At 35.8% G+C, this 144,179-nt stretch overlaps 1 long non-coding RNA gene across 1 annotated transcript; it reads left to right on the top strand.

The window, feature by feature from the left end:
- Positions 1 to 42,026: 42,026 nt before the first annotated feature.
- On the top strand, positions 42,027 to 96,014 carry LOC144330536 (uncharacterized). Its single transcript, XR_013396832.1, has 3 exons — positions 42,027 to 42,476; positions 88,940 to 89,055; positions 95,593 to 96,014. It is a non-coding gene; the product is annotated as an uncharacterized LOC144330536 (long non-coding RNA).
- Positions 96,015 to 144,179: the final 48,165 nt, after the last annotated feature.

Here is a 144,179-nt window from a genome sequence, read left to right as displayed (position 1 = left end):
GTCTATAGAGAACTTTATCTTTAGAGCTTTTCTCTAGGTATGAGAGACTTTTGATTAATAGAAGATACCAGAAATTTATCATATAAAAATTGTTAATATATACACACACAGATTGAGCAACAGATCTAAATTATCCAGATTCTACAAATTCTGTTCTACATGACATTGTTGCATGTGTGTATTTTAAGGAAACAATTGAAAAAAATGTTCCAGTCTTGATATACAACTCAAATTTAGGGTATATTTCTATTTTTAGGATAGAATTTATTCAGTCAAATATGTCTGTTTAACACAATACTGAAAACCATATTTAACTTGTATTTTAAAATTACCTCTATGCAGGGAAGTCTTTGGAATTTGCTCCTGAAGTGCCTAAATTCTTATTGTTACCACCTATACAGTTTGATTTCTTGTATAACTTTAGTCAGCTTCAGATTATCCATGCCAAGACACAGCAACAGTGCAGATAATGTAAAAATGGCAGATAACACCAGTGTCATTTATATTTATGTGGGGAACGCATTTTCTGCTGCCCTTCCTCCCCCACCCCCAGAACATTTACCTTCCTAATTATATTTTACTCAGTCTAATCTTTAAATTAATTTGAATTCCCTGAGCTCGTAACTGACAGTGAGAAGAATGAAAGAGAAAATTTCCTGAAGGGGAGGAGAAATTAGATTAAATACTAATGATCACTCGTGTTCCTACAGCACTTCAGAGTTCACGATGTGATTTTGTATATTTTCACCAAATGGTCCCCCAGTTATGAGGTGGATAGACAAGAATGTGAGTTAGTGAAATGCCACGGGCCACATTCTGCTCCTTCAAAGGAAAATGGCGGCTGCTTACGGAAGCCCACAAGGGCAGGGATTCGTGGCACTTTGCTCACTAATGGGAACACAACCGCAAGTGCCTCAAACAGTGCCTGGCCCTCATTCATGCACAGTTCAGATTTGATGAAGACATGAATGTTCCATTTCTTGTGGGACAGTCAGCCCTGTGCCATACTTCTGTGTCCCATGTGACTCCATCACCTCCCGGCCAGGGCGGAGTGGACCGAGAAGGGCGGCCCAGGCACCCAGCTGCTGGGGGACCAAGGGGAGCAGCATCCCGGCACAGCCTACTCAGAGGCAAGCGCGCAGCTAGAGAAGGGTCCAGGGCAACGTTTAGCCCAAAGAAGGATGAGAGGAGCCAATTCATTTCTTACAGCAATTTTAATTAGAAAATAGAAAATTAAGAATTATTAAAGCAGTAACAAGCTGAAAGGAAAGCCAGAGAAAGGCTCAAAGTTAATACAGAGCCATGATCATTTTCTATATTTGTACTTTATATACACATATGTACTTTGACAATGTTTAAGTCTAGTATTAATCATAATCCTGGTGGGGCAGGAGGAGGCGATAACAAGGGATATGGCTACAACAGTCGGTACTATTTTGTGAAACCATCCACTCAACCACAGACATACTCTTGAAGAAGCCAGAGTTAAAGTAATTGTTTTGGAAAACTGATTATGCTATTTTAAAATATTATCAATATTAGCATTCTCAAACAAATGTTATCTTCCTAGATAGTTACCTTGTAGTTTTGGTCTCTAGGCCGACTATTGTTATTCATATTATATTGCTATGAATTTATAATTCTAAATAACCTCGTTTTGATGATACATTATTTAACATTCTTGAGATATGTAATTACACACTGTTTGCTTTCTATCTGTATAATACAACATGTTAATAGTCACTGGCAGCATAATTTTTTTTAACCTAAACAGGTATGAGTAACATGTACAGTCTATTGTTAAACTGATTTTTTGATGTTTTTATTAAAAGATTTCACTCTTAGCTAAAATTATTATTAATGACAGATCTTTTTCCATTTCAGTATTTTATATTCATTTTTTGTGTGATACTTTGTTTTTATGTAGAAGCAATGAATAAGTTTTAAAGCAATTTTATGTTTAAATCCATTAAAGATGAAGCAAACAGCCAGCATCACAATCAAATTACTATCATCGTTATAAACACATTGGTGCTCAAGCTCTGAAAATACATACTTGCATTTCATTTCTCCACCCCTCCCCCAATGTTGATAAAATCCGGGCTTTACAATAGCAAAGACATCTTCTGCTTTTGGCAGAAACGGATTAATCATATTACAGCTAGCTAGTACCTCTTTCTAATGGAAAAGTAATGACACGCTAACAAAAAGAAGACATACAGGTACAGAGAGGGGGAAATTATGCCTGGCTATGTTTGAAATAAAATGTATAATTTTCTATGTGCAGTAAAATTTTTTTCATGAATTTAAAACCCAGAGAATATAATATTTAGCTTATTCTGTGTTTTCAAATGTAAAGTACAGCTAAAGATAGAAGAAAGATAATTATACTATTCATGAACTCTGGAAAAAGTATAAAATAACTTATTTTGCTGCTCTCATTTGTAGCATCATTACTTCAAATATCAAGAGAAATATGAATTAAGCTGTAAAAATTTTGTTATTATCAAAACCAAAGATTTTTGACTCAATTTTCTTTTCCTACTCAAGCAAAATTTCCATCCTTCAGAGGAAATAAAATTCAGGTAATTATAAAAATGTGTACTGCCGTTTTCATGTTACTGTTAAAATTTTACAATTTATTTATGGATATTCACTCAGGAGGATAAATTTGGCATTTTATAGCACAACTGTATTGATTCTTCCATTCTGTTCTAATAGGATACACACATTACTCAGATACATAGGTAGATATGGCCAAAAAAAAAAAAAATCATGTACTTGTGAAAATACTACACAAAATATATTACTTTGTAGTATAGCTGATGGACTTATAACCAATTGCTCTACTTGAAAAGGCATTCTTTTTATGTCTTCTTTTATTTTTTTCACATTTGCAAAGAGGATTCTTTCTTTGTGCCTTAATTATTCACAGAAGAAGAAAACATTCCAAAGTATATTCATCAGAAGACACTGACTCATAACATAGAAGAGGGACACACCAAAATTAACATAACATCTGATTCAAATAACTTATTGAAGATACTAGGATGATGGAAAATATTCTCTTATGTCTTTGATTTTAAGTACTATATTAAAGTCATGAAGGTTTATAATTTTACCACATTGGAGAAGTCACTCTACAATTAATGCTACTTACTTATTATAATGAGTCATTGTTTACCATCTCAGGCTATTAGTTTAGCTTAGGGTCTTGAGCCTAAAAGCACTATTTTTTTTTTTTTTTCTAAACACTTAAGGCAATCATAAGTCCATAGAAGCCTTCTGTATAACCTATTTTACTGACAAACAATTACATTTTAGATTGAAGAGGTGAAATGATTAAGAATATTTGACTTAGTTGCCATGACAGCATGCATTTTTCATCAGGCACAGTGTAATTACTACAATTTCAATGATGTAAAATCAAGAAAGATGATAACAAACAGCAGAACCGTGGAGATATTGCCATTGCAACCAGGTTGCCATAGCAACAGTGATAATAATCCCAGTGATAGATGTTTTCTCTTGCTCTTTCCATTTTGTACGGTTATAACATTCAGAGCCAGTTTTTACCACAGCTTTTTATAGTTTATTAGACTGTCAAAATAGTTTATGAGATGTTGTTGCAAAGGAAATGACTGAGTTCCGCAGCCTAATAAAAATGCCAAATACTCTGTTTACATACTGCTCTAGCACTTAACAAACATTAAAAAATTGTATGAAAAATGATTTGATATTGTATCTGTATTAATCAATTTGCAAGGCATAAGCTTTGTCACTGAAGGTCAAATGAATAGTTTCCAAACACTACTTTTGAGAGCCTTTTTAAAGTTTATTTTTTGATGTAACACTGGCAACCTCCTTCACCTGGATATGAGTATAAACTACCCACAGGAAACACATTGTACAACTAAAAGATAAATAGTTATAGAAAATTAAAACCATGTTTGTTTCTCAAGTAGTTTTGGGAGAAATATTTAAAGTGTATGGCCAGGAATATTATAAATGAACTTTTTAAGACAATGATTTTTGAAAGTATAACCAAAGGTAAGAGATGTTAATGGAATGGGCTCAGAAATAAACACTGGGAGTGTAAATAGTTGACAAGAAAGCGTATAAAAATACACAACAGTATGTAACTACATAAAGTGCATACAAAACGTGTAAAGAACATCATTTGCCAATATACGATATCTATGCCAATCACTATAAGCAATCTTTAAATGGGCTGTTTTTCGCTTCTAATGGAAACACACAACAGAGAATGTACTTCAATACAGACCTACCATGAGTTTTGTAAAGGTATCCAAAGATGCATGCATTCACATGGATCTGGAGGCTTTATAATTTATAAACTACCCACAGGAAACACATTGTACAACTAAAAGATAAATAGCTATAGAAAATTAAATTAAAATTATGATTTATTGTAGTCATGTAGAGTATTCATGAATAGACTGCAGAAAACTGAGTCAGACATTAAAGCTTTGGGACATGCTTATATGCAACAAACAGAAAGCACCACATAGTTTCAAAGATATGTGTGATTATGAGATCACAGGCAGTTTTTCCAAAAAGTATAAAGGGTATATAAAGAATTTTCAATGATAAGTCCTCCCCCTTTATTCATTCATTTATTCCTCCACCAATGTTCTCCACTTTTGTGGAGTGCACTAGATCTACTCAGAGTGGTGCTTAGAAAAATTACACTAATGAAACTTCGGGTTATGGCCTACACACAAGAATACCTGTTATCTTGCTGTTGGAAGACAAAGTAAAAGGCTTTAGAATTCCCAAAGGGTTTCCTATCACTCCCATTTATTGATGATCTGCTATTTAACAGTTTTATGCTTTCGTTGTTTGTTTTAAATGGGTATGATCAGGTGAGGCCTATGGATTTAGAAACAGGAACTTGGAATTACATACAGCTCTGTCAGCTTCAGTTTCCTTGTGTAAATGGGTAATAGAAGAGCTTTTGTCACATGGCATAGAAGTAAATTTGTGCCTGTAACATGGTAAATATTGACTGAATCCGATAAGGCTGTCCAGCACCCCTACAGCTGCTCAGGCCTCACAGGGATGTCTGGAAATCCCTTTTGGTCCAGCTGCTAGAGTTGGGGTATGAAGAGTTGAAGATGGTAGGATTTTCTTTGTGCTTTCCATCAGGAGCAGCTCCAGAACATGAAGGAGGGGACTGTGGATCAGACATCCTGCCACACACCACTTATTATATACTAACGCTTCTTAGGAAACCATTTACCAAGTTACAACTTTTAACCACTTAAATAGAAAGTTAAAATAGTTAACAAGACTTTAAAAGTGCATATTACTTTGTTCATTAAATATACCTCCAACACTTCTCCTGAAAACAAATCAACAGGTGTATTTTATGATCGGAGCATTTTATTCCTATCCTGGACACTGTCTTGTCATTAAATGAAGGTCTCATTGGAACAGGTTCCTCTCGCTAGCAAATAATTACTAGTGAGTTTATAACCAGGAGTGCCCAAGTTTTTAGTAAGTATATTATCTGCTTAGAGAGAGATAATATCCCTCAAATTTCACCTGAGAATCATAATTCTAAGTATTCAAGTGTCCCTCTATTTCCACCCTTTGCATAGTTCTTTTAATTCTACCCTTTGGTTGTGACAAATGTCATGTTTTTCACTATGTGGTCAAATACTATCAGACTTCTAGCTATTTATTTCATCTATTAATAACAAGCACTCATAGGAAACTCCTTCCAAAAAGGGTCAAGGAACTCAAAACATATACCGAGATGCTCAGAATCATTAAAACAACAATGAAGGCAATATCAAAGGCCTGAATAAAGAAAGAGAGTTGTAAGATGGCCCAAGATTGAGGGCATGTTTAAATCCTCAAAAGAAAATTCTCACCATTGCTCAAAGTCAAGTTAGCCTTTATTCCTTCCTTAAGAGAATGTTCTTTATCTATAATCTTAAGTGAATGTTCTGTCCCAGGAAGTAATATGTGTTTCTTAACTTGAATTGCTTTGATGTATGGTTATGCCATCATATGTAACTCACAAAACTGCCCTGCTGGGATGTTCGTTATTTAGTATCTAAAGAGCAATAACTCTAATCCTACAGCATTTGAGTTAGTTGTAAAAAAAAAAAAAATCAATCTTAACAGAACAGTGAATATCTAGTTTTAATACCTCAGAATGCTGTGTACAAAAGGGCAGAGTATTTTATGGTTTTATTTCTACAATTATTCTCTGCTAGTAGTTTTAGGTTTACACTTGACTTCATTTTTGAATGATTATACAAAAATGTCTATAAAATGTACCTAATTATTTTAACTGATTCTATTCCATTTTCTTAATACTTCCCAATTGTGAGACTTTCATTTCCATTACCCTGGAAATTTTATTCTATTGAGGCACAAGACATTTATGCATATGGCAGGATTATACACAGTGCATTACATGAACACAAGGAAGCTCAATAGTTCAAGTCCAACCCCTTTGCCCCAAAACATGTAAATAATCCTCAAACAATAGTCTGGAAAATTCAAATGTGTGTGTGTGTGTGTGTGTGTGTGTGTGTGTGTGTGTACTTATGAATATCTATAATTTATGGAAAATTTCCTACATTTTCTATTTCTTATTGCATTAGTCATAGTCTTAACTGTACTACTAAGTTAATGTGAACCACTGAAACTCAAAGAACTTCAACATACTCTAAGATAGAGATAACAATAGATACGTGGTTTATCTTATAGGATTTTTCATAAGGTTTGAAAGTGGTGAGAGATGAGAAAGTATTAGCAAACTTAAAAATGTAATTTACATAGATATGAAGCTAAGAAGTCATAATCATTGTTATCATTTGTTAGCTGACACCTTCTTGTTTAATTTTACAAATAATAGTACATGCTGTGAAGTTCATAATACTTGGTCCTAGCGGACCTATGAAATGCTACGAAACTTGGTAATAAAACCATTAAACAGAAATGCAACTGAAGTGACCTTCAGCCTTGAAAGAATTATCACAGTGTTATTATTGTAAGAAAAGAATCTTGCTGAAGATTGTGAGGACAAGCAGCATTTTCCTGGTAGTCAGAAGAAAAATGCCAGGAATGGTTAATGAGGTAATCTGGGATGCACCAAACTAAGAGTCAGACTCAGTATTATTCCATGGGATTGTTCATCCCATTGCATACAGGGTGGCTCACATTAAAGGAAACTTAGAAATCAGATGCGGGACCATTTTCTACTTTCCTACCCAAACATTTAAGTATCTTCTGATGAGCCATCATCGTTATTATTTCATAGAGGTAGCCTTGCTTCAGAAGACATTTGAATGTCCACCCTTCATTCTCATTTTAAATTTGCATCCGTGTCATAGTTTTCCTCCTGTCTCCAGCTGTATCCATTCTTAGTGTTTCAGAGCATTTATACTTAATATATCATACCCCTCCCTAGACAGATCCAGGTCTAATTCAGTACTTTGGCAAGTCAATAATTAATGTTCTGATATATCAAGTTTTCTTGGTTTGCTAAGGAGAATTATTAATTAATTAATGTAAAGATGTAATGGAATGATCACCGTTGCATTAGCTCATTTTATAGTAATTCTCAACCACAGAAGTTCTTCCAAGACTTTCAAGCAGTGTCAGAGCTTACAATGTTCAGCTCCAAAGCAAAATACAGCCCTTTTGCAGCTGCAAAATAAAGATGTCCAGTCCTGTGGTACATCTTTATTGCAAGGTCTATAACATGTATGGTCTTTATTGTCATTATACCCATTTCACAAGTAAAACCAAGAGATCACCTCTTTGCTTGCTCTGACTTTAGCTAATTCTCCATTTTCCTTTGCATGCTCTCCATGCTGAAAGAAGCTGAATACATTTTTAACCTCTCCCGTGTAAAATCATTTGAAGTTTATTTTTCACATACTAGATTTTTTTTTTTTTGTAAAAGTTTAGAATTCTGTAAGTGAGGGTTTTCTGTAAATGGGATGCGTTGTGTATCATGGATATCTCTGATAGTGCCACAAATATAACTTTTCAAATTAGTGAAGCCTTGGCTCTAAAGCTATATATATCTTCTACATTGACATCTGAATTTCCAAGTTTTATGGAACTATCTTTAAAATACTTCCAACTAATTCAGAGAAAAAAATGGAAAAAAGCTAATTCAGAAGATTCTTTCAGTATCCTCTCACTGCACATGTGCTTAAAATCAGAAACATGAATTTCACTAATATTAAAACATTTTTACAGCATTTACTAATCTGTAATTCTAAAAAAATTTAAAAATTAAAACAAGATTTAACAATGATGGTTGAAGTTACAAATCACTTCTGTACATCTGGGATTTTACAGTGGATATTTCTGTCTTGTACATTTCATCTTGTTATATTTCCACCAACTGTTATTCCTTTTGCTCTCATTTAGCTTTATCCTGGATCACAGTTTAGAGGAGATGTAGTCTTATAAGACAGAAAGTGTTTCAAGATGCCAGAGTATATATTCTGTTTTCTAGATGAATATTTTAAAGAATTTTGGGAACACCAGATCAGATTACTTCTTCTGAGTTATACAAACAACTCTGATATCCAGGCAGCTCCATAAAACTTTACATACTTTACTTCATAGCTCCTGTTTTCCTTGACACCTCATCTTTGGTTGTTATTGGTTCTGTATTATTTTTCTAGCCAGAAAAATGCAAAGGAAATTGCAATGATTCATGCCATGTGAAAACTTAGCTGTAATACTGACTATTCATTTCTTAGCATTCTCTGAACTGTAAACCAAAGGGACTTGATTAAATCATTCTATTAATTTAATGCCAATCTCATGTTTAAAGACAAAGAAGTCCTTTAGAAATTACAACTAAGAAAAAACATCAAAGAAGTAAAATTCAACTTCAAATGTTTTCTTTGGCTCACTAAGCATATTTGCCATTTTATTGGGTTCATTTCCAAGAAGTAGAATGAGACAATCTGAAATTTTGCTAGGATGGAATGCTAAAAATGAGAAATCACATTGTCCTGAAAAATGCTCATAGACTTCTGGAGTGCACTGCTCATATTCTGAGCCTCCCCCAACTTCGAGGTCTGATACGTTTCTAATCTCCAGCTACATAAAAGTTATTTTACGTCATGGAAGAATCAATGCACTTCCCTCAAGAAATCTAACTTACTCTAACATGATAACAGTTCCTGGTGAAAAACACTGAAGGATCTTAGATAACCATCTGTGCTTCTAGCTGTTCCTTTATAAAAAGACAAAAGTGGGACAGGGTCAAACTTAGACACTTCATAAGCGCACCATGACTCCTATAAACGATTTAACAAACACCTATCTCTTTTACATCATACCATTTAGTGACAATTATGATACTCCTTAAAATACATAGTATCAAGTAATAACTAGTGATGGTAAGTTTTTTGTTATTAGTTATCTTACTGATAAATCACAGATCGTGATGAAGTATCCTTGATTCTTTCTCAACTTAACATGGCATCAATTAATTGTGTCAAACAATTTCTTTACTATTTCGTATATTGCTTTCTTCCCTCCATCCCAATGCCATTGCCCTTGCCTGGCCTGTGTCACTGCCAAACTTCCTGTAACCACTCTCACTAGTTGTCCTCCAACCCATCCTCAACCCCACAACCAGAGGTAAATTTCTAAACAACATTTCATTTTAACTCATTGCTTAACATCTTTGCGATACCCAAGCCTTCTGATTCAAAATTAGAAATTTTCATAGTTGGATTTCCAAGCTAGGAAAGAGTGAAAAAAGTAGTAGAAAGTCAGGGATCTAAGCTGGAAGACAGGATGAGGGCTGAGTTATGGCAATAATGCCTAAGTCTAGATTCCATGACTAAATTTTGCATCATTAGGATTTAGAAATATTACAAAGGCAGTTTCATCCTGAGTTTAATATCAGGATCCCACTTTTTGAAGATCAGGCCTTGCCCTAGGTCTTCAAAGTGGGATCTCCAGACAAGCAGGATCAGCACCATATGGGGACTTGTTAGAAATGCACATTTCAGCCCCACCCCAGACCTGGAATGGGAAATTATCAGATGAGGCCCCAACAATCTAATTTTTGACAAGCCCTCCACGTGATACTAATGCCTGCTGAAGTTTGACAGCCATGATCTTAAAGAAAGAGATGAATCTAAGCCCGCAAATTGGAATTAAGGGGCCCAGCTATAAAGGGAGACATTCGGCCAAGTCTACAAAGGAGGAATATTATATTGGGAGCACTGAAAACAGTGGATCCCATCTATACTGCACATTACAATCCCCTGGGAAACATAAAACTACTGATACTTAAGTCTTACCACAGGCCAATTACATCAGAACCTGTGAGGGTGGGGCCTAGAAGTGAGGGGCTTTAAAGATAACCCAGGTGATTCACATGTGCAGTCAGGACTGAAAACACTGACTTGGGAGAATCTAACCCCACTTAGGATCCTCCACTGCCTAGCTGTAACATTGTTGTACTCCGATTTTTAGGATTATAGCTATACTGCAGCTCAGAATCTCGGCCAATTTACTTACCCACACTTCTAGAACCCAGCAGCTTAAATGCAGGGCCACTGTACTGCTCAGTAGCAAGGGCACCTGGTCAATGTGGCTGTCCCAGCCAGAACTCCTGAGAAGTGCTGGTGACACGCTTGTTCCTGCTCCTATACCTCATCCTGTACCCTGCTCCAGGCTGCTTCAAATAGGTGCTCATGCATCATGCACTATGAGATAAGCAACTCTACAGTCACGCCTTACATTTTAACTCAGTCTGGAAAATGTAAAGTAAGACCTTGTTCTGCGTCTTTGACATCACTCTCCTCTTTCTAAAGTTCTATTATACTGCTTCAAGTCTTAGGTCATAAATCATTCCAAAGTAATCTTTCATAGTTTGAAATTGCTTTTAGTATTAAAACAACAACTACAAAACGATTATCTTTGATGTTCTTTTACTCACCTCTTTTGACTCGTGATAAAGGTAACTATCAACTTGATAATTAATTGATCTTTAATTTTACATAACCATCATTGATACACCGTATCACTTCCTATGCTTAGCTATTCAATGATCTAATTTACACAATAAAAATTTAATGTTTTACAACATAAGGTGATGGTCTTGGATATTGCTAATCAAAGTGTGGTTCCCAGCCCAGCAGATTGTCATCACTTTGGAGTATGGAAGAAAAGCAGAATCTCCTGCCCAACTCAGATTTACAGATGCAACATTTATTGAGAATCTGTATTTTAACAAAATCCCATGTAATCTTGTTGCATATTAAAATTTGAGAAGCACTAGTCTTGGAAATACTGTAGAAATTGATCCAAATTCAGATTAGAGAACAAATTTTACTTAGCAACAATGAGTCCCCCCAAAATTTGACATCTAATTCAAATTACATTTTTCCTTTTTTTTTTTGTTTTTGTTTTTTGAGACGGAGTCTCGCTCTGTCGCCCAGGCGGGAATGCAGTGGCTGGATCTCAGCTCACTGCAAGCTCCGCCTCCCGGGTTTATGCCATTCTCCTGCCTCAGCCTCCCGAGTAGCTGGGACTACAGGCGCCCGCCACCTCGCCCGGCTAGTCTTTTTTGTATTTTTTAGTAGAGACGGGGTTTTACCGCGTTAGCCAGGATGGTCTCGATCTCCTAACCTTGTGATCCGCCCGTCTCGGCCTCCCAAAGTGCTGGGATTACAGGCTTGAGCCACCGTGCCCGGCCACGTTTTTCCTTTTTTTAATGGACAATTAGCTCAAAATTAACATACATGGAGGAAACTATGGTCTCGGAAAGTTAAAGCCTATAGAATGATTCTCCTAACACAAAATACACCCTCTAGTTACATAGGAATATAGCATGTTTCAGGATGCAAGGAGCCAGCCATGGGGTCAAGGCACATCAAGTTGAAGATCTGCTGCTACCTGTGCTGAGCCAGTGGACAGAATGTGGGAATACTTCAGCATTTGATTTAGCCATTTAACAAGCATTATGGAACATCTACCATATGCCAGAAATGGTATTAAGTACAAGGAATTCTTGTCTTCAGATTTGTTCACTGTCTAGATTTTGGAGACAGCCATGGCAACAATTACAATGCAGCTTGATGAGTGCTGTAAGATAGTCAGGCACCAGTATTATAGGGGGTTAAAAGAGGAAGCCCTAAATTGACTTGAGAAGAGTGAGCATAGTCAGGAATAATTCTTAGAAACAGGGGCAGGTGTCAATTCAAGTACTCAGAGGTGAGTGTAGTTGAATTCCAGAAGGACATAATCATTTGTTTATGAGTTATCTGAAGTTGTTGCAGAAAAATGAGCCTTGCAGGTGAAATCAATAGTCAGGTTTAATTGAATGGTATTTAATGGGAAGCCTTTCAAGAAAAAGTGGCTGAAGGATGGAAAGGAGTTGTGATGCAGGCTACAGATGGAGAAATAAAACCTTGAAAAGATCAAAATACTGCTTTCCTATCACTAAAAGAAAGGTAAGTGATTAGGTTGTAAGTGGAGGAGGACATTCAGTTGAGAGGCTTTGCACTTGAAGGCTCCTATTCTATCTTCTTACTGAGGAAGAATGCAAAATCTTCCTTTCAGAAAAGACTGAGATGGGCTGGAAAAGGCAACAGAGAAGAGTTTTGCAAATCAAAATTGCTCTTTTACATAATGAGAAATGGAATTTACAAGAGATGCTTTAAAAGGAGCTAGTGAGGATCCACATGCGGTTGGAAATCATGACTTTGTAGTAACAACACTCTTTCAGGTATTGGAATTTTGTATAACAATGTCCAGCAGTGTAGACATAGAAACGTAGATATAGATGTTTGGATTAACTGAAGGTTACAGGAGTGTGCTGCACATGGAGCAGAAAGACAGAGGTAGAAACATCCTGAAATGATGTCAAGAGTAATTAATGTGACATATTATGTACTTTTCAAAACTTAATTTGTATGTGTATCACCTGGAGGCTTTGTTAAAATGCAGATTCTGATTCAAATCCCTATTTCGGAAAAAAATCCCAGATGATGTTTGCTCTGGCATTCCAGAGACAGACCACACTTTGAGTTAACAAGGTTTTAAGCTATAAAAAGGAAGAATCAAAACCAAAAGTGATGATGGCCTGGAAAAAAAGAGATGGAATAAATATACTGAATGTCAAAAAGCAATTATACCATTTTATACTCTTAGAATGGCTATTATAAGAAATATTTTTTAAAACCCACAGAAAATAACAAATGTTGGTGAGGTTGTGGAGGGATTGGAATTCTTGTACACTGCTGGTGGGAATGTAAAATGGTGCAGCCATGGTAGAAAATAGTATGGCAATTCCTTCAAAAAATTAAACATAGGATTAACACATGATCCAGAAATTCTACTTCTAGGTATATTCCCCAAAGAATTGAAATGAGAGACTCAAACAGATATTTCTCCACCCCTGTTCCAGCAGCACTGTTCACAAGAACAAAAAAAGGAAACAACTCAAATGTCCATCAACATATGAATGGATAAACAGAAAATGGTATACATCCAAAAGAAAATTATTCTTCTTTAAAACAGAAGGAAATTCTGACACATACTACAATATGGATGATTCTTGAAGACATAATCCTAAGTGAAATAGGCCTAACATGGTATGATTTCACTCATATACAGTACCTGGAATAGTCAAATGCATAGTGACAGAAAGTTGATTGGTGGTTACCATGGGCTGGCAGGGGATGTGCGAGCATAGGTTGAGGGGTAGGAGAGTAATGGGGAGTGATTGTTTAATAGGTACAGGGTTTCTGTTTTGGATGATGAAAAAGTTCTTTAAAAAATACAAATGCCTAACTTTTACTTGCAGATAGTTCAGCTTAACTGGTTTGGAATGCAACCTGATCATCACTCAAATCTCATCTTGAATTGTAGATCCCATAATTCCCACATGTTGTAGGAGGGACATGGTGGGAGATAATTGAATTATGGTTGGATGTTCTCCACACTGCTCTCATGGTAGTGAATAAGTCTCGAGATCTGATGTTTTTGTAAAGGGTTGCCCCTTTGCTTGGCTCTCATTCTTTTGTCTGTTGCCATGTAAGACGTGCCTTTTGCATTCCACCATGATTGTGAGCCCTCCCAGCCATGTGGAGCTGTGAGTCCATTAAACCTCTTTCTCTTTGTAAATTACTCAATCTCGGGTATGTCTTTATCAACATTGTGAAAACAGACTAATACAAAGTCCCCAAGGTGATTCTATTATGTAATAAAATTTAAGAAGCACCAGATCAGAGGAATTTCAAGAAAAGAGCAAAAGGATTTTAAAAATTAAGAGTTATAACCACAGGAGAATAGCTTTATATTCAGCTTTGAGGAAATGATGCAGCAGTCTTTAGATGTCTGCTTTTGTTTCTGGAGACCAGTTTTCAGAACTGTCTTAAAAGAAAAAAAAAAAAATGGGTTTGTTGGTGTAGATCTACTCTGTCATAGATTTTCAATAGGACCGTAGAAGATCTTGCTGGCTCTGTTTGGTCAGGGTCAGCCCGGAGCTTGGGCTAACTCAACAGGAAGGTACAGAGAGGTGTGGGGTGAGGAGAAAACTTCCCTTTTGTCCTCCAAAGTTTCGCTAAAAAAAATCAAGTGACAAAGGACAGATTAATAGGAGAAAAGGCATACAAATTTATTTGATCATATTTTTACAAGAGCCTTCAGAATAAAGACCCAAAGATACAGGGAAAACAATCCATTTTTACACTTAGGTTCAATGATTTTTGGACAGCCGTGTAAAATACAACTGGACAGAAGGGATATGATCGAATGCTCAAAGACGGCGTGGGGAAACCCAGCAAGGACTGTCCAGCTTCTTGGCCTCTCTGTGCAGCATTCTTCCCTCCCAGGCATGCAGTAGGACTCTCTGGAATGAAGGTCTTAATTTCTTTATGGCCAACTATTACACAGAAAGGCGGGGTTCCTAGAGGAGGAGAGGTTAAAGCAATATTTTGAGGCTTAATGGCAGACTTTGGGGAAAAGGGGTGCTGGTTTCTATGACCCACCTTGGGGAAGAGGAATTTTAGTTTCTACCTTGCCTCAGTGGAGAAGGTAGGGAGAGAGGATGGGAGGGCAGGAGAAGGTCAGAGACTTTACTTTGGGGGCTGCTTCTGAGGACTTCACTTTGGGGTACTGTTTTCTGAGCCCCAACAGGGGTATTGAGTTCACTTTATAAAGTGCTTTGGTCTCGTGACTGCATTCAGCTTCTTACTTCTGTGAATTTATCCACTTCAAAAGAAAAATAAGATTTGGAATCAAAAGAAAATCAACTGGGTAACAAACGCCATTTTCTTACCATCCTGTTTTTGTTTGTTGAAGAAGTTGAAATTTCTGTGAAAACTGGCCTATAGCAATGCAAAATGATCACGAAATAATCACAAAGCTACCTATAATGTGATACAAAATTACCTTGTCTAAAAAGGAAATCTTTTAATAACTAGCACTTTTCTGTGAAGTCTGTTTTAGAAGTCCCTGAGATGAGGTAAATATCATAAAGATGCAAACCAAGGTTGTAGAATATACCCAATTAGACTCTCTTTCAAGATCCTTGATGTCACCTTTTTTCCAAAGAGTTCCAAAGGTCTTAGAGGTCCAAAAGGTCTAAACTCTGATAGTTTAATTAGAATGACTTTAAGCCATCTTCCTTTCAAGGATACATTTACATGTTCTTCTGCATTTATACATAAAGCCAGTGATTTCAGTGCAGTCCTTGATAAGGCATAAGATTACAGCATTGACCCTCTGTTTAAAGACAGTAGCCATTTTTGTCTACAGTGCTGAGTATTATTCCAAATTACTTAAGTTCTACTTTGAAATGTGGAAATAAGGGAAGAGAGAGTCCTTTCCATTTCCCATATACTTATAATGCTAAGAGACAATATTTGTAATTTACCCCAGTAGTAGAGGCAGATGTCAAAACCAAACCATGTCAGCAAATAAACATGACCCAAAGTACTTACATCTGATTTAAACATTCTTATCAGAAACTAATATAATTAGATTCAAAATCATCTCTCAATCCCTAAAAGAAGGTATTTATATGCTTATTGATCTTAAGGCAACAGAATACAGGCAAGCAATACATATTTCGAAGGCATTTTGCTACTTGTGTTATATTGTATGTAAATATAGTATTAATAATGCCATTGGATATCATAAAATGAAGCTTAATTTATGGAGAAGTATGTTCCCTGTTCAGAACCTATCCTTTTTATGTGGCCTTGATCTACACAGCCATCCAAAGAAACTTTCCAGCATGATTAGCTAAATTCTCCCAGTTATAAGTTACTCTCTAACAGTAACTTGGGCACTTTCAAAGGCTCATTAAATCTTTCTGGGCCCTGGGGTATCACTAAAGAAACTGCTACAATAATTCGCTAAATGGTATCCTTGGGACTTTAAAAAGTTCTTGTTCTTTACAAAAGGACTAAGGGACTCTCAAAAAAAAAAAAAATTACTTCCTACCAGGATATGGCTAAGACCCTTTGTTTATTGTTCCAAGGAGGATTTAAGGGGGTTAAATCAATTATTTGCTTTAGACACACTCTGTGATCTAAAAACAACTACTATGTATTTTTATTATCAGAGTAAAAAAAAATGCACTAACCTGACTGTTCTCTATGCACTAGTAAGTCTGCCCATGGGCAGAATTGTCTATTTAAATGGTATGAGGAGCTTGGTCTGCCTTTAATTCCAAATTGGCTGCCCTGGAAATACATCAGCTGTTTCTTTAAGGCCCAAAGAAGTTGTATAAACATTGCTCTAAGTTTAAGTGAAACTAGAACTATCTTCAAACTCTTAAATGACATAATCTAAATAAACTAAACTAACATCTCTAAAGGAATTTCCATTACAGTAATGGAAGAAGAGATGAAACGCTGCATTAAAAGTTATGTGATCTTGCTTCAGTGTTCTTTCAGTGTTTGTATTTGTTAATTTGCCTCCTCTACCATCTTGTACTGCTTTTCAACCAAATAAAGTATAGAATCAAGCTCATGTGGCTTCACGTGCCTAAAAATAACCCCCAGAATACAGTTCCATGGAACTAGCAGTAAAAGAAGAACCGGGAGAAAACTAGACCTAAGAATTAAATCTGGCATTCCTGCACAGATCAAAATTAAAATCACAAGGAGAAAAATCAACAAAAGCCCCTAGTATAGCCCTCAACCTCCTGCCCTATTCTTGGCATTCTATACAAAGGGGAGATTGGAATCTAGTCGTGCCTGTAGTTAGTGATATGCACATTACAAAAATACAGGTTTGGGGAAGTACTGGCATGAAAGAAAAGAATGTCATAAAAACCTGGCATAGTTAACACCCGCCCCATCCTTACACACATGCATACAGACCCAGGCAAAACAATAGGTAGATTCTAAAAATAACTTGCCAGATACCACAAAGTTACCTCTAGCAAAATAGCTTATGCCTGACTCACAGGACACTCATGACTTTAGTGTAAGTATAGGATTTTACAAAGCCACAAGTGGTATTATCCCAATTTACAGATTAGTAAAGTGAAACTCATAAAGATCAAAAAACTTGCTGAGTCACAGAGCTAGTAAATGGCAGAAGTAAGATCAGGGATTCCTGTTTTAGCTCATTCCAGATCCCACGTAAATTCTACCATATTGACACATCTAGAGAAGAGTCCATTTACGTTAGAATAGTAAATATTACTCAGGCTCTGCAATCTCCTACTTTTGTAAGCCTAAGTTACCAAGGCTTCCCAGGTCCTAAAAGCAGAAACATTATCAAATAAGTGCATAAAACACTGAACCAAATGTGTTATTCCTACAGGACTATTTAGAGCCCTTAGTATAGAAATGTGCTCTGTGAATCTCCAAAATGTGGGTAAGAGAAGCTTTGGTTTTCCTCTGAAGGATATTTTATAGAACTCATGTTCCAAGAAATACATTTCAGGCTTTGTGTCTGCAAAATCTTGCTGGCCTGGAAAAGTCAGTTTCTTTACGGTGAATTTGTATATCTCTCTTCTCATGTATTTTATGGTGATTTCAAGTTTAATTCTCAGAGGTCAATGTGTATCCCTTATGTCCAAAAACTATGAGAAGACTAATTCTTCTCCCCGGTAGCCTTCAAGTATTGAAACCATTTATGGAAACCTGAAATGTGAGAGCAGAAAACTTCAGTTCCTTCCCTCTCCCCTGGGAATAGTGAAGTTATTTTCAGCACTTCCTCTAGAGTTGTGGACCTACGGTCAGACCAGAGAAAGACTTTCTATTGTTTTTTCACACTTCTGTCCTCTGATTTCTCCCTCTGCTGCTCAATTGTGTTTTCTCTATTTAGTCTTCATACATTGCTATTTTCTTTTCTTCCTCCTCCACTTTTAAAGCTTGTATCTGAATTTGAAACAGAAGTGAAGGACATGTGTACTTCTGAAGAGTTTTTTGCCAGGTTGTAGGATACATTGATACTCCATTGAGAGCGCTGGCCTAGAAAAAATGTAATCTTTCAATAAATTCTGTGTATACAAACAGTGAAAACATTGACCAGTGTTATATGGAGCTGCAATGCAGTGCGGCTGGGTGTGCTGTGGCTTTGGGGTGACTATGGGCTAGTTACTGACTTATCTATGCCTTAGTTTCCTCATCTTTAAAACAAGGACGTAGAACTACCTACCTCATCAGGTTGTTTCATATATTCAATACATAAAATGTAGTAAAACAATGTCTGGAACACAGTAATTATACAGTAAATGTAGCTGTTGTTTATACAATGCTACATTTATGAAGCTCTATTCCACAGGAACAGCTGTGACCAAGATTAGAGCAAGGTCTGCTATGGTTCTCCTTCTGCCCCAATCACTTGGCAAGGGTTCCCTCATCCTGGACGAAGCCCTTCCTCCTGACTGGGGCAGAAGTAGAACCATAGTAACCAGTGCCGTTCACATTGTAAGATGGACTGGAGGGTCAATTTGGGCACGTATTCAGTAGAAGCATATGGTGTCATTCAAAAAAGCTGAGGGTTGAAAAACTGTGGCCTGTAAAACTGACTCCTACCTTGAAGATTAGGTGGGAGATCTCGCTGCATCTTGTTAAGCAATTAAGTAATTAAGAAAATCATTCTTGAAAGCATTTGTTTATATCCATTCATTTTTCCCTTAGGTTAAATTTGTACAAAAGGGCTATAGGAGAGATGGAATTCAAACTCATATTTTAAGACTGAGGTTTATATTAAATTTTTTCCCACCAAAAAAATTGCCAGTTCTTGCTCCCATCAACAGTGTGCATGAAAGTCTGCTTTCTTAGCACCTTAACCACACCAGGCTTCTTGTATTTTCAAACATTTTCTATTTGACAAATAAAAATGTAACTATTAACTTTGTTTCTTTTGACTCACCAGTCAGGTTGAACATCTTTACATTGTCTACCGAATATTTGCATTTCTTTGTAAATTGTCTCTTCATAGCATTTGTTACTTGTATAATAATCAACTCTTTTTTTTTATAATAATCAACTCTTTTTTTTCTTTTCTGAAACCTTATTTGATTGGAAAAGAGTTCATTTTTTGTGTTTTCTTCTAATTTTATGGTTTCCTTTGTTTTTTTAATTTATATATTTCATATGTTAGTTTTGTGTTATATTTCCCAATTATTTTAAAGACAAGCATAAAAAAATGTGTGATCCTCTGACTTTAATGGAAATACGTCTAGATTTAATTTTATATAGATTATTGATATGAAATATATTATTTAATATAATAAGGAAGTATAATCTAATAAGATAGGTTATTAAATTCAACTATCAAAATTATTAATTATATTTGTAGATTTCTTTTTCCCCTTTTTTTGTAGATGTCTTAATATAATATATCCCTGTACTCATCATAAACGCTACTTAATCATAACTCATTATTACATATTCTTTAACATGGTGATGGGTTCAATTTTCTATTTCATTTTTGTGAATATTTTCATAAATGTAATTGGCCTGCAATGATCTAACATTGTACTGAAAGTTCTAATAAATAAGAAATAGGAGTTATAAATATTTATATTTGTTTGGTTTTACATATCTGTGTACATACACACACTAGAAACCATTAGAAAGTTGATAAAGCAATTTCAGTTCAGCATCTTTTAAAAATAATCCTATAACAAGACTTTTCTTTTAAAGTAACAACATAGTAATGTTCCATTCAAGTTTTTCTCAGTCTTAGTTGGTTTTTTAGAATTAATGCATTTTAATGTGAAATCATCCATTTCATGAATACTTTCTTATATATTAGGATAGAGTTTTATATATTTATCTTATAATTATCTACTAATTCATATTTTTTCTACACCTGTGTTTGTTTTCTGTTACTTATATAACACATTTACCTTTATCTGTTTAGTTTTGTAGTTTTCAAACAAAGTGCTTTAGGATTTATTAATCAGTTAGTCTCTTATATTCTAAATCATTAATTTTTTAGCACTACTAATTGCTTTCTTTTTAATATTTCAATTTATTTTATTAATTCCTTTCTAATACACAAACTGACTCAGTATTTTTTTTCTTAGTTGTCTAAATACTAAAACACTTAGTAATAAGGTTTTTAAGGGTACTTTCCTATTAGTACATATGTTTCTCTTAGGATTTTAATATGGACTCTTCTCACTACTGTTACTTTCTGATACTCTTTACATCCAAGTGGTTAGAAAATTCTTTATTTTTTTGTTATTAACTTTATATATAATTTATTTCCTCATTGAATATGGCCTGTAATTTTTCCTTTGGAGAATTTCTCATTTGTTGAGAATCTATTGTATTTTTATTTTATTTTTAAATTGCCAACTTTACTAAAAGCAAGAACATGTTAGTATATGCACACATATACATACATATACCTGTGTATATATATCAACATATGTACACCTATATACCCTTTATATATAATCTCATAAATATATTATTCAGATTATGTAAAATTATTTAAAATTTTTCTTTTTCTGTCAAACACTGAGAAACACCCATTGCATTTTTTGCTCCTTATATTTTCACTAGTGTTTGGCTATATATTTTAATATTATGTTATTTATCTCAAGCAACAACTACAGATTTTATCTCCTTTAATCAGGAAAATTGCTCCCTTTATTCTGGTAAATGCTTTTGGCCTAAAATTCCACTTTGTTTCATGTTAATATAACCCAAATGACCCCAGACTTCATTAGCCTGTGGGTACTAAAGATGCTTCATTAATATTAATATCCTAATTTGCTAGCTCATTAACCCCTACCTGTATAACAGTGGGACCTTGACCTCTACTTAGGAAGTCCCTAGGCAGTATCTGACATGTACTATGGAATCAGTAATCTACTCTTCATCTCTACTGACTGCTCTTTGAAGACAGACTCTGGCTCTGTTAACTTTTGCTGCTGCTGCTGCTGCTGCTGCTGCTATGTATAACTGCCTCCAGGCCACAGAGATATTCAGTCCTCCTGGTGCATGACAGTGAGAAGTGTCTTCTGTGAAAGCAGACAGGAAATCTCTTAGAGGGGTTCTCCCATGAAGTTGCTTCATTGGGGAATCAGTGAAACCCTTAGTTGTGTTAACAGCCCTTCTTTTTCCCAAGACACACATCTGTTGAGAGAAATTTGAGTAACAATTGCTTAATTCAATACAAACATTCCTCTTTAACTCCAGGCCTGATGTTAATTCTGATCATCATGCTAAATAATCTCTTTCTACAGATGACTATTCTCTCAAGGTCCAACCGCCTTAAAATTTGCATTCATTTGGAATGCCTTCTCTTACATTTTGAAAGATAAGACTCTAAAATAAAGTTTTTGTTTTTAAGTGTGCCCTTTACTGTGCTAGGCATATTATGAGTTATCTTATTTAAATGCCATAACAATTGTATGACATGGGACCTCTTATTCTCATTTCAAAAATAAGAAAAGTGAATATAGCGAGGTTAAGTAGCCACCAATCTTCCACACTGCTACTTGCTACTTCCTCAGTCTTGGATACTTTATTTTATTCATCTTTCTGGTGGCTGAAATATGTCATCAAATACAATTTTCAAGAAAAGTATTTTAGGTCATTTACTTCCTGACTCTTTAAATAGAGGTATTATATAATGTGTTTACTATGACTGTATTTATGATTGACAATACTTGGATCATGATTTCTCTCATTAAGCTACATTAAGCTACATTAAGCTTGTAGTATAATGTATAATACTATATCATGTAATTTTACTGCGTAGGCAACTACAGCACATAGGAAGTATAGCATTTTGTATAAAAATGTCGAAAAATGATCACCAGGGTCATTTTCTTAAAATGCAGAATTCTGGTAGGAGTCTGTATAATTCTAATGTAGATGGTTTGTGACCACATCTTTAAAACCACTGTATGATGCTGACATTACTGATTGGCATCAAAGGACAGTTCAAGTCCCTACTCTCATAATCACTAGTTTGGAGACACTAAACATATTACTTCTCTAAGTCTGAGTTTACTCATCTGTAGAATGTGACTAATAATAATGTCTATAACTTACAGTTGTTTTGAGGATTGAATAAAATAATACCTGTAAATACATAGCCCAGTTCTGAAAAAAATTAAGTAATAAATGTTTGCTATTTTTATAATAAATATTATTATAGTTGCCATGCACTATCTACCTTTACATGCTGTAAAAATAATAATATATTCCTCATTTTTTTCTTTAAATGTTTTTCTAACTTTGTTTCTGTTTGGATGCAAAGTATACATTCATCTTTAATTTTTTTTTAAAAAAGTACATGTTTAAATGTGTTTTTGTTCTCTTTTTAAATTTTTCTGGTTCATAATATCCTCATTGATGCTACTCTTTAGTTCAAGAAAGTTTTTATTCTGTTTTGTTTTTTAATAATTTTTCTGTTCTGAGAATTAATTTTTCTAACTTTATTTTTTGGAAAGCTTCAGAAGTATGCACATTACATTGTCAATTTGGAGGTAATGTTGATTCTTTTTTTTTTTTTTAATCACTTCTAGTCCCATTTAAATTATCTTGTAGTGTTATTAATTCCCCCAATTCTTTCAATTGATCTGACAGGTCTTCCAAATATTCAATCTATTATCTCACTTTTCTTTTTTCTTTGATAAAATTGACATTTTTTTTGAATTTATTTAGGATTTCAAAACAGCAGAAATCTAAAATTTATGTTTCTCGTAGCAAATATCTTGTGCTGGAGGGAATAAAGAGACCATACTTGGAGTTATGGAAGTATGACTTATAGATTTTCCACTTAGAGGCCTAAGAAAGTGATGAAATCTAGAAGAGCAGAGTTAGGCACATGGTAGAGATGTAAATTTTGAATTTACTGAATTTAGTTATATGTGAGAAATCCAGATAGAGCCGCCTAACAAAGCATTGGATATTCATGTCTGGATTTCAAATAAATTTTGTCTAGAGATGAGTATTTCAGATACTACTGTAGACTTGATAATAGGAGCAGGGGAAATCACCCAGAGAGGAACTATAGAGGGACATGGGCTCACAGTGGAACACTGAAGAATAACCTTGTTTCAAGGATTAGTCAAAGGATGGAGAATGTTCACCCGAATGAGAAAAGTGTAAAAAGAGAGCAAGGAACATAGCAGAGAAGACTGAAAGAGAACCAATATGACAAATGCAGCAGAAGCCAAGTAGTATGAGAACTTGGAGACCACTGGATTTGCAAAATAAAATGTGGAAGAATAAATATTGATGCAACATTATAATAAGAAAGGTAGAAAGAGATCAGTTATGAGCTTAGGCTATGCCTTCAATAAATTTTCTACATAGAGAAGAAGAGAGACAAAAATGAGACAGATCCGGTGTTCATTCTCATTGAAGGTCAGGGGCCAGTTGAAGCAAAAGGGCTGGAAATACAGGTAGAATGAGAATAATTAATGGAGAGAGGTCCAAAGGATATGAGAAAGAATATGGGGATAAAGTGCAGTTGAAGATGGGTGTTATTCCTTGATAGAGGACACTTCTGAGACTGGACAGAAGGGAGAAGTACAAGTGTAGACTCAACAGATTTGTTGGGGAGGAGAGGCAGAATGTTAGAAAAGTCAGTGTAAGAGAGTGTCAAGGGATTGAAAGAAAATTATAGAAAGTTTGTATTAATTTCAGTGAAGGTGCTGGTATTAAAGAACGTCAAAGCAATTTGTGTGTCCATATTAGATCGACAATAGTAAATTCTCAAAACCAACCAATTTACACAGTTGTGTGTGTGTGTGTGCTTTTTTTTTTTTTTTCTAAAAGCATTTTATATCTTGGATACACTGGCAAGTATTTGCAGGAATCATGTGCCAGAGTAGAGGAAAAGGAACTGGATCAGTACAAAAGAGAGCCCAAAGTCTTGACTAACTGGGATCTAAGCTAGAGAGGTGTACTAGGCACCTGACATCTATGGTGCTCTTCAGGAAAAAAGCAGCTGTAGATTCCCATGCTTCATGTTGGGCCAGCACTATCATCCAGACACCCATTGGGTCAGTCAGGAATGGGCACTCAAAGGCAACCAGCTATGTGTAGAACTATGAAATGTACCTAGCACGAAAACTCATCCCAAAAGTGGTGCCTTAGCTTGTTGCAACATAATTAATCCACTTTCTCTGTGATACAGTAGGAATATGCATTATAAAACAACACAGGAATTACAGTATATGACTATAAGATAAAACTTAACAAAAAGAAAAGCAAAACAAAACAAAACATGAGGAGTGAGTTGGCTGGAAACTACAAAGAAAATGAGAAATATAAGAGAAAGAGTAAGTTAAATTTTTTTTTTTTAATTCACCGAGAGTAGCTAAGTCCTGAGTACCAAAAATGGCAGTTCTTAACTACATCTAGTAGACAATTAAATGGAATTATAAGTCGATATTTTTTCGTAATTCTTTGTAAGATTCTTGAGAGTAAGGATCATACTATATTATATATTATATGCATAAAACATAGCAATTTTTATTGCAGCTTATTAGCAGAAGTACGACATCATAAAATAATGTAGTATTATTTCTTACATAGTAGAGTCAATAATTAACACCAGGATTCAGGGTGGGAGATTCACTTACTTTCTCTTTTAAGACAGAATCTTCCTTGCTCTGTCACCCAGGCTGGAGTACAATGGTGCAATCTCAGCTCACTGCAACCTCTGACTTCTGAGTCCAAGCGATTTTCATGCCTTAGCCTCCTGAGTAGCTGGGACTACAGGCGTGTGCCACCACACCTGGCTAATTTTTTGTTTTTTTAGTAGAGACGGGATTTTCCAATGTTGGCCAGGCTGGTCTTGAACTCCTGAATTGAAGTGATCCAACTGCTCGGCCTCCCAAAGTGCCAGGATTACAGGCATGAGGCACCACACCTGGCTAATTTTTTATATTTTTAGTAAAGATGGGCTGTCTCCATATTGGCCAGGCTAGTCTGGAACTCCTGACCTAAAGTGATCTACCCACCTTGGCTTCCCAAAGTGCTGGAATTACAGGTGTGAGCCACTGTGCCCGACCTGCCTCACTTACTTTCTAAAAGAAATATAGACTTGGAGACATATTACTTCTTTACATGTGGGCATTAACATTCAAAAGCTGGTACTAACTGGCTAAGATAGGTTTTATCAAAATTCTTTCCCAAACAATCCTATTTACAATAGAAAAATTAGTATGACCAATATGAGTTATCTCTGAAGTCTTAAATATCTACTGCAGTGTAGTGGGCTTGAGATCTGGCAGTTGATAGAGGCAATCAACTCCCACTGCAGACTCTTTAAATGTAATTAATACGCCAAGCGCGGTGGCTCGCGCCTGTAATCCCAGCACTTTGGGAGGCCGAGGTGGGCGGATCACAAGGTCAGGAGATCGAGACCATCCTGGCTAACACGGTGAAACCCTGTCTCTACTAAAAATACAAAAAATTAGATGGGCGTGGGGGCAGGTGCCTATAGTCCTGGCTACTCAGGAGGCTGAGGCAGGAGAATGGTGTGAACCTGGGAGGCAGAGCTTGCAGTGAGCCAAGATCATGCCACTGCACTCCAGCCTGGGTTATAGAACGAGACTCTGTCTCAAATAATAATAATAAAAATAAAAATAATAATATCAACATAGTTGACTCTTGAGCAACATGAGGGTTGGGATGCTGACCCACTCCATGCAATTAAAAATCCACATATAAACTTTGACTCCCCACAAATCTTAATAGTCTACTGTTGACCTAAAGTTTTCCCAATACGAAGAGTTAATTCTCATATATCTTATATGTTATATGCAAGATACATATTATACTGTATTCTCATAATAAGGTGAGCTAGATAAATATAAATATAAATATTTATATAAATTATATTTACATTTTTAAGTTATATAAATTTGTATAAATTATATAATATATATATTTATCTAGCTTACTTAAATATATATGTTATACTGTATCTCATAATAAAGTGAGCTAGAGAAAGGAAAATATTATTTAAAAAATTATAAGAAAGACAAAATATATTTTACAATTCATTATGTGGAAATGGATCTTAAAGGTCTTCATCCTCATTGTTTTCACACTGAGTAGACTGAGGAGGAGATAGAAAAGGAAGGGTTATCTTGCTGTCTCAGGGGTGGCAGAGGAAGACACAGAGGAGGTAGAAGCAGAGGCAGGAGAGGCAAGCACATTCGGTGTAACTTTACGGAAATGTAGTATAATTTCTGTCTGATATTTTTGCTTTTTCATTTCTCCAAAAGTGTTTCTACATAGTATCAATCCTTCTTACATCATTTAGTTTCAGTGCCAATGTCATCCAAGATTTCTTGTCATAAGTCAAAAGCAGTCTTTAATAATCAGAACTTTTCTGCCAGATTGTCTAATGTCAGTTCGCTTCTATGTCTTCTTCCTCATAATCTGGCACTAGTTTGGAAGCACTCATCTCTGTCAACTTGTTTTCTGTTAATTACTCTGGTCTGGTGTCTGTTAGCTCTTGGATTTCTTGAAGAGTCACATCATGAAACTCTTCACCACCACTGCCACCATCTTTTTTTTTGTCATTTCCATAAATCTCTCTCATTATTTTATTGATTGACTGTTGCACATCCTGCAGAAGTCATGTACAACATGTAGACACAGTTTTCTCCAGCAGGAATTTATTGTTTGGGGCTTGATGGCTTTTATGGCTTTTTCCATAAAAATTCTGGCATCTTCAATGGTGCAATCCTTCCAGACTTTCATGATGTTATCTCATCAGACTGTTCTTCCGTAGCATTGGCAATCCTTTCCATATAATACTGTGCATAGGTCTGGATTAGAGATGTTGTGTTTGGAGACAAGTAGACCACTTAATGCTGTCAGTATTGAATTCACAGAATTCTGGGTGACTGGGGCATTATCCAATATCCAAAAATATTAAAAAGCAGTCACTTATTGGAAACATTCTTCCTGATTTTAGGGACAAAGCATATATGCAACCAATCCAGAAAAAGTGTTCTAATTTTTCAGCCCTCTGATTATATAACCAAAATACTAGCAGCTGGTGTTTATCTTTCCCTTCATGGCTCCGGAGTTGATGGCTTTATAGATAAGGGCCGTCCTGATCATAAACCTGACTGCATGTGCTGCCCCAAAAAATAGAGTTAGGATATATTTTTAGAGTTAGGCTCTTTCCTGCCTTATATTGTGATGCTCTGTTCTCTTCCTTGCTATTAAATGTGCTTTCTGGCTTTTTTTTTTTATTTATTTTTATTTATTTTTTTTTTTAGAATGGGGCATTTTTGTCTGTATTGAAAGCCTGTTTAAGCCAGGTGCAGTGGCTCATGCCTATAATCCCAGCATGAGCTGGGACTGCCCCCCCTTGGAGGCCAAGGGGGAGCAGATCACAAGGTCAGCAATTTGAGACTAGCCTAGCTGATATGGTGAAACCCCGTCTCTTAGCAAAAATACAAAAATTAGTCCGGCTTGGTGGCGAGCAACTGTAGTCCCAGCTACTCAGGAGGCTGAGGCAAGAGAATCGCTTGAACCCAGGAGGCAGAGGTTGCAATAACCCGAGATCATGCCACTGCACTCCAGCCTGGGCAACAGAGCAGGACTCCATCTCAAAAAAAAAAAAAAAAAAGAAAAAAAGAAAAAGCAAAAAGGAAAAGAAAAGAAAAGAAAAGAAAAGAAAAAAGCCTGTTTAGGCCAATGTCCTTTCTTTTCAGTGATATTCTTACTGGCACCTGGGAACTCATCTGCTGCCAGAAGCTACTTTTGCTGTGATCTTGACATGTTTTAAGCCAAATGATCAAACCATCCTTTGCTGGCATTAGATTATTCAGCTTTAGATTCTTCACCTTCCTTTTGCTTTAAGTTGTAATATGATGACTTCACTTTTTCTCAAATCACATTAGTCTAGAGAGGCGTTTCTTATTGCAAATCTGCACTCATGTAAAAACTGCATTTTCAATACAAGATAAAAAGATATTTCACAAAAAGTACAAGTGTTTTGCACCTACTGTCATAGCTACAGTGACAGCTTCACAGGTTCCTTTTATTTTTTACAATGGTCCTTAGGCTAGACTCATTTATCTTGACATGGCAAGTGACTGCAATTGCAGATCTAAATCTATAATACACATCAAGCAATTCAACTTTTTCTTGTAGGGTCACAGCTTTTCTCTGATTTTTGGGAGCACTTCCAGCGTCACTAGTAACACTTCATGTGGATCACATGGTACAATTCAAGGTTTACAGTATTATACTAAACACTATGAAAAATACACAAGAACCAAGAGAGATCACTTTATATTGCAATAGGCAATTTACTGGAGAGACAAACTGCTCATAGGGAGATGATTATGTCACACGGGCATTTTAAGTGGATGCTTGAAACACTTGAGCTCACTGCGACAGCAACAAGGGGTTTCTAGATGTACAGTATGTACTACAGTTAATTTTATGCAGTTATAATTTAATACCACATCTTTACATTTGTTTACATTTCTCTGTACTGTGAACAGCACCATGTATAATGTGTAAATATTTGTGTGCATAAGTTACGATAAATTTTTACTTTTTATAATAGATTTGTGTGTACTTTATGGTAGTAAAAATATATGTAGGCTCATATCTACATATATTTTATACATTCATGACATACCTAACTTTTTCTTAACTTTTTGTTGTATTCTTAGGCTATATGATTCATCTGCAGGATTTTTCAAGTTATCAAAAATCTCCAAAATATTTCCAATATAGTTATTGAAGAAAGTCATGTATAAGTGGACCTGTGTGGTTCCAATCTATGCTGTTCAAGGGTCAACTACTACAATAAAAGCAACCACTGAGTAAAAGTTCCTGCAATTTTGTCTAGCACACTGGTAAAATTTTATTATATGCAATGTGGATATAATAGTACTTGCCATAAGATTGTTGTAATTATCATAGGTTATATATAGTGAGTACTATATCCTTACCAGAGAGTAGGAAACTGAAGTTTAGAGATGTTTTATGAGTTGTCTGAGTTCGTACAATTACCTAAGTGTTATCCCATGGATTTTTAATGTAAACATTCATCTTCTTCCCTCTCTTCTTACACCATCTGTCACACAAGACTTACAGCTCAACAAATAGTAAGGACTTAGTTATCTGGAAATAGTGTATCTGGGTATCTCTATTCTTAACAGTGCCAACGTGATATTTACGGTCCATTTCTAGGGGCATAATCATAGGATTGTAAGGGAAAGATAATTATCATTTTTTAAATTATCTATTCTATGTATACTAAAACTCTAAGACCGAAGATATTGACCAGCCCTTTAATATTTGGGAGTAATGTAGTAATATGTATATCCAGTACTTGGCAAATAAAATAAGAGAATGAGTAGCTTATATACAAAACTTTTAAATTTTTCAACCATGTATGCTTTTATAAATTTATTTTTGGTGAATTGTATTTATCATATTTTAAAATAGTTTGAATGTTTGAAATGTGTATTTATTCCTATTTAGATTAGAACACCATTTAATTTGTTGATACTGGTTACATATACTATATATTTTGTAAAAATCAATTTTACTACATGATGAACATCATAGAAAATTACATTTTGCAGAAACATTTTAAGATAATTATAGCTTAATTTTTCCTCTCTAGAATGATGAATAGCAAAACTATCCCCTCCCCTCTTACCAATAACATTCTAAAGTCAGAAGGGACCAGGAGATTAGAATATAAATTCTAATATTTCTTGCTACAGTAAAATTTTAATGTCATTACAGAAGAATAACATTCAGCCCTCCGGTAATTATTAAATTAAGTCCTAAATGTTTTATAGCATGTATGAACTTAGAATAGAATCTGTGGTATGAGAAAAACCTGGAAGGATATCTATTCTAACACTGCCTCAGCACCACAACCATTATCTGATAAAGGGATTGACCAACTTCGAGTTGAATATGTCCAAGTTGATAAAAATGCTCTACCTATTATGACATCCTATTCCAAGAATGTTCAGTTCTAATTCTTAGAAAGTACTTCTTTGAACTGAATTCTCCAAAAGTTATATTTGTCTGTCCTAGTTCTACCCTCTGTGGTTAAACTAGCAAGCTATAATCATTTTTCCATATGGAAGTACTTTTTCTATTTGAAGAGTTTTCAGATCTCTTTGGATAATCTTATCCCAGATCCTTCAACTATTTCTCTTGATTTTCAGAACTTCACCATCCTGATCACTTTCTGTGGAAAAGTTCTGCTTACTAAACAACTCTGAATGAGGGAAAGTAAGGCAGTATTATTTCTCACTCTTCCTAGACTTTTATTCAAAAGATCTTTAGGGTGAATAGATTTTACATCTACCATATTGACTATTTTAGAGCAAATTCAAAAGCGTATGACATGCAGTGATAGGTAATTTTTCCAATTGAAAATTTTGAATTGCACAGGTTGTAAGGCTGCTGTACAGATGCAAATAAGCTAAGGGGTAAGAAGAGTGCACAAGGAAACCTAAATAGTCAACATCCACATCCCTGTGTAGGTTTTTGACTCTATAATCCTCAGCATGCATACATAAGGTGACTTTTGTTATTGTGTGTGTGTGTCACTGAAAAGTGATCACAAAAATAAATAACTGCCAGTGTTGTGAGAGAAATAAAGTAACACTAAAAAATCTAAGAAGGTCAAGGAAATAACCACAAAAAATATTTCGATAATTCACTATTTAAATTAACCTGATATATGACATGAGTGAGTCCACTATACATGCTTTACATAAATTTTTAAAAGGCAATTAATAAAAATGTCAGTGACTTCCCTATCAGTGTACATTTTCTCTGCTAGTGATGAATAACAATTCATTAATAGACAATTAACTTCTGGGCTGATGATATCCCAACAAATGCAGGACTCCATGCTGAAATGTGATTTGAGAAAATGTCAAGATTTTAAACGTTTCTGCCTATAGAAACTCATGGGTTCAATATGGTCTCAAGATATGTCCTTCACGAATATCAAAGATCTACAGAATTTCATATAAAGTAAACTAACATGATATCAGAAACCTGCAGTCATACACACACTGTTAACTGAAAATAAAGAATGTAGGTTACAGCATTGCAAAAAGCCTCAGTATTGGAACCATGTAGGAGTCTGGATAATGACTACCCAATGATATTACTATAAACTCTTACAACTCAATAATAACAAGATAAATAACCCAACTTAAAAATGGCCAAGGGATGAAAATAGACATTTGTCCAAGAAAGATGTTCAAATGACCAAGAAACACATGAAAAAATGCTTGATATCATAATTCATCAAATAATTGCAAATGAAAACCACCATGAAGTAGTACTTCATATACACTAATAGGGCTAGAACCAAAAAACCAGGTAACAAGTGCTGGCAAGGATGTGGAGAAATAGAAACCCTCATACACTGACCCTGCTAGTGTGAATGTAAAGTGATACCATTGCTTTGGGAAACAGTCTGGCAGTTGTTCAAATGATTAAATATACAGTTACCATGTGACCCAGCAATTCCACTCTCAGGTATATACCAAAATAAATGAAAACATATGTTCACACAAAACCTTGTACATGAATGTTCATAGCAACATTACTCCTAATAGTCAAAAGGTAGAAGTATTCTAAATGTTTAACTGGTGGATGAGTAAACAAAATATGGCATGTTCATACAATGGGATATTATGCAGCCATGAAAAGAAATGGGGTGCTGATAGTGCTACAACTTGGATGAACCTTCAAAACATGCTACATGAAAGAAGTTAGTTACAAAGGCCACATATTGTATGATCTCATTCATATGAATAAAGCAACCTATGAGACAGAAAATAGGTAAGTGTTTGCTTAGGGTTATGGTGGGGAGAACTAGGGATAAGGGGCTGTTAGCTAAATCATATGGAGTTTCATTTTGAGGTGGTGAAGATGTTCTAAAATTGACTGTGGTGATGGTAGCACCTATCTGATATTATACTAAAAATGGTTTAATTTTATATTAAATTAAATAACTATATGGTATGGCAATTGTATCACAACAAAGTTGGAAAAAAATGGTTTAATTTTATATCAAAGAACTATATGGGCCGGGCGCGGTGGCTCAAGCCTGTAATCCCAGCACTTTGGGAGGCCGAGACGGTGGCGAGGTCAGGAGATCTAGACGATCCTGGCTAACACGGTGAAATCCCGTCTCTACTAAAAAAATTCAAAAAATTAGCCAGGCAAGGTGGCGGGCGCCTGTAGTCCCAGCTACTCGGGAGGCTGAGGCAGGAGAATGGCGTAAACCCGGGAGGCGGAAATTGCAGTGAGCTGAGAGCCGGCCACTGCACTCCAGCCTGGGCGACAGAGCGAGACTCCATCTCAAATAAAAAAAAAAAAAGAACTATATGGTATGGCAATTGTATCACAACAAAGTTGGAAATAAAAAGATTGCGGTCCAGCTCTATATGCTGAGAGGAAAAGATCCCCAAGGTGCATTGGGGCATTGCTAAGTTTTTTTTTTTTTTTTTTTTTTTGAGACAGAGTCTCACTCTGTTGGCCAGGCTGGAGTGGTGCAGTGGCACAATCTCGGCAACCTCCATCTCCCAGGTGCAAGCAATTCTCCTGCCTTAGCCTCCCAAGCAGCTGGGATTACAGGCGTGTGCCATCACACCCAGCAAATCTTTGTATTTTTAGTAGAGACGGGGTTTCACCATGTTGGCTAGGCTGGCCTCAAACTCCTGACCTAAGGTAATCCGCCCGCCTCGGCCTCCCAAAGTGCTGGGATTACAGGCATGAGCCACTGCACCTGGCCGCATTGCTATGTTTAAAAAGAGTAGTCCAAATGAAGGAAATCAGTGGTGCTGATTCCAAACCCTACTAACAAATGCGGTGGTGTTTTAGACAGAGGAGCTGAAGGGTTATTCTGGTAGGAGAAATTTCTCCTTTATCTTCATTGTCTTGGTCAAGTTAACAAATATTAACCACATATGAGGTCCCATAAACTATATAAACTAAGACGGGAGTTCAGGTGAGGGCCACACAGCAGTCTTCCCTTTCTGTGAGAGCATGACACCATTCCCTTCTGGCAACAACTACGGCTGATGAGAACTCTGTTGCCCATTTGAGTATTCTTTTGTATAAAATCTTTTATTTGTTCATTTTATTTTTTTTTCCTTCCAGAAAACTTATGGAATCTGCTCTTTATCCTTGGGAATCTGAAATTTCACAAAAATACTTCTGAGAATGGATTTTGTTTTTTATTCTGTTTAGCTACAGCCTTTTAATCCAAAGACCTTTATCTCATTTCTTTTATGCAATTCTCCATCCCTTTTTTACTCAATTTTGCCTCAAAGCACTCAATTTCTTTTGATATTTTCAATCTGCATGTTTGTGTTTAAAAATCTGAAGATAACATCACTCATAGCTCTGGACACTACCATAATTTTTTAAAATTCCTCAGAGTTATATATATATTTTAATTTTTAAAAGCTTTTACTTGTTCTATGATCTTTCCTTTTTGTCATAGAAGTCTGTTTCTATTTTATGGCTATAATCTTCTTTGACTGTTTGGGTACATGTTGACTATATCAATTGGCTTATTTTACTTTAAGACATGACACATGGAAGCTTGCAGGTGCAAGCAGAAGCACTTCAAAACAGAATAAGAAGACCTGTACTCTGGTAGGTTCAACTCACCAGATTTCTAGCTATTTTTAGGTAGATTGGTTCATATATTTTAGGGATGCTCCTCCAGTTTTCATCGCATGTTACAAATTTCAAGCTTGCACTCATGCTACATTTATGGGGCCTTGGTGGGGCTGACACGTCATGAGTGTCACCAAATCATTATACCACTCTTTTGCTTCACTGAGAAGTGCTCCTTTGGAGTACCTGCTGATGCTATGCAGCGTTACTTCCTGGAACCCCTAGAAAATTGCCCCAGATATGGCTTTTTAAACAGAGTTTCTGTTATTCTGGCTTGTGGTTATTTCTGCTTTGTTTCCCTCGTCACCACACACATCTGCTTTTTGTCTGCCAGAATTGTATTAATAGCTTTAGTTCACTGTTGGCCCTTACTCCTATTATCTTGCTATTATGGGTTTTTTCACTTTTGTATACCTTTATTTTCATTCCAGTGATATTTTTTAAGAGCCGGGAGGCATATAAATATTCTCAGGCCACCATCTTGAACCAAGAGGTATCAGAACCAAGAAAAGTGTTAAATGGTATGCATTTTTACAAACTAAATCCATGAATACTAAAGCCGTACCCAGAAGAGAAACAATGGAGTGAAGGAGATAATATCTTCTGAAAGAGGCTTAGTTTTAATAAAGTTGTCAAGAAAACCAAGAGCATGGTTTGGTCAAAACCAAAACCACAACCACAAACCAGATGAAGCCATGGGATGTTGTAAGGTATAAGGGGACACTATACCATGTAAAATGGAAGGGTGTATAGGGGAGAAGTGTTAAAAAAAATAAAATAAATAAAGGACCCCTGTGACATGAGTTTTTGAGTGCTAAATGTTTGATAACACAGATAACAATGAGGCTCTGTGTATTATTGAAAAGAAGGTTGACAGGAGGAATGCAATGTTTGGAGAATATTATCATACCAGTTGTATAAGCAACAGACTTGATCAAAGGCAGACTGGAGCAAGGGAGAGTGCACATGAGTTTGTTGATGTAGTCCAGAAGAAAGAGTCTAAGAAACTAGCAGAGGATTGTAGCTGTGGGAACAGAGAGACAAGAGATGAGCGCCTTCACACCATTTTCTGTTGCCGCTTGACTTAGCTCCATTTAGTATATTTTACTTCCAAAAGGCAAACAACAAAACAACAGCAACAACAAAAACAAGACAAAACGTCAGTATTTGTGAAATCAGAGTTGGGATGAAATAGGTAGCTGTATTTTTCTATTTTTCTGTGTTTAAAAAATATGTAATACAATAAAATCAAGGAAGAGAAAGAAAGGGGAGTCATACAAATTTTAATTGATAAGTGTTATACCTACAAAAGTACAGTATGATTTAAATCCCAACTCTACAACTTTTTGATAAAACTGTCTATTGACTTAACCTCTCTGAGTCACAGATACCTCATATTTAAAATGAAGTTGGTAATAAGAATGCCAACCCCATAGAATTCTTGGGAAAATAAGATAATGCATGGAAAACTAAGTTTGCCTATTACCATTATGTAAGCCTTGCAATTTTAAAAGAAATATGGAATCTTACAAATAAATGAGACATAACTCAATCTATGCAAGCTGTTTTTTAAAGATCAATCGTATTTTGCCATGATAATTTGTGTTAGTAAAAAATAGAACTAAGGAAACTATATTAGCTAAAACAATTCTAATTTTAAAAACTACTCATTGAATCTTGATTCTTATGCATGTTAAACAAAAACACAGTCATTTGACCATGACTAAGTTTCCTTATTAATTTAACAAATACAATTTAATTATAGGATACATTACAGTTTTACATTTTATGTACTTCCAAGTGATCTAAAATTATTGTTTCTAAATTTTCCCATATATATAGTCACTAGCATATGTTGTCTACATGGCTAATTCTGTCTGTAACATACTGCTTTGAGACTTCCTTATATTACACATTAGTTTTCAGGACACAATTTCCTTCTGGAGTTGAAAGGCTCTGAAGCAAAACCAACAGTACTAAAGTTATTCAGAGGTACAGGATGATAACCATAAAAATACAACACTGCTTGTTGTGATTAATTTTTATGATATTATTTCAGTTTCTGTTTTATGTCTAGGAAATACAATATCCCCAGAATATAACATCTCACTCCTGTTAATTCTTTTTTTTTTTTTTTTTTGAGAAGGAGTCTCACTCTGTCACCCAGGCTGGAGTGCAGTGGCCGGATCTCAGCTCACGGCAAGCTCCGCCTCCCGGGTTCACGCCATTCTCCTGCCTCAGCCTCCCGAGTAGCTGGGACTACAGGCGCCCGCCACCTTGCCCGGCTAGTTTTTTGTATTTTTTAGTAGAGACGGGGTTTCACCGGCTTAGCCAGGATGGTCTCGATCTGCTGACCTCATGATCCACCCGTCTCGGCCTCCCAAAGTGCTGGGATTACAGGCTTGAGCCACCGCGCCCGGCCTTCACTCCTGTTAATTCTTTACTCATATGAATGACAATTTAGAACAATTAACAAAATAGACCTTATTTAGCCTTGTTTGGTTAAGGAAAGCTTTTTGGTTGTTACTGTTTTCTATGGTAAGATGAAGGGAAGAAATAAATTAGCTAGGAAATAAGAAATGTTCTTTATACTGAGAGTGTAGTATTATCATGAAGAGTTACCAAACCAAAACTTCACATGAGCTAACAATTAAGCATTATAGTTGAAAACATTCAGGAATTCTTTCCCCTTGGTTAATTCAAAATACTCCTCAAGATTTGTCAGAGACTCACAATTGTAATTACGATCATCAAGTATGATATCCCTGTAAAATTTACTGGCAAAAGAGAGTTTGGGATTTTAAAAATATCATTTGACTGAGAGTATTGTATTTACCATAGTTTTCTACTAAACTTTAGAATTGCTCCACAGGTCCAGATGTTAAGAGATACATGGAGATAGTTGAAATGGAAAGAAGAATCAAAAAGGGAATGAGGAGGGAACCAAGGCTACATCATTGCAATGCTGTGGCTCCAACACCATCAAAGTGATTTGTCATACTCTACAAATGTAGTGTTTGTGACTCTCAAAAATCATCCCTATGTTCATCAAGGTTAACCCTCAGAATGTTGATATTATACTGAACATTTAGGATTTATTCAAAAAATATTTACAGCGAGAAAAATTAAATCTCAACCATAGCTATGATATGGGGAAAACATGTATTTTTGCGTATAACAACGAGATGAAATTTTGATGCTGCAGAATTCTTTCTCTTGGAGTCTTCTAACCTCTCTGAAAACTGTGGCATGCTTAATTATAACATAGAGATCATCATACCTACTTTCCAAAGTTTGAACGAAAAAAGAAATGCACGATTTGTGATACTATTGATAGAGACAGGAGACAGCCAAGGTTCCCCTTGGAAACCTCACCGTCAAGTCTAAAACAGCCTGAAGGCTGAAAGACTGTACTCCTGGTCCCGGAAACCGGCAACTCAGAGGGAGAACTGCCCCTGTTTGCCCACCCTTTCCCGACCGATTCTTTCTGAATAATGCCCACACTCACACTGGGGGAACATGGTGGAGTCACGAGCAGTTCGTAACTTGTGCAGTGGGGAGGAGCCTGGCTTCTTCAGCTTGTGAGTGTGGTGGCCTGATATTCAATCTATGAGGTGGAAGCCTATTAGCAGGACCTCTTCTTTTTTCACTGAGAGCTTTCTTTTAATAAATTCCTCTCTCCTCACCTTTAAACGTGTCTGTGTGCCTAATCTTTCCTGGTTGTGTGACAAGAACCCAGTTTTAGGTGAACTAAGGAGCAAAACTTGTGCATCACTATTTTGTATAGAATAGTTTAGAATAAATCAATGAGGGCCAAGTCTATTTGTCCATAAACTAACAAAATTAAATCTTTTCAAGGAGAAAGAACTTTTACAAGGAAATTATGAGAAATGCTCTAACATAACTAGATTTTATTTTCCTGATTCTTGCAACTCATACACACGAATATCAATAGAGACTATTCAATAAAGTCACTTCTTTAAGAAAGGTTTAAAACTGTGAATGGAGTATTTGTGTCTAAGTGTGAATTGAATATTTGTTAGTGAAATCAGTTTGCATCATATAGACTGCTTAGGGGCAGGACGTGATCTTGATGGATAATTAAGGCTGCCTGGCACTGCCTCTGTGTTACATAGCAGAGAAACAAAACGGTGCTTTTTCTGAGGTGCTAGATCTCAGTTGATGTTGCTATCTTTTGCTTATCACAGTCTGTTGTGAATCACTATGTAATTTATTTTGATTTGGTGCCTTTTGGCTATCTTACTTCAATTTTATGCTCCATCATGAAAATGGGTGATAAACATATAATGAATTTGTATAAGAATCACTGGACTAATCCTTGTGTTCTGGTGATTGATTGCAGTTTAGCAAATGTTGAATTTGCTAATCAAATGGTAGATTTATCTCAGTGATATTTAGGTTTTTATACACTTACAACTCTTAAAAACAATTATTGTTAAACATTCTTGGAGGAAAAATAACTTTGTTATTGCAGATTTGCGGGTCTCTAGTCCAATTCTCATGTTTTTCCATTAAAATTTCTTTTATGGCTCAAATATTTAATAACTTGAGATTTCTCAACTTCAGCTCTTGAGTTATACCAGAGCAAACTCTGTCCAGCAGTAGTACAAGGCATGTGAATTAACTCCACTGACTACGTCCTTCTAATGAAACATTTTTACACAAACACCATGCTTTCACACTCACACCAACCTGTATGTCGCCACAATAGCTTAACTGCTTGTTCTCTTCCAAATAAAGGAACAACTTTAAAAAGAACTTTATGAAAAACAACTTAATGTAAAACCTGTACAGAGCTTATGATGGAGAGCTGCTTCTTAACATTTCTCATCAAAAAGGCAGTGGTATCATATCAGAGTGAATGCCAGTAGGGCTATAAAATGGTTTCCACCTGCCATTAATTTTACCCTGGCCAGTTTGCAAACCAGTGCTGGTCCTATGGAACCTGCAGGAACCTTTCATATCCTGATGCATAATTTAAATATGAACAGCAATTCATCTCTTATGATGAAATATTGGGACTTATTCCTACCCATAATCTTTTTCTGGTCATTTTCTGATCATGCTGCTCTTTCACAAATAAGTAGATCAAAATAATGGTAACACAAATGTGCATTTTTTTCCTTTATCTTTTTGTTTGATGAATACTTTGGGAAATATGGGTGATTACTTCTGTCTTATAATTAAGCATGCCACAGTATGCAGAGAGGTTAGAAGGCTCCAAGAGAAAGAATTTTGTAGCATCAAAATATTACCTCATTGCTGTACACAAAAATCCATATTTCCCTCAAATCATAGGAATGTTTGCAATTTAGTTGCTGGAAATATGTTTAGAATAAGTTACAAATGTCTAATATGATATAAACATTCTGAGAATTAGCCTTCATGAATATAGTGATGATCTATGGGAGTCGTAGACACTAAATTTGTAGAGTATGACGAAACACTTCGATGGTGTTGGAGCCACAAAAATGCAATAATGCAGCCTTGGCCAACTCTGAATTCCTCCCTCCATTTAAAAAAGACTTCTGTTTCTTTCTGTGCTAACTAACTCCATGTAGCTCTTAACATCTGGACCCACGGAGCAATTAAGTTTAATTACTGGTTTTAGTGGCAAATGAAACGAACAGGGTTTAAATATTTTCAACTGCTCTCAGAAATCATAAAATTATATTTAAAAAGAACCGTCTTCCCATTGATACAAAATTGTTGAAAGTATACTTTTATTTTTCCTGTCACTATCTGTTTAAAACAGGAAGCTCACATACACTCAGATTATTTGTCTTTCCAAAATTCATGTGCAATAATAACATGAATATGCTAAATCCCTCAGTTTATCTTTGGATAGATGCTTGGAATTAGTTTTCTAATATCTTTAGACACACAAGATCAAGTGGAAAGGAAAGGCAAAAGAGATTAACTCTTACTGAGTGCATGTACCACAGCCACTATGCTACTTAACATTCACTATTTTATTTAATCTTTAAAGCTACTTTTTTGGAAAAGATGTTAATATTCACATTTTTATAGATGAAGAATATTGAGTATAGGATGGCTAAGTTACTGTTCCAAATTGTCAGAATGGTGAAATGTGGTTTTGAACAGGACTGTATTAAAAGTCTATGCTTTTCTACTTTGTAACATTGAGATATAATGGTTAAGGGAATAAGACTGGCAATTTCTTTTTTCCCATTACACTAGCTTTTAAGATAACTTAAAGAAAATCATTTTCAATACCTGGCAAATATATTAGAAAGCATCTCTGTGACTTTTGACAAAATTTAAACTGTTAATTCCAGAGCTGGTACTTGTCAGATAACAAAAGTTTTTTTCCACTTAACATTAAATTCATTAATAATACCACAAAATTACTTCTGCCTAAAACCTCATAAAACAGGAACTAATCAAAGCAAACACACTTAACAGCTAATGATGATTTTAATTTAGCTGTAAATGCCTCAAAGGCTAGTAATTAGAGAGCAGTTCTACGCTTTTTGTTTTGCAAAAATAAATTATTGCTGCATGTTTTGCCACAATTTTCTCTATTTAATTTTGCTAAAACAGTGTTTCCTTTACAAAATTTTAAAATAGATCTAATGGTTAGATAACTTGAATCACCATATCACAATCAATTTTGTTTAAAATAATGTCTCCTGAAGATGTTTTGAACAATAAAGCTGGACACAAATGTGCTATAAAAGAATAACAGAAAGAGCCAAGAAAATAAACTCTTCACAGTCCTTGATTGCATGGTACTACTCACTTTAGATTTAATGAAAGGTTATTTGTTTAGCCATAAAGATGTGCGTCATATATCCTGATGATAGTATGGCTCTAAACAATGAAGCTTAATCTAAAATTACATATTTTCTCCAAACAGATATGATTATCTGTATTTTCTCTTTAGCATTTAAATCTATAACTTCAAAATTGCAAAACTAAATTCAAGGTCAATGATATTAAGTTAGCCTGTCTATTTATTTATTTAATTTTTGAGACGGAGTCTCATTCCGTCACCCAGTCTGGAGTGCAGTGGGTAATCTCGACTCACTGCAACCTCCGCCTCCTGAGTTCAAGCGATTCTCTGGCCTGAGCCTCCTGAGTAGTGGAGACCGACGGTGTATGCCACCACACCCAGCTAATTTTTGTATTTTTGATAGAGACGGGGTTTCACCATGTTGACCAGGCTGATCTTGAACTCCTGACCTCAAGCAATCTGCCTGCCTGGGCCTCCCAAAGTGCCAGGATTACAGGCGTCAGCCACTGTGCCCGGCCTATCCTCTTGTATTTATGCATGGCTGATCCATAGGTTTCAATAGAAGGGGTGGGGGCAGGTAATTTGTCTTCCTAAATGAGAATCCTGAATGTAGAATTGCAAATAGTGCCAACATTATTTATGAAGACAAAGCTAGTTTTCAGGAGAATGACCACTAAAGAGTAAGGAAAGCTGCCACACATTTAAACACAAGAAAAAGGAAAAGTATAGGATCTAATTCTGAATTATTGATCTGATGTATTTATCTATTGCTATCCTAATACAGTAGTTCCCCTTTTATTCACAGGGGATAGGTTCCAACCCTTCCAGTGGATGCTTGAAACCATGGACAGTACCAAACCTGATTGCCATCAATCCACACACATTTCTGTTCAGGTCTTCCACCCACAAATTTAGTGCTTTTTCCAACTTAACTAACTACTTGACATGCATTGGGCTGTAACTTTTGCATTTTGAGGTGCAGCAGCACAACTAACACAAATTTCTTTTTCCTTCTTCGTGATTTCACAGATAGATTCATTCTTACCATAGATCTTAGCGACCTCAGTATACAATTTTTTTTTCTTTTCTAATTAAGTGGAGCACTTTCACCTTTTTACTTGAAGGAAACACTTTACTGTAGTTTCTCTTTGGCATAGCTCAATTGCCAGCAACACTACTGTTGTACTTCGGGGCTTTTATTAGATAAAATAAGTGTTCCCTGAACACAAGCACTACCATACCAGAAAGTCAATGTGATTGCGGAAAGGGCGGCTAAGTGACTCACAGGTGGAAAGCTGTTACAGCGTGGGTCTGCTGGACAAAGGGAAGATTCATGTCCTGAGAGGGACGGAACCTGACAGCCCAAGATTTCATCACACTACTTAGAACTGCAGGCAAGTTAAAACTTACGCATTGTTTATTTCTGGAATTCTTCGTGTAGTATTTTCGGCACAGGGTTGATGGCAGGTAACAAACCATGGAAACTGAAACTGTGGATAAAGGGTGACTACCGTTCCACACTGATCTGATGAACATACAATACGTTCCAATATCTGGTAAGCAAGTCCGCTCTCAATTTTTTTATCTTCATAACTTTATTATCTTTTCTAACACATTTATTATCCACTGTGAACTTTAATCATTTTATACATTTTCAAATGGGTCTGCAAATGCTCATTGGCACTTCATCGAACTTATATATAATTGCGGAAATAAATCATTTAATATTTTAATCTTAATATTTGAAGAATATTTTAATTATTCAAAATATTACTTGTAAATATTACATTTTATTTGTTTATCAATTTGGTTAATAATTTAATTAAATTTTAATTATTGAATATTAACATTCTTAATATTTTTAATATTATAGAAGGTTTTTGGTCTCTATTATAAATGGAATACCCTTTCCAGTTTCACTTTTAAAACTTTATGCCAGAGTATATAAAAGTTATTAAGTGGGGATATTTATCTTGTATTTTTTCACATTATGAAATTCTCTTAAGAATTTTGATTTTTCTCAATTATTTTTCACTTTCTAGGTATGTAATAATGTCAGGAAGAAGAAATAAAAGTAGCTCTTCTTTTTAAATATTTATGTCGTATATTTTTTGGTATATCGCATTTTCTAAAGCATCAAAGACAATGATGCTAATATCATAGTAGAAATTCTTAATAGTTTCTAATTTTAATTAAAATGATTGTAGTGTCACCATTTTACATACTTGTCTTCAGTTTTTGATAGTTTTTATTATATTTAAGTTGTTCTTTTATTTCTTTTTATTAAATTTTTTATGAGCAATGGCTGCAGTATTTAATAACCGCATTTTGTAGTATGATATGCTTTATCTCTTTTAACTTGCTAATTCAGTTGATTTTATTGATGGATTTCCTGATATTGAACCACGCTTGCATTCTTTAAGAGACACTGCTTGCTCATAGCGTATTATTCTTATAATACATTGCAAGATGTTATTTACTAAGTTTTTCCTTTGAATTTTTATAACCTTAGTAATAAAAAGATTGATCCATAATGTCATATTTGTTTTTCCTCTTCAGGTTTGTTTGTAATGATGGCTGTATAAATCAAATGTGGAACTTTGTTCTTTATTGATTTGAATAATCTTAGAGTCATTTATTCTTTAAAGATTAGATAAAACTCATCTCCAGAACCATTTGCCTAGTGGCCTTTTTCATGTTAACTTTATATCTCTCTAACGTCCACAAATTATCCACTTGTTCTAACATCAGTTATGATATTTTGGCAGAATGTTTTTAGGCAAGCATGTAATTTCTTCAGGTCTCAAATTTCTGCCAATGTAATGTCTGTAGTCATCTCTAGTGGTTCCTTATCTCCTTTTTCATTTCTAGTCTATTTTTGCTCTTTTTTGTTCCTTTATGAAGATTGCAAAGATATCTATTTTATAGTGTTTTCTTCTCTTTTCTTTACGAATACAGGCACTTAAAATCATACTATTCCCTGATACACCTCCTTTACTTTATTCCATAAGATTTTTTTTAACGAAGTATTCTATCCATTGGTTTCTAGACAATGAGTACTTTTTGTTTACTTCTTATTTAATCTAGGAAAATATTTTTAATTTCAAAATATTTAACATATTTCAGTTACTTTTGTTATTTTTAAAATTTATATTATGATATAGAAAATGCATTTAAACAATAAATTTATTAGGTTTCATTATAGTCAAGTTTATATTTTGTTCTTAAATCACTTTATTGAAGATACGATAGACATTTAAAAAGCATTATGTATTAATGGAATGTGTTGAAAGGAGTTTGGAGGTAGTATAAACCTGTTTAAAACAATCATCACCATTAAGGCCATGATCATAAGCATCACTTTCTGAAAGTTCTCTCCCATCCCCTTTATGATGATGATGATGTGGTGTTTTTGTGTATATGTGATAAGAGTCCTTAACATAAGATTCACCAACATAGCAAATTTTAAGTATACAATATAATATCATGAGCTATAGGCACTGTGCTGTATAGTAGATCTCTAGAACTTATTTATCTTGAATAACTAAAACTTTGTATCTTTCAGCCATTTCTTTTTATTATTAATTTAAATTTTTATCTTTATTGAGTATGGTCATATCCTGACTACAATATTAAAATGTAAAAAAATGTATTATAACTAATCTTTTCATCTACTCTATGTTGATTTTAAATTTTGGATTATTTTACCTTTTCCCTTAATTTTACTATTCTGATAACTTGTTGTTCACTTCATTTTCACCCTTAAAAATTAAGACATTAATCTCTTTTAAAATTATTTTTAAATAACTACCACACAGTACATTTTTCTAACGATCTTTATCTTCTTTCCTGTCTTTTTCATAACATGGAATATTATGTCTCTCATAATTTGCATTTTTCTCTCCTACATTTTTCCTCCCTTCAGTGAGACATTTAGAAAACTTTTCCTGTTTTCTTCTACATCTCCATTTATATGATTTGTTGGCATAATTCTGAACTTAATAGAATTTACTTTGATGTATACCTCTTCTGTTTCAATAGTTTTTTTGTTTTTTGTTTTTTTTGAGACAGAGTCTCACTCTGTCGCCCAGGCTGGAGTGCAGTGCTGTGATCTGGGCTCACTGCAAGCTCCGCCTCCCGGGTTCACACCATTCTCCTGCCTCAGCCTCCTGAGTAACTGGGACTACAGGCACCCACTATCACGCCAGGCTCATTTTTTTGTATTTTTAGTAGAGATGGGGTTTCACCATGTTAGCCAGGATGGTCTTGATCTCCTGACCTCTTGATCTGCCGACCTTGGCCTCAATAGTTTTTCTTAAACTCATATTATATATTTCCAGATGGTCTGTACTTATCATTAAATGCATTCTTAGTGATTGCTCACCACCATGTTTGCTTCCCAGGGTCTGCTTTCTTTCCAAGGTACCTGATTTATAGCCGCAAATGCTGTTAGAACCTTTTTCAAATATTTTTCTTTTGGTGGCCACTTGGGTAATATGCTAAGTTCTTGAATATTATTGATCTAAAATAAAAAACAGTCAAGTGTATAATATCTTGGTTGAGCACAGGGTTCTGAAATAAGACTTTTTATTTCACTAGTCTGTAGATGATATTCCACTGCCTTCCAACTTGCATAGTTACCAACAAACATCCCAAAGGCAGTTTGCTATTAGGAAACGGGGATAATTTGCTCTGTCCGAACTGCATTAATGTGTGTTTGTGTGTGTGTGTGTGTGTGTGTGTGTGTGTGTGTGTGTGTGTATTGTTACCAAAATACTTCTTGGTTGTTGGCTTTTGTTCTTATTTTGGTATAAAGTACAGTATTCCTTAATCTTTAAAAACAGATCTCTTATTTGCTGAATGAATTTTTTTGTATGTATATACAGTTTTCTGATTACCCTCTTATATCTATTCATTTTTCTCCTTCTGGAGAACTTTTTCTTATATTAGATTTCCTAGAACCATCTCTAAGTTTTTCATCCTTTTCTAAGTGATTTCTCTGTGTCATTTTACTCTATACTTAGAGATATTTCCTGCACTTGATTTTCCAGGCCATTAATTTATCAGAGAACTTGAATTTATATACTGGAATTTGTAATTCGAAACCCATAGTGTTCATCTGTGAGGAGTCTTTTTAGTGTTGTTTTAGATATCCTTAAGTGTCCTTCCTTTGTTTATTTGTAACTCTGTTCTTGTTCTAGCCCTCCTGAACTTCAGTTTCATTAAGTGTTATTTATGATTCTTTACTTGCTCCTCCTCTCAGTCAGGCTTCTTGGGAGTCTAACAAAAGAAAACTAAGAATTTGTCGCTAGTTGGCTGTACTACAGGAAATACTAAAGAAGTTCTTCATTATGATGAGAAATTATTCCAGTTCCACAGAAAAGGACAGGGAGCATCAGAGTGATAAATATCAAGTATAAAAGCAAAAGGCTGTTTTCCCCCTTATAATTCCTTCAGAATTATAATTTCTTTATAAATTATACAAATGTTTAAAACCAAATTTATAACATTGTCTTGTGTTGTCAAACCATTTCATATATTTAGACCAGGAGAATTACTAAACAGATGAAAAAACAAAAAACAGCAGCAACAAATGCTGGAGCTGGGGGGAATAAGCATTCAGAGAAGTTAAATTATATTACCTTAAATGCTTAGCTTTTAACCAAAAATTACAAGGCACTCACAAAAAGCAAGAAAGGGTAACCCATCGCAGGGGTAAAATAAGAGCAGTCAATAGACTAATTTTGATTGTCTCTAGAATCTCAAAGTATCAGAAAAATAATTCAAAGCAACTATTATAAATATGTTCAAGGAAGTAAAGCAAAATCACATTTGAAGAGTTAAAGGCAAGCATGACAACAATGAATCAGAAAATATAAATTCCCAAAAGGACGTAATAATTACCAAAAGGTATTGACATGATTGAAGAAAATTTCACATAAATTCAGAGACCTGTGGGATAATATAAAGAATACCAGCAAACATTAAGTGGGAATCAAAAACAAAAAGACCACCTTCTGTATTATTCCATTTATAAAAAATTTTGTAAAGCAAATATAGTGTGATATAAAGCACATCAGCTGTTTCCTGGCACTGGGGGTCATGAGAGTGTGTCAGCTATAAATGGGCTCAACCAGGTAGCCAAAGAAGAGACTAGTGCCCTGTTCAATTTCACACAGCTCAGCAGAGATCAAGCAGCAAATTTAGTAGACTTTAGTGAAATCCATAGGACAAAGGAAATAATAATTGCTTAGGGCAAATCCTCACATTTTTTCTGGACTTGCCCCTTACATTACCTGTGATCTAGATCCATGTTCTGCCCACATTGGAAACATCTCAACACCTTAGAGTCTGAACAAAATTGATCTCCTTTTTACAAAGAAGACAAGTTTTTTCACTTGCTCAACTAAGGTCTACTTACCTTTCCTGCCACCTGATTGCAATATTCACTACATATACCACAGTCCTATTAATAGCAATATGGTCTGGCTCCATGTTCTAAGATAACCACATAATGGTAGCATTCTCCTTTATTTCCCAAACCTTGTGTTTTTCGGTATCGGGTAACACCATATTTAAGATATCAATAGCCCAGGGCATTCTATGCTGCTAATGCTTAATCCATTTTCTTTTAAGTCCATCATCATCAAGAGTTCAAAATACCCAGGGTTCCATTTCCAAGAAGAATTATGTTGTATGAAGGCTAAATAAGATCATAGGGACAATATTTGTGAAAGTTTCTTCACCATGCCAGTCACAGAAATATGTGGAGCAAATAAATGTGTCTTTCTCAACTTTTTTCCCTGAAAGAAATATTTGAATTTATGAGTAGGTCACCAAATATTTTAATCATTGAAGTACTCAAGCAGAAGTGTGAAGGGCAAGACTAACACCTAGGAGACCATTCACTTAAGAGATAGGAAAGGAAACACAGTTGGAAAGCTAAATGTAAGCTACAAATATACATAATTTTTAAAAAATGATTATGTAGATAATGGAGAGATAGTGAAGGTCTTTAAAATACTGGGAAAAATGATAAAAACCTTATTTTAGGGGCCTCCCTCTAGGTTGATATGAGGAAGGTACCAGAGAACTCCAACTGAGGCAGGGAGATGTTAGAATTTTGTGATTTCCTAGGTGATAAAGGCTTAAAGCCTGAATAATGGTAATGGAAATAATGATGATAGTTAGAATGGTTAGATTTACTGAATGCTCACTCTGTGCTGCCATGCTAGGTACTCTTGTGACACTCATTTAATCTGCATAGCACTGAGTACTCTTGGTACTACTGTTATCTTCATTTGGCAGAAGTTAAGCAACTTGTTTAACTTCACAAGTAACAGAGTCGCAAGGCAAGATTCAAGTCTAGGCTGTCTAACTCTAACCCTTATGCTTGCAAACACTACACTAAGTAAGACATTGTAAAGAGAAAATGTCTTACTTGGTGCCAGTGGTCAAAGACTAGCGATACGTGATCAAGAGATTTCTAGTCTGAGGGAAGTTGGAAATAAGCCTCTTGGGCTTTAATTCTTCTTAGAATTATGATTCAGGCTCCTTCTTCTCTTAAATTAAGCTCATATTTTTCATACTGTGTACCTTCTAAGTTTTCTCGTTATTGTAACTGCACTTTATGTGAAAGGTATGTTGTATTTCTTTTAAAATATTCTGATTTCATTTGATCTGACTGAGCCCTTACTCTTGCTGAAGTTTGTGAAAACCTCAATATTATTATTATTGAAACTTCCCCTCTTACATTGCATTATACAAGACCCAGAGAAATGAAAAAGGAATATGTTTTGCTGCCCACAATGGACTCCTTTGTCCAACCTCCATCATTGCCACTATTAGCCCCCCATCAGTCAGGCACTATTTTAGTGCTCACAGCCAGCAGTGATGTTCAGTGCCACCAAGCACCCAGAGCAGAAGCTTGTAGATGGAATATGCTTCTATGTGCCAGTGTAGCTATTCCCACACAAGGCATTTTATTTCTAGGTCCCTGTATTTGAGAGGGAACTACTCTTCTTCCACCTGTGAAACTTGAAGTACCCACTTTTCTTTCCTTCATCTTTCAAAATCCATGGCGTCTCTATTATTTCCCTCTCTCAAAATATGTAGCTAAATCCTCCCATGGGCCTTAACCCACCATTAAACACCATGGTCAATGGGGCAGGTCTAGCTGACTGCTGTGCTTTGTTGAGTTAATAAAGTACTAACCCATACATTAGTATACATTCCCAGCAATTAAAATGTGCATATTTTACATAAAACCTAGAGCCTAAATTCTCAACTAGCAAAACCAGACTGGGGTTTCAGTGGTTTTCATTCTTGCATGTGGTGTTCCTACAGCCTGTAGCAGTCCTTATTACTGACAAGACACTGAAGTCAGGTATCAGATCTCCAAAATATTCAGTGTATCTTCAGGTCAAGGTAACCCAGAATGAAACTCAGACTGCCAGCATATGAAGCTCCTCACTACTTTCTTAAGTAAATACCTCTCATTTTATTATTAAGAGCCTGCAACTAAGAAATTATGAACACATTTATTTTCTCATTCAGATTATTCTACCTTATTAACTTTCTAATAGAATATTTTGCGTTTGCTGTGATGATGTTTTGTCATCTCAATCATTGATACCAATTATCTAGAGCAATGAAGAGTAATACTTATAACACCCCCATGAGTACAGTACTCCATCCAATAGGTCAGAAAAGCTGCCCATTAAATTGGTTGTGAATTTTTATTAAGAAGACTAATCAAATGGGCACTGGCTCAGAGCAGTTAACCAGGCAATAATGCGATCAATTGTTTGGATTCAAGTAAAATGAGTTTTACTCTGACCAACCAGAAATATCCACATTGCTCAGGGAATATTTTTCATAGAGTAATATCCTAAAGGCTCTAAACGGGTTGCACCAGTTCCAGCAAATCATGGAAAACACGCCTAAAATGTATTTTCAAATAGGAAATATATTTCTAATTCTGCAATTGGTACACAATAAAAGTCATTGAGAGAGAATGAAGCAAGAGTGAAGAAACCAGGGGAACGTGACGGGGAGAGTTCTTTGGTGTTGTGGTGTTCATGTTCTCTGCAGGGACCACCTGTTCCTATGTCCCGCAGTAGAGTAACTGTTACTTTGCTATGCTGATCCTGGTATCTGATGTTCCAACAGCTAGTAATATTGAGTTTTCCCTGTTTGTATTAAGCAGCATTTTTAAAAAGGAATCCAATAAAATTTCAATAGAGAGAGATATTTTAAAAGGTCTTAAGTATATCAACACTAGCATTAACTTCTCTCAAAGATGTTGTATGTTTCTCAGCTGATTGTGTTGGAAAGCAGCAAAAAATTGAAATAATATAATTATGCCTGTCATGATTTACATGTATACATTGGTGGTTCTGAACTTACACATGATGATTCCCTTGAAAATAAAATATTTTCTTCACCCTTACAATAATGGAATTGCAATTTTAGTATTCATTACTAGGGAAAATATGTAATAATAAAAAGCTATTACGAATTAATTAATGATTAAGATTTGTGTACTTTGTCATTATGTGCCACGTAATTTGTCAAATGCATTTGAAAATGTGTCCTCATAGACTGACCAACATGGCAAAACCCCATCTCTACTAAAAACACAAAAATTAGCTGGGCATGGTGGCACACACCTGTAGTCCCAGCTACTCGGGAGGCTGAGGCATGAGAATCACTTGAACCTACAAGGCAGAAGTTGCAGTGAGCCAAGATTGCACCACTGCACTCCAAGAATTCTGGTTGGTGTATATCCACACTGTTAGAACTCTTGTGGTAATTTTGTGACATCCTCCCCATCACCAGGAGTCTATAAAGCATACATTGGTAACCTCTGATTTACACAAAACACACTTTGAAAGTTTAACTGTGTAAGTTTTATTACCAAAATCAAAGTGTGTGTGTGTGTGTGTGAGTGTAACCATATTATATTATGCACAACTCTAAGAGAGCCATTCAAGAAAGCTAAGCCATTACTTGTCAGCTTGGAGTAAATCTGGCAAATTGTCAGTAACCCACCAAAGACTCTCTTGACACATTTCCAATCTGAACAGATTGTGAGTACAGTTGCTTTAATTCAGCCTGCCATGAAGCTCACTACGGTAAGTCAAAGATGCATGGTCTGAGATCGCATATGAGGAAAATTTACATACTTTGTAAAGATGTGCTGGATAAAAATCTATCATATCATCTGTTTGACAGCTCTACTATTAGAATTCATAGGTACTAAAAGTAGGAAACAAACAAACATAAAATGTCATTCTTTCTAATAGTGTCAGGAGTACGTCCATAAAAGTCTTCTGTCATATTGGAGAAGCAGTGGCTATACCTTTAGAATAGTCCTTCCATGCAAACTGAGTACACCAAGAATCTCTCTACATGTATATTTTAATCTCTCTGATTTTCACCTGAGATACTTTACTTGCAGGATTTTAAAACTGAATTTTATTCTATTTATTGAACATTTATAACTTTCCATGTTAGGTTAGAATTATTAGATTTGAGATTTAGGCCTAAGATAAAAATTTTTAGTAATACATAGAAAGTGTCTAAGCTTTCGTAAAACTGCTAAGAATACTACTCTATTCTGGACAGCTATTTGGTAATTAGATTTACTTTAATTTACCTATGATTGTATATAAATGTATAGCATATTAATATAGTATATTATACTATCACATTTATATATAGTATATATAGCATAGTATACATATATTATGTAGTATACTATGGAAATAAAAAATTTTGTGATTTTAGAGTGTAGTTCTACAATTTTTAACACATACATAGATTCACATAACCACCACCACAACCAACCAGGATCAGAAAGGTCCCATCAGCACAATAAACTCCATGGTGCTTTCCCTTTGTAGTTGAACCCTCCTTCACCCCTAATCCTGTCAACCACACTTGTGTTATTTTTGTGTGTGCCCATAGTTTCACCATTTCTAGAATTTTAACTTAATGGAATTGTGCAATAAACAAATTTTCCAGACTGGATTCTTTCTGTTAGCATAATGCATTTAATATCCACTCACATCACTGCATGTATCAATAGTTCATTCCTTTTCATTGCTTGGTCAAATTTCATTGTATTGATACCTCATTTTGTTTATCCATACACACAGTGAAGTGCATTAGGTTGTTTCTAATTTTGGTGGTTATGAATGATGATGCTATAAATATTCAATAAAAGGTTTAGTATCAACATACGTTTGTAATTATATAGGGTAAATACCTAAGAGTAGGGTAGCTATGGGCTATAGTAAATGTATGTTTAATTTTATAAGAAACCAGCAAAGTACTTTCTGGAGAGTGGCTGTACCATTTTGGATTCCCACTAGAAAGAAATGAGTTTCTGTTCTTCTATATTCTTGCCATCATTTGCATTGTCAGGTTTTGTTTTTCTTATACATTGTAATAAGTGTGTAGTGCTACCTGTTCGTGGTTTTGATTTGCATTTCCCTAATGGCTAATAAGGTTGATTATTTATTCATGTGCTTAATTTCTCAACTGAATAGCTTTTCCAATGAAGTGTTAGTTCAGACTTTGTCTGCTTTTTAAATAGGTTCCTTGTTTTCTTATGGTTCAGTTTTGAGAACATTTTAAAATATATTCTTGATATAAGCCCTCTGCCAAGTGTACTATTTGTAAATAATTTATTCTAGTCTGTGAGTGGGTTGGCTTTTGATTCCCTAACAGTATCTTTAGCAAAAGTATTTACATTTTGATGAAATCTAATTTCTCTCTCTTTTTTCTTTCTTGTAAGAACTTGGTATTATATCTATGAACTTTTGCCTATCTCAAGTTTTCAAAGATTTTCTCCTGTGTTTTATCAGTTTTACATACATTAATTAATTGCCAATTATCATTAAATAATCATCTTGTTCTTGCCTTATTGCACTAGCTAAAACTTCAAGTAAGATGTTAAATAGGAGTGCTGAAAGTGGATTAGGCAAAACACATTCATTACATTTTTCTGGTTATTGGGGGAAATAATTTGATCTCTCATCAGGAAATGTAATGTTAGCTGCAGATTTTCTGTAGGTACCTTTTTTCAGACCAAGAATGTCTTCTTCTATATTTAGCTTGCTGAGCATTTGTATCATGAATGCATTTTGCCTAATGTATTTTCTATGTTGATATGTTCATGGACTTTTTCTGTTATGGTCTTATTTAGTCTATTAATACAGTGAACTGCACTGATAAATCATCAGATATTGAACCTAGCTTAACAAATTGGTGGAAGATGTACACAATCTATTAAATACGCTTTACACTTTGCAAATATCAACTCTTTGTAAAATCTGATGGTAAAAATACAATGCAATTCACTAAGTATATTTCTATGTAGTTAAAATAAGGTTTATATGTTCAGGTTTTCTCACGATAAATTTGTTAGATATTTGGTATAGATTACCTATGGTGGTTGTAATCTGTTGGGTCATAGGTCAAATCTTGTCCGAATGCTTCTTGTTTGGTCTATAAAATATTTTTTAAAAGTTGAAATAAAGTCTGGCATTTAAACTTCAGGTTTTAATTTTATTTCTGGACTTCTAGCTTCGAAGGTCTTGCAACACTAGACCTCATTGTTGTGTAACGTCATGAGTTGAATAGCAACTATTCCAATTTCACAAGGACCATGTGGGTTCCGTTTTACTATAGTACCAAATATTCCCTGAGTAATTTTACTTATTTAAATTATCTTACAGCTGTAGGGTATGGACTTTGCAGTCAGTGATCTAGAGAAGTAGAGGGATTAAATATTATTTAGCATTTTTAAATCAACAACAAATACAATTTGTAATTGTGAGATATTATTTGGTCTAATGCAATATCTACTTTAAAAATAAATGTGTGCTATCAAAATAAGCAATTTTAAAGGTTTTGAAGCAAACATAAACAGACATAGATATAGTTGACCATTGAACAACATTGATTTAAACTGTGCAAGTCCACTTATAATCAGATGTTATTGTGCCTGTATTACCCCTGAGACAGCAAGACCCCCTTCTCTTCTTTCTCCTCCTCAGCGTACTCAACGTGGAGATGACAAGAATGAAGACCTTTATAACGGTCTACTTCCAGTTAATGAATAGTAAATATATTTTCTCTTCCACGTTATTTTCTTAATAATATTTTTTCTTGCTTACTTTCATTGTAAGAATACAGTATAAATACAAGACAAAATATTCTTACAAATTCCAAACATTCCCAAATTCCCAGAAAATAGTCTTTGTTACACTACCAAAAACTTGACATAAAAACAAAACAAAACATAAAAATAAAGCATTCTAGCTACTACATACTCACTAAGTGTAACCAAACCAGTATAGACACATGGAAAGTTAAAAAACTGCTTTCTAACAGACTACTCTATGCCATTGATTCACGCTGACTTAGAGTCTATGCCAAAAACCTCAGTGCCTTTCCTCTTTTGAACGGCATCTATGTAGGAAACTAGTAAGAATTGAGGCCCTTCCATCTCTTCTTGAAATATATTCAGAAACAACAAATGCAGAAGAAAATATGATTGAATGCATATTTTCAAAAGAAAAAGCATAATGTGTATGACTGGAGATCCCCTAATGTGTATAACTGGAGGCCTTCCAAAGAAGGCAAGTCAGTAGATTTATTTTAATTATTTGTAATCTTTCTATAGTGGAGGATTTTACTCTGTCTGTCTCTCAAGAATAGATGAAGTATTTTAACACCAGAACCAAAGAATCCACTGAAGTTCCGGAGATTCTGGATGACTGTCTGCTACAAACAAGAAATTGGACTGGGGTTATGTTTGTCAACCTCTATTCTGTGTATGATTTTAGAAGAACAATTTTAACAACCCAGAAGTCCTGTCTTTCAGAAAACTCCAGGCCTGGCTCTCTTCTTACTCAAAGAAAATTAGTCAAAACAGAAAGAGATAACAGCAAAGAACTGTAGAAATACTCTGTATGACACAGTAACAGGAAAACATAGCATTGAACATGCAGAAGAGCATCATTTTGTAAATGACTTATAGAATATTCATTTTAAATAATTTTTGTTTATTAACAAAGGGGTTTAGGCCTGTAGAGGTTGTATTCTTTACGTTTTTCACATTGCAGGTAGTTTCTAAATACATAACATTTCAATCATGGCTTCTTCTTTGACCTAAGAAATTGTCTTAAAATTTCCTAGTTGTTAGATTTTTTTGATTGGATATTTTAAAGTTGGTTTTAAATAGTTTCATTGTTGTTCTTGTTGTTTATACTATGTTTTGGTCAGATTTGGGTCTCTAAAATATCTATTTTTTTCTTATATAATTAAAGTTTTTTTTAATGAGCTATTGCCTGATTCTAAATAGTCTATGGTTATTTGAAAATAGCATGCCTTCTTTATTTAAGGGAAACCAAACAATAATATATTTTGCTAAATGTTATATTTAAATCCTCTGTATATATTTTAACGTTTTACTTGTATCAGTAACAGTTTGCAAATTTCAAACACATTAAAAAATTTACCCTCCTTTATATCATTTTAATAGTGTATCTCCCATAGTGCCACATAGCAAGATTTTTTTTATGTTTTAAACTTAGTTTAAAATTTTTATTTTGTAGTAGTAAAATTTAGTTTCAGCAAATATATTATCAATCACTGATATACTTGTCTTATTTAACGTTATTTAATGCATTGTGTTTTTTATACTTTCTTAATATTCCCCCTTTTTTCCTTTTCTTTACAGCGTTGATAAAGTTTTATGTTCACTTTTTCTTCCAATGATATGTTACCAGTAGTTATTTTTAATTTTACAACAGGTATATTTGAGCATATGTATGTTCTTTCCTTAAATAAAACAAGACCAGTACTTGTGCCTTATGATTTAAAGAGTTTAGGTATTCACCATACTTTGATTACTTCTTCTCCCTTTACTTTTGTTCCTCTAATACTTCCACTATACTTATCTTAGATATCTAATTTCTATTATTTCTTAGATTTTGTCACATTCTAATCATTTCTGTGCTTTCCTTTGTTTTTTGAGAGAATTGAATTGGTTTTCTAACTTATACAACTACAAACGCAATTTTAATCAATATCAGTTCTGTTTTATCAACAGAATTCTGCAATCATTTTTTATTACTAACAGAATATTCTTCCTTGTTATTCCTTTTTATAGCTACTTAATGTTTTTTGTAGTTTTAAAATGTTTTAAAGTCAAGATATTGAGGTTCAATTTATATAGTACAATTCAACTTTTACAAAATTACAGTATATAACATATATACAAAATCTGTGTTAAAATTGTTTATGTTACTGGTACAACTTCCATTCAAGAGGCTATTAGTAGTTAAGTTTTGTGGGACGTTATGCACAGATTTTTGACTGTGTGGTGGGATCAGTGTGCCTAATCCCTGCATTGTTCAAGGCTCAACTGTATTGGATGAGTAACCATTCCCACATCAAAAGACAGAGCGCTTCTATCACACAAGAAGTTCCTTCATATCTCTTTGCAGTAAAGCTCCAGGGTCTAGGCAGCTACTGGTCTGACCTCTTTCTCTATTAAATGGGGTTCCCAGAATGTCAATATAAATGGAATCAATCAGTAGAAACGTTTTGTGACAAATTTCACTTTGTATAATGCTTTTGTTACCAATACATCAGAGGTATGGTCTGGGTTCTGTTGCTCGCAGCACAGAATGCCAATGACAAACAAGGAATGTTGTCAAGGAAGGTTTTGACAGGGTGCTGCAGCTGAGGAGATAGTGTGTCCAGAATTGGTGGGTTCTTGGTCTTGCTGACTTCAAGAACAAAGCTGCAGACCTTCGTGGTGTGTACACCTCCTAAAGGCAGTGCATCTGGAGTTGTTCCTTCCTCCTGGTGGGTTGGTGGTCTCACTGGCTTCAGGAGTGAAGCTGCAGACTTTCACAGCTCATGAAGGCCATGTGGAACCAAAGTGTGAGCAGCAGAAAAATTTGTTGTAAACAGGGAAAGAACACAGTCTCCACAGCTTAAAAGGGGACCAGAGCAGGTTTTCCCTGCTGGCTGGGAAAGCCTGCTTTTATTCCCTTATCTGGCTCCACCCACATCCTGCTGATTGGTCCATTTTACAGAGCACTGGTTGGTCCATTTTGACAGAGGGCTGATTGGTGCGTTTATAATCCCTGAGCTAGACACGGAGTGCTGATTGGTGCATTTACAATCCTTTGGCTAGACACAAAAGTTCTCCAAGTCCCCAATAGATTAGCTAGACAGGGAACACTGATTGGTGCGTTTACAAACCTTGAGCTAGACACAGAGTGCTGACTGGTGCATTTACAATCCTTCAGCTAGACATAAAAGTTCTCCAAGTCCCCACCAGATTAGCCAGATACAGAGCACTGACTGGTACATCCACAAACCTGGAGCTAGATAGAGTGCTGATTGGTGCACATACAATCCTCCAGCTAGACATAAAAGTTCTCCAAGTCCCCACTTGACTCAGGAGCCCAGCTGACTTCCCCTAGTGGATCCCACAAGGGGGCGGCTGGGTGGAACTGCTAGCCAGTCCAGTGCGCAGTGCCCGCACTTCTCAGCCCTTGGACTGTCCATGGGACCAGGCCCCGCAGAGCAGGGGGCGGCGCCCTTCGGGAAGGCTCCAGCCTGGCGGGAGGCCACCGCTGGCAGAGGCTCCAGCATGAGGGGCTACAGGTCCCCAGCCCTGCCCCGCGGGGAGGCGGCTGAGGCCCGGCGAGAATTCCAACGCGGCATGGGCGGGCTGGCAGTGCTGGGGAACGTGGCTCACCCTCCGCAGATGCTGGCCTGGGTGCTAAGCCCCTCACTGCCCGGGCTGGTGGCGCCAGCCGCTCTGAGGCGCCGGCTGGGCCTGCTGAGCGGCGCCCGCCCGGAACTCGTGCTGGCCCCTGAGCTCTTTGCGCAGCCCGGGTTCCCGCCTGCGCCTCTCCCTCCACGCCTCCCTGCAAGCAGAGGAAGCCCGCCCTGGCCTTGACCAGGCCAGAGAGGGGCTCCCACAGTGCAGCGGCGGGCTGAAGGGCTCCTCAAGCGTGGCTAGAGCAGATGCCTAGGCCGAGGAGGCGCTAAGAGCCAGCAGGGGCCGCCAGCACATCGTCATCTCTTGATAGGAGCTCAGTCTCATATCCGTCTCTCCGACCAACTAAAACTAGGGGTTCATATAGCGGGAAAGAAGTGAACAATGCGTAAGAAAACAAGAACCAGGGAGGTCCAAGGAAGCAATTATGATGAATGAGGGGTCCAGCATCTCATTATTTGGATCTGGTGATCTAGTGAGTTTCAGTTCTTTGCTACCTTTTTTTTTTTTTTTTTTTTTTGAGATGGAGTCTGGCACTGTTGCCCAGGCTGGAGTGCAATGGTGGGATCTCTCCTCACTGCAACCTCTGCCTCCCAGGTTCAAACGATTCTCCTGCCTCAGCCTTCTGAGTAGCTGGGATTACAGGTGCTTGCCACCACACCTGGCAAATCTTTGTATTTTCAGTAGAGATGGGGTTTTGCCATGTTGGTCAGGCTGGTCTCGAACTCCTGACCTCGTGATCCACCCACTTTAGCCTCCCAAAGTGCTGGGATTACAGGCGTGAGCCACCGCGCCCAGACTCGTACTTTTTTTTGAGAGGCCTGAAGGCCTTTCCTAAGGAAAAAACTCAGATAAAACAAATGTTAGGTTCAAGCCAGAAAGGTGCTTTTCTATGTTTATCCACAAAACTGTCTATGGAACTCTTGGGTCAGTTTCACTTTGAAGATTTAGCCATGTTGTTGCATGTGTTGGTTCAGCCCATTTTTTATTAAGTAATAGTATACCACAATTTTTTCATCCATTTATAGTTGGGCATTTAGATATTTTTTTCCCCGAATTTTTACTACAGGTATACCTCAGAGATATTGTGGATTCAGTTCCAGACCATTATAATAAAGCAAATATGGCAATAAAGCAAGTCACACAAACTTTTTGTTTCCCAATGAATATAAAAGTTATGTTTACACTATACTGTAGTCTACTGAGTATATTAAGCCTTGAAAACAAGAAACATACCTTAATTTAAAATACTCTATTCCTACAAAATTCTGACATGGAAACATGAAATGAGCACATACTGTTGGAAAAATGGTTCCAATAGACTTTCTTTTCACAGGGTTGCCACATACCTTCAATTTGTAAAAATCACAATATCTGTGAAGTGCAAAGAAGCTAAGAACAATAAAACAAGCTACACCTGTATTAGGAATAAAGTTGCTGGAAATATACATATACTGATATTTATGTAGTTATATGTTTTCATTTATCTTGGTCAAATGTCTAGGAGAAGGATTTTTGGGTTGTATAGTAAGTATACAATTAACCTTATAAGAAACATTGCTATAGCATTTTACATTCCTACCAGCAATATCAGTGATTTCAGGTTGTCCTGCATACTCACCGGCACTTGAATTTTCAGTGTTTTTACTGTTAGTTATTGTAGTGGTTAGTGATATTCCATTGTGTTCTCATAAAAGTTCAATGTAAGTCGTATTCTATATATGTTCTGGATTCCAGTCCTTTATCATATATGTTTTTCAAATATTTTCTCCTAGTTAGTGACTAGTCTTTTCATTTTCTGAACAATGTCTTTTGAAGAATAGAAGTTTTTTATTTTAGTGCGGTACTATTAATCCTTTTTTCTTACATGGTTTGTGATTTGGAATTCCATTAGTGACATCTTTAAGCCAACATACCAAAAGATTTTTTTCTGTTTTTACACTGAAGATTTGGAGCTTCAGTTCTTATATTCAGGAATATGATACATTTTGAGTTATATATATTTACAGTGTAAAATAGGTGTCAGGGTTCATCCGTTTGAATATGGATAGCAACTGTTCCAGCATCATTCGTTGAAAATACTTTATCTTCACCGTTGAAATAGTTTGGCACCTAAATTAGATTTTTATCACGGTTGTAACAAAGTACCACGAACTTAAAGTAATATCCACTTATTATCTCACAATTTTGTAGGTCAGGAGTTTGACACTACGTGGCTGGATTCCTGCTCAGAGTCTCACTGTGTTAAAATTAAAATATAGGTTGTGGCTGTAGTTCTTTCTGAGCTCAGAATCCTCTTTTGAGCTCACTAATTATGGAACAATTCATTTGCTTCTCATGCTTTCCACATGACCCCTTCCATCTTCAAGCCAACAATGGTGGATCGAGTTCTGTTACATTCAAATGCCTCTGACTCATACTTTTGTTGCATCTCTGTGACTTTCACTTCTGCTTTCTTCTTGTTTTATGGGCTCATGTTATTCCAGGATAATCTCCCTATTTTAACTACATCTGCATGGTTTCTTTTGTCACAAAAAGTAACAAAGTCATATGAACAACACGGGTGGTCAACATGATGGGGCCAAATTCTGACGACACCACCTTCATTGTAATCTAATGGACCATATATTTTAGACTCTTATTCTGGCTTTCCATTGTGTTCCCTTAATCTGTATGTCTATCTTTATACCAATACTAGATTTTATTTACTATGACTTTATAGTAAGCCTTTAAATCACAAAGTATAAATCTTCTAAATTTGTTCTTCTTTTATAAGATAGGTGACTATTTTATGCTCTTTGTATTTCAGTATACAATTTAAATAACACAAATTTCTACCCAAAGAAAAATCTCTTGCACTTACTTTGTTATATTGATTCCAAAATACTTCATGTTTTCTTTTATGATGTTGTAAATGACATTGTTATTAAAATTGTTATTGTCAGTTGACCATTGCTAGTAAAAAGAAATTCAATTCTTTTTTTATATTGACCTTATATTCTGTGACGTTGTTAAGTTCATTTATTGGTTCTAAGGGCTTTTTCATAGATTCCTTGAGAGTTGTCTACATAAACAACCATGTCATCCTTGAATGAGGGCATTCCTGTTTATTTATTTTCAATCCATATGACTTTCCTTTCTTTTTGTGTTCCTTATTTTACTAGTTAGGATTTCTAGTACAATGTTGAATATAATTGTCGACATTAAACATTCTTGCCTGTTGCAACCTTAGGGGGAAAGAAGTCAGTCTTTCACCATAAATTATGTTAGCTATACAAATGTTTACAATTTCCTTAATCAGGTTGAGGAAGGTGTTTTCTATCCTTAGATTGCTCAGAGTTGGTGATTGTAAATGGAAGTTGAATTTTAGCAATTCTTTTTGTATTTATTTTAAGTAATGTACCAAGTAGGGCCTATCTCAGAAAGGCAACATTGTTTCAACTAAAAAATTCAATTATTCTTCTTCATTAGGTTAATGGACTTAAAAAAAAGGGATGATCTCAACACTTGCAGAAAATTGTTTTTGATAAAATTCAACCTCTTAATGATAAAAAGACTGCAAACTAGGAAGAGATAGAAATTTCTTCAACTTTTAAAAGGGTCTGTATAAAAATAAACTAAATATGCTAATATTTAGATAAGAATATTGCCCCTTTGTTTTTGAAGGAGAATACTTTAGTTTCCTTTGTATGATCTTTACCTATTTGGCTATCAGGTTAACATTGGCCTGATGTGAGTTTAGACATGCTCCTTCCTTTTTATTCTCTAAGAGATTGTATGGAACTGGTATATCTCTTCCTTAGATATTTGGTAGAATTACACACGAAATCATCTGTGTTTAAAGTTTTTAGCTTTTTTTTAACTATGAATTCCCCTTTTTAAATAGATATTGGACATTCCATTTATCTACTTTGTCTTCAATTAGCTGATAGTTAGTATATTTCATAGAATTTGTTTATTTCCTTTTAACTTGCCAGTATATTGTTCTAACTACCACTACCTTAGTTAGCTTATTATTTGCTGCTTTTGTTTGAGGCTCTGCGAAGGTGCCCAATTTCTGGTTAGAGGAATAAATTTTGTTATATTTTCAAAGGACCAGCTTTCCATCTCTTCGATTTTGTCTATTGATTTTCTGTTTCCTACTTTAATGGTAACTTCTGTTATTCTTTCATTTGCTTCCTCTTGCTTTGTGTTTAATTTGCTTTTTATAGCTTTTTAAAAATGGAAGCATAAATAATATATTTGAGATCATTCTACTTTCCTAATAATATAAGCTGTTACTACTAGACATTGCTTCTAATCACTGTTTTAGCTAAGTTTTAAAATTTTTTATAATCATATTTCCATTTATGCTAACAATATATTTTAATTTATACTGTGATTTTCTTTTATCCATTGGTTATTTAGAAATGCATATTTTAATTTCCACATATTTGGGGATTTTCCATATACAGTTTTGTTACTGAGTTTGCAAATATTTGGGGATTTTCCTGATATTTTTTGTTAATGTCATGAGAGAATGTGTTTCTTGCAATTTTAACTGTGTTGAGATTTGTTTTATATTCCAGAATATTGTTTACTTTGGTATTCACCAAGACACATGTGGCATATGCCTTTGGAATTAATGTGTATAATACTATGGTCAGATCTATAAACATCAATAGACCAGTTGGTCAGTAATGTTTCTCAGAAGTCTTCTACATCCTAACTGATATTTTTGTCTATGTTTTCTTTAGACTACTGAGGGGGAAGTGTCTACTGCTCCCTTATAACTGTGAATTTATTTCTTCTTTTGGTTCTATCACATTTTCCTTTATGTATTTGACATTGACAATACTTGCATATAAATGTGTGGTTGTCTTCACATATTGTGTAAGAAACCTGTAAGAGAAAACTTTCAGTTCCTCTTACCTGTTCAGTTTTTTTTTCTTTTTTACTTGGAAGTTAGGGTTTTAATAAACAAAAAATAGGGCAGTTTAGGTTCACAGCCAAACTGAGCAGAAAGCACAGAAAGTTTCCTTATACCCACTGTCTCCACATACGCCCGTCTCCACAACTATCAAAATTCTGTATCAGAGCCCAATCATTTTTTTATTCTCCTATGTTTTACTTTTACATATGTTATAATCCCCACAATATATTGTTAACCATTTTGCTTTGAGTTGTCAATTATCATTTAAAATTTTACTTTTAATTAAAGTAAAATTAATGTTTTAATATAAATTTTATGATCTTTAGAACATGTATAGATTTGTATGACAGCCACATAATGAGAATGTTGAACAGCTCTGTTAACATAAAAAACACAGCCCCTCGTAGGTTTCCTTTGTATCTACACCCTTTCCCCATACCACTGGGAACCACTGACATGTGTTCTCCATTCCTACAATTTTGTCTTTTCAAGAGTGTGAAATAAATAGGCCTATACAGTATGTAACCTAACAGGATTGGCTTCTATCTCAGTAAACAACTTTGAAATTCACCCTAGTTCATATATATATATATATATATAGCTTGTTATATATATCTGTATAAATAGCTTGTTTTTTTTATTTATTCACAGTTGTGAATGTGCCACAATTTATTTATTTGCTAACTGAGAACATTTGAACTGTTTCCAATTATTGGTGATTACAAATGGAGATATTATATATTTGTGTCATGGTTTTTGCATAAGTTTTTTCATCTATAAGTTAAGTAGGTGGAGCGGAATTGCTGTGACATATGGTAAGTGTGTATTTATTTTTATAAGAAACATCCTCCAAAGTACCTGTACCCTTTTGCATTTCCACCAAAAGTTTAAGAGAGTTCTAGTCATTACACATTCTCATCAGTACACTGAATTTTCAGAATGTTTTTATTTCAGTCATTCAGAAGGGGTATCTCCTTGTGGTTTTAATTTGAATGCCCTAGTGGCTAAGGATCTTGAAATATCTTTTAATGGGCCTATTGCCTTCCACGTATCCCCTTATGTCAGATGACTATATAAGACTTTTACTCAGTTTTTAACTGGGTTGTTTGTTTTCTTACTGTGCAGTTTTGAGACCTTTTATATATTCTGGAAACCGTTCCTTTGTTTAATAAGTAATTGCCAGAGATTTTCTCTGATTCTGTTTGTCTTTCTCTGTGTCTTTTTTAGAGCAATAGTATTTACTTTTGATAAAGTTGAATTTTTTTAATGCATCATTGCTAAGAACTCTTTGCCTAAGCCCAAGTGAAAAAAAGTCTTTCTTTTGATTTTTTAAAATAAAAGCTTATTTTTTCCATTTTACTTTCAATTTTATGATCTATTTTTAGTTAATTTTAGTGTAATTTGTGGGGTTAAGATTTAAGGTTCATTTTGGGTTTTTTCCTCTTGGAGAACCAATTGTTTCAATTCCATTTAAAGAGAGTCTTTAACCTGAGTTAAAGAGACTATGCTTTTTATATTGAATAGGCATTGCATCTTTGTAAAAAATCAATTGATAATGATTTTTATTAATTTATTTCTAATTGAACAATGTAATATAACATGATATTGTTCTATTAAATGTTTATATTCAAAACTACGTTTTGATTACTTGTAGTTTTCTTCAAATAGGCCATACATTCCTGTTTCTTGGTTTGCCTTATGATTTTTTTTATGAAACCTAGAAATTTGAATGTTATAATATGGTAGCTCTGGACATCAGAAATCACCCAAAAGAGAGACTATTATTTAGTCTTCTCTGCTACGTGGTTCTTGTGCGTGCACCTGCATCCTGAGCCATTAGGTGGAAGGATCACAAGAAAAACAGTCAGGGGATGGGGAAATTTTGCCCCAGGTGTTTAGGTCCACAGTTTCCCTGAAGTGCATGCTTCTCTCTTTCTGATTTGTAGGTGCCTGTGTGTCCCTGATGCAGCATCTGTTGCTGTCACCATTGCCATCTCACAGGATTGCCTAAGGGCTGAGATATGAGTGAAGAGGGAAAAAGAAAAAGAAACCAGTAGACTTGCTAATCTCTCTGAGAATTAGAAATCCACTTTCCTACTTCTAGATTAAGAACTAGAGGAATCTCCTGGGACTTTCACTATCCATTCTAATGCCTACTTCTGGGTTTTTGGTTCCTTTGAGTCCTGGCTGAAAGATTTGGGAGGAGAAAAGTGTTAAATTCTCCGCCAGATCAGTAGTGCTTCAAATTCTGTTTTTACCCCCCGGTACCCATGCTACAGTTTACATTTCAGAGTCTTTAAAAAGCTGGTCCATGGATTCATTTTAGGTGTTATATCTGCATTCAATTACAGAAATCTGGGGAGTGTGATTTCTCAATCTTATCCAAAATTTGAATAGATCAATCTGTTATCTTTTAAAGTGATTAAAAATAATCACTGGCTCCATTCAAAAATATATTTTTAATTGACAAGTAAAATTGTATATATTTATGGTGTACAACATGATATTTTGATATATAAGTACATATATAGTGGAATGGCTAAATCAAAATATTTAAAGTATGCATTACCTCACATACGTTTCTTTTGTGGTGAGAACACTTGATATCTACTCCCTTAGCAATTTCCAAGTATACGTTATTAACTACAGTTACCATGACATATACTAGTTCTCTGGAATGTATTCTTCCTGTCTAAGTAAACTTTTGTGTCTTCTAACCAATATATCTTCAATACTCCTGCTCCGCAGTTTTCTCTAACCACCATTTTACTCTCTGTTTTTAAGATTTTGACGTTTTTAGATTCCATATATAAGTGAGACTATATGGCATTTTCCTCTCTGTGCTTGGCTGGTTTCACTGGATATAATGTCCTCCAGATTCATCCATGTTGCTGCAACATTTTATAAAACTGAAGAGTATTGCATTGTGTGTATATACCACATTTTCTTTATCCACTCGTCCATTGATGGACATAGGTTGATACCTTATCTTGGCTATTGTGAATAATGCTCTAATGAACATGAGAGTACAGTTATTATTTAATCATATTGATTTTGATTTCTTTGGATCTAAACCACATGTGGTTGACCCTCCTGTATCCATGGGTTCCACATCCACAGATTCCAACTGTGGATGAAAAATATTTTTTAAAGAAATAACAATTAAAAACACAAATATTTAAAATAATATAGCATAACAAGTGTTTACATAGCAGTTGCATTGTATTAGATATTATAAGTAATCCAGAGATCATTCTAAGTATACAGGAGGATGTACATAAGTTATGTACAAATACTATACTATTTTATATAAGGGAGTTGAGCATCATGGATTTGGGTAATTGTTGGAGGTCCTAGAACCAACCCCTGCAGATAACAAGTAACAACTTCAGTGGGATTGCTGGATCGTATGAGAGCTCCATATTGATTTTTTTAGGACTTATAATACTGTTTTTCATGATGGCTGTACTAGTTTACATTCCCACAAACATTTTACAAGAGTTTCCTTTTCTCCACATTCTTGCTGATACTTATCATTTGTGTTTTTGATAATATCCATTCGAACAGGTGTGAGATGATATTTCATTGTGTGATGATTAATAATGTTTAATATTTTTTCATACAATTCACCAGTTAGGGTTTTTTTGTGAGAAATGTCCATTTAGGTCTTTCTTCCATTTTTTTCATTGAGTTATTTGTGTTTTTTACTATTGAGTTGTTTGAGTCCCTTATATATTTTGAATATTTACCACTTATCAGATCTATGGCTTGCAAATATTTTCTTCAATTCCATAGGCTGTCTATTCACTTAATTTTTTTCTTTGCTGTAGAGAAGTTTTTAGTTTGAAGTGATCTTGTTTGTCAATATTTGCTATTGTAGCCAATGATTTGAGATCATATCCAAAAAAATCATTGCCCAGAACCATGTCATGGAGCTTTTCCCTTATATCTTCTTTTAGTAGTGTTTTAGTTTCAGGTCTTACATTTAAGTCTTCAATTCATTTTGGGTTGATTTTTGTATATGGTATGAGCTAGTAGTCTAATTTTATTCTTCTGTATCTGGATATCGCATTTTCCCAGCACCATTTACTGAGGAGACATTTTTGGCATCTTTGTTGAAAATCAATCGGCCAGGCATTATTTCTGAGCTATTTTCTTCCATTAGTTTGTGTGTCTGTTTTTATGACAGCACTATAGTATTTCTATAATTAGAGCTTTGTAGTACATTTTGAAGTCAGGTAGTATGATGCCTCCAGCTTTGTTCTTTCTACTAAAAATTGCTCTAGTTATTCAGAGTTTTATTACTTACATATAAACGTTAGGATTGTTTTTTCTATTTCTGTGGAGAATGTTGTTAGAATTTTGATAGGGATTTCACTGAATCTTTAGATTGCTATGGGTACTATGGACATTTGCAGTACGTCCCAATCCATGAGCATGGTTTTTTTTTTTTATTTATGTGTATCTTTAGTTTGTTCAATTAATGTTTCATAATTTTCAATATACAATTTTTTTACCTCCTTGCTTAAATTTATTCCTAATTAATTCAGGTTTTGTAGCAGTTGTAAATGAAATTACTTGATTTCTTAGATAGTTTTTTGTTAGTGTATAGATAGTCACTAATATTTGTATGTTTTGAATGTGTGTGGTTTTTTAAATTTATTTTTTATTTTTTAGACAGGGTCTCACTTTGTCACTTAGGCTGGAGTGCAAGGGCACGATCTTGGCTCACTGCAGCCTTGACCTTATCTCAAGCTATCCTCCCACTTCAGTCCCCCAAGTAGCTGAGACTACAGGCATGCACCACCACACCTGGCTAATTTTTTGTAATTTTTTTGCTAGAAACAGAGTTTCACTATGTTGCCCAAGCTGGTCTTGAACTCCTAAGCTCAAGTAATCCACCTGCCTCAGCCTCCCGAAGTGCTAGAATTACAGGTATGAGCCACTACACCTTGCCTGTATCTTATTTTGTATGTTGATTTTGTATCCTGCAACTTTACTGAATCAGTGTTAAGCTTTTGGAGAGAAGTCTTTAGAAGATCCTGCTGCTTGCAGAGACAATTTAACTTCTTCCTTTCTTTTTTGGATGCTTTTTATTTCTTTCTCTTGTGTAATTTCTCTGGCTGAGACTTACAGTCCGATGTTGAAAAGAAGTGGTGAGAGTGAACATCCTTGTCTGGTTCCTGATCAGAAAGGAAAAGCTCTCAACTTTTCATTGTTGAATCTAATGTTAGTTGTGGGTTTGTGGGTCTTTATTGTGCTGAGGTACATTCTTTCTATACCTAGTATGTTGACAGTTTTATCATAACAGCATGTTGAATATTGTCAAATGACCTTTCTGCATCTATTACAATGATTATATGGTTATAATCCTTTATTCTGTTAATGTGGCATATCAGATTTATTGATTTGTGTCTGTTCCATCATCTTTGCATCCCTGGAATAAATTTCACTTGATTATGGTGGGTTATCTTTTTAATATTCTGTTGTATTAATTTTCCTAGTATTTTGTTGAGAATTTTTGCATTTATAATCATGAGGGATATTGATCTATAAATTTCTTTTCTAGTAATGTTCTTATCTCATTTTGGTATAAGAGTAATTCTAGCCTTGTAAAATGATTTGAAACTATTTTCTTTCTTTTAATTTTTTTGGAAGAGTTTGAGAAGAATAGTATTCTTTACTCCTTAAATGTTTGATAGACTTGAGCAGTGGAGTCAAGTCCTGGTCTTTTCTTTGAAGGTAGACTTATTATTACTGATTCAATGTCTTTATTCATCGTTGGTCTGTTCAGATTTTCTATTTCTTCATGATTGAGTCTTAGTAGGTTGTATGTGTCTAGAAATTTATCCATTTCTTTTAGATTATTTAATTTGTAGACATATAATAGTTCATAGTAGTCTCTCATGGCACTGTATTTCTGTGGGACCAGTTGTAATGTCTCTTCTTTCATTTCTGATTTTATTTAAGTCTTCTCCTTTTTTCTTAATCTAGCTAAAATTTTTTAATTTTATTCCTTTTCAAAAAAAACAACATTTAGTTGTATTGATTTTTCTTTATTCCTAGTCTGTATTTCATTTATTTTTGCTCTTATCCTCCTATCCTTCTACTAACTTCTTGTTTGGTTTGTTCTTTTTCTAGTTATCTGTGGTATAACAATAGGTTGATTTTTTGAGATCTCTGTCTCTCTCTCTAATGTTGGTGTTTATTGCAAAAAACTTCCACTTAAAACTACTTTTGCCGCATCCCATTAGTTCTGGTATGTTGTGTGTTCATTTTCTTTCATCTCGAGGTATTTTTAAATTTCCCTTTCAATTTCTTCTTAGACCCACTGATTGTTTAGGAACACGTTGTTTAGTTTCCATATATTTATGAATTTTCTAAAATTCCTCATGTTATTGATTTCTAGTTTCATATCATTGTGGTTGGAAGAGATATTTGATATGATTTCAATCTTCTTAAATTTCTTAACACTTTTTTTGTGGCCTAACATATGATCTATCTTGGAGAATTTTCTGTGTAGGCATGAGAAAGTATATATTCTGCTGTTGGATGGAATGTTCTGTATATGCCTATTGGGTCCATTTAGTCTAAAGTATAATTCAAATTCAATGTTTTCTTATTGATTTTCTGTCTAGATGATCTGTCCACTATTTAAGGTGGAGTAGTGATGTCCCCTATTAGTATTTTGTTGCAATCTCTCTCTCTCTTCAGATCTATTAATATTTGCTTTATACATTTAGGTGCTCTAATTTGGAATGCATATACACATAATTCTTATATTCTTTTGGTGAATTAACTCCTTTGGCATTGTATAATGACCTTTATCTTGTTTTACAGTTTTAGACTTAATGTCTGTTTTATCTCATGTAAGTATAGCTACTCCTACTCTCTTTTGGTTTCCATTTGCCTGGAATACCTTTTTCCATTCTTTCACTTTCAATCTTTCATTGTCTTTAAGGGGGAGTGAGTCTTTTATATGCAGCACATATATTTTTTTTTTCCATTGAGCCACTCTATGTCCTTTGCTTTGTTTCTTTTTTTTTTTTTTTTTTTTTAGTTTTTTGTTGTTGTTGTTGGTTTGATTTTTGGAGAAGCATTTTGTTTTTTATTTTATGTTTTAAATTTAATTTAACTTTTTATTTCCGTAGGTTATTGGGGAACATGTGGTGTTTAGTTACATGAGTAAGTTCTCTGGTGGTGATTTGTGAGATTTTGGTGCACCCATCATACTAGAAATATACACTACACTTTACTTGTATCTTTTATCCCTCACCCCCTTCCCACTCTTTCTTCCTGAGTCCCTAAAATATATTGTAATTCTTATGCCTTTGCATCCTCATAGCTTAGCTGACACTTATGAGTGAGAACGTACAATGTTTGTTTTTCCATTCCTTAGATACTTCACTTAGAATAATAGTCTCCAATCTCATCCAGGTCACTGTGAATGCAATCAATTCATTCCTTTTTATGGCTGACTAGAATTCCATCATATATATAGTCTCAAGTAACTAAGTGTGTATGAAATATCTTACATTTATAGAAAATGTATTGTGGGATATATATATATATATATAAAATCGAATATATATATAAAATATTTTTATATATATATATATATAAAATCGAACATTGTTTTTAGATACAAAGAAAACCTGAAATTTGTTTTATATATTGTTTTATATATATACACACATATGTGTGTGTGTGTGTGTGTGTATGTGTGTATGTATCTATATATCTCACAGTTTCTTTATCCTCTCATTGATTGGTGGGCATTTGGGTTGGTCACACATTTTTGCAATTGCTGATTGTGCTGCTATAAACATGTTTGTGCAACTATCTTATTCATAAAATTACTTCTTTTCCTCTGGGTAGATACCCAGTAGTGGGACTGCTGGATCAAACAGTAGTTCTACTTTTAGTTCTTTAAGGAATCGCCACACTTCTTTCTATAGTGGTTGTGCTAGTGTACATTCCCACCAGCAGTGTAGAAATGTTCTTTGTTCACTGCATCCATGCCAACATCTACTATTTTTTGATTTTTTGAACTATGGCCATTCTTGCAGGAGTAAGGTGATAACACATTGTAGTTCTGATTTTCATTTCCCTGATAATTAGCAATGTTGAGCAATTTTTCATATGTTTGTTGGCCATTTGTATATCTTCTTTTGAGAACTGTCTAGTCATGTCCTTTCAACACTTTTTTGATGGGATTGTTTCTTTCTTGTTGATTTGTTTGCATTCATTGTAGATTCTGGAGTCCTTTGTCAGATGTATAGACTGAGAAGATTTTTTCCTACTCTGTGGATTTTCTGTTTATTCTGCTGACTTTTCCTTTTGCTGTTCAAATGCTCTTTAGTTTAATTACATCCCAGCTATTTATCTTTGTTTTCATTGCATTTACTTTTGGGTTATTGGTCATGAAATTCTTGGCTAAGCAAATGTCTAGAGGGGTTTTTCCAAAGTTATCTTCTAGAATTTGTAGAGTTTCAGGTCTTAGATTTAAGTCCTTAATCCATCTTGAGTTGATTTTTGTATGAGGTGAGATATGGGAATCCAGTTTCATTCTTCTACATATGGTTAGTTGATTATCCCAGCACTATTTGTTGAAAAGGGTGACTTTCACCACTTTATGTATCTGTTTGCTTAGTCAAAGATCAGTTGGCTGTAAGGTTTTGGGTTTATTTCTGGGTTCTCTATTCTGTTTCATTGGTCTTTGTGCCTATATTTATACCAATATCATGCTGTTTTGGTGACTATGGCCTTATAATATAGTTTGAAATCAGGTAATGTGAAGTCTCCAGATTTGTCCTTTTTGCTTAGTCTCGCTTTGGCTGTGCAAAGTTTCTGTATACAAAATTAGCATACACAAATCAGTAGCTCTTCTGTATACCAACAGCAACCAAGCTGAAAATCAAATCAAGAACTCAACCCTTTTTACAAAAGCTGCAAACAACAACAACAACAACAACAACAAAAACTTAGGAATATACCTAACCAAAGAGATGAAAGAACTCTACGAGGAAAACTAAAAAACACTGATGAAAGAAATAATAGATGACACAAACAAATGGAAACATATCCCATGCTCATGGATGGGTAGAATCAATATTGTGAAAATGATCATACTGCCAAAAGTAATCTACAAATTCAATGCAATTGCCATCAAAATATCATCATCATTCTTCACAGAATTAGAAAAACAAGTCTATGTCTTTTGATTGGAGAGTTTCACCTATTTATCAAGAGGTAAGGACTTGCTACTGCCATTTTGTTACTTGTTTTCTGGTTATTTTGTAGATATTTTGTTCCTTCCTTACTATATGGATGTCTTCTTTTGTGATTAGATAATTCCTTCTGGTGTGCTTTGATCCATGACTTTTTTTTTTTTTTTTTTTTTTTTTAAAGACAGAGTTCTGCTCTTGTTGTCCAGGCTGGACTGCAATGGCACAATCTTGACTCATCGCAACCTCTGCCTCCCAGGTTCAAGTGATACTTCTGCCTCAGCCTCCCGAGTAGCTGGTATTACAAACATGTGCTACCACGCCTGGCTAATTTTGTATTTTTAGTAGAAATGGATTTTCTCCAGGCTGGTCTTGAACTCCTGACCTCAAGTCATCTGTCCGCCTTGGCCTCCCAAAGTGCTGGGGATTACACACGTGAACCAACACACCTGGCTGATTCATTACCTTTTATCTTTTGTATACCTACAGGCTTTTGCTTTGTGTTACTGCAGGGCTTACATAAAACATCTTATAGTTACAACCTCAAGATTATTTTTTAACATTATAGCTTAAGAAGCTTGATTATGATGCTCTTTGACTTGCTTCGTTTGTTTGATGTTTTCTTTGTTATACAATTTGGGATTCTCTGTAATTTTTTAATCTGTGGTTTTTCTTGTCTCACTGTTTTGAAAGATTTTTAGCCATTTTCCTTTTGTATCTTTGATTGATTCTCTTTTCTTTCTGAAATTTCAATTACATGTATGTTAAACCATTATCTATCTTTCCACAGCTCTTGGGCCACTTTAATTTCTCAATCTTTATCTTTCTGTATTTTGGTAGAAATAATTTTTATTAAACTACATTATTTCAGGGGAAATATATTTCTAGGAATCCTTTAAAGTAGAAGCCATGAAGGAAGGATCACTCACTGAGTTTTCATTTTGGAGGAGCACCACACCTACAAAATCAATGTATCAAAACCATGAAGAGGTAAATAAATGCCTCTCTATATCTCTACTCAACCTCCAATATTTTGATAGAAACTTTTAATGACTGAATCCAACTGAAGTCAGCTGGCAAGGGAGCCCAAATGATGTATGTTAGGAGTCATCTTCCAGGAATAGAAAGATATGTAGAGAGAGGTAGGAAATGAGTGGAGGAGAGAATAGATTTGCCATTCTTGTCAATTTGAAAATGTAAAATAATTTATCAGCATAGTTTAATTTGTATTACTCTTATGCAGGAGGTTGTCATGTTTATGGGCCATGTTTACTTACTTGAGATATTTTCAGATTTTCTTTGTATCTAAGAACAATGTTCGATTATATATATATATATATATATATATATATATATAATTCCACAATTCATTTTCTATAAATGTAAGATATTCCATACACACTTACTTAAGACATTTTCAGATTTTCTTTACAGCTAAAAACAATGTTCTATTTTAATTTATATATATGTATGTTTTATAAATATAAGATTTTCCATATACATACACATATAAACAATTTCCTATGGTTGTATAACAAACATGGTGGGTTAATGAAAAAGAAATGTATTCTTTCATGACTGCTAGCTATCCTTGGTACTCCATGGCTGATAGCTCCACCACTCCAATCTCCACCTCCCTCTTCATATTACTTCTTCCTCTGTGTGTGGGTGTCTTCTTTTCTGTCTGTCTCAAATATTCCTTTGCCTTTCTCTTTTAAGAACACTGGTCATTAAATTTAGGGCCCATATGGATAATCTGAGATGACCTCCTCATCTCAAGATTCTTAACTTATTTATATCTGCAAAGACATTTTTCAAACAAGATAATGCTCACAAGTTCCAGAGATTTGATATGAAATCTGAAGCCATGGTTTTGGAGCCATGTTTCACCATATCACATATGTTATATATTAGAGGACTTCAAAACTCCATGGAAAAAAAATGAATTAAAAGACAAAACTTAAAAGAAATATAAACTGTTGCTCAGCATAAACTCCATCAAGGTCAAGACACTTTTGTAAGAAATGATAATAGTCATTTAGTTCCTCCCTAGAAACCTGAACATCCTGGCAAGTTTACCATGTCAATGAAGTCCTTTTTACATTATTAACTGAAGAAAAATGGGTGCCCTTTATAGTTTTTTCTAAGATTAAGAAAGAAAAATAAATCAAAAGGAACCAAAATGGGACTGTGAGGTGGATGTCTAATGATTTCCCATCAAAACTCACATAACTTTGCCCTTGGTTGGTGAGAGGAATGAGCAGAAGCATTGTTGTGGTGGGGAGGGACTTTCTGGTGAAGGTTTACAAGGCGTTTTTCTGCTAAAGCTTTGGCTAAATTTCTTAAAACACTGTCATAATAAGCAGATGTTATTGTTCTTTGGCTCTCTAAAGAATCAACAATGCTTGAGTATCCCAAAAAACTTTTGCCATGACCTTTGCTCTAGACCAGTCTGTTTTTGCTTTGACTGGACCACTTTTACTTCTTGGTAGTCATTGCAGAATCATACTGGTAAAATCATGTTTAATTTCTCATTAATTCTTCAAAAAAAAGTTTCAGGATCTTGATCTTAACCTGTTTAAAATTTCCACTGAAAGCTTTGCTCTTGTCTGCAACTGATTTGAGCACAATGGTTTTGGCACCCATCGAGCAGAAAGTTAGTTCAACTTTAATTTTTTAGTGAAAATTATGTAAGTTGAATCAATATATTTACAGTTTGGCTATTGTTTCAGTTGTTAATTATTGATCATCTTCAATTTGGGCACAAAGAATGTTAATTATTCTTCTCTTAAATTGATGTGGATGGTCTGCTAGTGTGGGCTTTATCTTCAACATCATCCCTCCCTTTATAACATGAGTTCTCCATTTGTAAACTGCTGAGCTCTTTGGTGCCCTGTTCCCACAAATTTTACATAAAGCATCAATGATTTTAGCATTCTTCCACTCAAGTTTCTTTCACTATAAATTTTATGTTTGTTCTTGCTTCAATTTCAGCAGAGTTCATATTGCTTCAATAGGGGCTCTTTTCAAATCTGTGTCTTTTCCTTCTTAGTGCCTCAAAATAGATCCTGCTCAGAAATGTTAAAACTAGTTAGTGCAAGTTAATTTTGGTGTGAACCATTTTTGAAATCCATGCAAAGTTTTTTCATGATGTGTATTTTCCATGAATTTTTTGAATCTCCTGTATAACTCAAGTAAGTCTATCTTATTAATTATGCTGTTCTGTTATTCCTACCTATATTTCTGTCCACTTGATGTGTCATGGCATATGATAGGTGAATTAAAATGCCCTAATTTAATGTTTCTATTTATCCTCAAGTCTTCTATAATTTCAGCTTTATTCATATTTTTGCTAAATTATTTGCTGCATAAAAATGTATGATTGTCATATCTTCATGTGAATTCTACTTTTAAATTTTTATAAAACACCCTCCTTGTGATTTTTATGTTGAATTCCATTTTCTAATAATGTGACTGACCCGTGTTTGATTTTAGTTAAATTTGTTTGGTTTATCATTTTTCAACCTTTACTTTTCAATTGTTTTAAATTATTTATTTTGTTTTAGATGTCTTTTCTAACGTGTAGCATGTAGTTTTATACTTTGACCAACATAAAATGTATTTAATATGCTTTTAGTCATATAAATTTATTTATGTGACAGGTACATTTGATCATAATTATTATATTTTATCATGTTTTCTCTTATTTTTAAGAGTATCTGGCCGGGCGCGGTGGCTCAAGCCTGTAATCCCAGCACTTTGGGAGGCCGAGGCGGGCGGATCACAAGGTGAGGAGATCGAGACCACAGTGAAACCCCGTCTCTACTAAAAATACAAAAAATTAGCCGGGCGCGGTGGCGGGCGCCTGTAGTCCTAGCTACTCAGGAGGCTGAGGCAGGAGAATGGCGTGAACCCAGGAGGCGGAGCTTGCAGTGAGCCGAGATTGCGCCACTGCACTCCAGCCTGGGCAACAGCGTGAGACTCCGTCTCAAAAAAAAAAAAAAAAAAAGAGTATCCAACACTCCTTACACAACTATATTTCTTTTAAAACTCTCCTGTCTCTTGCTCTATTTGCTGCTGTAAATGGATTCCAAAACAACTTTTAATTGACACTCCCCCACATTGCCTCAGTTCATCTCTCATTCTGCACCAGCTGCCTGTTGTCCCAAAGTTTCAATGCTAATTCCACTATGGCACCCTCCTGGAAACTTATGCATGAGAAATCTGGAACCATTTGGTTTTAGTTGACTTTTTAAAAATGCTTTTTAGAGTCACAGTTGTATTATCAAACATAATTATGCCTGATACTTTATTTGTCCATTTTACCTCATATCTTTTTATGCAAATATTAAAGATAAGGAAATTATTATAAATATTCCACCTCCTACCTTCTTTACCATTTTCCACATATTGAGTTTAAATCAAATGTTACATCGCAAGTTAAATTTTAATGTCACTATATTCTGTTTTGTGTCCATGATCTTTTTTTTTTTTTTTTTTGAGATAGAATCTTTTTTTGAGATAGAGTCTCCCAGGCTGTAGTGCAGTGATGCAATCTCAGCTCACTGCTACCACTGCCTCTCGGATTCAAGCGATTCTCCTGCCCCAGGCTCCCGAGTAGCTGGGACTACAGGTGCATGCCACCACATCTGGTTAATTAATTTTTTTGTAGAGATGGGGTTTCACCATGTTGGACAGGCTGGTCTCAAACTCCTGACCTCAGCTGGGATTACAGGTGTGAGCCACCACACACAGCCTTCCCTTTTGTTTTAATCTTCCTTCTACATTTAAGTAGATTCAGTACTCTCTACCAAGCCTTAGCCTGTAGTTTTTAAATCAACTTCTGTTTGGCTGATGGTTGTCCTCCAACAGATTCCCAAAAGGGGATCATGAAGCCTACATTTTCAAAGTTTCTGGATATTTACAACTCCATACAGCATTTATATTTGCATCACAATTTCATTTTATTATTAAATGCTTTGTTCACTGTTTCCTTATGGATTGTGTAGATGTTGCTTTAATAAATTTCTGTGAGAGTCTATATATATATATTTTTTCTTCTAAGTGACTTACTCTTTTTATCTAAATGCCCAAATAATTTATTTTAAAATTTTGATACCCAGAACTTTTCTCTACAAAAAGGATTTTTTTTTTTTTTGTTTTAAGGACTCTGTTCTTCAATTTTCTCTTTAAAGATTAGTCCATGCTTGCCGGGCACGGTGGCTCACGCCTGTAATCCCAGCACTTTGGGAGACAGAGGCAAGCGAATCACGAGGTCAGGAGATCAAGACCATCCTGGCCAACATGATGAAACCCCATCTCAACTAAAAACACAAAAAAATTAGCTGGGCGTAGTGGTGCGTGCCTGTAGTCCCAGCTAGTTGGGAGGCTGAGGCAGGAGAATCCCTTGAACCTGGGAGGTGGAGGTAGCAGTGAGCCAAGATCGTGCCACTGCACTCCACCATGGTCACAGAGCTAGACTCTCTCTCAAAAAAAAAAAAAAAAAAATCACTCCATGCTTTTCTGTGTAGTCTAATTATGCGTACACTACATCTCTTCTGTTAACTGTTTCTATTATTGTCTCTAATTTAGTTAAATTTTGTATTCATTTCTATTCTCTGTGACCCTAAATTTGTATTTTACAGTGAGTTTTCTTTCATGTGTTCCTTTCGTTATCTTCCTTTTTTTGGACTCAGAAAATGATACTCCAAAGTTTAGGCCTCAGAAGCAGCCTCCGAAGCAAATCTCTGTCTGATCTTCTCCTGTCCTGACAGAGAAACCACAGTCCCTTTTCCCCAAGGCAGATGGTTGAAAGTAGAACCCATTTTCCCCGAAGCCATCCATAAAACCTAAAAATATTACTCTAAGCTTTGCCCCTTTCTGTGTAAGAACTGGCCATAAAAAATTTCCTGACCTACCTAGTTTGATGATGGGTCGCAAGTCCCTCACTCCCGAGTGTCCTGCCCCATATCTGGGAGAAGGAGTGCTGCACGGAGAGGCCGAAAGGAATCTGAACGAACGGGCCTTGCAGAGTTTCCCCCTTCAGTCTATTCCCATTAAGTCATACTCTTTCTCCAGTCACATTTCTAGGTGTTTGTCCATTCTTCATCAAACCTCAGCATACAAATAGACAGTTTTTCTGGAGTCTTTGAGTCTTCATTCTGAAGGCTCTCATGTCATATAAAACTCTGATTAAATAATTGTGTTATGCCTTTCCCTTGTTAGCTTTCTTTTGTTATGTGGGTGTTGACCATGATCTTTGTGATAAGTGAGGAAAGGTATAACCCCTTTTCACCCCTACATATATGGATTTTTAAAATTTTTCCCACCACATAGTTTCTGACCTCTTCCAGATGGCATTTCATCTCCACCTATTATCTCACTATTTCTTCTTTGAGCTTTTGTAATTTTTATTTATGCTTTTGTTTCATAGAGGCAGATGATTCATTAAAGGTTTTTGTTTTTTCTTTGTTTAAGTTCATTGAAAAATGTTAGTTCACAATTTTCTTCTTTGTGACAACATTTTTCTGGTATTTTTCTTCTGTTATCTAGTTTCACTATGTATTTGAATATGTTCTGTGCTGTTATATTTTTGATTCTTCATCTTCGAAGGAGAAAAGTTATTTCTGGACTACCTATTTATAGGAGTCTCTGGGGAGAGGTCGATGGCTGTGTTCCAGGCTGGTAGCAATTTTCCATAAGATTCAGGATGTGGTGTGTGAATTCTTTAAACTTTTCCACCATCCCATTCAATAGAAATACAAGGTTTAGAACTGTCCACAGGAAAAAGACTCCTTTTCCCCCATGTAACGAAAATCAGCATCTTCCAGAAAACATGGCTAACTATGTTGGAGTCCCAGTACATTGCAGCCACCCTTTCTTATCAAAATAAAATGGGTCCAGAGCAGCTCTCCCTAATACCAGCAATTTCACATATTTTCTTCTGTGGCAAATAAAACATTTTAGATCAGTATAGTAGAGTACTTTACTCACGTTGGAAAGTATACGTTTTCTATCTTCCTGAGCTTCAAAGCAGAGTTGTCGTCTTCTCACTTATTTGCATACCTTGTCTCCCACATTGTGCGCCACCCTTTTGCCCATTTCATAGCTGAGGGTTTCAGCTAGATTATAATTTGTCCAATAATGGAGTTTTCGTATTTGTATTCTGTTCTCCTAATCGCTTGTGGATGATTTAAAAGATGAATTAGGGGACATAAAAAATATATGTGGTGATCTTCAAACCTTGTGTAAGGGCTGTTATTTTACCACAGGTACAGGGGCTGGAGTTGGGGAGGGAGACGCATTCCTTATCTTGTGCAAGTAAGGAATTATATCTAAGCTCCAAGGTCAAAAGTATACATATTTATGTGTTTACCAAAATTCAAGCTAACAAGAATTTGTCTAGGTCAATCACCTCCTTAAGATATTCACCAGAGTTTGAACCTACATGGAGTAGGAGGCCAAACGATTTAAGCAGGAAGAAATGAAGATCTCAAAAAGTGTAAATACGTAGTAAAATTCAAAACAATAATGATGATTTAAAAGAAGTGCACTTTTAAACCTGTGTATAAGGTGTATAAGTCTCTTGTGAGACTTATACACAGAATAAAATATATGACAACAATAGCACAAAGGGGAAGTAAGAATAAATGAAATTATACTGTTGCAAAGATTTTACAATCATCATAGCAGTAGGAAAAGCACTAATGTAAGATGAATATCAAAAGGCAAAGATACAAACTATCCTATTTAGTTGAAATAATGAAAGAATCATTATATATGGCGTCCTTCTGCACGCTGTGACAGGCAGCATCCAGGCAGCAGCTGCAGTCAAAGTCAGAGCAGGGGAGACCAGCTGCAGGCATGGCGTTGTGTCCTTCTGGGGAAGAGAAAGGGGTCATCTGGAGCCAGCAGTTTCCAACTTCCTGGAGGTCATTTGGAGTTCGGTGAGAGCTGGGAAGAATGCAGTCAAAAGGAAACCTGGAAAGAAGCAGCTCTTCACCTGAAAAATGTTTGCTTTGCCTCAGTTGAGAATTCTTTCGTTGAGAAAGAGAATTATCATGTTACCATATTAACCGAAGGAGAGGTGGACGTGACTCATGATTCAGAACCACAGAATGTGGAGCCTGAAAAAAATGAAAGTTGGGTTGCTTGGGAAGAATTTCCTCTACTAGATCAGCTTTTCTGGTCTCAAGGCCATGGTCCATTGAAAGAAGATTTGAACCACATGGTTGGATACAAAGGAAATCATTTCTGGTGACCAAGATTTATTGATTTTTTTTTCAAAAAGGACAAAAATAAGGGCTGCTTAGGGAATGAAAAATATCTGCATTTCAGAACAACTCTATTTTATCGAAAAAGTTCTTGTGATTGCCAGTTTATTTGCAGTGTCTTCATATGCTCAGCCAGTACTTGGGAACATTTTTCTGAAATACATCACTGAATTGTATTACAGATACAGAGTATATGATAAATAGTGATATTATGGTTAATCCACTTTCCACGTTTATCTATGATATTTACTGTGCAGTTTGCTATTACCAGCTTGCATGGAGTAGGATGCAATCAAATTTGCCTGAGTGTTTCAGTTCAAATAGAGATCCTAATTCAAATAGTGTAATTCAGATTTAGACAATATGCTTCTAGGAAAAATATATCACATTTGTTGACTTACCCCTTTTATTTAAAAAAAAAAAAGGTGATATATTGTGACCATCTTTGCAACTAGACAGACGAGAACAGGCCTTTAGGGTATATTTCCTTGGTTTTGAATTGAGAATCTAACCTAAGAGAAGTGAGACAAGCCATCTAAGATCCATATCCTGTCATTAACAGGCTGTGAGATTTTGGGTTTCTCACTCTCTCTGAGATTCAGTGTCCTTATATGTAAGATAAGGAGATTAGACTAGAGCAGTGGGTCTCAAAGTGTGGTCCGGGGGGTCCTCAAGAGCCTTTTAAGGGAATTCAAAGTCAAAGCTATTTTTATAATACTAAGATGTCATTTATCTTTTTCACTCTCATTCTTTCATAAGCGTACAGAGGAGACTTTTAGAGGCTACCTAAGGTGTGATATTGTAAAAGTCCTAATGTAAAAGCAGATATGAGAGCCCAGCTTTCTTCTATTATGTCAGATATTAAAGAGATTTGTAAAAATGTAAAGCAGTGCCATTCTTGTCACTAATGATTTTTTTACTTTAGAAAAAGAGTAAAGTATTTATGTTACTATGTATTATTTGTAAATAGTTAATAGAATTTAAAAATAAATCATTATATACATATATGTAATATTAACAAAAAGAGATAAAAGGATAATATACAGTCTTATCTAATACTAACTATATAACAAACATTAAAAACTATTTTTTTATATTTTTAAAGTATCTAAATAGTCCCAAGGAATAGGTAGGCCCACAGAATGATAAAGAGAGAGAGAATAATATAATCTAGTTAAATAGTTTTGGCAAATTTTTAATGAAGTATTGAAAAAAAAATCAAAGTAAAATTTAAAAAAAAAATAAAGAGTTGAAATCAGACAATAGTCTCCCAAAAAGATTTAGCCAAGGTGTTCTGGAGTTTTGGCATCACTGCACCCCATTTTGAGGCTTCCTCTTGGCAGGCCAGGTATATCATTCCAGTGGCTCCAGGGGCAAGGGTAGCAGGTGAGAGGGAAAGTCGACTCTTGTCCACACTAGAACAAAGGCGACAATTCCCAGTAGAAATGACACCTGCCCCTGAGAAGTAATTGGAATGACAGAAATAATCAGAGATGGAATTCCAGAGAAGATATAGTGACTTGGCTATCCTTGGAAGATTGTTAAAATACTGTAGCTTTTTAAACCATTATACACTAGAGCTGAACCTAATGAGAAAGCCATGCAGGTGACTTCCAAGTGGTCATTACTGACTCACAAAATTTCACTTTGATCACTGCTTTTATTTTTTAATTTTAATTATTCATTTCTGCAATTGCAGCTTCCAGAGTTCATCAGAGAACCAAAATTTATAACTGTAATGTAGCCACGTTTAGATCCATTGAAGATTAAGTGACCCCAGCACTATAGAACTGAACAGTTCTATAGTGTTCAGTTGCTAAGTGCTCCACTAACAAATGATGCAGTAAAGCAACTCAGGGCCAAACATGACCACACCTCAGACCACTGAGGCCTGGACTGGCTAGATAGCACAAATTATATGTCATTGTCATCCAAACTTCAAGTGTGCACAATCTTCCTTTTTCTAGCAGAACTACTTGGAAATGTTAGAAATATGGAAGAATAAAAGGGCAGATGTTTTCAGTCCATTGGTTATTAAATGCATATGAGCACACCTACTTTTTATCTTTGTTCACCGTTCTAACGTGAAGAAAGGCAGGAAGCATCAGCTTGATTGTTGTGAATTGTCTTTAAAAAGCTATGGTACCTCGCCGGGCGCGGTGGCTCAAGCCTGTAATCCCAGCACTTTGAGAGGCCGAGACGGGCGGATCACGAGGTCAGGAAATCGAGACCATCCTGGCTAACACGATGAAACCCCGTCTCTACGAAAAAAATACAAAAAACTAGCCGGGCGAGGTGGTGGGCGCCTGTAGTCCCAGCTACTCGGGAGGCTGAGGCAGGAGAATGGCATAAACCCGGGAGGCGGAGCTTGCAGTGAGCTGAGATCTGGCCACTGCACTCCAGCCTGGGCAACAAAGCGAGACTCCGTCTCAAAAAAAAAAAAAAAAAAAAAAAAAAAAAAAAAAAAAGCTATGGTACCTCTAGGAATTTAGGTATTTCTCCTATCATGTTTTAAGAAAACGTCTGTAAATATTATTCTTTAGTAAAATAAAGTCAGTCATTCTAATATACAGAAATAGGATACAGAGAATTAATGAATCTAATTCAGGAGGGGAAAAATGATATGGCATACTTAAAAAAATTACTAGACGATTGCAAAGTTGGGCATGCATATTTATTTGTAAATGCCAAGAGGATGCAAGTTGAATTAAAAATGTTTTAATATGGATAAAAATGGATAGATTTTAAAAACACTAAAATATTTAAATAAACATGAATTTATTTGGAACTGTCCACTTTTGACAGAATTAAAAGAAGAAATTTTAGACATTTACAATTATATTCATAGGTTTATGCACTACTGTCCCTGGAAACAAAAAGTCATTGAGAATGTAGTATTTCAATAACGAAATAGTGAAGCAAAATTCCATTTTATTTCTCTATACCATAACTTATGCCAAGAAAAAATAAAAACAGTATCATGGCCAGGCACAGTGGCTCATCCCTGTAATCCTAGCCATTTGGCAGGCCAAGGCAGGCAGATAGCTTGAGCTCACGAGCCAGCCTGGGCAACATGGCAAAACCCCATCTCTACAAAAAATTCAAAAATTAGTCGGGTGTGCTAGTGCACACCTGTAGTCCTAGCTACTTGGGTGGCTGAGGTCGGAGGATTGTTTGAACTTGGGAGGTAGAGGTTGCAGTGAGCCAAGACTGTGCCACTGCACTCCAGCCTCTAGCCTGGGCGATAGAGCCAGACTTTGTCAAGAAACAAAAAAACAAACACCCAAAAAGTAATATCACTTACAACAGCATTAAAACTGTAAATTTCATAGAAATAAATCTATAAAATATGTGAACTCCATTGACAAAATATAAAATTTCACTAAAAACACTTTTAAAAACAAATAAATGGGGGAGATATGCCACATTCATAGATAGAAAAATAAAATATTATGAAGACACTAATTCTCCCCAAATATATTTACATATTTACTACTTTTTTTGCTCTTACTGTAGACTTAACACAGTAATTTTAAATAAAAGTGAAAAAACAATAACCAGATCACTTGAAGAAAATCAAGTAGAGAGAACTTAGTCTCAAGATATCCTGACATATTATAAGGCTCTAGTCAGTTGGTTATTGTGGAATTGAAGCAAAGATTAAAAAACAAGACACCAGAACACAGTAGAGAAACAAGAAGTAAATCCACACACTTATGGAAATTTAATAAATGACACAAGGGTATGAGTAGATTAATGGAGAATATGGTCATTCCAACAAGTGATGCTGGGCAATTGAGTACCTTTTAGAACAAAAGAAAATTAGTCTTGCACTTTAATATACATTAAAAAAGTCAATTTCAGGTAAATTAAAAAATTGTGAAAAGAAAAATTATAAAGATTTTAAAAGCTATTATAGAATGATATATTAAACATCCCAAGATTGGAAACTATTTCCTAAATAATATACAAATGGCAGTAGCAATAAAGGAAAACATTGATAAATTTTTATATGGTAAAATGGTCTCAATCAAAGACAGCAAAGAAGCAGTGCAAAAACAAGCTGCAGAAGGAAAGAAGTCATTTGAAATTAGGGACTAGAATCTATACTTAAAATCGTTTTAGATAAAAAATCAGACAATGTAAAAATAAAATGGCAAGAGACCTTCACAAAAGTGGATATCCGTATGACCAGTAAGGATATGAAAGTGGACCAGTAGTGTTGCCCATCAGAAAAATGCAAATTCAAAGCACAATGGAAGCAAAAAAGAAAAAGTAAAAAAAGCACAGATACTGCACACTTATCAAGCTACAGTGGAAATATCTGACAATACTGACTGTTGGTGAAGATCTGGAGAAATCAGAACTCTCATACACTTCTGATGGCAATGCACATTGGTACCACATTTAAATAAAATAGTGTATGTCCCCTAATAAATTGAAAATTATGATACCCAGAAAATCTACTCATAGATATATATGCTGGGGAGCCTTGTCCATGTGTTCCAGAACACAAACGCATCAAAGTCCATAGCATCATCTTTCAGAAAACTGGGTTGTATCAGTTGGGGTTTTCCAGAGAAACAGAACTAGAAATAGATAGGTAGGTAGGTAGATAGATAGATAGATAGATAGATAGATAGATAGATAGATAGATAAAGTAGATAGACACATAGACACGTAGATACATACATATGTACATACATACATATATACATAAATCTGATTGGAATTGTCCTATCCACATTATCAAGGGTCATCCCCTTTACGTAAAGTGAAGTAAGTCTAGATGTCAACCACATGTACAAAGTACCTTCAGAGTAGCTCTAAATTATTATTTCATTAAATAATTGAACACTATAGCCTAGCCAAGTTGACATATAGCACGAAGTATCACATGGGTCAGTGAAATGAGTAATAAATTGTGATCTATTCACACATCATAGATGAATCTCACAAACAATTTTGAGCAAAGAAGACTACTTTCTTATTAATATAAAATCCAAAAGCAAACAAATCTAAATTCTATTGTTTACAGATATACAATTACATAATAAAACTATAAAGCAAAGAAGTAATTATGGTGAAAGTTAATATAATGGTAACCTGTGAATACAGAGATGGTTATTTTAAACATACAAGTAATTATTTAGGGAGAGGGACATGAGGAGGGTTTCTGGAGTTGGAAATGTGTGTGTGTTTGTTTTTTTCCCCTTGACTTTGGTCACTTTATGCATGTGTTAGGCCTTCCATACCTGTTTTATGTGCATTTTATTGTGTACATCATATTTTATGAAAAGTAAAGGAAAGCAAAATTTTCACAATACCAATTAAAACTATGTATCATTGAAGAATAATCCTAAAGAAGTGCAAGAACTTTATGGAGCAAAACATAAATATTACTGAAGGACATTAAAGAAAATCCAAATCAATAGAGAAAGATGCCATTTGCGTGGGTTGCAGTCCTCAGTTTGAAAATATTTACTTGTCCCACAAATAATGAATCTATAAACTCAAAGTAAATCTAACCCATATCACAGCAGGGTTTACCAGGGAAGTTCACAAAGAGGTTTCAAAATTTATCTGGAAAAATAATATTCCAAGAATAGACAAAATCATTCTGAAAAAGAACAAATACATTTGGTACTGAACATGTTACTTCAGTAAGGATCCACTTTTGTTACCTTTAAAATGAAGTCAGAGATACTTAATCTCCTTCATAGAATGTAAGAATGCTTTTCTTTCTTTCATAAACCTCTAAATCAGGAAAATATAAAACCTTTAGCATCCCATTTCAACCATTATTGACTTTCATGTGGGGAAGTTATTTCTGAAGCCTACACTAAATCTTTAGTCCTTAAGCTTGTTTCTTATTTTGTCACTATTCTTGGTGTTCTAACTTCATGTTCTTGAAGATAATTATTACGTTTTCCTCATCTTTTTTCCCAATGGAGAAAACAAAATTGTAGTTTCATGAACTTTTCTTTATTTTCAATCCTCTGCTGCTTTTCAAAATAGTCTTTCTTTTGGTTATGTTTCTCTCATACTTAATTGGGGCAGGAGGACTGTAAAAGGGTGGAGAGTGGGTAGAGGGCAGGGTATATAGGCAATTATAGGGTAAAATTTTCTTTTGAGGAGTGGGCTGACTTTTACTGGTCCTGAAGTATTGGAGCAAAGAGTATTTTAATGGACAATGACTTTGTTTTACAAATTTGCTAAGCTCTAGCCAATAGCATATTTATATAACAACATTTGAATATCATTATATGATTTCCAGTATATTTTCAGAAACATTATTTTGCTTCTTTCTATCAACAACTTTTAAATTATTACAGGTAATATCAGTCTCGTTGGGGAGGAAACTCAATAACTTTGACATGATTTGCCCAAGGTCACTATGGCAGAGCAGAAAAATCACTAGAAACCAGGTCTTCTGAAGGTTTAGCTGGAAGTTTCTCATTTTCACTTATTCAAGTATTCATTTGATATATCAAAATTCTAGCACTGCAAAATAATTTGGACAAACTCCTGGCATTTATATAATTCATTAAATTTTGTGGTTACCAAGTTATTTCTCTTGTGAAAGAATGCATTTCCTGCTATCACCATTTGTAATACCAGAATGGTGGACCCCTAAAGAGAACCACATCTTAATTCCCCAACCTGTGTACATGTTACAAGACAAGGGGGAATTAAGGTTGCTGAGGGAATTGTGGTTACTCAGCTGACCTTACGAAGATTACCCTGGATTACCCGGTGAGCCCAAGGTTATCACACGGGTTTTTGGAGCCACAAGAGTCAGTATGAGAGTGATACAATGCGGAACAGACTCAACCAGCTATTGCTAGCTTGAAAGATGGAAGGGGCAGGAGCCAAAGAAAGCAGGAGTCCTCCAGAGACTGGAAAAGGCAAGAAAATGGATTCTCTCCGAAAGATTTTTCCCCAATATCAAATATATGGTGTCTTTTCCAGCATCAGTTCTCCAACTCTCTGACACCAGGTGAGTATCCAAAAATGTAATTCAATTCTGACACCAACTGCTGGAGATATCATAGACTCCACAAGATCAGCACTCAGTCCCACAAGACTGACCACACTTCAGAGACCAGCCACAAGTGGGGTTCCCAGGCTACCCGCGTTTCTGCCCCACCAACTACAAATTCAGGGGTTTCCATGACTCCTTTCAGGTTCAGTAATTCTCTAGAAGGGCTCACAAAACTCAGGAAAACACTTTGCTCAATACTAATGGTTTATTTTAAAGGAGGCTGCTCACGAATAGCCAAATGAAAGTGTTGCATAGGAGAGGGGAGGGACTCGTGGGCGGAACTTCCATGTTTCCCAGGGCATCCTCCAGGCACCTCCATGTGTTCACCAGCCTGGAAGCTCTCTGAACCTTCTTGTTTAGGAGCTTTTATGGAGGTTTCATTAGAGAGGTGTGACTGATTAAATTATTGGCCACTGGTGACTGAACTCAAAATCTCTAGACCCTCCCTGCTCCCCAGAGGTGGGGCTAGGGGCGGGGCTGAAAGTCCCATTCCACCTAATCAAGGCTTGGACCTTCTACTGACCAGTTCCCATCCTGAAGCTATCTAGGGGACCAGATAGTATTATATTATATCTATTCAGGAGACATTTGTTTGCATACCAAAGAAACACGTCACTGTGGAGATTCTAAGGAGTTTAGGAGCCCTGTGCCAGAAATCTTAGGGACAAAGACCAAATAATTTTTATTATACCACACTCCTGTGGGACCTCCGGAAAGAATCACAGCCCTGCTAACACCTTAATTTCAGCCCCTGTGAGACACATTTTGGAATTCTTACCTCCAGAACTGTAAGATCAAATATTTGTGTTGCTTTAAGTCATTAAATTTCTGTCAATTTATTAGAGCCGCCAAAAGAGACTAGTACACCATTTCATAAACATCAACAATGGACTATCACACTCATAGAGAAAGAATTTCAGATATTAAAAACACAGAAACAGTTTTGATTTTTGTTTTGTTTTTTAGTTACTGTATTTATAAAAGAAAGATTTTGTTTTTTACAGTAATTTTCCTCTTGTATAGCTGTTTATATCAATGCAATGCAAAGTGACAAGATATCCACATTTGAAGGAAAATACACTATTTTCAGATCAGATATCAGCCGTCAACTTGGATTGAGTGTACTGCTTCTGATATTTCACAGTCCAGTTCACAAAAATTTTACATGCTTACAATTCACTTCTGGTGTGAAATGTTTGTTGAAATATGTTGCATATGGAACTCACAATAAGAACCTTTGTGAACACAGCCTGTACGGATTATATTAGGTCTGAATAGATACTGGTTAACATAAAATAAAAATGAGAAACTGAAAAAATACTCACTGAAGCAATTGAAATTGGTAAGTAATTTACATCAGTAAATACTCTCAAACACAATATTGGATAAGTATTTTATATTGTGTATTCACAATTCAAAATCCATTGTACTCTAGTCCAGGCTGAATTTATATAGTAGCCAAAAATCAGAAAACTAAATGTTAATTTAACCCTATTTTCTGTTAATTCACTTAGAGAACTATGAGGTAAGCCTAAACTATGGGAATCGACAAACTGTAATAATACGTAAAAAATCCTCTGAATATTATTATAAGTGTAGGCATTGATTATCATCTCTGTTAACATTTATTATTAAAACACTTCTATATCACTTTCAATCTTAAAACACATGAAAATGCAAACTATTAGCAATTATTGTTTGGATGAAAGAGACATAGATGAGTTAGTATTTCCTTTTCTCTCTCAGGTAAACAAGGATACAGAGAACTTCAGTCCATTGAGCAAGCTGATAATTTGGGATTTTAAAAAATCACGTTTAAAAAAAAGAGTTCTGTATCTGATCTACAGAATCAAGATTTGAAAGTGAGTGAAGTAATGAGGCTTTAACTATATGACCTTTTAAATGCAAAGTGATCATTAAATCATTTTTTTTCTCGGTAGACATAATTTATTGGTAGTTTCACTGTTATATTGATTTAAATAATCCATAAATTATCAAACTACATAATTAAAACTGCAAAAACTAATCTTTTAAAATTACTTTAGGGTTTACATCTTTTTGTTTTTATTGTCTTACATGAACTTCCCAATTATTATTTAAGAGGAATAATTTGCTTTTAAAAAAATAGCTAGGAAATAAATATTTGCACTCTGATTTCCTATCTTTTTATTTTTAGATTTAGGAGCTTAGTTCAATGCCATGTACATTGAGAATGCCTGATAAATGGTTTTTGAACCTATATTCACTGTATAATTCCTGGATCTTTTTTCATCACAAATCCAAATAATGTCACCTGTTAATATTATCTAATTAACAGATTCAAATTATGTTGAAACCTAACACCAAGCTAGGCGATATTAGCCACAAGCAATTTTACTTCTCTTATGATAATGCTTAGCAGGGCTTCTATGTATAGTTGGTGTTTTGTGCCCCACAAATATCCCTTGTGTCAGGGTGAAGTTGCCATTCAGTCCAGCTTGGCTTTACAAGCTAGGAATGGTTGTGAAGTCTTCTATCAGTTTCAGCATTAAAGTTATCTTGAACTTTCATTTTGTTTGTACAGAATAAAGATAATATTTATTCATAAAGCTAAATAGTCATTAATGGTAAGAGACCGTTTTTATATCCCAATTTACAATCTCATTGTTTAAGTAATTTAACTCATCTTTTCAGAAGACAAAAGCTTTTATAGTTCACAAACACTATCGAAATTTATTCAGACTTCTGACTTAAGTGTCATAGAACTCTATCCACTCTTGTTTCATATATATTATATTGTTACCTTTTAAGATTTTTCATTCGTTAGAATATTTTGATCTCTGCCTCTTCCCTGCAAAACCCAATTGTGATAGATGGTCTGCTTATGGATCTTGAAATATCAAAATAAATGTTATATATGTTTGGCTAGGAAAAAAAAAATTCCAAGAACACCATCCCTTTCCTCAAACTCTATCTTCCAATTTCCAGGTTTACAGGTGAGAAATCTGGTGGCAGTCTAATTATTTTCCTTTGTTCAGCCTCTCTCTCTCTCTGTCTCTCTCAAGAAACTTACGAGTTTTTCTTTTATCTTTGGAGTTGAGTACAATACTGAATTATGTCTAAGTCAGCACATATGATGCTTTTATGCCTTTAATGAATTGCAAACAGGCAGCTCACCCCTGACCTTCAGGAGGATGAATTATAAGAAGGCAGCTCCAAATTTTATGAATGACCACACTAGCTAGAATTCATGAGTTACACAGAGACTACCCGGACACCCTATGCTCAGCCCCCAAACAACTCACTGTCCATATCACAGGTGATATCATTGGGGAAACAGCAGAAGAAAAAGAAACATTTTTCCTGAATGCATCTAAGTGGTTCTACTTTTAATAGTAAGAACAATTAAGAAGATGATATCATTCAAAACAACATTGGTTAATGCCACATAACCTGTCCATTTTGTTAAAGCATTATCTTTACATTGTGGACCTTCAAGTTACTTGTGATAATTGCAGTGATTTACTGCAGGATTTCTATCACTCTGACTATTATTGGTTGTCTTGTATTAAAGGGCTGATAATAACATTTGAAAGGAAATAGAAGCTAGTCAATATTTTCTACAAACAAAATCTGTAAGCCTAAATACTGAAACATCCAAACAATAAAATCATTCTAAAAGGATTTTTGAAAAATAGTCCTTTTTTAAAAAAAATCATAATTATAATAATTAAAAAGTAATTTTCTGGGATATGGGTTAAAATTATGTAACGGCTGCATATGTATGCAGGGATGGAAAAAATAAATAAATGGATGATGGGTAGTAGGAACAGGAGATTTCTCACTATTAGAGAGGCAGTTTGCAGAAAAGCAAGGGGAAAACACTGGAATAAACCATGCAGTGCTGCATTAGAATCAGAGCAATCAGTATGAACTCATGTTTAACTTAGTGCAGATGTAGCTAGATGGTTACAGAAATAATGAGAGAGATATTTGTATAGACACAGTTAGTAGACTATGGCTCTGCTCACCACAGGGTCTACAAGCAATCACACTTGTATAGGAACAGGCACGCCCGTGCCCAAATCTTGGTTTCTAATACCATTTTCCATTTAAAGGAACCAAGACACTCTGGATAAAAAGCTGATTCTAGGACTGGGGTTGCAGCAAACAAGATGAGCCTGAAGTATCTTGACATGCAATAAAGTAAGGAAGTACAAAAACAAGCAAACAAAAAACAAACAAACAAAAACAAAAGAAAACAGTCCCAAAAGGATGGACAGGTCAAGGAAACACCAGGGCCAACCTAAAAGTGTTCTCAGTGGTCAAACTTGAATTTCCAAATATGTGAGGCTCATGAAGTGCCACTTAAAATGCTGACTTAGACATAATTCAGTATTATACTCAACTCCAAAGATAAAAGAAAAACTCGTAAGTTTCTTGAGAGAGAGAGAGAGAGAGGCTGAACAAAGGAAAATAATTAGACTGCCACCAGATTTCTCATCTGTAACCCTGGAAATTGGAAGATAGAGTTTGAGGAAAGGGATGGCATCCTTGAAATTTTTTTTTTCCTAGCCAAACATTTATAACATTTATTTTGATATTTCAAGATCCATAAGCAGACCATCTATCACAATTGGGTTTTGCGGGGAGGAGGTAGAGATCAAAATATTCTAACGAATGAAAAATCTTAAAAGGTAACAATATAATATATATGAAACAAGAGTGGATAGAGTTCTATGACACTTAAGTCAGAAGTCTGAATAAATTTTGATAGTGTTTGTGAAATATAAAAGCTTTTGTCTTCTGAAAAGATGAGTTAAATTACTTAAACAATGAGATTGTAAATTGGGATATAAAAAGGGTCTCATCATTAATGACTACTTAGTTTTATGAATAAATATCATCTTTGTTCTGTACAAACAAAATGAAAGTTCAAGATAACTTTAATGCTGAGACTGATACAAGACTTCATAATCATTCCTAGCTGTCATTTTAAAATTATTATAGAATACATTAACATTGTTATTAAAAGAATCTCACTGTTCTTATGTTCTTGCCTTATAATAAGTATATGTTACAGTTTAAAGTATCTTTATACTACTAAAATATTGCTTTTTTACTCATTTTGTATGTAGGGTTTTTTTTTTAAATAATTGCCTATTAAAAAATGCTTGAAAACTATAGCTGTAGACAAATGTCGTTGAGTAGGAAAATCACGTTAACAGAACTGTAGTTTAGAAAATATAATTCTGATGGCAGTGAAGCAAATGGCTGGAAGAGGAGGGAAAAATATAAAACATAATACAAGTCATGTAATGTCCTATTATTTTGGTTATTAGACCTATAGGAGGTGAGAATATGCCACCCCAAAATATGCTTCTTTGATATAAGGATTATTTTGAGCTGATAATGCTTAGAGAAACTGTGGAAACCAGAGAAGCTCTGAAAACAAGGGTAGAAGCTACCCTTTTGTAAGAGAAATGTACAACTATTAAGGAAATCTTCATTTGTAAGGGAGTCTCCCTCTCAGGACCAGGAAGAGAAGGATGGCTCCAAATTACTGGAGACTTGTCCATAGGAAAGGTACCAATTTCGGTGCTTTCCTGGTGACCTCCCATTTCTGGGTTTCCCTGTGCCCTTCATTCTTTATTTCCATGGACAGTGGTATTTAAGCCTGAATTCAAAGCTCTCTGATTTCTCTAGGTATTTCTTATGTAAACATGAGGTATACATGTTATTAAACTTGTTTGTTTTTCTCTTATTAATCTGTCTTTTGTTAGTGGGGTCTATTTGAATGAAGAACTTTGAAAGGCAGAGAGAAAATTATTTTTTCCTTCCCTACAGAGCTACAAATTTTTGAGCACTAACTGTGTGCCTGAGATTGCACCAGGTACTTACATACATTATCCATCTTCTCTCATTCTCACAACCAGTCAACAGGTACTACTGCCTTTGTTTTACTGGCCCAGAGTGCTGACGTGACTTGTTCCAAGAGTAGCCGGAATCTGAGCCCTGGGACTAGCCGATTCCAACATCCACGTTCTCTCGTGGGTACAGCATGGAACTCTTTCGCAGCTATGGCATAACACTGCGTCTGATTTTTAAAAAATAGACTGTAATTCTTTCAGGGAAAAAATGTTATTTACTGCATTTGAAGCAACCATAACACATAATACAAGGAAGCAGTGATCAATTAACATATATTTGTAGAAAGATAAAAGAATAAACAAATATAATCAAATCCCCCGAAATTCCCAAGGTGTTTTGGTTTTTTAGAACAATACCATGTGATAAACATTAACTGGATAATGCACATGCTTTTCTAATATATTTTTTCTCTTTGCGATTCTGTTTAACTTCAGTCAAATTATATTGCAAAATCCACAATAAAGATTTCAGAAGAGTTGTCCCCTTCCATTTATTCATATAATATGCATTACTTTCTTAGTAAACTGAAGTTTCAAAAACAAGTTTTGGATTTAAATGTTATCTGAGTTTTTTTTTTTTTTTTTTTTTTTTTTTAAGGTAGTAAAAATGGAAAAAGGCACAGCATTTGAATGCAGGAAGCCTTTAAGCCATCTTTCTCTCCTTTGCCCTTGCCTCCCCCTCTCTTCCTGTGAAACATCAGAATAAACGTTCCTTGTTTGAACTAAATCACCCACTGTGCGTAACTGATATCATAAGCACAGACACATATACCTCATAACCAGAGCTCTCACACCTTATCAGAACATTCTCATCTGAAAGGTGAGGATGTTGGAAACCAGGTTTTTTTGTTGTGGTCATATCAATTAGGAGCGAGGAGAAAAAAGTGCACAGGGCTAGAGGGGAGGGTTTGCTCAGGTTTGTTTAGGTTTCACTTAGCATTAGTCTATTAAGGTCTAATTCCTTCTGTGTTTTACCTGATGGTGAGCAAAGCGGCTTTACATTGTATTTCTTTGTAACACTGACATTTCCTTTGCACGATTTAAAATTAAACCTTTTATTAGTCCATGGAAGGCTGAGGCAGGAAACAATAGCAGCTCAGGGAGAATAATTATTTCTGTTTCATTGTGTAGGATGTTTGAGCTCTTGATTAGTTGCACTCTACAGTACTTAACAGCTAGCCAATCTTACCATGATTAACACCTTGAGAAGTTTTTTGTTGTTGTTGTTTTATTCTAGCAGCGTGCTGAACACCTCTGAAATGTTGTTTTATATGTTTCTTGGTGACTGAAATCTTGTTTTAAAAAATACCTCTCATTTTCTGGGGTGTGTTTGAAAATGACCACGCTATCAATGGCATGCAGTAGTGAGCAGTGGGCAAGGCAAGAGGGGATCAGTATAAAATGGATGCAAAAAGCTGTGGGTTGTCCAGCATTAAACATTCCCAGTGTGTTTCTAATGAGCTTATGATGGCCTCACTGAATGACTGTTTCTACTCCAGCCCAGTAAATTATAGTATGCCCAAATTAAATCAGTGGGACTCGAGAGAAGCCAATCTTCAGCAGGCTCCACATTTGTAAGAATTAAAAAATCACACTTCATCATATTTAATCATGTCCATTGTCTCAAGAGTATTAGGCTTACTTTTCTTCCCAAGTATTTGGGTGCTAGAGATAGATATAGTGACTCTATGCTCAAGAAGCAATTTTGCTTCATTTTCTATTTTACCCAAGTGCAATTCTTATTCCACTTCTGGTCATTCCAAGCCACTTGCAGTGTGAACACTGAAGGTGAATTCCAATTCAATAATCACTATTAAGTAGTAAGATTATGATCACATCTGTATACATACATTAGTTATTAAATATGTGTAGCTTTCACTTTGATTTTAAAGTGTCCCCAAAAACTGGGATTTGGTAAATTACATATCATTAAATAGCAATAACTTATGTGAATTAGGCTAAAAATGTGCTTTAAAAGCCCTGAGAAGTGACTACAAAAATGTGTCATCTGTGTGAATGAACAGCCGTGTTATATGGATAAAATAAAACGTAACACATAGATTGGTTTTCAAGAATAAAAAATAAAATGATACTAAGGTTTCAACTGGGAAAAATAAAATTTACAGAAAATGGGATAATTACTACTTTATATCATTTCACTTAACTATTATGTCAGGCAAGTAATACTTGTAGCACTTCTTGACTGAGAGTTAAAGAAACATTACAAACATTAACCAGTTCTGATTCATAGTATTTCTTTTAATAATTATCATTGCTACATAAGCACTTGGTTTTGGCTATAGGAAAGGAAAAAAAAAATGCCCAGAAGAGTATTTAAGTGAAATTGACTTCCAGTTTCCATTTTCTAAAACCAGACTCCATAATCCCTGTCCATTAATGTATTAATTGGTTATCATATTACTGGTGGAGGGTTGAATTAGGCTATTTAATTTATAGCAGGAAATAAAATTGCTCTCCCTTTTCCCACAGAATCAAGCCGTCTTACTGCCCAGCCTCTCCCCACCTGGCTCAAACCATTTTCTGCTTTTCGCAGAGAGCAGCTTAACAATAGGACTTTATACAGTTTTAAATAAATAATCCAGGTTCTCATTCCTAAAATGGAATGCGGCAAAGAGCTGGTTTAGAAGTTGGCATCTTGTGTCCTGTGTATGTGAAACATCAGCGTTGATTAGCAGGGACAGGAGACTGGAAAACCATGAAGCGCTTTTGAAACCTTGATGAGAAGTGACTCTCCCTGGATGCAGATTTATTGATACTGACAACATTTTTTTCTCTCAGTTTTTAAAAAAGTGAAAATATCTTGTACATGGAAAAACACAGAAATTGAATGAATAATGAAGAAAGCAACAGCTCAGTAGAACTAAATGTCCCCGCTCCTGAAAGAAACTGTGTGTGCACTTTGGAGTTGAGGGGGATGGGAGAGGAAAAGAGAGGGAGAGAGAGGGAGGGAGGGAGGGAGGGAGGAAGGAAAGAAGGAAGGAAGGAAGGAAGGAAGGAAGGAAGGAAGGAAGGAAGGAAGGAAGGAAGGAAGGAAGGAAGGAAAGAAGGAAGGGAGGGAGGGAGGGAGGGAGGGAGGGAAGGAGGGAGGGAGAGGGGGAGGGAGGAAGGGCAGTCAGGCAGACAGACAGGCAAAATGTTATCAGCAGAATTTTTAAGAGATAAGTATTCTGTATGATTTTTGAATGCTAGCAAAAATCCAGTTCTTGGTTCATCTATTTATTTAAAATGAAAGCCTATGATATTCAGCTACATTAGCCTGAAACCGGGATCTTTTGGGAAACATAATCTCGCTGTGACATTATCTATCCATATTGTTCAAGGAAAGATCATGATGTAAAGGTGAATCCACTCAAGAAAAAAAAAAAAGTAAAAAGAAGTGAAAAAAGAAAGAATGGCACTAAAACACAGCAATCTTTCCAAATGGCAGAATCTCTCAAATTTTTTTGTAAGAAAAAAGAAAGTTTTTATTACACTTTTCCAAATTTATGTGTAATTAATTCAAAAACTGAGTCACCGAATGGCTGAATTACGAGAAAATCCCTGTCTTGTAATTCAATCTTCCCCAATATCATCAAACACTCTATTTACTGACAGCACAAGGGGCATAGCTGGAAATTACACACAGCATTAGAAGTGAGGAGGCCTCTGATGTTGAATCCAGGGTCGGGAGGCTGTTGGCTTCCATTGCAGAGCGGGGCTCCCAGAAGGACACTTACCTTTGGGTGCAAGATGGCAAAGTGCCTCCGCCAGTCTCCAAATGCTCTTCTGGCTTTCCCTCCACAGCTACAGCCTCCTTGGATAGGCTTTATGTGCCAAAGGCAAGATTTCCTTCGTTCTTTATGACTGTTCTGTCACAGTAAAGAGAACACGCAGATCTTCAAGTACATACTTTCACTGGGATAAAACTCCCAAGTTAACCCTGTCCTTGCCCATGCAGAGAACACAGACATTTGAGGAACTAAGCACCGAGAAGCACCATGTTCAGTATAATCTATAAAACCAGTCAGGAGAGGGCAAGGGCCACTCAGACACTGCAGAAAGGATGGATGACATCACCGACAGGAGGTGCTGACTTAAGTGTGGCCTCAGCCATCTGCATTGGCTGTACCATCCTTAAGAACAAAGATACAGAGGTTTAAACAAACAAACAAAAAAAACACCATGGATATGAGAAATATGATAGAAGCAGTTCATTTCCCACTCCGTTCCCTCAACATACATAAAGTTTCCTTTGAAATGTCTGACAGGTACAGACTGAGTCCCCTGCACAAATGGATGTGCACAATAATTACAGGTCAAGCTCATCCAACTGGTGGCCTGCAGGCTGCATGTGGCCCAGGATGGCTTTGAATGAAGCCCAACACAAATTCATAAATTTCCTTAAAACGTTATGAGATTTTTTGCAACATATATATATTTTTAGCTCATCAGCTATTGTTAATGTTAGTGTATTTTGTGTGTGGCCTAATACAATTATTCTTCTTCCAAAGTGGCCCAGGGAAGCCAAAAGATTGGACACCCCTGCAGATGACCTGTGGCCTGTCATGGGATATGAGGTTACAAAGTGAGGGAGTATACAATATTTTGAATCTTCAGATGATCATAAATATTATTATTCATCATGATACAGGCAATAATTGAATAGCTAGAAAATAAGAACATAGAAATAAGTATTTTTTAATAAAAATAAAACTTCAATACAATATAAAGGGCTTATCGGTTGCTACCAAAGAAATGCACTAAAAGTGATATGAGACGTTTGAAGCTATAATACTTATTAAATACGTTTTTATTTAACACAATATTGTTATAACCTCTGCTTTAAAGTTTTTGGGAGTTATTCGATCTGAAAAAGTACCTAGGTGAGGCTAGAGACTGTGTCTTAATTAATCCAGCATACAGCGTGCCTAGTAAACTGTTATCCAAATATGAAAGAATAAATAAGCCAGTGGACATATGAACAAGAGAGCAGTATGGAGGCCTGCTTTGATCACTCGCTTTGTCTTCACTGAATCCTGAGCTCACTCCCCAGGTCAGCATTATTCCAGTTCGATGCTAAGTATTCTAGGAATGTAAGAGCCAGCCATGACTTTATTCTTGGGACCTGAAGTATTTGATTCTCTTCACATTTCTTAGTACAATAGACAGCATTTAAAAATTCACCAAGGACAGCAACATAGAGGATGCAGAGATCCAGGCACTGCTTGAGAAGGCTGTGTAATACAAGAACGAAGGGCTAAGACTAGATTTTTTAAAAAATAAGACATGGAAAAATCCTATGATGCATAGTCACCTCATCAGTCAACCTCTCACAACATATGTAAAATATGTTGGGATCAAACTAAACTTTGAGGGATCTGAGGAACATTACTTTGCCCTCTGAGTTCAGTTCTCTCATCTGCAAAACCTGAGAAAATAAAGGGATTCCTCAGAGGTATTATTGCAGGTTCAGTTCCAGACCACCACAACAATTTTTTGTTTCCCAGGGCAGAGAAAAGTTAGGCTTACACCATACTGTAGTCTATTAAGTGTGCAATGGCATTATGTCTAAAAAAAGTACATACCTTAATTGAAACACACTTTATTCCATATAATGCTGACAATCATCTAAGCCTTCGGGCAGTCATCTTTTTGCTGGTGGAGCGTCTTGTTTCAATGTTGATAACTGCTGACTGATCAGGGTGCTGAAAGTTAGAGGGTCTGTAGTAGTTGTTTAATATAAGTAAACAATGAAGTTTGCCACATCTATTGACTCTTCATTTCATGAAATATTTATTTGTAACATCTGATGCTATTTGATAGAATTTATTTCAAAATTGATTTCAATCTGTTCAAACCCTGCCACTGTTTATCAACTAAGTTTATGTAGTACTCTAAATCCTTTGGTGTCATTTCAACAGTATTGATAATGTATTCACCAGGAGTAGATTCCGTCTCAAGAAAACATTTTGTTTGCTTATTAATAAGAAACAAGTCTTCATCCATTAAAGTTTTATTATGAGATTGTCACATCTTTAGGCTCCACTTCTAATTCCAGTTCTCTTGCTATTTCCCTAACTTGTAGTTTCTTGCTCCACTGAAGTCTCAATCTCTCAAAGTCATCCATGAAAATTGGAACCAATGTCTTCCAAACTTCTGTTAATACAGATATTTCTACCTCCCATGAATCATAACCCTTCTTAATGGTGTCTAAAATGGTGACTCCTTTTCAGAAGGTTTTCAATTTACTTTGCCAGATTTCATCAGAGGGATCACACTTTTTGCCAGCTATAACCTTCCAAAATGTATTTTTTAAATAATAAGACTTGAAAGTCAAAATTACTCCTTGATCCATGGGCTGCAGAATGGATATTGTGTTAACATGCATGAAAATATTCATCTCCTTGTACTCCCCATTAGAGTTCTTGGATGATCAGATGCATTGTCAATGAATAGTAATAGTGTGAAAGTTGAAAGAAATCTTTTTTTCTGAGCAGTAGGTCTCAACAGTGGGCTTAAAATATTCAGTAAACCATATGTGAACAGCTGTTCTGTCATCCAGGATTTGATGTTTCATTTATTGAGCACAGGCAGAATAGATTTAGCATCATTCTTAACGGCCCTAGGATTTCCAGAATAGTAAATGAGCATTGGCTTCAGCTTAAAGACAGCAGCTGCATTAGTGCCTCACAAGAGAGTCAGCCTGTCCTTTGAAGCTTTGAAGCCAGGTGTTGACGTCTCTTCTCCAGCCATGAAAGTTTTAGGTGACATCTTCCAATAGAAGGCTGTTTCATCTGTATTGAAAATCTGTTGCTTAGAGTAGCCACCTTCATCAATGATCTTAGCTAGATCTCTGGATAACTCGCTGTAGCTTCTACATCAGCCCTTGCCACTTTCCCTTGTATTTGTATGTAATGGAGATGGCTTATTTCCTTAAACCTCATGCACCAACCTCTGCTAGCTTCCAACTTTTCTTCTGCAATTTCTTCAACTCTCTCAGTTTTCATATAATAGAATTGAAGAGAGTTAGGGCCTTGATCTGGATTAGGCTTTGACTTAAGGGAATGATGTGGCAGGTTTGATTTCTATCCAGACCACTCAAACTTTCTCCATATCAGCAATAAACCTGTTTTGCTATTTTGTCATTTGTGTGTTCACTGGAATAGCACTTTCAAATGCCTTCAAGAAGTTTTCCTTTCCATTTACAACTTGGCTAACTGTTTAGTGCAAGACACCTAGCTGTGAGCCTATCTTGGCTTTCAGCATGCCTTCCTCACTAAGCTTAATCATTTCTAGCTTCTGATTTAAAGTGAGAGCTGTGTAAGTCTTTCTTTCACTTGAACACTTAGAGGCCATCTTAGGGTTATCAATTGTCCTAATTTCAAGATCACTGTGTCTCAGGGAATAGGGAGGCCCGAGGAGAGGGAGAGAGGTGAGGAAATGGCCAGTGGATGGAGCAGTCAGAGCACACACACTTACCAGTTAAGTTCACTGTCTTATGTGGACACCGTTCATGACACCATCCAACAATTACAATAGTAAAATCTAAGACCACTGCTGACAGATACTGTATAGCAGTTCCCAACCTTTTGGGCACTAAGGGCCAGTTTTTGTGGAAGACAATTTTTTCACACACTGGGGTGGTGTGGGGATGGTTTTGGGATGAAACTATTCCAATTAAGATCATCAGGCATTAGTCAGATCCTCATAAGGAGCATTAGTTAGATCCTCATAACCTAGTTATGCATGTGCAGTTGACAATAGCGCTTGTTCTATTGTCTCTCATGTGCAGTTGACAATAGCGCTTGTGCTCCTGTGAGAATCTAATGCTGCCACTGATACCACAGGAGGTGGAGCTGAAATGGTAATGGTCACTCACCTGCTATTCACTCCGTGCTATGCAGCCCAGTTCCTAATAGGCCACGGACTTGGTACCAGTCCGTTACTCAGTGGTTGGTGACTGCTGCTATAACAGATATAATAATAATGAAAATGTCTGAAATATTATGAGAATTATCAAAATGTGACACAGAGACAAGAAGTGAGAATACATTGCTGAAAAACTGGTGCCAATGGACTTGCTGGATGCAGGGTTTGCATCAACCTTCCATTTAAAAGAAAAAAAAAAAAAGCAGTATCTATGAAGCACAGTAAAGCCAAGTGCAATAAACCGAGTTATTCCTATACTTGTCTCATATTGATGATTAAATAATATAAGATAAAGGTATGAAAATATCCTGTTGCCATGCAGAATGTGAGTGGAATGGCTAGTAAATGTACTTTTATTGTCTTTCTCATCCTAAAATAAAACCCTTATTTAGGAAAAGAAAAGAAAAAAAGCTTGTTTTCTATTCAGAGCAAGGCTCTGGTACTTCTCAGGAAATGAATTTGGTAAGTGTGATTTTTTTCTAAAACTTACTGGATACCCATATAAATTGATAAAAGATAAGAAAGACTCAGTACAACCAGGGGCAATTTAATACTCAATTTCAAAGACAACATGAGTTTAGAACTTTGAAGAAAAGAAACCGGTGATACATAATTTAATCTAGTTCTCAAGTGATTACATTTTAATTTGGGCTGTTTAAACACCACTCATGAGACTGTAGGGACTTGAAACCACATCACAAATCTCAGAATGAAGCACTTTATTTTTCAGGCAAGTTTATTAAACCTAGGCAGGTGAATGGCAAGTAACTAGAGTAATTATGAAAACATTTTTTCATGATTAAGATGGATGGCAGTCCTCTTGTTTAAACAGTGCAGTTAGAGAAAAACGTTATACTTTCTAGAAAGATGTCATTTCTGAAATGTTCCTCCCTCTTCAGATAAGACTAGTTTCTCATTCTGATAGAGCATTTAAGTTTACCCTATTGTGTATTTTGCTGGCTGAAAACAAAAAGTTTAGACATATTATAAGAAAGGTCTGAGGGCGGAGCAAGATGGCCGAATAGGAGCAGCTCCAGTCTCCAACTCCCAGCGCCAGCGACACAGAAGACCGGTGATTTCTGCATTTTCAACTGAGGTACTGGGTTCATCTCACTGGGGAGTGCCGGACGATCGGAGCTGGTCAGCTGCTGCAGCCCGACCAGCGAGAGCTGAAGCAGGGCGAGGCATTGCCTCACCTGGGAAGCGCAAGGGGGAAGGGAGTCCCTTTTCCTAGCCAGGGGAACTGAGACACACAACACCTGGAAAATCGGGTAACTCCCACCCCAATACTGCGCTTTAGGAAACAGGCACACCAGGAGATCATATCCCACACCTGGCCGGGAGGGTCCCACACCCACGGAGCCTCCCTCGTTGCTAGCGCAGCAGTCTGTGATCTACCGGCAAGGCAGCAGCGAGGCTGGGGGAGGGGCGCCCGCCATTGCTGAGGCTTAAGTAGATAAACAAAGCTGCTGGGAAGCTCGAACTGGGTGGAGCTCACAGCAGCTCAAGGAAACCTGCCTGTCTCTGTAGACTCCACCTCTGGGGACAGGGCAAAGTAAACTAAGACACACAGACACCTCTGCACAGACGCAAACGACTCTGTCTGACAGCTTTGAAGAGAGCAGTGGATCTCCCAACACGGAGGTTGAGATCTGAGAAGGGACAGACTCCCTGCTCAAGCGGGTCCCTGACCCCTGAGTAGCCTAACTGGGAGACATCCCCCACTAGGGGCAGTCTGACACCCCACACCTCACAGGGAGGAGTACACCCCTGAGAGGAAGCTTCCAAAGCAAGAATCAGACAGGTACACTCGCTGTTCAGAAATATTCCATCTTCTGCAGCCTCTGCTGCTGATACCCAGGCAAACAGGGTCTGGAGTGGACCTCAAGCAATCTCCAACAGACCTACAGCTGAGGGTCCTGACTGTTAGAAGGAAAACTATCAAACAGGAAGGACACCTACACCAAAACCCCATCAGTACATCACCATCATCAAAGACCAGAGGCAGATAAAACCACAAAGATGGGGAAAAAGCAGGGCAGAAAAGCTGGAAATTCAAAAAATAAGAGCGCATCTCCCCCGGCAAAGGAGCGCAGCTCATCGCCAGCAACGGATCAAAGCTGGACGGAGAATGACTTTGACGAGATGAGAGAAGAAGGCTTCAGTCCATCAAATTTCTCAGAGCTAAAGGAGGAATTACGTACCCAGCGCAAAGAAACTAAAAATCTTGAAAAAAAAGTGGAAGAATTGATGGCTAGAGTAATTAATGCAGAGAAGGTCCTAAACGAAATGAAAGAGATGAAAACCATGACACGAGAAATACGTGACAAATGCACAAGCTTCAGTAACCGACTTGATCAACTGGAAGAAAGAGTATCAGCGATTGAGGATCAAATGAATGAAATGAAGCGAGAAGAGAAACCAAAAGAAAAAAGAAGAAAAAGAAACGAACAAAGCCTGCAAGAAGTATGGGATTATGTAAAAAGACCAAATCTACGTCTGATTGGGGTGCCTGAAAGTGAGGGGGAAAATGGAACCAAGTTGGAAAACACTCTTCAGGATATCATCCAGGAGAACTTCCCCAACCTAGTAGGGCAGGCCAACATTCAAATCCAGGAAATACAGAGAACGCCACAAAGATACTCCTCAAGAAGAGCAACTCCAAGACACATAATTGCCAGATTCACCAAAGTTGAAATGAAGGAAAAAATCTTAAGGGCAGCCAGAGAGAAAGGTCGGGTTACCCACAAAGGGAAGCCCATCAGACTAACAGCAGATCTCTCAGCAGAAACTCTACAAGCCAGAAGAGAGTGGGGGCCAATATTCAACATTCTTAAAGAAAAGAATTTTAAACCCAGAATTTCATATCCAGCCAAACTAAGTTTCATAAGTGAAGGAGAAATAAAATCCTTTACAGATAAGCAAATGCTTAGAGATTTTGTCACCACTAGGCCTGCCTTACAAGAGATCCTGAAGGAAGCACTAAACATGGAAAGGAACAACCGGTACCAGCCATTGCAAAAACATGCCAAAATGTAAAGACCATCGAGGCTAGGAAGAAACTGCATCAACTAATGAGCAAAATAACCAGTTAATATAATGGCAGGATCAAGTTCACACATAACAATATTAACCTTAAATGTAAATGGACTAAATGCTCCAATTAAAAGACACAGACTGGCAAACTGGATAAAGAGTCAAGACCCATCAGTCTGCTGTATTCAGGAGACCCATCTCACACGCAGAGACATACATAGGCTCAAAATAAAGGGATGGAGGAAGATTTACCAAGCAAATGGAGAACAAAAAAAAGCAGGGGTTGCAATACTAGTCTCTGATAAAACAGACTTTAAACCATCAAAGATCAAAAGAGACAAAGAAGGCCATTACATAATGGTAAAGGGATCAATTCAACAGGAAGAGCTAACTATCCTAAATATATATGCACCCAATACAGGAGCACCCAGATTCATAAAGCAAGTCCTTAGAGACTTACAAAGAGACTTAGACTCCCATACAATAATAATGGGAGACTTCAACACTCCACTGTCAACATTAGACAGATCAACGAGACAGAAAGTTAACAAGGATATCCAGGAATTGAACTCATCTCTGCAGCAAGCAGACCTAATAGACATCTATAGAACTCTCCACCCCAAATCAACAGAATATACATTCTTCTCAGCACCACATCATACTTACTCCAAAATTGACCACGTAATTGGAAGTAAAGCACTCCTCAGCAAATGTACAAGAACAGAAATTATAACAAACTGTCTCTCAGACCACAGTGCAATCAAACTAGAACTCAGGACTAAGAAACTCAATCAAAACCGCTCAACTACATGGAAACTGAACAACCTGCTCCTGAATGACTACTGGGTACATAACGAAATGAAGGCAGAAATAAAGATGTTCTTTGAAACCAATGAGAACAAAGATACAACATACCAGAATCTCTGGGACACATTTAAAGCAGTGTGTAGAGGGAAATTTATAGCACTAAATGCCCACAAGAGAAAGCAGGAAAGATGTAAAATTGACACTCTAACATCGCAATTAAAAGAACTAGAGAAGCAAGAGCAAACACATTCGAAAGCTAGCAGAAGGCAAGAAATAACTAAGATCAGAGCAGAACTGAAGGAGATAGAAACACAAAAAACCCTCCAAAAAATCAATGAATCCAGGAGTTGGTTTTTTGAAAAGATCAACAAAATTGACAGACCACTAGCCAGACTAATAAAGAAGAAAAGAGAGAAGAATCAAATCGACGCAATTAAAAATGATAAAGGGGATATCACCACCGACCCCACAGAAATACAAACTACCATCAGAGAATACTATAAACACCTCTATGCAAATAAACTGGAAAATCTAGAAGAAATGGATAATTTCCTGGACACTTACACTCTTCCAAGACTAAACCAGGAAGAAGTTGAATCCCTGAATAGACCAATAGCAGGCTCTGAAATTGAGGCAACAATTAATAGCCTACCAACCAAAAAAAGTCCAGGACCAGATGGATTCACAGCTGAATTCTACCAGAGGTACAAAGAGGAGTTGGTACCATTCCTTCTGAAACTATTCCAATCAATAGAAAAAGAGGGAATCCTCCCTAACTCATTTTATGAGGCCAACATCATCCTGATACCAAAGCCTGGCAGAGACACAACAAAAAAAGAGAATTTTAGACCAATATCCCTGATGAACATCGATGCAAAAATCCTCAATAAAATACTGGCAAACCGGATTCAGCAACACATCAAAAAGCTTATCCACCATGATCAAGTGGGCTTCATCCCTGGGATGCAAGGCTGGTTCAACATTCGCAAATCAATAAACATAATCCAGCATATAAACAGAACCAAAGACAAGAACCACATGATTATCTCAATTGATGCAGAAAAGGCTTTTGACAAAATTCAACAGCCCTTCATGCTAAAAACGCTCAATAAATTCGGTATTGATGGAACGTACCTCAAAATAATAAGAGCTATTTATGACAAACCCACAGCCAATATCATACTGAATGGGCAAAAACTGGAAAAATTCCCTTTGAAAACTGGCACAAGACAGGGATGCCCTCTCTCACCACTCCTATTCAACATAGTGTTGGAAGTTCTGGCTAGGGCAATCAGGCAAGAGAAAGAAATCAAGGGTATTCAGTTAGGAAAAGAAGAAGTCAAATTGTCCCTGTTTGCAGATGACATGATTGTATATTTAGAAAACCCCATTGTCTCAGCCCAAAATCTCCTTAAGCTGATAAGCAACTTCAGCAAAGTCTCAGGATACAAAATTAATGTGCAAAAATCACAAGCATTCTTATACACCAGTAACAGACAAACAGAGAGCCAAATCAGGAATGAACTTCCATTCACAATTGCTTCAAAGAGAATCAAATACCTAGGAATCCAACTTACAAGGGATGTAAAGGACCTCTTCAAGGAGAACTACAAACCACTGCTCAGTGAAATCAAAGAGGACACAAACAAATGGAAGAACATACCATGCTCATGGATAGGAAGAATCAATATTGTGAAAATGGCCATACTGCCCAAGGTAATTTATAGATTCAATGCCATCCCCATCAAGCTACCAATGAGTTTCTTCACAGAATTGGAAAAAACTGCTTTAAAGTTCATATGGAACCAAAAAAGAGCCCGCATCTCCAAGACAATCCTAAGTCAAAAGAACAAAGCTGGAGGCATCACGCTACCTGACTTCAAACTATACTACAAGGCTACAGTAACCAAAACAGCATGGTACTGGTACCAAAACAGAGATATAGACCAATGGAACAGAACAGAGTCCTCAGAAATAATACCACACATCTACAGCCATTTGATCTTTGACAAACCTGAGAGAAACAAGAAATGGGGAAAGGATTCCCTATTTAATAAATGGTGCTGGGAAAATTGGCTAGCCATAAGTAGAAAGCTGAAACTGGATCCTTTCCTTACTCCTTATACGAAAATTAATTCAAGATGGATTAGAGACTTAAATGTTAGACCTAATACCATAAAAATCCTAGAGGAAAACCTAGGTAGTACCATTCAGGACATAGGCATGGGCAAAGACTTCATGTCTAAAACACCAAAAGCAACGGCAGCAAAAGCCAAAATTGACAAATGGGATCTCATTAAATTAAAGAGCTTCTGCACAGCAAAAGAAACTACCATCAGAGTGAACAGGCAACCTACAGAATGGGAGAAAATTTTTGCAATCTACTCATCTGACAAAGGGCTAATATCCAGAACCTACAAAGAACTCCAACAAATTTACAAGAAAAAAACAAACAACCCCATCAAAAAGTGGGCAAAGGATATGAACAGACATTTCTCAAAAGAAGACATTCATACAGCCAACAGACACATGAAAAAATGCTCATCATCACTGGCCATCAGAGAAATGCAAATCAAAACCACAATGAGATACCATCTCACACCAGTTAGAATGGCAATCATTAAAAAGTCAGGAAACAACAGGTGCTGGAGAGGATGTGGAGAAATAGGAACACTTTTACACTGTTGGTGGGATTGTAAACTAGTTCAACCATTATGGAAAACAGTATGGCGATTCCTCAAGGATCTAGAACTAGATGTACCATATGACCCAGCCATCCCATTACTGGGTATATACCCAAAGGATTATAAATTATGCTGCTATAAAGACACATGCACACGTATGTTTATTGCAGCACTATTCACAATAGCAAAGACTTGGAATCAACCCAAATGTCCATCAGTGACAGATTGGATTAAGAAAATGTGGCACATATACACCATGGAATACTATGCAGCCATAAAAAAGGATGAGTTTGAGTCCTTTGTAGGGACTTGGATGCAGCTGGAATCCATCATTCTTAGCAAACTATCACAAGAACAGAAAACCAAACACCGCATGTTCTCACTCATAGGTGGGAACTGAACAATGAGATCACTCGGACTCAGGAAGGGGAACATCACACACCGGGGCCTATCATGGGGAGGGGGGAGGGGGGAGGGATTGCATTGGGAGTTATACCTGATGTAAATGACGAGTTGATGGGTGCAGCACAGCAACATGGCACAAGTATACATATGTAACAAACCTGCACGTTATGCACATGTACCCTACAACTTAAAGTATAATAATAATAAATAAATTAAAAAAAAAAAAAAAAAAAAAAAAAAAAAAAAAAAAGAAAGGTCTGAGATAACTGCTTTGTAAGGCAACTTCTGAAAAGGAAAAACAAACATGTAATGGTCAATATTGTCCCATTTAAAATCTCAGAAAGGTTTTGGTTCAATGAATTCAGAATGAGTGATCACAGTGTGATACCATTTATATAAAAAGTCACAAACACATAATACAAAACTTTTACATTCATGCACACACACACATACACACATATATCAATGCAAAGAAAATAAAGATTTTGAAAGAAACAGGTAAAACCCCAGTAACCTTGGAAAGCACCGCAATTTTGTTGTGGGGAAAAGAAAGAGAAGGAACTATAGGGAAAGAAAGGCTGGACTCAGCTTCAGGGAGGTAAGGGTTTATTACTCAACGACAGGAAACAGAATAATAATTTTTCTTGAGTTCTAGGTATAAAACTGACAAACAGGTTCCCAAAACTACAAATTCTAGACAAGGGAGTTGTTAAGATTTCATTCCATAAATTAAAATCCTATATGAAATTAGAAAAAACAATCAGTTTTGTACTGTGCGCCTACAATTTAGTTAGAATAATGAGATTACTTACATTACAAAATATGAACAGTTTAATGAGCTAATAGTTTCTGATGGAGAAGAGTATCAGGAGAGTAGTATTGAAAGAGGAAAAGTTCCCTTATCCCCCTCACAAGACATGTGATGCAGGTATGGCTGCTGCTTCAGTGCCCCGCTTCTCAAACCTCTAGGGGGAGCATGCAGGCAGGCATACTGTGGGGCTCTGACGCCACTGCAGCATCTAGGGGTGAATGCTTGCAACTCCTGAAGCCCCAGGGGGTGTGTGTTATAGGGTGCTCTTTCAGTTTCGACATCTGTAGGCAGCTTGTGTTAACCAGCTCAATTAGACCCTTTACCTTATCTCAAAGACACAGGGCTTTGTGTATCCTGGGTTCTTGCCTTGGTGTACTGTAATAATTGGATACACGTGGGCTTGGAGAATGAGTGCAAGGTTTTATTGAATGGAAGTAGCTCTCAGCAGATGGATGGGGAGCCAGAAGGGAGTTGGAGTGGGAAGGTGGTTTTCCTCTGGTATTGGGCAGCTCAGCTGCCAGGCTCTCCTTCGATTGGCCCGGCCAAACTCCACGTCGTTCTGCTGGTTGATGGCCTGCTGGCATCTGCTGGTACCTGTTGCTGTGCTCTTACGCCTGTGCGTACGCGGGTGCGTTCCTCTCGCAGTCCAGCTGGTAGTGTGCATGCCCGCTAAGGTCTCAGGGTTTTTACAGGCACAAGATGGGGGTGTGGTGGGCCGGGGTGATCTTGTGAAATGCAACATTTGGGCACGAAGCAGAAATGCCTGTCCTCACTTAGGTCTGTGGGCACAGGTCCAGGGGTGGAGCCCTCCCCAGGAACCATGCCTTTCCATTTCCAGCACTTCCCTGCCCCACTCCCATATATATCAGTATATACAAACTACTGATGAGTGTCTGATGAAGTTTGTTTTTCTAGTCTGTAATAAAATAAGAACAATTTGGGCAATGTAGTGAGTTTTTCATAAATTTATTTATTTTCTCAAAGGGCTATTCTTTATTCTCAGAATACATTCTTTCTATTTTGGGTGTGTTAACAAAAGCTGTTTCTTTGATAAAATTGATGGCAGTTGAAAATGGTAATCTATTTTTTTCTAATGCCCTTGCTTGGTAAAATAGAAATTGAACACATTTTTATTATACATATATTTTATCTTTTGAAGTGTTAGCAGTTGTTTCAATCCAAGAATCTAAGAACACTCTGAAAAAGTATAGAAGAAATAGATTATTGTTTCTAAAGTTAAATTTTATTTTTGTTTTTGTTGAGATTTTCTATACACTTTTGTTTTCTATTTTATCATTCTCTGTTATTATTGTTATTATTTATCTTCTACTTTGTTGAATTTTCTCTCTTTAACTTCTTGAAATGAATGCTTAGCTTCAGATTTTCCGTCTTTATTCTAATAGATTTAGTTCTATACACTTTCCTTTAGAAAGGCTTTAGCTGCCTCCCACATGATATGATGTTTCGTACTTTGTTATTTATTTCAAAATATATTCTAAACTTTGCTTTCATAATTTCTATCACTTGTAAACTAGGAGAGTGTTAATTAATTCCTAAACATTTGGGAATTAGTGGAACAGAATGTGATTAATTATGGCAAATTCCTCATTTGTTCTTGAAACGAAAGGGATTTCCTCTCTATATAGCAGTGGGGTAAGAGCTAAGAATCATGTTTAGATCTTCTACATCATTGCTGATGTTTTCAATCTGCTTATTCTCTGTTATTAGCTTTTATTTTAGGTACAGGCAGGGGTACATGTGCAGGTTTCTTAAATAAGTAAATTGCATGTCACAGGGGTTTGGTGTACAGATAATTTCATCATTCGGGTAATAAGCATTATTAACTGACGGATGTTTTTTCTGATCCTCTTCCTCCTCCCACCCTCCCCCTCTCCACCCTCAAGGAGGCCCCAGTGTCTGCTATTCTCCTCCTAGAATACATGTGTTCTCATTATTGAACTTTCACTTGTAAATGAGTGCATGCATTATTTAGTTTTCTCTTCCTGTGTTAGTTGGCTAATGGCCTCTAGCTTTATCCATATTGCTGCAAAGGACATTATATCATTCTTTTTCATGATTGTGTAGTATTCTATGGTGTATATGTACCACATTTTCTTTATCCCATCTACCATTGATGGGAATTTAAGTCAATTCCATGTCTTTGCTATTGCAAATAGAGCTGCAATGAACATATGCACACCTGTGTTTTTATGGTAGAATGACTTATAATTCCTGTAAGTATATACTCCAAAATAGGATTGCTAGGTTGAATGGTAATTCTGTTTTAAGTTCTTTGAGAAATAACCAAACTGCTTCCCACAATGGCTGAAATAATTTGCACTCCCACCAACAGTGTATGAGCATTCCCTTTTCTCCACAACCTCACCAGCATCTGTTATTTTTTTGACATTTTGATAATAGCCATTCTGACTAGTGTGAGATGATCAATTGTGGTTTTGATTTGCGTTTCTCTAATGATCAGTGATGTTGAGCATTTTTTCATAAGCTTATTGGCCACATGTATGTCTTCTTTTATAAAGTGTCTGTTCATATCGTTTGCTCACTTTTTAATGGGGTTGTTTCTTTTGTGCTTGTAAATTTGTTGAAGTTCCTTATAGATTCTGGATATTAGACCTTTATGGGATGCATAGTTTGCATGTATTTCTTCCCATTATGTAGGTTGCCTCTTCACTCTGTTGATAGTTTCTCTTGTTGTTCAGAGGCTCTTTAGTTTAATTAGATACTATTTGTCAATTTCTGTTTTTGTTGCAGTGGCTTTTGGCATTTCCATCATGAAATCTTTGCAGAGGTCCAAGTCCAGAATGGCATGGGTTATTTTCCAAAGTTTTTATAGTTTTAGATTTTATATTTAAGTCTTTAATCCATCTTGAGTTGATTTTTGTATGTGGTGTAAGGTAGACATCTAGTTTCATTCTTCTGCTTACAGCTAGCCAGTTATTCCAGTACCATTTATTGAATGAGTTCTTTCCTTATTCCTTGTTTTTGTCGGCTTTGTCAAAGGTCAGATGGTGGTAGATGTGTGGCATTATTTCTGGGCTCTCTATTCTGTCCCATTGTTCTATGTGTCTGTTCATGTACCAGTATCATACCATTTTGGTTACTGTATTGCTAAAAGACATGAGTTACAGTCTTTCTCTTTTTTGAATTTCTCTGTTTCTCCCTTTAGTTTCAGCAGTTTGGGGCTTATGCTTCTTGAGATTATATTATTAGATTTATAAGGATTCAGAATTCTACTTCCTGGTGAATTGATTTTTTATCACTTTGAAAGCCTCCTGTTTGTCTCTAGCAATGATGCTAGCCTATCTACTTTGTACGTTTAGTATAGTTCTACTAGCTTACTTATAGTAAACATTAGCTTAGGGTATCTTTTTAAGGTATGTCTTAGAAGGCAACATATATTCCTGTTTGTTTTTTAACCACCATAGCAGTATCTATCTTTTAATTAGAGTATTAAACATATTGACATTTGATATATTTAATGAAATATTTTTGTTGAAATCTACATCTTCCTACTGGATTTCTAGTTTTCCTTATCTTCTTGGTTCTTTTTTCCCTTCTTCTTTGTCTTCTTTTAGAAAAATCAAGACTCCTTTGTTCTTATTTTCTCCTGTATTTACTCTGGGTTATATGTTCTTTTACTTTTTACTTTAGTGGTTATCCTGAAGATCAGAACATTCATTCTCGACTTATTATAGATTACTATAAATTAGTACTTGCACAACATCCCAGATAATGAAAAAGCTTTCACTAGTTTATATCAATTTACCTTCTCAAATCTTTTGTGCTGTTGTTTTTATGTAATTTATTGCACCTTATTTCAGCCTTAGTTTGGTTTCCCCATAAAACAGTTTCTGAGGCAAGAATCAGAGTTCAGGGAAGTTATTTGGAAAGGAGAAAATTTTTGCAATCTACTCATCAGACAAAGGGCTAATATCTAGAACCTACAAAGAACTCAAAAAAAATTACAAGAGAAAAAACAAACAATCCCATCAAAAAGTGGGCAAAGGATATGAACAGACATTTCTCAAAAGAAGACATTCATACAGCCAACAGACACATGAAAACATGCTCATCATCACTGGCCATCAGAGAAATGCAAATCAAAACCACAATGAGATACCATCTCACACCAGTTAGAACGGCAATCATTAAAAAGTCAGGAAACAACAAGTGCTGGAGAGGATGTGGAGAAATAGGAACACTTTTACACTGTTGGTGGGATTGTAAACTAGTTCAACCATTATGGAAAACAGTATGGCGATTCCTCAAGGATCTAGAACTAGAAGTACCATATGACCCAGCCATCCCATTACTGGGTATATACCCAAAGGATTATAAATCATGCTGCTATAAAGACACATGCACACGTATGTTTATTGCGGCACTATTCACAATAGCAAAGACTTGGAATCAACCCAAATGTCCATCAGTGACAGACTGGATTAAGAAAATGTGGCACATATACACCATGGAATACTATGCAGCCATAAAAAAGGATGAGTTTGTGTCCTTTGTAGGGACATGGATGCAGCTGGAAACCATCATTCTTAGCAAACCATCGCAAGAACAGTAAACCAAACACCGCATGTTCTCACTCATAGGTGGGAACTGAACAATGAGATCACTTAGACTCGGGAAGGGGAACATCACACACCGGGGCCTATCACGGGGAGGGGGTAGGGGGCAGGGATTGCATTGGGAGTTGTACCTGATGTAAATGACGAGTTGATGGGTGCTGACGAGTTGATGGGTGCAGCACATCAACATGGCACAAGTGTACATATGTAACAAACCTGCACGTTATGCACATGTACCCTAGAACTTAAAGTATAATGAAAATATATGTATATATATATAAAAAAGAAAGTAATCCCAGAAAGAAGGTGATCAACATAAAAGGAAGAAAAGCCAGTAAAGAATATTTTAATGACCAGATCACAAGTTTTGACTTTAAGTGTTAGAGGTTGTAGTATGTTAAGTGGTGACCCCCAAGAAGATATGTCCATGTTCTTACCCCAAGAGCCTGTGAATGTAAACTTCGTTGGAAATAAGGTCTTTGCAAATATAATTAATTTAATAATCTTGAGATAGGGAGATTATCCTGGATTAGGGTGTACCCTAAATATAATGATAAATCCTTTAAGACATAGGAGAAAACACGGACACTGAAGAGGAAAAGGCCATGAGAAGATGGAGGCAGAGGCTGGAATTATGAAACCTCAAGGCAAGGAACATTTGAAGATACCAGAAGCTAGAGGAGGCAAGGCATAATTCTTCCATGAACATTCACAGGGAGCTTGACTATGTTGACACCCTTATTTCAAACCTCTAGCTTCCATCCAGAACTCTGAGACAGTACATTTTTATTGTTTTAAGCCAACAAGTTCATAGTAATTTGTTACAGCAATCCTAGAAAACTAATTCAGGATCTCTTTGTGAAACACATCACAGAATCTTTCCACAAACTGCTGAGGAGGCTGGAGAATTTATCCACTGACTTACATTTTATGCCATTGAGAGCTGCCCCAAGGCATTATGTTCCTGAACTTCTGGACAGATCTGTGTATAGTCCCTAAAGCTGAACTTCACTGATGCTAAAGAGAGGATCCAAGCAGGGAAGGGAAAAGGGCACGGGAGGTAGAAAGGTTGTTATTGTGAGGAATTGTCAATATCTTCATGGAAAGTCAGGTAGTCCATGGGCTCTCAGATGGGATATCAACATTATCTATTGCATATATTTTATGTTTTTATAAGACATTAGTATCATTGTTTTATACAACTGGTACTCATTTAAATTTATAATATTTAATTTGTTTCATTAGTTTGCATTTCTTCTTGCTTTTCTGTGATTTTCACTGGGATCATTTTTTTTCTTTGTAAAAACGAGAGTCTATCATATATTTTAGTTTATCAGGTGGCAAAAAGTTCTCTCAGTTTTTGTTTGTGTGAAAATGTGTTTATTTTATTTTATCTTTTTTTTAATTGAAGACTATCTTGGCTGGGTATAGATTTTGGGGTTGGCAGTTATTTTCTTTCACCACGTTTATGATGACATTTTATTTTCCTCTGGCTTTCATTCTTTGTTTGAAATGTTAGTTGGCAGTCTTATTTTTGTTCCTTTTAACAGTTTTCTTCTGGATGCTTTTAAGTCTGGTTCCTTGTGTTTGGTTTCAGCATTTTATAAATGTTTAGGTATGTTTTCCTTTATCCTACTTGAGTTTCATAATACTTCTTGAATTTGTAGTTTGATATCTTCAGTTTTGGAAAGTTGTCAGCTAGTATTTCTTTAGTTATTGCTTATATTCCATTCTTCTCTCTATTTGGAATTCTACTTATTCATGTATTACAGTTTGTCTCTGTATCTCATGTGGTTTTGATTTTCTTTTTCATATTTTTATTCTTTTCTTTTGCTATGCTTATATATGGATATTTCCCACTCATCTGTCTCCCAGTTCACAAACCCTGTGCCTATTCTGCTGTTTAAACTATTTGTTACGTTCTTAATTTCAATTAGCAAATTTTTCAGTACTAAAATATGCATTTGATACTTTTTAAAAAAGAATTAATTTCAGTGTTCTGGTAAAATTCAAATGAAAAAGTGCAATATTTTACCAGAAAATGGTAGTCTATGAAACTGTTATGTTCAAGTCTGTTTCTGCTATTTCCAACATCCAGATTATGTGTTAATCTGTTTCTGTTGTTCATTTTTCCTTTTTATTTTCAGTCATTTGGTCTTGACACTGTGTGAAGCTTGGATTAGACTATCTTCTTCCAAAGAGAATTTGCTTTTCTTCTTGTAATCAGTGAAAATAAATGCTGATCTCTTTAATCCATTCAAAGTTTCTAGTCCTGGTGAGGGCTGCTGTAGAACCAGTGCTCCAACTCCTAAGGTGTAACCTTTCAGAGAATCAACTGGAATCTGGAGTATATACCTTCTTAGTGGCCTCTGATTCCCCATTTCCTTTTCTCTTCATCTAACTGCTAAATTTTAAACTACCTTTCTGCTGGTCTTTTCAGCTTTTTTCTTGATGCAGTTCAGGAATTGAAAACCACCTCAAGGGAAAAGAAGCAGAGAATATATGGCTGACTTTAAACACGTTCTTCTTCTTCTTTTTTTTCTGGAATCTTGGTTCCTTAAAACCTTGTTGCATAAAATTGTTCTTCTTCTATTCCTATCACAGCTATTTTCTTGTTTGTGTTTTTCCAGTTTTTATTTATCTCTTTTGGTTGCTGTCTTACAGCAGACTACAGTTTTAAGATAGAAATTCTAATTTATTGTATGATTGTAGTGAATAATACCAGCAGTAAATGTGAAGACATTTTTTCTTTGAGAGTCTCTGGAGGGTTTTTTTCCCCCATAACCATTAATACTATAAGTGCAAATGTCATACTTTTATGAAGGTAGAAATAATACAGGAGGAAAAGGTCTAAAGACCTCAAGAGATTATTGTTATATAATCCACTCCTTTTCTTACCTCCCAAAGCACCTCAGGTGATTATCCCTTTTAATTAATTAATTAATTCAATTAAAGCTAAAGTTTTTAAACAAATATTAATTTCTTGTCACCATGTGCCCAGAACCATTCTAAACACTAGGAGCTGATGAATGGGGAAAGTGATATTGAGTGGGTGGGTTGGGAGCAGGAAGATAATAGTCTCCTGGACAGAAAAAAATAGCAAGTATACAAAATCAGAAAACAAATAAATATGAATTATATCACACCGATTATAAGTGTGGAAGGAATAATGATATAATAAAGATTCACAGGGCAAGAGACACTATCTAATGAGATATTATGGCTGTTATTGTGACAAAGTTATTTGGTTATTTGCAACCAAAATTTCTGCTAAGATGAGTTAGTCTCATATCTTTCATGATCTCCTTAGGGGAAAAGTGTTCATTTATTCAATGTGCTTATTCTTATAATATGTCATTAATCACCATTACAAGTCCCAGAATGAGAAATTGTACGTAAATATCCACATAAAGAATATTCCAGTCAATGAATAAGCTCTAGGAACAAATCCTCTCTTTATGAGGTTACCAATCGCAAACAAATAACAGATTAAGGGCACTTCATGTTATAATCATTTGTATTTTTATGTAAATAAAAATAAAACGATTTTTAAAATAATTTTCACAAGAAAACTGGACAATTTCTTGTTGTGATGTTCTAGTTTTGTTGTTTTGCCAAAGGTGTTACAGAACTCAATTATCCTAAGTCGTTTTTAAGATTGTATGCTTTTATTTTCATATTTATTTATGATTTTACTCTGAGGCAAACCAGCAATAATAATATATCATGAAATGCTTTCTTTTTAAATAGCAGTAAGATCATGGATCATGGAATGGAAAGAGTAGTAATAAAGCCATTATTTTAAATATAAAAGCTCAGTGTTTTTGAAGTATTGGTAGAAAAGTATTGTTAAGTATCATTTACAATGTCTGCATTGACATAGCATTATGCAAAATGCTATAGCAAAAAAGTAAGATAAAATCTCTTTTTATATCAATATGTGTACATATAAACACACACACACATTACAGAAAATGCCAAAATGCTTTAAGAACCATAATAAAATATACTGAGTACTGTTTTAAAATCTAGTTGATGCAAGTAGCAATCCATTTACAAGATATAATCTGAGAAACAAAAAAGAAATGATAGCAGAAGCAAAATAGCTGAAATACCAAAGAGAAGCTTAACGAGAAACGAGCATCATCTATAAGAAGAAAACTTTAAAATTATGAAAGACACAAAAGAAGATTTAAACAAATGGAAAGTTCTCCTTTAGCCTTGAATAGAAAAACCCAACATCACAAAAAGGAGCCAAAGGAAAAAAAAAACAAAAACCAACAATATAATGAAATCAGTTCTCTCAATGTTAGTATTATTAATTAGTTGGTAAAATATAAATAATAATTCTAGAAAAATAATGAGTAAGACTACCTTTGTAAATTGTTAACCACATTATAAAGCTAACAATATAAAAACAGAATGGTATATATTTATAACTAGATAAAGCAGAATACAAAATTCAGAAATTCATCTAAATCCATGAGGCATTTTTTTTTTCATTTGATAAAGAAAGCATTTCAATGAAGTAAGAAAGTATGGATTAATAAGCAAATTAAACTGGGCCCATCAGCTAGTCATTTGGAAAAATAAATAAATTTGAATTCCTACTTAATACACAATAAATTCCATACGGGTCAAAGAATTACAGGTGAAAACCCAACCGTGAAGTTTTATGGGAAAACAAAACAAAGCAACAAAACATGTACCATTCTTTTATAATCTCAGAATAAGAAAGGCCATTAAAGTATTGCACAAAATTTCAGAAGCCTCAGAATAGTATATTGATAAATTCAACTATACTAGAATATAATATTTCTGCTTAAAAGAAAAAAAGCAAGCAAATTCAAAAAAAGTGACAAATGGGGAAACATTTGCTCATATCATAGTGTATCGATTTCCCTAATATGTAAATATGTATACCAAAATAATAAGGTAATATCTATAAACATTATGAAATTTGTGAAGTATATGATAAGACAGTTCACAGAAAATGAAATGTAAATATTTGGCTCTTAAATATATTAAACATATGAAAAGACACCATACATTTCATCAACAAGGGAAATGCTAAATTAAAATTATGAGATGATATAATTTTTCCCTATATATTTGGCAACTACCAAACAGTTTGATTACACAAAGTCATTTTCATACTTCTTAAAATAAGTATGAATTGGTACATCTTTATGGAAGGTAATTTAGCACTAGTTAGAATAATGTTTTAACAATGCCCTTATTTTTTGTCCTTATTCATATTCCACTATTGGGAATACACCCTACATAAGTATCCACACTTACATAAAATGGCCTATGTGTAATATTAGTCATTGATCTGTCTTTTAATATTGCAAAAACTTTGAAGAAAATCTATTTTCATCATTCAGGGAATTGTTAAGAATGTTATATCACATTTATATAATAAATAAATGTAGTTATTAAAAAGAATTAGGCAGAACTTGATGTGTTTTAAGAGACTGAAGATCTTTAAGATATATTTATTAAGGAAGGAAATAAAATGATAACTACTTTTTTCAGAAACTACCTTTTATGGACTGAATTATGTTTCCCCCAAATTAGCATGTTGAAGTCCTAAACCCCAGTACATTAGAATGTGACTGGATTTGAAAATAGAGCCTTTAAAGAGATAATTAAGGTATTTTGAAGTCATATGAGTGTACCCTAATCCATTATGACTGGTATCCTTACAAGAAGAGTATTTTCAGATGTAGACTATTTACACAAACAAAGGTGTAGCCATGTGAGGTGCAAAGGCAGCATTCTGCAAGCTGAGGGGAGAAGCCTCAGAGAAGCCACATATTCCTATGCCTTGATCTTTGACATCTAACCTCCAGAACTATGAGAACATAGACTTCTGTCTTGTAAGTCACCCAGTCTGTAGTATTTTGTTACAGCAGCTCTAGCAGACTAATATACTACCATTTGTGTAAAAATAATATAGATATATATAGGTATGTATTTGCTGTATGTATATAGAAAATCTCTTGCAGACTGGATAACCTGGTTACAATATTTCCGCTAGGGAAAATAACTGTAGTGTTGATGAAAAGGTGGGAGACAGACTTCTGGAAAAAGGAATACCCTGGGAACCAGAAGAAGGGTTTGAATAGCAGCCTCCATCCATCTATTACCATATTACCTGGAGAAAAGTTGCCTAGCCATACAGTGTCTCAGTATGAGCACTGAAGGACTTCCCAGTGTCTTCACATGAAAATACAATAAGTATTATATTGTTTGAAAAGTTTTTATCTGTGCAGGAAAAGAGTGACAACCAAGGAATTGTAAATATGTGAACATTCATTATCAAATTAAAGGATTAGTCTTGTGTCATAAAGACCAAAGTTCAGAAGAAACTAAAGATAAGGGCATGTTTTTAGCTCTGTCCCGAGCAAGGAAAAACTGAAGAAGTAATCCTATTGATTATGGGCAGATAGCATAAAGTTAGCAAACAAGAAAGAGAGAAAATAGGAATCTCCTATTTTATTTCTGTTCTCCCTGTCAAAGAGAATGATCTTCAGACTGGAAAGAGCAGGAAATACATTGGGTATGGAAAATTGAAACTGAAAGATAAGTGAAGAGATTGTAAGAGAGCACCCAGCTACTCAAAATGAATCCAATTTTCTGGAGCCAGATGAATTGTTCTAAGATACTGAGAGAACTTTTTAGCTGAGAGCACTTGGCTACCATCAGTAATCATCCAGGGAATGTAAGAGAAGAATAAATGTTACCCTGGTTTCAAAAAGTTTCAGAAGGTGCCTTTCACAAACCATAGATGTGAGCTCTTTTACTTTTTATTTTTGTATTTCTTGGGCTTGATATGTTGTAAGAGGATTAAGATAATTTTCTAGAGCAAATGAGTAATCTGTTGAGATGTGAGCTTGTGGAAAGGAAACGAGCAATCACTAGGAACCATATTGGATTCAGAGAGAATAGGTCATGGGTTACCAACTACAGAGCTGGTCTCTCACTCTTCTTTGTTCCTGCAGGTCACTTTCCCCATATCTCTATCATGACTTTTGTGTTATGAGGGAGGTCTTTACTTACATATGTGTTTCTTTCAATGGACTGTGAGCTCCTCAGGATTTGGAGGACACTCTATTTTAGAGCCTGAGCTTGTAACGTTCTCTTTATTTTTATAGCACTAGAAGACTGCAGGTTTGGGTGTAATATCAACTACAGTCAGAGTTAGGGTACACGTGTGGCATTTGACAAAATTGCTAATTATGCACATGTGGGCACAATGGAGAAAAGCTCTACAATTAGGACTTGTAGTTTGTTGAGCTGCATTACCTAAGGGGCAGAGGCTAATGGATGTTAATGAGAGGAAGATCTCTATTTAGCTCATATAAAGTCTTATCTTCATCTCTGTCTTTTTTGAAATTGCAGAGGTCCTTGTCTATGGCCCTACCATCCTGAATGTGCTCAATCTCATCTGAAATTGTAGACGTCCTAGATCCACTCAGAAAGCTTATGAATCACATAATATTGACTGAGTACTGCGCCAGGCTTCTGTTACAGTTAAAACAGTGGACAAGGAGGGGCTCAGTCTTCACTATGGGAGCATGTGAAGCCTGACAGAAACAACAGATAAATATTTTTAAATAAAACAGAAGAAATGTGAGTGGCTGCTCCATAATCTCCCCATAGGATGAGTTTAGTGTTGCTAATCTTATTCAAATTTGCCTGTAAGGCTTGTCTTTAAGTTGTTTGACCTTACGTTGCCTTTAAGTTGTATAAGCTAAATAAAATTAGTCTCAAATTTTATTTATGTTTAGTTATATGTTTATTTGGGGGCCTTTAGAGTGAGGGATGCTCTGGAAAATTATGGGAACACAGGTTGATCTGAAGCTTGTTGATAGTGAGTTTGATGACAGAGAAAGTACAGATTGCACTGGGGTTACCTAGTGGAGGTATCTAACCTAGGTCTACATCCATCAGACATATGACCTAATTTAGTGGAATTGATGTCATACCTAAGCCATGAAGATGAATAAGAAGGAGAAATGGGATAAAACCACATGTTGCAGGTGGAAGGAACAGTATCTGCCAACTTCTAGAGGCAGGATCATGGGCCCTTTGAATATCTAGAAATTTACTCTGACTAGAACACAGAATGAGAATGAGGGAGTGTGACATGATGGCCCTGCAGAGAATTACCATAAGGAGCCTTGTCATTGCAAAGGTAAAATCTGTACTTAATCCTCTGAGTAGTGGAAGCAAATACAGGTTTTTAATGCTGGAGTATAACCATCAGTTTCTGTTTTTAGTAAGACTTCTTGATATGGAGAACACATTGAATGGGCTACACATGGAGGGAGGGTGACTACTTAGAAACCTGTCACAGTGGCAGGAGATTTTGAGTGGGAATGGAGGAAGGGAGAAGGGACCTGTGAAATATTTACATGGTCATATTGATAGAAATCTGGGATCTATTGCATGGGAATATGAAAAAGGGGAAGAGTCTTTTGAAATCTAAGGCTCCAGCATGGACTCCTGTATAGACAGTGATGCCACTTACTTGAGCTAGAACATGGGAGGAAAAGCATGTATGGGATTTTGGGGGGTAGATGAGGAATTCTCTGTGATAGGTGATGCACAGGAGAGAGGCAGTAATGGAGATGCATATAAAGAAATCAACTGTATATAGATAAGTCATTTTTCTTTTCCATGCTTGCCTTTAAGAATTTGATTGTTATTATGGTACGAAATGAACATACACGACAATGTTTGTGAACCCCTTGTTTAGCCTTTTTGGATTCTAAATGAAGTATCACTGTAGGGGGATGAATTGAGTCACCTAGAGAGTATGTGTAGACTGAGAATAGGAGAAGGCATAGTATGGGACCCTGAAAAATAATAGCAATGGGCAGAGAATAATGACCCTGCAAGGTAACTAAGGAAGAGAATTCAGAGGGTTCAAAGGAAAACAAATGGATTGTATGTCACGAAAACCAAGTGAAAAAATACGTGAAGCATGTGGAACTTGTTAACAGTGTAAAATATTAGAGGGGTGGCAAATACACTGAATGAACGAATGAGGGCATACACATATTTCAAGCAGCTTGAATGATACAATAAATCCACCAAGAAGAAATTTATTATTATTAAATGTAAAGGCCTATCCTGGGTCCAAATAGTTAACTGAAAAAATGATATGACAGAAACATTTTTATTTAACCAAAGGACATGAAAGGTATTAGGGTTAGTGTGGATCATTAGAGCAAATTTTGTCTACAATAATGGACATAGAGTAGGAAAAATAAGTAACTGTCTCAATCCTAGACCTCAGTAGCTTTTAGTAGTTTAAGGTTTGCCTTCGTAAAACATATAGGTTAGAAAATATTTGTGTCTTAGAAAATATAAATTGAACAAATATTGATTCAGTAATAATAATAATAATAATAATAAGTTGATTCAGTAATTCAGAGAATTCCTGGAAATTACTTGTACCTAGAAATGACTGCTTCTTAAATCGGTATGTTCCTCTTTAATGTAGAAGGAATTCTAGCAGAGGTTACATAGTAGAACGTCTGCAATATTGAAAGACTAATCAGGCAGCAATTTGAGATTGGAGCTGGATAACCATTAAGTTTTATACTAGTTTTTCTAATCTATGATTTGAAGATTTCTTCAAAAAATTAAAATATAAGCATTATTAAATCTAGAGAAAACTATAAATGTTTTCTCAGTCAACCTATGGCTCTATAATTGTGTTATCAGGTTTAATATTTCCTATACTGTAATTGTTTTACAACCCCGACAAACTTTAAACACAAAGTTCTATTATGGTCATTCAAATGTTTAAAATAATGATGGATAGATAGACAGATGTGTAGAAAATAGATAGATATAGATATATAGATACTGATATATATTTTAACTATCTGAATATAATAAAATAAAAGGAAATATATCTGCTACAGCAATGTTGATGTAAAAATAAATATTGAATATATTAAGTTGTTAACACAATATACAGCACCAGAAAGGTACTTATAAAATTAGCATTTAAAAATAAAAACCTTATTTCCAGAATTATGTAATACAAATGACTTTCATCAAGCTTTCAATACTTTAAGTTGATCATTGTCTTGAAAATCTAAAAGAAATTAGACACAAAAATTGTAACTAATAAGGAAAAAACTTCTCTTTGGAAGCCTATGCAAAGAATGTGTTACGAATTATAATAAAACTAATAACTTTTCCTGCATTCCAGACAATTTTATAACATTGAGAAGGGATAGCTTAAAAATGAAAAGACGCAAACTCTTAATCAAAATTTGTACAAACTGATCTGTATCTTATATATGCTGTTATTCACACACACTGTAGAAAAAAACTTTCAGTCTTGTCCAGCTGCTGGAGAAAGGAAGGTTGTGCCTATATTGAAACCTGGCTCAGATCGTCTACCCACAAGAGTTGATTCCAGCCAGCCTTACGGCTTTGCCAAGAAATAAGGAGAAAAAGATGCTTAAGATGACTTATTCAAAGAAGCAAAGACAAAAAAAGGCTATATGTTTTCTATGGCCCTGTGTAATTCAGGTCCAAAATGATTCATTCCTCTTGAGCAAGGATAAGCTTAAAAAATTAGCCCATTTTCCTCTACTTCAGGCTTTAGTGCCCACATCAGCAAAAAGTAACAAAGAGCTCACTTTGAAAGAAACCCTACAGCAGACAGCAAAACCTGACCACAAAAGACCCATTTGTGAAGAGATTATCACCAAGGCAGCTTGTAGTTAGATACCTTATGATTTGAGACAAAATAGGTTCACAGGAGTCATGGTTCTTGAGAACAAAACAGATTCATAGAAGACATGTTGTTATTATTATTATTATTATTATTGTTGTTGTTGTTGTTTGTTTGTTTGTTTTTGAGATGGAGTCTCACTCTGTCACCCAGGCTGGAGTGCAATGGCACAATCTTGGCTTACAGCAACCTCTGCCTCCCAGGTTCAAGCAATTCTCCTGCCTCGGCCTCCTGAGTAGTTGAGATTACAGATGTGCACCATCACACCTGACTAATTTTTGTATTTTTAGTAGAAACAGGGTTTCACCATGTTGGCCAGGCTGGTCTCGAACTCCCAACCTCAGGTGATCTGCCTGCCTGAGCCTCTCAAAGGGCTGGGATTACAGGCGTGAGCCACTGCCCTCGGCCCGTGTTTCTTTTAAACACATTTTTTTGAAAAAAACTTTGACCGTATGAAAATTGGCATTCAATTTCAACAAGATTTGTGTACAGAACATCTTCAAAAACTCATTTACATGTAAGCAGGTGGTTAAATATTTATATTACTAATCATAATTAACCTCAATATTGCCAAAAACATTACTGAGGTATTATATATACAAAACATTGACTATATATCTAGCATACAAAACATGGTCTCTAATATCATCCCTATTAAAAGAAATCAGGGGCTCCACAAAGCAATGACTTATTCCAGGGGTAGGGCATAGAACATCTTTTGATATCAGAATGTAAAGAGGTGTTTTAAAAATGATATGTGCATATCACAAAGACATAGGAGCCAGGCTGAAAGGGCTCCCATTGGCCAAATCCAGGACAACTTGAGCACCAAAATAATTAGGAAAAGTAAGAAATTTTAAACCATTGAAATAAAGTACAATCTATTAGCTCACACCATAAGAAATAAATGTTACATGATGGATACGAACATACATACATACATGTATACATATGAAGGAGTGTCAAATATTGAACAGGGGAGGAATGGTGGAGTTGAAAAAATCATGATTTTGCAGCCATCCAAATAAAGATTGGAATATTGGATCAAGTAAGAGTCATCAATGGATGATGAGAATTTACATGAGAAACAGCATATTTAAATGGTCATAAAGATTCTTCCCACAGATTACTCATTGGTAGCAATGCCATGCAGAAATTGGACAAAGTATTGACCAGGCAATCAACATTAGTGCCACCAATGAGGGGGAAGATGGACACCAAACACTTCCAGATGTGACATCCTGAGAAAGGCATGCCACTTATTTATTATTCCAACCATCACCATGAGAAAACATCTAACAAAATCAAAATGAGAAGTCCTCTGTTTAAAAGGAAAGACAGTTTATTCTTCAAAAATTTTTAATGTCAAAAAGACAGTAAAAATACTTAAGATTCTAAATACAACTGATCATAAAGTGAACTTTGTAATGAAGGAAAAACATACCGTAAATATATTATGAGGTCAGTGGGCAAAATTGGAATGCAAAGAGGAGATTACACAAAAGTATTCTAGCAAATTGATAATACTATAGCAATTATATAACAGAATATGCCTACTCCTAAGAAATATACATTGAAATCTTTAAGGGTAAAGAATCTTATTTTAATCATCTTAATTTCACATGATTCATAAAATAAACCCAGAAAACACACACACACACAAAATAAATAAATAAATAAATAAATAAATAAATAAATAAATAAATAAATAAGGTAAATGGAAATAAGTTGTTAACAATATTTTGGGTAAAAGTTGAACTTGTGTAAGTTGAGTAAAAGGTATATTTTTATTTGAGAAAAAGGTATATGGGCAATCTTTGTACTGTTGATATTTTTGCATTTTTGTACTACTCTTACCTTTCACAAATTTTATATGTATATAATTATTTTCAAATAAAACATATTTTTAAAAGCCCTATGACCTGGACATGGTGGCTCATACCTGTAATCCCAGTACTTTGGGAGGCTGAGGTGGGAGGATCACTTGAAGCTGGGAGTTTGAGACCTGCCTGGGCAACATAGCAAGATCCCACTTCCGCAAAAGAAAATTTAAACATTTATTGTGTGTGATGGCACACACATATAGTCCCAGCTACTCAGGAGGCTGAGGCAGGAAGACCACTTGGCCCCAGGAGTTCCAGGCTACAGTGAGTTATAATTGTGCCACTGCACTCCAACCCAAGTGACAGAGCAAGAATTTGTCTCTTCTAGATCATTGGGAATAAAGATGTATAGTATGCAGTTGTGTCATCCTTGAGTACAAATTCTCATTGGAACACATGTTTATCCAAAACTAATGTTAAGGATCGTAGCATGGCAAAATAATAGCAATATAATACTTACACTGTGTTTTCACTTTTTGAGCACAGACTATTTTTGGTGCTGTAAGCCTTTCAAAATGAAATAGAGGTAACTTGTAATGGCAGCTTAAATTAGTGTCTTTCCAGTAAATGGTTTTACAGTTAATCTGATTGATCCTGATGTTAAAAGTGCCTTAAAAATTGAAATCAATAGAATGTCTCACTTCTCAATGGTGGTCTCAAGTGCTCCTAATGTGCATTTATTTTTAACAATTTACCTGAGACCGTAAAACCATTTTATCACTAGAGCCAACCAAATGTGAAGGGCGGAGGATGGGAGACAGCAGAAATGACCACGTATGGAATTGCAAGGACAAACTTTAATACTTACTCAGCAACCATACTTTATTTTTGAAAACTTTCATGTTACTATGGGAACATGAAAGAGTGAAGTACACATATGCAAGACAACAATAATAAATTCATGAACTATAAGAGGATTGCAATGAACAAAAACACATGCACAGAGAATTGTTTATCATCATTTGCAGCAAACAGGAGCAACCTGAAAGCCTCAAGGAGTCCTACAAAGTAGGATGTCAGGCATGAAATACTCATGGTGTATATGGAACCAATATACAATAAAATCTGCAGATTATCTCCTCATTTATAGTTGAGAAAAGGTCTGTTCAGGAATTAAGGCATGGTGCTGTGCACACATTCAGATGGTAAGGCTGAAGATAACGCAACAATTTGCCCTTCAAGGTTCCCACCCATTCTTGTTGTGTTCTGAAGCTTCCTTACTTCTCAGCTTCACATCTGATGTTTCTAGGCCTACTTTTGGGTATCTATGTCTATTTCCCCAACTAGGCCCATGAACAGGACATTAATTTGGCCTCAACATCCATTCTTCCTCCCTCAAAACACCATAATTTCCTTTTGAGCGATTACTTCTCCACCACATTGTGTAGTTTGGGTGAAATACTTAATCCATTCCAGAGGAGAAGCTACAGGGTTGCCTGTAACCTCTTTCTGGAAGATTCTTCCTTCTCACCACACCATACAATTAGCTTCAAGCTGTGCCATAACCTGTGCCAAGCACATGCTTTTTCTGCAGACTTTAAACCTTAAGTAAATTATGCAAGGCCGCAATAATATAAAGAAATAAAAATAAAGCTGGTTGAGTTTACTCACTCTCTGATTCCAAATTTTCAACTAACCATAACCATACTACCTCTATATTTTTTGCCACATCCAGATTTATTTTCCACAAGCCATCTCCCAACCATTCCTTCCTTTTTACCTCCCTCAACATAAATTCTAGAGTTGAGCTCTATAATCACCTTCAACTTCCTTTTACTTCCTGTGTCCCTCTCTTCTTCCAAAATGTTCCTAGTGAAAAATAAATTCTGGATGGTTTCATATTAATTATATATATATAATATTGTATATAATATATAATATAATACATATAATTTTATATAGAGAGAGAGTTCAGATTCAGGGGATACATGTACAGGTTTGTTACAAGGGTGTGTCTGGTGATGCTGAGGTTTGGGCTTCTATTGATTCCATTACCCAAATAGTAAACATAGTATCCAATAGGAAGTTTTTTAGCCCTTGTCCTCTCCTTCCTCCTTTTTGTAGTCTCCAGTGTTTATTGTTTCTTTCTTTCTATCCGTGTGTACCCAATGTTTAGTTCCCACTTATAAATCAGAACGTGTGGTATTTGGGTTTCTGTTTCTGCATCACTTAGGCTAATGGCCTCAGGGCATCGATGTTGCTGGAAAGGCCATGATTTCATTCTTTTGATGACATTGCATTGTAATGCATGGTATAAGTGTGCTACATCTCCTTTGTCAAATCCTCCCATTGATGGGCACCTAGATTGATTCCATATCTTTGCTACTGTGAGCAGTGCTGCAAATATTTTCTCCCATTCTGTGATTGCATGTTTACTCTGCTGATAGCTTCTTTTGGCATGAAGAAGCTCTTTAACTTAATTATAATAGGTCCCATTTGTCATTTTTTGTTTTTGTTGCATTTGTTTGTTTGTTTGTTTTTGCACTTACTCTTATGCGTGCAGGTGTCTTTTTCATAAACAATGCATTTTCCTTTGGGTATATACCCAGTAACGGATTGCTGGGTCAATGGTAGTCGTATTTTCAGTTCCTTGACAAATCTCCAAGCCACTTTCTACAGGGTCTCAACTAATTTGCATTCCCACCAACAGTGTATAATCATACAATTTTTTTCTGCAACCTCCCAACATGTTACTGTTTTTTTCTATTAAAAAAAAACAAGATTTTTACAAAAATAACTTACAAGTTTCACAAGTTACAAACTTACAAGTTACAAGTTTTTTATAAAAAAATGAACTTTAAAAGTTTTACATAGTAGCCATTCTTCCTGGCATGAGATAATACCTTATTGTGGTTTTGATTTGCATGTGTCTGCTGATTAGTGATGTTGAACATTTCTTCATGTTTCCTGGCTGCTTGTATGTCTTCTTTTGAGAAGTATCTGTTCATATTCTTTGCCCACTTTTTAATGGGGTTATTTGTTTTTTACTTGTTGATTTGTTTCAGTTCCTTATAGATTCTCGATATTCGTCTTTTGCCAGATGCATAGTTTGCAAATATTTTCTCCCATTCTAGAGATTATTTACTCTGTTGATAGTTTATTTTGCTGCACAGAAGCTCTTAGTTTAATAGGTGCCAATTGTCAATTTTTGTTTTGTTGCATTTGCTTTTGAAGACTTAGTCATAAATGATTTGCCTAGGCTGATGTCCAAAGTGTAATTCCTAGGTTTTCTTCTAGGATTTTTATACTTTGAGTTCTTACATTTAAGTATTTAATCCATTTTGAGTCAATTTTTGTAAATGGTGAGAGGTAGATGTCCAGTAGCATTCCTTTGCATATGTTTAGCTAGTTTTCCCAGCACTGTTTATTGAATAGGAGATCCTTTCTCCATTGTTTATTTCTGTCAACTTTGTCAAAGATCAGTTGGTTGTAGGTCTGTGGCTTTACTTCTGGGTTCTCTATCCTGTTCCTTTGATCTATGTGTCTATTTTTGTATTAGTGCCTTGCTGCTTTGGTTGCTATAGCCTTGTAGCAACCCAACTTTGAAGTTGGGTAATGGGATGCCTCTGCCTTTGTCCTTTTTGTATAGGATAGGTTTGGCTATTTGGGCTCTTTTTTGTTCCATATTAATTTTAGAATTTTTTTAATTCTGTGAAAAATGACATTGGTGATTTGATAGGAATAGCACATAATTGATAGACTGCTTTAGGCAGTATAGACATTTTAACAATATTGCTTCTTTCAGTCTATTAACATGGATTTTTTTATATTTGTTTATGTCATCTCTGATTTCTTTCATCAGTGTTTTGTAGTTCTCCTTGCAGAGATATTTCACTTCCTTGTTTAGATGAATTCCTAGATATTTTATATTTTTATGGCTATTGTAAATGGGATTGTGCACTTGATTTGTCTCTCGGCTTAAATGTTATTGGTACGTAGAAAGGCTACTGATTTTTCCATGTTGATTTTGTATCCTGAAGTTTATTGAATATATTTATCAGGTCTAGGAGACTTTTTGGCAGAGTCTTTAGAGTTTTCTAGATATAGAATCGCATCACTAGTGAAGAGAGATAGTTTTACTTTCTCTTTTCATATTTGGATCCCTTTTAGTTCTTTCTCTTGGCTGAGTACTCTGGCTGAGATTTCCAGTACTATGTTGAATAGGAGTGGTTAAGGGTGGACATCCTTGTCTTGTTCCAGTTCTTAGTGGAAACGCTTCCAGCTTCTGCCGTTTAGTATGATGTGGGTTGTGGTTTGTCATAGATGGCTTTTATTATTTTGGAGTATGTTCCTTTGATGCATAGTTTATTGAGAGTTTTTACCATGGATAGATGTTGAATTTTATTGAACGATTTCTGCATCTATTGAGATGATAGTATGGTTTTTGTTTTTAATTTTGTTTATATGGTAAATCGCATTTACTGATTTGCAAATGTTGAATCAGACTTGCCTCCCAGGAATACAGTCTGGTAGATCATGGTAAACTAACTTTTTGATGTGATGTTGTAATTGATTTGCTAGTATCTTGTTGAGAATTTTTGCATCAATGTTCATCATGGATATTGCCCTGAAGTTTTCTATTTTCATTGTGTTTCTGTAAGATTTTGGTATTAGAATGACAGTGATTTTGTAGAAGAAGGGGAAAATACCTCCTTCTTGATTTTTTAGAGTAGTTTCAGTAGGATTGGTACCAGCTCTTCTTTGTACATTTGGTAGAATTCAGCTGTGAATCCGTTTGGTCCACGGCCTTTTTGTTTGTTAAGTTTTTTATTACTTTTATTACTGGCTCAATTTCAGAACCCATTGTTGTCTGTTTAGTATTTTAATTTCTTCCTGATTCACTTTTGGGAGATTGTGTGTTTCCAGAAATCTATCCATTTCCTCTAGATTTTTTAGGTTGTATGCATAGACGTATTCATAGTAATTTCTGAGGATCTTTTGTATTTCTGTGGAATTGGTCATAATGTCACTGTTATCATTTCTGATAAGTTTATTTGGATCTTCTCTTTCTCTCTTTGTTAATGTAGCTAGAGGTCTGTAGATCTTGTTTATTCTTTCAAATAAACCACTGTTTATTTCATTAATGTTTTGTATGAATTTTTTGTCTCAGTTTCATTTAGTTCTGTTCTGATTTCAGTTATTTCTTTTCTTCTGCTAGCTTTGGGATAAGTTTGCTCTTGTTTTTCTAGTGTCTTTAGATGGAATGTTAGATTGTTAATTTGAGATCTTTCTATCATCTTGATGTAGATGTTTAATGCTATAAAGTCTTTTCTTAACATTGCTTTGCCACATCCCAGAGGTTTTAATATATTGTGTCTCTATTTAATTTATTTCAAAGAATTTTTTTAAATTTTTGCCTTAATTTTGCTGTTTAGCCAAAAGCCATTTAGAAGCAAGTTGCTTGGCTTCCATGTAATTATATGGTTTTAAAAATTCCTTTTGGTATTGATTTCTATTTTTATTCTACTGTGGCCTAAGATTATGGTTGATCTGATTTTGATTTATTTGGATTTATTGCAACTTAGTTTACGACCAAGTATGTTATAAATCTTGGAATATGTTCTTTGTGCAGAGGAGAAGAATGTATATTTAGTGGTTGGTGGCACATTTAGTGGTTGTCTGTTGGTTACAGTTGCTCAAGTGTCCAATTTAAGTCTAGAATTTGTTAGTTTTCTGCCTTAGTGATCTCTCTAATGCTGTCAGTGGAATGCTGAAGTCTCCCACTATTATTGTATGTCTGACTAAGTCTTTTCTTAGGTCTGGAAGTAATTGTTTTATGACTCTGCGTTCTCCAATGTTGGGTGTGTATATATTCAATCTTAGGAGAGTTAAAACTTCTTATTAAATTGAACCTTTTATCGTTATGTAATGTCCTTCTTTTTGCTTTATTACTGTTGGTTTAAACTCTTTATTTCATACTCCTTATTTTAAACACTGATTTCTGCTCTTTTTTGTTTTCCATTTGCAAAATAGATCTTTCTCTATACCTTTACTTTGAGCCTGTGGGTGTCATTACATGTGAGATGGGTCTGTTGAAGATAGCAGAAGGATAGGTCTTGTATTTTTTTTTTTATCCATTTTGCCACTATATGTGCTTTAAGTGGAGCATTTAAGCCATTTACATTCAAGGTTAATATTGATATGTAAGGTTGTGTTCCTGTTGCGGTGTTGTTAGCAAGTTCCTTCGTAGTTTCAATTGTGAAGTTGTTTTATAGTGTCTGTGAGCTATGTACTTACATGTGCTTTCATTGTGTGTATCTTTTTTTTTTTTTCTTTTCATGTTTAGAACTCCTTTAAGAATCTCCTGTAGACTCAGTCTGGTGGTGACAAATTTGGTTTGTGATTGCTTGTCTGAGAAAGACTTTACTTCTTCATTTATGAAGCTTAGTTTGATGGTATGTGAGATGCTTGGCTGGCATGTGTTTTCTTTAAGAATGCTAAAAATGAGCCCTTAGTCTCTTCTGGCTTGTAAGACTTTTCCTGAGAAGTCTGCTGCTAGTCTGGTTGCTTTCCTTGTATAAGTAATATGGTCTCTTTCTCTAGTAGCCTGTAAACATTTTTTCTTTTGCATTAATCTTGGATAGCCTGATAACTATGTGCCTTGTATAGTATCTATGGTTATCTTATATAGTGTTTTACCGGAGTTCTCTGGATTTCTTATATCTGCATGTCTACCTCTCTAGCAAAATTTGAGAAAGTTTTCTAAAGTATATTCCTCAAATATGTTTTCCATGTTGCATATATTTGAAATCTTATTCTCTCTCAGGAATACCAGTAAGTCATAGATTTGATTGCTTTGCCTAATTCCATATTTCTCAAAAGGTTTGTTTTTACTCTTTTTTCTTTATTTTTGTTTGTCTGGGTTAATTCAAAGGACTGGTCTTCAATCTCTGAAATTCTTTTTCTGTTTGTTTTAGTCTGTTGTTAAGGCTTTCAATTGTAATTTGAAATTTCTGTAATAAACTTTTTCATCTGAGAAGTTCTATTTGGTTCTTTCCTTTTTTTTTTTTTTTTTTTTTTTTTTTTTTGAGACGGAGTCTTGCTCTGTCACTCAAGCTGGAGTGCAGTGGCACGATCTCGGCTCACTGCATGCTCTGCCTCCCAGGTTCACGCTATTCTGCTGGCTCAGCCTCCGGAGTAGCTGGGACTACAGGTGCTCACCACCACGCCTGGCTAATTTTTTGTATTTTTAGTAGAGAAGGGGTTTCACCATGTTAGCCAGGATGGTCTCAATCTGCTAACCTCGTGATCCGCCCGCCTTGGCCTCCCAAAGTGCTGGGATTACAGGTTTGAACCACCCCGCCCAGCTTCTTTGGTTCTTTCTTAATGTAGCTATGCCATCTTTCAAATTCTGAATAGTTTTTCTGTTTCTTTTTCTTGGAATTCGACTTTCTCTTGGATCTCATTGACTTTTCTTGCCATCCATATTCTGAATGCTACATCTATTATTTCAAACATTTCATTCTTGTTAGGATCCATTGCTAGGGACCTAGTGTGATCTCTGGAAGGTGACAAAACACTCTGGCCTATTATGTTTCCAAAGTTTTTTCACTGGTTCCTTCTCATCTGGAGTTGATGCTTTTTTAAATTTGTTTTTGAATTTAGTATTGTTTGGATGGGGATATTTTTATTTATATATATATTTTTTCTCTTGAGGGTATGACTGTGGTGTATGATGACTCCGGTATATGTGGTGTAGGATGGACTGGCTTTGTTTCTGAGTGCTTTCAGATGACCATGGCTCTATACAGAATCCTTGGTCACAGATGGATTTCTGTGGTGGCTTTCTCAGATTCTGTTTGGCGTAGTGATATACTTTTGTTTGGAGGTATAATTCAGGCTACATTCTGGTAGAGGGCAATTAATAATAATAATTGGCTGGAGGTTTTACTCTGAGAATGCACACCCTTAGCAAGGCAGAGGTGACAGAGAAGTGCAAAAACACTCTTTTCCAGGGCTGCTGGCTTTCAGCAGAGGTGCGGCCACTGGAGAATCCCCAGAAGTATCTCTCTAAGCCCATGCTCCCTAAGCCCCAGTGGGAAGAGCCACAACTGTATCCACAGCAGTACACTGGGGGAAGGGGTGAGGGTTGAGAAATGATCCCCTCTCCAAGTCCATCCAGGACTTTGATGTGGCCTCTTCAGCAGCTGGCGCCATGCTTGCATTTCCTTTGACCAAAGCAGAGCTTTGGTAGACTGCACTCACCCATTTCTTAAGGGTAGTCTATGCCAAGGATTAGGTCTGAACCATAGTGGAGTCTGCCTCTCTTCCTCCCCTCAGAGCTGATTGGTCACTGTCCTCCAACTGACCAAGAAAGCAGGCTGGGACACTCAGCAATAGGTGGGGCACTCAGCAATCATGTGGGGCACACATGTAGATGGATCCAGGTTGCAAAGCTATCCCTGGCTGAAAATCATACCACCCAAGAGAAACCTCAGCTTCAGCAGCTCTCTTCCAGCTCCAGTCCTGTCATGCGAGAGAGCCTACTTCCAGCATCTACTGCTGGAGTGTTCTCCACACTCGCCACTGAATTCTAGCTATGGGAGCCCTTCGCTAACTCCAGAGCAAGTGATCCAATCTCAGGCTTGAGATGAAAATGTCTGCAGTGGCTGTTGTTGCCAGTTCACCAAACAATGATTGACTTTGTGTGAGCCCAGTTTTAAAATGGTGTCTTTTACTCAGTCCTGGGTCTGAGAAAATGCCTACAGTTGTTCCCAGTGTTGTTGTCTCTCTTTCTGTCTCTCAGCCTCTCCCTGAGATAACTCCTGGGCTTGGGAGAAACCGAGTGTCCTCCCATGGCCTAGGTTGCACAGATCAGTAGCAGAGAGGTGATACACAAAGGAAGACTGACTTCCCTTCTCACGTACTGAGGCTTCACTCACTTTATCAGCTGAATGCCATCGCAGAAGCTGCTTGCCCACTTCTCCTTCCCAGGGTCTGGGGTGTCCTTCATGATTCTGGTGAATTCCAATTTTAAATTTGAATTAAAATTCACAGAGTTGATCTTTACACACAAATGTGCTATTTCCAAGTGGCTGAGGCATGCCAAAAGCCTCTAATCCATCATCTTGGAAGTAAGAACTTATTTTAATTGATGAACACAGAATTAGTGAGTTCTTAGGACTTCACTGCAGTCTTCTGCTATTCTCTCATCAACTGATTCTCCTGTTTGCCAAATACCTCTTTCTTAATACCTGCTCTTTCCTCAAATGCCTAGTACCCCTTCTTCTCTACTCACTATCTTGCTTTTTTTTCACCAAGAAAAGAAATATAGCGTAATAAAGAGACCGAGCCAAAAGTTGGACAGCAAATGCACATTTGGGGTATGAGTAGCCCATTCGCCTACTGCTCATGCAGAAGCAAGATTGAAACCAGGAAAAGGGATGAGGCTAAATCTTCTTGACCTTGAAGAGGCCAAATCTAAGAGTTTACATACTGTTAAGTGGGCAATATATTAACCAAGTTTTCTGTAACAACCTCTAAGTCTCATGGCTTGCAAAAGCAAATATCGATTTTCATGCTCACAAAGCTGCTAGTAGTCTATGCTCCTGCTGACCTTGGATAAGTCTGTCTGGGCCACGCTGGATTCCAGTTTTCTGGGTGAGATGCAAGTGTGTTCCACATGACATTATTCTGGGGCTGAGCCTGAATGTGCAGTGGTTACGAGGGACATGCCATTCTCATGATGGATCACACAGACACAGGACCACAAGGGGAAATGGGGTGCTCCTTAAGGCCTCAGCTTAGAATTTACCAGCACATCCTCAATTCTGCCACCAAAACAAGTCCCACAGACAAGCCCCTGGTGGGATGCACTGGAGAGTTCCACGGCAAACCAGAGAACGAGTGACAAATTGGGAACAATAATCCAGTCTATCACAGGCAATACGTAACATGTTAAGGTTTGGGGGATCATTAGAAAAAGTAATCATGAAATAGGATATAGGTGGGGCTGGAAGAAAAGACCAGAATCCAAGAGATCACACAAGAAATTGTAACAACAGGGAGGGAAGTGATAAGATCATTTGCTAATGCAGCTTCAGTGGTAAAAAAGATGGAAATTAGAAGAGAAAAATGCAATACAATACCAAGGAAGAAACAACAAGACTGGTGACAGCCCTGATGCAAGGAAAGAGAAAGTGAACTCAAGATAACACCAAGGATCTATTGATAAAAAATGTATAAGGGAAAATAAATATGGAAGAAAGATTATGAGTTTGGTTTCTTGTTTTGTAGTGAGTTCTGCTGCCTCCTTAGAATGAGGCACGCAGTCCTACCTCAGAGCAAAATCCCAGGCTGTCACGGCACACTCAACATTTGTCACATGGCTATGCTTCATTATCATATTTATATCAACGTAACCTCCAGATATGTGGGCATGAAATTAATAAGAAATGGCCAATATTCCTGTGCACTCCCACAGCCTAGTGTGCATACACTTCCTTATCATTGCTCTTATCACTGTCTTTTAGGGGCCAATTTACCAGTTTGCTTCTCTCTTACACTATTTCTTTTTTCACTTTGTAACCCTAGTGCCTCCAAAAGACACCGGGATTTTAGGATTTCATTTTCCAGCTTCTACCATAGAGGCAGACAAAGAAGAAAGGGGGTTGTAATGGGTGCTGAATGAATCAAATACAGCATTGGCCACATTTAATATAACCAATATCAATTTATTGCTAGCAATGTAAAACTTTCAACTTATTTTTATTAATTTATTTTTTAAATCTTTTGATCAATCTAGGTAAATGGCTGGGCTTGCAAAAAAAAATCAAATATTTAATATTTAAAATGGAAAAAATGTCAGCTCTGGAGTTCACATTGTAAGTAATGGAAACAATTTTCAAAGACAGTGAAAGAAACCTGCCTGTACGGCTACCAATCACCAGGAGGAAGGAGGAGAGGCAGTAAAGAGGATAGGAATGCAACAAGAAAGCTAGCTTCATTTTTAGTGTGTCTTTGCTGCAGAGGAAAATAAGGACATTTTTTATAACAAAGGCCATTTTATAAGAGATTGGATTTTGTCCTTTCTAAAGTTACAGAATTACTTGAGAAAATAAAGTGTTGGAAGTTGTCAAAAAAGTATAACACTCACAGAAAATTTCTGAAATAAAATGTGAAAAAAGTAAAGACACATATATTAGAGTTTCTTTGACGAATTCTCCAAGAAAAACAATTTAAGTTGCCATTACAGATAGCATTAGTGCTTCTGTATGCTGAGTCTAGAATATCATCTTAAAGTGTTAAAAATTGAGCATGAATACAAATGTATACATTTTCAAAATATATTAAAATATTTTGGAATATGTTTAGGTATTTTCTTAAATTATCCAAACTTGTTTTTAGTTTACATCCCTAAGATAGCTAAAAGTAGAAGTATTTACTCTAATAAATATTTTCTTTTCTTTTCTTTTTTCTTTTTTTTTTTTTTTTTTGAGACAGGTCTCACTCTGTTGCCCAGGCTGGAGGACAGTGGTGTGATCATGGCTCACTGCAGCCTCAGCATCCTGAGCTCAAGCAACTTTCCCACCTTAGCCTCCCAAGTAGCTGGGACTACAAGCACATGCCGCCATGGTTGGATAATTTTTTAAACTGTTTTTGTAGAGATGGGGGTCTCCCAATGCTCCCCAGGCTAACATTGGTTTTTCTTTAATTATAGTAGTAATTCATCTTAAGTATCTTCCAAGATATTTTTGCTAATGAACATTTTACAGTTATTTTTAAATCTATGTTAATTTTTAACTGATAGAAGAAATTAAACAATTTGACATGTGCATTTAAAAAAACAAACAAACAAACAAACAAAAACAAAAGGAAGGCTCCTTCCTTCTTTCTAGTATTTCCCTCACTGCCCTAAGTTATCACAGTTGGAAATGTGCATAAAATGCCATTATAAAAACTTATTTGATTACTATTAAATAGATGTATTCACACTATTTTAACACAATGGGTGAATAATAAGCATGACTAATTTTACAATGAAGGTGAGACTAATTAGACTGATTGTTCCATTTAGGTCAAAGTTTATAAAACACATAGAACTCAGCAATTAAAATGCTGTCTAAAGATTCTGAGGAGGTAATTTTGTCTCTAAAACACTGAAACCTGAAAACATATCTTTCGGAAAATCCTGATCCATGCCTCATTACTTTTGAATTTCTACCATGTGACCGCAACAATGTTTCCATCACTGTTTAAAACTTAGGCAACTACCCATAGGACTTAAACATTTCTCCCAGATTTTTTTTTTCTCCAGTTTGCATTTACTTGGTGCCCAGGTGTTTTTTCCCAAATGTTAGCACATGGTTGTGTGTCTGAGAATGGAAAAACTGAGGATAAAAATCCGGAGCAGGGTGACTGGCAAGATGGCCAAATATAAACAGCTCTGGTCTGCAGCTCCTAGTGAGATCAATGCAGAAGGTGGGTGATTTCCGCATTTCCAACTGAGGTACCCAGCTCATCTCATCGGGGCTGCTTAGACAGTGGGTGCAGCCCACGGACAGTGAGCAGAAGCAGGGTGGAGTATCACCTCACCAGGGAAGTGCAAGGTGTCAGGGAACTCCCTCCCCTAGCCAAGGGAAGCTGTGAGGGACTGTGCCATGAGGAACGGTGCATTCTGGCCCAGATACTATGCTTTTACCATGCTCTTTGCAATCCGCAGACCAGGAGATTCTCTCCAGTGCCTATACCACTAGGGCCCTCAGTTTCAAGCACAAACTGGGCTGCCATTTGGGCAGACACTGAGCTAGCTCCAGGAGTGTTTTTCAAACCCCAGTGCCCCCTGGAATGCCAGAGTGACAGAACCGTTCACACCACTGAAAAGGGAGCTGAAGCCAGGGAGCCAAGTGGTCTAGCTCAATAGATCCCACCCCCTCCCCCCAGAGGCCAGCAAGGTAAGATCCACTGGCTTGAAATTCTCACTGCCAGCACAGCAGTCTGAAAAGTCAAACTGGGACTCTACAGCTTGGTTCGGGGAGGAGTGTCCACCATTACCGAGGCTTGAGTAGACAGTTTTCCCCTCACAGCTGCGTAACCCACTGCAGTTCGGCAAAACCACTGTAGACAGACTGCCTCTCTAGATTCCTCCTCTTTGGGCAGAGCATCTCTGAAAGAAAGGCAGTAGCCACAGGCAGGAGCTTATAGATAAAACTCTCATCTCCCTAGGACAGAGCACCTGGGGGAAGGGGTGGCTGTGGGTGCAGCTTCAGCAGGTAAATGTTCCTGCCTGTCAGCTCTAAAGACAGCAGTGGATCTCTCAGCACAGCACGCAAGCTCTAAGGGACAGAGTGCCTCCTCAAGTGAGTCCCTGACCCTTATGCCTCCTGACTGGGAGACACCTCCCAGCAGGGGTCAACAGACACTTCATACAGGAGAGCTCTGGCTGGCATCTGGTGGGTGCCCCTCTGGGACAAAGCTTCCAGAGGAAGGAACGGGCAGCAATCTTTGCTGTTCTTCAGCCTCCACTGGTGAAACCCAGGCAAACAGGGTCTGGAGTGGACTTGCAGCAAACTCCAGCAGACCTGGAGCTGAGGGTCCTGACGGTTAGAAGGAAAACTAAGAAACAGAAAGGAATAGCCTCAACATCAACAAAAAGGACATTCACACAGAAACCCTATGCGAAGGTCACCAACATCAAGACCAAAGGTAGATAAATCCAAGAAGACGAGGGAAAACCAGCTCAAAAGGGCTGAAAGTTCCAAAAACCAGAACGCCTCCTCTCCTCCAAAGGATTGCAACTCCTTGCCAGCAAGGGAACAAAACTGAATAGAGAGTGAGTTTGACGAATTGACAGAAGTAGGCTACAGAAGGTGGGTAATAACAAACTCCTCTGAGCTAAAGGAGCATGTTCTAACCCAATGCAAGGAAGCTAAGAACCTTGAAAAAAGATTAGAGGAATTGCTAAGTAAAACAACCAGTTTGGAAAAGAACATAAAAAACCTGATGGAGCTAGAAAACATAGCACAAGAACTTTGTGACACATACATAAGTATCAATAGCTGAATCAATCAAGTGGAAGAAAGGATATTAGAGATTAAAAATCAACATAATGAAATAAAGTGTGAAGACAAGATTAGAGAAAAAAGAATGAAAAGGAATGAACGAAGCCTCCAAGAGATATGGGACTGTCAAAAGACTGAACCTACGTTTGATTGGTGTACCTGAAAGTTATGAGGAGAATGGAACCAAGTTGGAAACCACTCTTCAGGATATTATCCAGGAGAACTTCCCCAACCTAGCAAGACAGGCCAACCTTCAAAAACAGGAAATAGAGAGAACACCAAAAGATACTCCTTGAGTAGAGCAACTGCAAGACACATAATCATCAGATTCACTAAGGTTGAAATGAAGAAAAAAATGTTAAGGGCAGCCAGAGAGAAAGGTCGTGTTACCCACAAAAGGAAGCCCATCAAACTAACAGCAGATATTTCTGCAGAAACTCTGTAAGCCAGAAGAGAGTGGGGGCCAGTATACAACATTCTTAAAGAAAAGAACTTTCAACCTAGAATTTCATATCCAGCCAAACTAAGATTCATAAGCGAAGGAGAAATAAAATCCTTTACAGACAAGCGCATGATGAGAGATCTTGTCGCCACCAGGCCTGTCTTAAAGAGCTCCTGAAGGAAGCATTAAATATGGAAAGGAAAAACTGGTACCAGTCACTGCAAAAACATACTAAATTGTAAAGATCATCGACACTATGAAGAAACTGCATCAACTAACAGACAAAATAACCAGCTAGCATCATAATGTAAGGATCAAATTCACACATAACAATATTAACCTTAAATGTAAATGACCTAAATGCCCCAATTAAAAGACACAGACTGAAAAATAGGATAAAGTGTCAAGACCCATTGGTGTGCTGTATTCAGGAGATATACCTCATGTGCAAAGACACACATAGGCTCAAAATAAAGGGATAGAGGAATATTTACCAAGCAAATGGAAAGCAAAAAAAAAAAAAAAAAAAAAAAGCAGAGATTGCAATCCTAGTCTCTGATAATACAGACTTTAAAACAACAAAGATCAAAAAAGACAAAGAAGGGCATTACATAATGGTAAAGAAATCAATGCAACAAGAGCTATCCTAAATATATATGCACCCAATATAGGAGCACCAAGATTCATAAGCAAGTTCTTAGAGACCTACAAAGAGACTTAGACTCCCACACAATAATTGTGGGAGACTTTAACACCCCACTGTCAATATTAGACAGATCACAAGACAGAAAATTAACAAGAATATTCAGGACTTGAACTCAGCTCTGGGCCAAGTGGCCTAATAGACATCTACAGAACTCTCGACCCCAAATCAACAGAATATACATTTTTCTCAGCACCACATTACACTTATTCTAAAATTGACAACATAATTTGATGTAAAACACTCCTCAGCAAATGCAAAAGAATGGAAATCATAACAAACAGTCTCTCAGACCACAATGCAATCAAACTAGAATTTCAGATTAAGAAACTCACTCAAAACCACAAAACTACATGGAAACTGAACAACCTGCTCCTGAATGACTACTGGGTAAATAACGACATGAAGGCGGAAATAACAAAGTTCTTTGAAACCAATGAGAACAGAGACACAATATTCCAGAATTGCTGGACACAGCTAAAGCAGTGTTTAGAGGGAAATTTATAGCACTAAATGCCCACAAGAGAAAGTGGGAAAGATCTAAAGTCAACACCCTAATGTCACAATTAAAAGAATAAAACAAGTGCAAACAAATTCAAAAGCTAGCAGAAGACAAGAAATAACTAAGATCAGAGCAGAACTGAAGGAGATAGAGACACAAAAAACCCTTTAAAAAATTAATGAATCCTGGAGCTGGTTTTTTGAAAAGATCAACAAAATAGATAGAGCGCTATGCAGACTAATAAAGAAGAAAAGAAAGAAGAAGAAAATAGACACAATAAAAAACGGTAAAGGGGATATCACCACTCATCCCACAGAAATACAAACTACCATCAGAGAATACTATAAACACTTCTATTCAAATAAACTAGAAAATCTGGAAGAAATGGATACCTTCCTGGACACATACACCCTCCAAAGACTAAACCAGGAACAAGTCAAATCCCTGAATAGACCAATAACAAGTTCTGAAATTGAAGCAGTAACTCATAGCCTACCAACCAAAAAAAGCCTAGGACCAGACGGATTCACAGCTGGATTCTGCCAGAGGTACGAAGAGGAGTTGGTAACATTCCTTCTGAAATTATTCCAAACAATAGAAAAAGAGGGACTCCTCCCTAACTCATTTTATGAAGCCAGAATCATCCTGATACCAAAACCTGGCAGAGACACAACAACAACAATGACAACAACAAAACAAAATTTCAGACCAATGTCCCTGGTGAACATCAGTGTGAAAATCCTCCATAAAATACTGGCAAACCGAATCCAGCGACAGATCAAAAAGCTTATCCACCATGATCAAGTTGGCTTCATCCTTGGGATGCAAGGCTGGTTCAACATACACAAATCAATAAATGTAATCTATCACATAAAGAGAACCAATCACAAAAAACACATGATTATCCCAATAGTTGCAGAAAATTCCTTCGATAAAATTCAACACCTCGTCATGCTAAAAACTCAATAAACTAGGTATTGTTGGAACATATCTCAAAATAATAAGAACTACTTATCACAAACACACAGTCAATATCATACTGAATGGGCAAAAGCTGGAAGCATTCCCTTTGAAAACTGGCACAAGACAAAGATCCCCTCTCTCACCACTCCTATTCAACATAATATTGGAAGTTCTGGTCTGGGCAATCAGGCAAGAGAAAGAAATAAAGTGTATTCAAACAGGAAGAGAGAAAATCAAATTGTCTTTGTTTGCAGACAACAATACTTTACATTTAGAAAATACCATAGTTTCCCCCCAAAATCTCTTTAAGCTGATAAGCAACTTCAGTAAAGTCTCAGCAGTACAGAAGCAATGTTCAAAAATCACAAGCATTCCTATACACCAATAATAGAAAAAGAGAGAGCCAAATCATGAGTGAACTCACATTCACAATTGCTACAAAAAGAATAAAATACCTAGGAATACAACCAACAAGGGATGTGAAGGACCTCTTCAAGGAGAACTACAAATCACTGTTCAAGGAAATAAGAGAGGACACAAACAAATGGAAAAACATTCCATGCTCATGGATAGGAAATATCAATTTTGTGAAAATGCCCATGCTGCCCAAAGTAATTTACGGATTCAATGCTATCCCCATCAAGCTACCATTAACTTTCTTCGCAGAATTGGAAAAAAATACTTTAAATTTCATATGTAACCAAAGAAGAGCCCGTATAGCCAGACAATCCTTGGCTAAAAGTAAAAAGAACAAAGCTGGAAGCATCACGCTACCTGAGTTCAAACTATACTACAAGGCTACAGTAACCAAAACAGCATGGTACTGATACCAAAAGAGATATATAGACCAATGGAACAGAACAGAGGCCTCAGAAATAACAACAAACATCTACAACCATCTGATCTTTGACAAACCTGACAAAAACAAGCCATGGGGAAAAGATTCCTTATTTATTAAATGGTGTTGGGAAAACTGGCTAGCCTTATGCAGAAAACTGAAACTGGGCTCCTTCCTCAAACTTTATACAAAAATTAACTCAAGATGGATTAAAGACTTAAATATGAGACCTAAAACTATAAAAACCCTAGAAGAAAACCTAGGCAATACCATTCAGGACATAGGCATGGGCAAAGGCTCCATGACTAAAACACCAAAAGCAATAGCAACAAAAGCCAAAGTTGATAAATGGGATCTAATTAAACTAAAGAAGAACTTTTGCACAGCAAAATAAACTATCATCAGCGTGAACAGGCAACCTACAGAATGGGAGAAAAAAAATTGCAATCTATCCATCTGACAAAGGGCTAATATCCAGAATCTACAAGGAACTTAAACAAATTTACAAGAAAAAAAAACTCCATCAAAAAGTGGGCAAAGGACATGAACAGACATTTCTCAAAAGAAGACATTTATGTGGCCAATAAACATATGGCCATTAGAGAAATGGCCATCATCACTGGTCATTAGAGAAATGCAAATCAAAACCACAATGAGATACCATCTCACTCCAGTTAGAATGGCAACCATTAAAAAGTCAGGAAACAA

This window comes from Macaca mulatta, chromosome 8 (assembly GCF_049350105.2).
Source record: "Macaca mulatta isolate MMU2019108-1 chromosome 8, T2T-MMU8v2.0, whole genome shotgun sequence".
Taxonomy (NCBI): Eukaryota; Metazoa; Chordata; class Mammalia; order Primates; family Cercopithecidae; genus Macaca; species Macaca mulatta.
Note: the sequence above shows the minus strand (reverse complement) of the source record. Positions and strands in the feature narration are given on the sequence as shown.